At 37.3% G+C, this 144,179-nt stretch overlaps 6 protein-coding genes across 10 annotated transcripts; 5 read left to right on the forward strand and 1 right to left on the reverse strand.

Moving 5' to 3' along the window:
* Nucleotides 1-3,987: 3,987 nt before the first annotated feature.
* Nucleotides 3,988-57,749, reverse strand: LOC144629565 (uncharacterized). The gene is made up of 5 exons (XM_078487806.1): nt 57,544-57,749; nt 56,955-57,066; nt 56,132-56,344; nt 4,744-4,855; nt 3,988-4,166 (listed from the first exon to the last, which is right to left on the reverse strand). The coding sequence occupies exons 1-4, from the start codon at nt 57,604-57,606 to the stop codon at nt 4,848-4,850; spliced, it is 396 nt and encodes a 131-aa protein (XP_078343932.1). The 5' UTR covers nt 57,607-57,749; the 3' UTR covers nt 3,988-4,166; nt 4,744-4,847.
* LOC144629549 (uncharacterized) lies at nt 9,128-14,564 on the forward strand. Its single transcript, XM_078487786.1, has 7 exons — nt 9,128-9,811; nt 10,605-10,846; nt 11,957-12,092; nt 12,514-12,641; nt 12,742-12,885; nt 13,305-13,428; nt 14,241-14,564. Exons 1-7 carry the CDS (start codon nt 9,532-9,534, stop codon nt 14,453-14,455), a joined length of 1,269 nt encoding a protein of 422 aa, XP_078343912.1. The 5' UTR covers nt 9,128-9,531; the 3' UTR covers nt 14,456-14,564.
* Nucleotides 15,733-19,084, forward strand: LOC144630812 (uncharacterized). Its single transcript, XM_078489176.1, has 5 exons — nt 15,733-16,024; nt 16,621-16,718; nt 17,131-17,170; nt 17,960-18,072; nt 19,006-19,084. The coding sequence occupies exons 1-5, from the start codon at nt 15,986-15,988 to the stop codon at nt 19,082-19,084; spliced, it is 369 nt and encodes a 122-aa protein (XP_078345302.1). The 5' UTR covers nt 15,733-15,985.
* LOC144630178 (tyrosine kinase receptor Cad96Ca-like) lies at nt 38,338-44,352 on the forward strand. Its single transcript, XM_078488475.1, has 9 exons — nt 38,338-38,679; nt 39,326-39,436; nt 40,388-40,578; nt 41,315-41,437; nt 41,551-41,621; nt 41,788-41,828; nt 42,083-42,179; nt 42,827-42,926; nt 43,866-44,352. The coding sequence occupies exons 1-9, from the start codon at nt 38,361-38,363 to the stop codon at nt 43,929-43,931; spliced, it is 1,119 nt and encodes a 372-aa protein (XP_078344601.1). The 5' UTR covers nt 38,338-38,360; the 3' UTR covers nt 43,932-44,352.
* Nucleotides 57,750-118,665: 60,916 nt separating the features above from the next.
* LOC144629542 (uncharacterized) lies at nt 118,666-135,366 on the forward strand. 5 transcript variants are annotated; one of them, XM_078487774.1, is made up of 6 exons: nt 118,667-118,768; nt 123,821-123,995; nt 124,715-124,779; nt 128,197-128,258; nt 128,941-129,008; nt 130,358-135,366. In XM_078487774.1, exon 6 carries the CDS (start codon nt 130,369-130,371, stop codon nt 134,704-134,706), a length of 4,338 nt encoding a protein of 1,445 aa, XP_078343900.1. In that variant the 5' UTR covers nt 118,667-118,768; nt 123,821-123,995; nt 124,715-124,779; nt 128,197-128,258; nt 128,941-129,008; nt 130,358-130,368; the 3' UTR covers nt 134,707-135,366. The 5 variants fall into 5 exon arrangements, with proteins under 5 accessions (XP_078343901.1, XP_078343900.1, XP_078343899.1 ...); XM_078487773.1 differs by having other exon boundaries at nt 123,821-123,871; XM_078487772.1 differs by having other exon boundaries at nt 118,669-118,764; nt 123,821-123,871.
* LOC144629608 (uncharacterized) lies at nt 125,226-126,641 on the forward strand. Its single transcript, XM_078487847.1, has one exon. It carries the CDS (start codon nt 125,226-125,228, stop codon nt 126,639-126,641), a length of 1,416 nt encoding a protein of 471 aa, XP_078343973.1.
* Nucleotides 135,367-144,179: the final 8,813 nt, after the last annotated feature.

A 144,179-nucleotide genomic window follows, 5' to 3' on the forward strand; every position in this document is an offset into this window, starting at 1 on the left:
AATCGGAATCATGTAAAAATGGATTGGCATAGATTACAAGTTCTGTAGGCATTTTTGTTTTGTTTTATTCATTATTGCAGTGTGAGGCGTGGTGGTTTCTGCTGGGGGGGGGGGGTAACCCTGCGATGGGCTAGCATCCCATCTAGGGGGGAGTAGCAATACTTCCAGTCGCTTAATGCTACGAAAACCGGGATAAGCTCCGGCTGTTTGGGCCACTTGGCGCGGACACAGAATTTACCTACCTACCAGTTGAACTACAAATCACAATCACATACTTCAAAGATTTGTAAGGACTCGAAGTCGATTATTTACTCGACGAAATAAATTTATTTTGCACTCTTCTGTGGCCCTTTTTGGATCCGTTTGCAACGAAGCGTTAAGCTACAGCATAGTTCCAAGTTGCATTGTGCAAAATGTTGGAAGATGTGCGAATAATACTGAAGGAAAGTACAGCTGAAAAACTTAAAAAAGACTTTAAAAACATAATAAACATGGCCACTTTGAAAAATGTAATAAACAGTACCACAAAAAAATAGTTTTCATTTGAATGGTCGCACTTGGTTTCATTTAGGCTCAAAGTTATGTGGTTACGTCATAGTTAGTCCATGTAGGCTAGATTGTTAGAGTAACAAGATTAGAACAAGCCTAAAATCAGATTCTTCCTACCGACAGACGGTTAAATTTTACAGTACCACATCCTAGATCATCATGAGTTATGGTGACTAAATATATGCCCTTCTTTTTTGCCTTTGCAAAAACTACCGCAAAAAACATAACTAAACACTGAACGGAAAAAACGCCAACCAACCACATACTTAAAGGGTGAAACCCCGACTTCACCCAGAGCAGGGCCTTTAACCAACTCCTAAGTGGGCTCCCATTCCCATAGCAAAGACTTACCCTAATCTTCAGAAGAGTTGTTGACCAACCAGGAGTCAACTCTATAGTGTCTAGTACATTTTGTTGTGATATTGATCTCCAGGATCCAGTACAATCAAGATACTGCACATGGGATTGATTTCCGAAGAAGAAGCTGCACCTCTGGTTGGCAGGGACGCTTACATTTTTCTCACGAACAGTATCAGTTGGGAAAAACGCCAAACGTTCATCTGCGCTTTCGCTTTGAAAGAGTAACTGACAACCTGTAAAAAAAAAAAACAAGAAAAAAAAACACGATGATTAAAAGTGATATTGACTAGTGGCAAATATGAGAAATATTTCAATATTACAGTGACTTTTTCACACTAAAAAAGATTCTCAAAGACTTCCTAACCTCGAATTTTGTTATTGATACGATTAATTAGTAATTAGACCTCGTGTCGTACAATTCAGAAAGTAATCGTGCGCGTAATTTCAAATCGTCCTCGAGCTGAGCTGCGCGCTCGGCCGATTTTGAAATTACTCTCCTGATTACTTCCTGAATTGTACTCCACTCAGTCCAAGTACTATTACATACTAGTAAACATACTAACAGTACAATTGAAAAAAAGTGTAAAAAAGGGGTAAAAAATAAGCTTTTATCACTACTGCACCCCGGAGTGGGAATTGTTTCATCTCATGCTGGAATGCCATCGAACATCCGGTTACTAGATCTTTGCAGCGACAATTTCAAGAACCAATCTGCAACGAAACGTGTAAATCTGGCAGTGCATGGTTGCACCAAGAAAACGAAAACTGAATGTAAATTCTGAAAATCAACAGCCTGCTGGCAGATGATTTGGTAGCTGGAATTAATCAGAAGCCACAAACTAACAAAATGTCGAGAAAATGGCAGTCATACCTGCTTGATGACGAATACTGCTGACTTGGGTACAACCATAACTCGGCTGCTCGAAGAAGGCCGACGTCCTCCCTTGGATATCAGCGCAAGTACACCAGCATATCGAAAGCACAGAGCCGTGAAATCTGTCCCACTGTGCTTTGTTTGAAGGGCACTGAGAAGATGGCAGACGAAAATCGACATACTGAAAATTGCTATCACGCTCGATTCGAATGACCTCGGCCAAACTGTATCCCGTGATTGCCATTATGAAGAACAAGAATGTTGCAGAAAATGTAACCATTGTCAGTTATGTCTTCATGCCTGAAACTACATAAAGTAACAACTGTCCACGAGAGATCAGAACTAAAGAAGGGAAATTGGATTTTGCAGTCACAAATACATTTCAACGTATTGAATCAACAGAATGTTTCAGTTAACTTCCTTATTATATTGCTGTGCCTGGTTGATTAAACGGTTGCAGCAATGTAAAGGGCACCAGAAATGATGTAGCACTTGACAAACCTCAGGTCATATATTCGGGAATTTGAAAAAAAAATGCATGAGGCATGAAACGTAATCAGAAAAAAACGACTCAATGGCTAACAACAACAAAAGAATTGAAACCATATACATGTTTTGCAATCTGAAGAAGATAATTCCAATATATTTGTCCAGCACCAACGAAGAGGGCGACTCTAAACGGGTTCATGTTGACACACGCTGACACACGCATTCAAGTCCGTCGAGGCAGCAATATTGGCAAGGAGTTTACATTTGTTTTCGTACTGGAAAGTACTAATTGATTTTTAATTTATTCTTTATTCCCTTGTCAGTAAAATTGTCCTTGTTTTGTTGCGCACGTTACCACATTATTTGAGAAAACTTTTATAAATTACCATAAAGAGTGTTGACATACCTTTATTTTCGGTTCATGGTACGTGTAAACATACACGTCGGCGTGTTCGCCAGGTGGGTAACGTCACGAACCAAAAGAAGGTCTGTTTAAGCACGTAAAAATAGTTTAACATTTTTTAGGTCGTTCATGCCGTGGAACACGCAATGAATGTGATATGTGGACAGAGGTTGAAGACTGTGGACATATACTAAGGGTTTGACAAAACCTCAAAACCCACAAAAGGACGAAATAGCCCAAAAGGACAACAGAAAATAAGCAAAGTGAGTTAAAATAATGCGGGAGCTAAGTGCTCAACAAAATAAAATGTTACCTTATTTTTAATTTAGGTGGCAATAGCCTGACACACAAACCCCTGACATTCAACAGCTGGGCAAAAAGAATGGTAGGCCCACAACTAGTGCTGACATGCTATCTTTGGGCTTTCAAAGTGTCTTTAATCTTACTTAAAACAAGTTACATTGTAAATGAATGTCTGCTAATCAGTCGATCGGCGAGAATAGTCTCTGCGGCATAATAACTTTTAGCAGCAGGTGGGGTGCCTGTGGAGATGGAGGGGCTGTGGGAGGAGCACCGCTACCTCTTTCACTAGCCTGACCTGTAGTTCCATCGTTTTTTTTCCTTTTTGTGGTAGATGTTTCTGGTCGTTTTGCATGATCGTGAAAGTCAGGGTTAACTCCTCCTCACTAGAATCACCCCCCCCCCCAGAGTGTAACATTCTTCATAGAATCTGGGTGACTAAAAAATTACCACTTCTTTGTTTCATAAAACTAATCCAATTAAAACTAATCCAAGATGGCTATGGCCATCCAATCATTTACCTTTTAATGATTTTTTCAATGATTAACTATTTGCTATTCCAACCTAGCCCCTGCTAGTATTTCAAACTGTTGCTTGTCTCCCTTTAGAAGGGTTTACATCAGCAGCGTTCAACTTTACCAATATTATATCAAACCCAAGAAAACAATGAAAATTAGCCATTAAATGAACGAGCTTGTTCATGAGCCCTTGGATTAAAAATAGCTCATGGCTTGATATAACTAGCATTTCTTATTTTTTACTTGGTTCGGTTTTTATTAGGCGAATATATCCAAAACCACCACCAATTGCATTCTGTCTGAAAAGCTTGGCAGGGCTGTACTAGGGATTTTTTGTCTGCGGGGGCAAGATTTCCTGGCGGGGGCAAACTGGGTTTTTTTAGTTTAGTTTTTCTTTTTTTTATTTAGTATTCTTAGGTTTTTAGTTTTCCTGGCAGGGGCAACTGCTCCCCGCCCCTACTCCCCTGCACCCCCACCGCCATCGCCCGCCACTGCCCGTACCGACCGCAGGGTCCATGGCACTGGATTCTGCTATCTCCAAATGCTGCCGGGGTGATGTATGTGGGAGTGTGTGAGTATTGTTTCAGAGCTCGCATGTGGCCCGCGTGACGAGAGAATCCGGCTGGGCACGCTCCTTTAGCCAGAATACAGTAATGACCAGGAGGCCATTGACCTGTGATAAAAAGATATTTGCACCTTTAGATGCTATAAATTTAAAGATAGAGACTGTACGGACAGTTTCTCGAGTTTCACACATTAGGCGATCATCAGTATTCCGCTCCGCATGTATTAATTTTGCATCGAGTACTTGTATTCTTCTGATTCTTTGATTGCACCTTTAGATAAAAATTGTATGCCCCTTGAGATGTTAAACGAGTGAAGTGGCTCGATCGGGTGATGATAATGTTCGTTCTGTGGCATAGGTATGGACAAAAGAAAAATATTGTTAAGTTATTTTCTCTTGGTATGGTAAAGGATGCTTTTCCATTACATACCGCGCAATTCCGTTCAAAGGTTTGTCACTCAGAGGCTTCCATCTGCAATAGCCCAATGTCGATATTTTAAAATCAGCCAAAAATAGACATCACTACGAGGCCTGGGAATAATCCCCACAAACTCTAAGTTATGCCCGGAACCCGACTGAGGTCTATCGTTTATGCTGAAATTTAATAAATCGAAATTGGGCCTTTGCGAATTTACACTTGCGCTTGACTAGCTCAATACGATTCTTTTAAAATGCTTCAACTTACCAATGGCCTGTTGCAAGTCTTGTTTAGTCTTTTCTAGGTCGTTCTTGACGCTTTGCAACATCGAAGCCTGGCTCTTAAGATAGCTTGCTAATGCAGGCAAGCATTCAGGTACCTGTTAAAAAGGGAAGAAAGATAAGGATTTCATACAGGGGTTCCTTTTATTTTTTGTTTGAAATCAAACTGCTTTGAAAGTTTGATGATAGAAGGGTTCTTTATACGTTTTAATGGTTTTTTTTACGGTACTTGGTGGCCTTGTATAGTAGCGAATAATATGCGATGCTAATTTAACAACAAAGCTATATAGTCATCCATTTATTTTTTCCAAGAAGGCCTGTTAATTTTTGGGCGATGAAACGACTTATGATCCCTACAAACCGTAAATATACAAGCGAGAGCTTCCACGTAGAATATCAAGGTAACGAAAATTACAAGCTTTTTGGCAAAAACAGCAATTTACTCAGATAAGAATTCTGTCCCTTACTATCAAACAGGATATCATACTTACTTGGGCTTCAGTTGGATTAACCAAGAAGTAAACCAAGACGGCGAAGTGGAAAATCAACTTCATGATATCTCAACTGAGGAAATTTGAATCAAACGAACTTGCATTGGCAGAGTTGAACACCAAATGACCCACCCAAGTAGCTAAGCTGAAGTATATATTCTATGCATATTATATGTTGCACTTGACAATTTATCGGGTCCTATATTCGGGAATTTATAAAATTTCACGATGTAAAAGAACTCGAGAAAAAAAGACTTGAGGGCTTGATTTGATCAACGTACAAAAAATTGAAACAGCTTATTTTGGCTTTTAAAGAATATATTTCCAATATATAAATATGTCCTGCACCGAAAGAAGACGAGTAACGGTAAACTATGATATTTATTGGCTTTGCGTCTTTGATATTCTAAGTCAATTTGTTTGAGTAATATCTCGGGGATATCAGTTTGTTGAGAATTGAACAAACAACTTTTCGTTTAATCTCCGCATTTTAGTTCTACTAAAGCAAAAGAGGTACACAACAATCGTCATCGGAAAATTAGTTCCAACGCTATCGTATTGCATCCAAATACAAATTTACAGAGAAGCGTTTACGTTCGTGATCGAAACACGTTGTTCATATTGTTTATTGACCTCTATTTACTCTTCGTTTTCTCACCATCAGATAAGGTATGATAAGATCGGATCTACTTAACGCCCATACATAATTAGCAAATCACAAGCAAAGCTCACGCTCAACGGTCGGCCTCTTCCAAAAATAGCACATAACTCTAGGCACTTGCATATTATGCTAGTAAAAGTGGCATTAAATGTCCTAGAAAAGCTCGTTTTTTTGCCCCAAAATGCTGAAATTATGCTCATTTCTCAAAAATATGCTCTTTTGGTTTGAAAAATATATACACGTGTTTGTTTTTACTGGATAACAAAAGGTTAGCTGTTTGTTCATCTGTCCTTTACACGTATTATTTAACACAACGTTAGCCAGCTGTATTTACATCGCTCTTGAGCTATTTCTGCTGGAGGTGGCCTATTTTCTGCGTCGCGACTTCCTTCTTTTTCCAGTTAAGTTTGTGACAATGGCTGTAGCTGACGCCATTTTGTTGTTTTGATTTTGAGCAAGGACTGGGTAACACCTTGAAAATTAACCGCTGACCAGCTAGGCCATCTTCCAAGTTACAACTACTACACACATTTTTGTGGTAAACAACGAACTTAAAAGTTCTTTTGTGGTAGTTGCAACTTGATAGAGTTTGACATTAGTTAAAGTCAAAACCAAATGGCACAAAATATAAACGAACAGCCTAACTAAGAGGTTACATTAGCAACATTCACCCTACAAACTACGATTGTCCATCTCCGCGCGGTTCATGTTTGGAAAGCCTCCTAATATGACAGGAACTCTACCACCAGGTATAGAATCACTAATATCTCGTTTCTCTAAGAACACACCCACAGAGACACCAATGACAAACCTAACAGGCTCTAAATCGGTACCCCTTCGTAATAAAATAAATAATAACGAATATTTAAACAGGATGGCCCTTATTATCTTTACATATGTGATCAAATATTTTACCTGGAAATTTCCATTTACCTTGTGACTTAAAACATAAGAAAAGTTACATGGAAATTTTTGATGTACCTTGTTACTTAACAAATTAAAGAAAAGGTACATGGAATTTTTCCATGTACTTTTACACAGCAGAGATTAAAAGATACATGGACATTTCCATGTACCTTTACACAGGACAGATTGAGAGGTTAATGGGAATTTGCATGTACGTTTACAAAGCACAAAGTAAAAACGTACATGGAAATTCACATGCATTTACCTTTATGCAACACAGATTAAAAGGTAAATGGAAATTATTATTTTTCTTTATGCAGCACTCATCAAAAGGTACATGGACATTCCCATGTACCTTTACAAAGCACAAAGTAAAAACGTACATGGAAATTCCCACGCATTTACATTTATGCAACATCTGAATGAAAAAGGTCTACAAAGACGTTATATATGGAAGGATGCTCATGAGCAAGGTTGCTTGAGGACCACGCTTCCATAACGAGAAGTCCCGCTAGTACTTGGAATCTTGTTTCACACAGTTATGCGATCTCTCAGTTCGACTCGTCTTATTTCACGCGTAGCAGCTTGCCAGCTTAAAAAAATATTTTTTTATCTGCTATTTTCCCCTTTTATGCAGGCTTATTTACAGGAAGTTACTTAATTGACTTAAATAAGATCTAACACACGGCTTTTGGTGCGAAATATGGTGAACAGAAGCAATGGACGACATATTCTATGAGTCGGCAAAACGTAAGAAGTAATTTGAAAAGCATCAGTGGGCTTTATTGGTTAGCAGAGAGAATAGATAATTAGCGAGGAGTTGGGGAAGATTTAGGAGTTGTAAAATGCAGTGAAATACGCTCAATGATTCTGTCTAAATAATATACAACTAAAACATAATTTAACTGGCAAAAAAGTCGTAACCGAACTATTATTGTAGCCCTCGCCCTGATGTCAACTGTATTTACAAAAGGAACAAACCCAAAAAATAATTTAAAGATCGCTACCATATTAAAAATAAAGAAACAATACAATATAGCGTACAATGTTCAAGTTATATTACATTACAAATACATGAGTTACTAGTTTTCCAACTAACAAAAATGTACATTGCATAAAAGGCCATGACATACCAATTTTTCTTCAACGTCTACGGCAAGGCAACCAGACTTCAAACTCGAGTCACTGCTTAAAAGGTAGTAGAAGTATAACTGATGTAAACAAGTGAACATAAATAATTAATATTCATATGAAGTCATGTGCTATATTTAAACAAGTTATCCAAGAGCGCTTTCAAGTGTATGGGCGCTAAAATAGATCTGATCTGACCATACCAATCTGATGTAGAGGGAAGACGGAAACTGAAAGCGGATAATACGAGCAATGTGTTTTGATCATGAATGTTAAGGTTTTCAGTAGATATGTATTTAGTAGATGCAATACGATTATGTTGAGAATATTTTTTTGGGATGGCGCTTGAGATGTACCTTATTGCTTCAGTAGAACCAAAATACAGTAAATTTAACGAAAAATCGCTTATTCCATTCTCAACAAATTGCAATTCTCAAGATATTACTCCTACAGATTTGACTTTGAATATTAAAGAAGGTCAACCATAAAAATTCTCATTTTGTCTTTTATTGTCTTTTTTAGGGCTAGACATACATACTTACATGTATCCACGGGTTTGGCAGTAGGAAAAGATCATATACATGGACGGATAGCGGCTACCAAAGGCGCCTGACATGCTGATGTCCGATTTTGTCCCTTAACGCTAACTCTAATTGTGAAGCGCATTGGGCTCTGTAAATGCGCTATATAAGTAGAGAATAACACATGGTTGCGCGGAGATATGAAATTTATCTTCGAGTGTTCAACTCGATTTGAACACGAGAAGAGAAATTTCATATCCCCATATCTCCGAAAATTCCCGAAGTTTGCCGAGTATAACCGAAGATTGCCGAGGAAGATCCGAAGATGTTTCGACTAAATATTGAAAAACTTTGACTCATTCACCATTGAAACACGGCAAACTTGTCAGCACGTGATTGGTGATATCAAACACACGTGGAGGCAGCGTGGCCGAGTGTTAGAGCGCCGGCAATTGGGCCCGCTTTTTTTTTTTTCTTTAACCGGCCCCCCCCGTTTTTTTTTTTTTTTTTTTTTTTTTTTTTACCCCCCCCCCCAACCCTAAAAACAAAACAAAAAAAAAAATTTTTTACGTAAAAAATATCGTAATTTTACACACGTTGAGATAATAATTTCCCCGGTGGTCAAAATCCCAATAAAAAACCGCAGTTTATATAATAAGAACCATTATCATCATATCGGAATTATCTTTCTTTAGATAAATTGTTTACATGTTTTTTGTTTAAACAAATCCTAAGTCGTATTTTCTGATTTAGTTTTATAAATCGTGTATTTGTTTTCAAATTCCCGAATATAGGACCTGACGTTTGTCAAGTGCCTCATCATGTCTGCCGCCCTAATAAACCTTCAGGTGCCAATATAATAAGGAAGTTAGCTGAAGCCTCCTGTTGGTTCAATACTTTTGCAAAAGGGAGTTGTAAAAGGTTTCTTTGAAGACGTGACGACTACTTGAAGCGAAATACCTGTTTCGTTTTTTCAGCGATAGAATTTGAAGAGTACGATTCGAGTGGGCTTTACGAAAATATATCTCTTTCACTTACCGTCGGATTACAAAGAAAGAAAACTAATGGATACATTTTCTGCGACATTCATGTTCTTCGTGATGTCAATCACGGGCTACAGTTTGGCCGAGTTCGTTAGAATTTATCGTGATAGCGCATTTCAGTATGATGACTTCCTGCTGCCATCTTCTCTGTGTCCTGGTGGCCAGCCAAAATGCAGCCAATTTAACGGCTCTAATATTTCTTCATGCCGGTGTGGATGCAATGAAATGGAAAGCCAGACGTCGGCCTTCTTCGAGCCGAGATATGGTTGTACTAAAGTCAGCAGTGTTCGTCAGCAAGCAGGTATGACCGTCATTTCTCGATAGTTTGTTTGTTAGTATCGTGGCTTCTGATCGATCCCACCTACCAGATCATCTACCAACAGGCTTAACGCGGTAAAGTTGGATTTTTTTTGGTTTTTTTTTTTTAGATGCTGATTTTCAGAATTTCCATTTTCAGGTAAACGAGTGTTTTTCTTGTTGCAAGCATGCACTGTCGAATTCACGCGTTACGTTGTAAACATTAGCGACCTTCAGATTTGACTACGAGTACGAGATCGAGTAAGAGTACGACTTTGGAATTTCGTCACCTTTATATCCCCAAACTATAACTCTTCCCTGTTGTTGACTAACACATAAATAAACGTTAGGAATAAGATTGGTGTGATAAGTGATCATAGGAGGCACACGAATTTAGTTTGAAAACTCGTACTCGTACTCAATCTCGTACTCGTAGTCCAATCTGAAAGTCGCTATTGGTTCTTGAAAATCTGCGCTACGGAACTCTAAGCGGATGTTCGATGACGTTCCAACATGAGATGAAATATTTTCATTCCGTGTAAAAATAGACAGGGTGCAGTAGTGATATATTTTTCTTTTTTTACACTTTTTTATTGTAGTGTTAGTATATATTGTGTTGGTTTTTTTTCATTCATTTATTAGTCAATGGCTGCAGACTTGCAGTCGAAGGCGTTTTTTAGCAAATTGAGTAGTTACTAACCGAACCGGAAGACGTTTTAAAATATTGCATGGGAAATATTTCTCGTACTTGCGATTTGTCAATGTAACTTTTGATCAGCTTGTGTATTTTTCCACAGGCTGCCAGTTGCTTTTTTCAGGTGAAACCGTATATGAACGTTTGACGTATTTCCCATCTCTTTCTGTTCGTGAGAAAAATGTAAGCGTCCCTGCCAACCAGAGGTGCAGCTTCTTCTATGGAAAACAATTCCATGTGCAGTACCTCGATTGTACTGGATCCTGGAGATCAATAACACAGCAAAGTGTGCTGGATACTTTAGAGTTGACTCCTGGTTGGTCAACAACTCATCTAAAGATTAGGGTAAGTCTTGGCGACAGGAAAGGGAACCCAGCTGGGACAGAGAGAGGAGGGGTTAGTAGAGGGAGGTACTAGGAGCTCCTATAAAAAAACTCTACTCTAGATGAGGTCAGAGTTTTGCATTTATGGCGGGATCCCAGTTCAGAACCTCATATCATGAGGTTGAAAGGCGTTTTTTTTCGTTCAGTGTTAAGTTAGTGTATTATGGACAGTTTTCGCGTTAGTTTTAGCAATGCATGGCAAGATAGAAGCGCATGTGATTTAGTCGCCATGGAACTGGACCATTTTAACCTGGTTTTAATAGGAAAAATATTTTAGGCTTGGACTGACCCTTTTACTCCCGAAATCAAGGGCTGTATGGATTAACGTAATCATGAGTCTAAATAATAAAGGCCAGAGCTTGAAAATTCAAATAACAACTACAAAGCAGTACCTCACTATGGTACTGTTTATTTTACTGTACAAAGTGGTTGTTTTTGTCGTTTTATTTTATTTATTTTTTTTTTGGTTTTGGTTTTTTGTTTTGTTTTTTGTTTTGTTTTGTTTTTGTTTTTTTGAATTTTTAGGTACGCCTTTGTGTGGGACCTTCAGATATCACTTTTGAACCATTTAGAATTTTGCTTCCTTTGTAGATCCATTTTAAAGGGCACAGTGGAATGCACGATACATTTATTTTTTCGAGTAAATACTCGATTTCGAGTCCGTACAGATCTATGGCATAGTAGGCAGAAAACGTTCCAAAACAACTGCAATACAAAGGGTCAAACACCCTTACGTTACTCTACAAGATGATATAATTTGTGTTGGCGGCTGTGACGTCATACGTCGTCACAGCAAATTTAAGGTGGCTCTGAAACCGCTCCCAGGAAAATATTTAACTTTGCAAAACTTGGTCTTACATGGTGTTCTTTTTTTTCTGTTTTTTTTTTTTTTTTTTTTTTTTTTTTTTAGCTAGAAAATTTACGAGGTTTTCGTCTATAATATCCAAGTGTCTGTATTAAGCGGGATTCTGTTAAGAAGGGTTTCGAAATCTGAGTCAAGTAACTATCTTTTAAAGAATTACGAAAAGGGGTAAAACGGTAAATGGATGGCTTATTCTATGTTCTCTTTCAGATCAAAGGTGGCTCAACAATGTTTCAGACCATTAGCGCTGGTCGTCTCGTTAGAGTCGCCATACAGTGTCAAACGCTCAACAGGCTTTACAACACAAGCTCCTGCGTCGTGTTCCAAGTTAACGGGTATATTGAATGTAAGAACTTAACTGAAAAGAATACAAGTTGTTAAATAAACTAAATGGTTGTGTATAGTTATTAAGAGGGTTCTATAAAAAAGATATAGCGCTGTGGAAATTTCTATGTACCTTGTGACTTAACATGTAAAAAAACAGTTGATGGAAATTTGTATGTAACTTGTGACTTAACATCTGAGAAACAGTACATGGAAATTTCTATGTAACTGGCGAAGAGGATTGGTGGTTTTTTTTGTTTTTCTTAACACGTGAGAAGAGCTACACTAAAGATAAAAAGGTAAATGGAAATTTTCATTCTCCTTTATGCAACACTTATATCTCGTTCGAATTAAATTTAATGAATTAACTTCTCGTTAAAAAAAGATAAGCTTCTTTCAAATAAACGAGGAGCTGCTTTCATACCACGTTATTCTTTTTTAAGGTCCGTATCCCCAGTCGACTCTATCACCAGGGTTAACCAAGGCGACATTGCCAACACTAGTTCCCCAGGTAACCGCGCCTTCAAAGAAACCAACAACAAGCCAAACTACGGAACAACCAACAACCACGGTATGTAAGTTAATATTTTGTTCAGTCATGGGTTAAATTAACCCAGACAATTTCGCTTACGTACCTAGTTATGATGAGCTTTTATTTATCTTTGTCTCAGGGCTACACCACCAAGCCTTTTGACAGTACAAAAATTATATCACCAGGTACAGAAAAATCGAGTTCAAACGCGGTTCATTTCACGAGAAGCACGCCCGAAGAGACACCAACGACAAACCAAACTCCAGAACAACCAACAACCCAGGTATGTAAGTTAATATTTTGTTAAACCATAAAATAAAATAATAAAGGGCAGCTTCAAGCCAAAGTGACTCATACTGCCGGAGTTTATCCCGGTTTCCTTAGCATTAAGCAGCTAGGAGTATTCCTACTCCCCCCTGGATGGGATGCTAGTCTATCGCAGGGTACCCCCGAGTATTATTTCGCCGGCACCTATTTATACACCTGGGCGGAGAGAGGCACTACGAGAGTAAATTGTCTTGCCCAATAACACAACACAGTGCCCTGGCCAGGTCTCGAACCCGGACCGCCTGATCCAATTTTAAGTGAAAAGTTTTGCACTCTGAACTTGACAATGCTGTCCTGAGGACGGCGAAACGTTGTTCGTTTCTACTTTCGCTAGTTTGCATTTTAAAACGAACTGTTTGTTTATCTTTGTCCCAGGGCCACACCACCAAGCCTCCTGAAAACACAAAAACTCTTTCACCGGGAACAGAAACATCGAATTCAAACGCTACTCATTCCATGATAAGCACGCCCGAAGAGACACCAACGACAAGCCTAAGAGGTTTTTAAACCTCTTTGTTATATGCTGTAATGGCAATACGTCGGGGGGGGTTTGGGGGGTTTAAACCCCCCCCCCCCCCCCCTAGATACCAGTCCACATGCTTCAAAGACATTTATTTCTATGCTGTCAAATATAATATGATGGTTTATAGTTAGTGTTTTTTTTTTTTGTTTTTTTTTTTTTTTAATTTTTTTTTTTTTTTTTTTTTTTTTTTTTTTTTTTTTTTTTTTTTTTTTTTAGGTTATAAAAGTACATAAAAACGATTGAGCACGCGACTCAAAGTAGAAAATAAATTATCTTGCATCTCACCACAAAAATACTAAGTTCTATTTAAAAAAGATTAAATGCTAGTGAAAATTCGGGCTTAAAATTAAATGCTTTTCAGTTATGTTTGGTTTTTCTGATACTTCAAGTTTTCGAAAGAAAACCCCTTTCTTTTGATATTATTGTTGAGATAGATAGTGGCAATCTTTCCAAAGTTATCAGCTCTACCTATATCAGTACAATCCCCAAAAATCAATTTCTGTTTCGTGTAAAACACTTACAACATGCAGCAAGCTCACTTTTTTTTAATACGCGGTGTAGCCTGAACTGCAAATTATTGATGTCTAACGACAACGGACGACAAGTCTGTTTTCAAGACATGAGCTTGGACCTTGAAATTGAATAAAAGCGTAAGTCAATTTTTTAATCTTAACTTTATACTTACAGTTACCTTTTATGGGTTACTCAAAAACAAAACAAGTCATTAAAATTAATTAATTAATTATTTAATTTATTTGTTTAATTATTCATTTATTTTTCAAATTTAGGTGGTTTGACACCTGTTCCACCTGAACGAAGAAATTTTAACAAAGACGTTGTATATGGAACTACCATTGCAGCTCTCGCCATGATTTCAATTATGTTTGTACTTTGCATAATATTAAGGCGCCGGAGACGTAAGTTAAAGCATCGACCATCACTTTATAATAATCGCCATTGTTATCATCATCATTGTTATCATCATCATAACAATAATATATAAACAAAAAATTTTCATGCAGATTTCCCATTTGCGACTTATAGCAACCGACTAAAGAATTCACCTATCTAGCTTCATTACAAAATTAATTACATATTTAAATATAAGATAAACTAAAAAAATAGTTTGTTTAGTGACGTTCTTGAGCTTCTTGTCTTCGTTACCTTTGTGGTTGCTTTACCTCCCTTACAACCAATTTATCGGAAAAATGATTATTTAAAATGATCAGGTAGCTTACAATTTATTGGCGCACTTGCCGCAGTTTCTGTAAACACTGATAAATATAATTCAATACATTTGTCGTGATTAACTAGCTTTTACTCTTCACACTCCTTAGGTCGAGAAGATCGGTGAGTTACATTGATGATAATTGAAAGTTTAATAATTATTGTATTGAGTAGTTTCTCGGGCAGCACTATTGAATTCACGACAGAAACTTTTTCCTTATTCTTTTCTCGTAAATGTAAAAGTATGTTTTCCAGAGGTTAAAGATAATATACATCAACATCATGTTACGGCTGTCGCCATGGAACTATTTCCTATCTTCTTCTTTTTTTATTAAAAACCCTTTTTCATATTTGCAGACGTAACTAACAACTTAGAAAAGGTTACTAGCAAACAACACGATGCTTGAAACAACACGTTACATTAACAGCTTACAAAACTTCCCTTACAATGAATTACAATATCTATTAACATTACATTACAATACTTACAAACACTACTTACTTAGTTACCTTCATACCTACCTACCTACCCACCCGGGGTGTTCTGACAAACCCACCCACCTACCTACCTACCTACCTACCTACCTACCTACCTACCTACCTACCCACCTACCTACCTACCTACCTACCTACCTACCCACCTACCTACCCACCTACCTACCTACCTACCTACCTACCTACCTACCTAACCACCCACCCACCCATCTACCTACCTACCTACCTACCTACCTACCCACCCACCCACCTACCTACCTACCTACCTAACCACCCACCCACCCATCTACCTACCTACCTACCTACCTACCTACCTACCTACCTACCTACCTACCCACCTACCTACCTACCTACCTACCCACCTACCTACCTACCTACCTACCTACCCACCTACCTACCCACCTACCTACCTACCTACCTACCTACCTACCTACCTAACCACCCACCCACCCATCTACCTACCTACCTACCTACCTACCTACCCACCCACCCACCTACCTACCTACCTACCTACCTACCTACCTACCTACCTACCTACCTACCTACCTAACCACCCACCCACCCATCTACCTACCTACCTACCTACCTACCTACCTACTTACTTACTTGCTTGCTTGCTTACTTACTTACCTACTTAGTTACTTACCTACTCATTACTAACTTTAGTAGGGCTACCAGTGTTATTTTCCGGTATTGTCAAACTAGACTGTCGCTTTAATGTGCTCCCTTAGTAAGTAATAATTTTCATCGACATTTTCAAATCAAAATGATCTGCCTGTAGCTGATACTGAATTTATTATTATATTCTAGAATGGATGTTATCGCTGTCGGGGAAAGATGGCCTCAAATTGTAAGTACAAAATTGATACATTATCTACCTATGACATAAAATCAGACTGCTTTGTCAATAAGCCTTATCCCTATATCATCAATTGGTAAAAGTGCCCGACTACTTACTTTTAAAGTTTTGGCATCTCATCGCAATTTGCCGAAAGACCCAAAAAAGATCCAAGAAAATGCATCCAGAAACGTGACAAACTGTCACTAAAAATGTAACCGAAAAACTAAAATTTTGGATAAAGCAGTCTTTTAAAACAAAGTTTAAAAATGTAAATGTAAATGTAATTATTTACCCACGTGACACGGAAGAGCTAGGACTCGTAAGAGTTCGTTCCAATGTTGTTGTTTTTTTTGGAGGGGGGAAACGGAGAAGGAGAAAAGGGGGAAAAAAAAAAAAAGGGGGGGGGGGCCCCCCCCCCCCCCCCACAATTGACACCGCAAGAAACATTTGACACACCAAAGTGTGCCCCGATAAATTTTTGGAAGCTTTGTTTGAATGTTTTTGTTGTTATGTGTCTAATTGAACACTGCTTAGGGGCCTTTCCCCCCGACCCCTCCCCCTCACCCACAGTATTAAGTAAGTTTGATATTATCTTCCAAACTCAGAACGAGGGGATAGAGACTGAAAGAAGCAATGAAAACATTAACACAACTGGTGCAGGACAGAATATGGTCTTAGCTGAAGTTGCACACCAAGATAACAGGTAGTTTGTGTAGCTGTAATAGACCATTTTACAGTTGTCTGCTCAGTGACCTGGCCTTTGAATGGAAGTGAGGCTGAAGGTGACCTTGTTTTGATACAGACCTCACTGCTTTTGTTGTGTTAATCACGTTGTTCTGATGTTAACTAGTTTGCATTTACATAATAAAGCAGAAAGGTTTGTATCAATGCAAGGTCACCTCCAGCCTCACTACTATTCAAAGGCCTGGTCACTTGGCAGGCAACTGTAAAATGGACTATTGACAGACAAGATTCAAAGCAATATAAATAAATTAATTAATATAAATAAATTTTGTAACTACATGTTACATGTATACCATTAGTTTTATTGTTCAAATTTAAACTGGCTTTATGCTCTGCCTGTAGCTAATGCCGAATTTATTATATAATTCTAGACTGGATGTTATCGCTTTGGAGGAAAGGAGGCCACACATGGTAAGTACGATATTGAAACATTACCTACCAACGACATAAAATCTGACAGTTTTGTTTATAAGCCTTATTCTTATAACATTAATTGCTCAAAATGCACCCTGGGGCGTTGTTTACGCGAAATTTCTTTTAAATTTTTGGAAACTTTACACTATTTTCCAGTGGACCCAAAAATGATCCAATAAAATACACTTACGAAACGTAACAAATTCTCAATAAAATGTAACTGAAAAAACTAAAATTTTGGATAAAGCAGCCTTTTAAATTAAAGTCACGAAATAACAAACATTTGACACACCAAAATGTCCCTGATAAATTTAAGGAAACCTTTTTTTATTGAATGTTTTTGTAGCTATGCGACTATAATTGAGAACTGCTTAGGGGCCTTTTCCTCGACCTTTCCCTCTCACACACAGTATTAAAGGGACTATGTCACGGGGATTTCGCAGATTTTTGGTCTTAACTGTTCTAAAATAAGTGATAGGAAGCTTAATTTACCCATGAAAAACATCATCTTTGAACATTTAACTAAAGATATAATTTCTATTTGGGGATAAAAATCAAACTTCGGTTTTAAATATCGATTTTTGAAGGCGCGCGGAAACAACTTGAAAACGTTGGGTAACGTTTTCAAATTGCAATCCATTTCCATCTGAGCCATTGGCAGCCAAACGCGCTATTAAACAGTTTTTAATTAGTGCTTTAAAATAGCAATTGTAAATAAAAATGAACCATTATTTTAAAGTTTCCTACGACACAAATATAAAGTCTGATATTTTCTTCTAAACTCAGAACGAGAGGATGGAGACTGGAAGGAGTAATGGAAACATTAACACAATTACAACGGGCCATCGTGGTGCAGGGCAGAATATGAACTTAGCTGATGTTGCACAGCACGATGACGGGTAGCTTGTGTTGTTTTGATTGCCAGACAAACTTCAAAACAATTAACCTTATTCTAATTTTAAGGGGTGAATATAAGAATGCGACATTCTGATTGGTCAAGAAGCTCTGGTTTAGGAAGATATATTCACCTTCCTTATAGTCACCTTCCTTGAAGGTGAATATAGAATTTCAGAGCTTGGTTACTAAGCCACGCCATCTTTGCCATCCAGGCAAGTAAACATAGCAGCTTTTGCTGAATGAAATTTTCGTTCATTCAAAAGAAATCACTCAAAGTCCGGAGTATTCAAAACAGTTGGAAATTTGAAAATTGGCTACTGGGCTTTTGAACCGAAAATATTTTCAGAGATGATTCTCAAGGCATTAGAATTGGTGCTTAGGACGGTGGTTTTGGAGATCACAAGCGGCCACAAAAAAACTCAGTGGCAGATCAATTGACAAAAAATTATTCAGTTCTCTTCAGTTCAGAGCTTCTCGACTCATCACAAGAGGATTACACAATTGCTCAGAAGTCGCCAACGATGAAACAAAGGTACAAGATATCTGTCTTTTTCGTCTCGTTTTATTGCTTAAACTAAAGTGTAAATTCTGATTAACAATCGATGAATTTAACTTGTGTTTACACGTACTCAAGCGAGCACTTCTGTTTGTTGTTTCCGTGTTTTAGCTCTTTATTTTATAGTTCTTGGTATTCACCTCTTAAAATTGTCTTTGTAACTAAATGTTATACCGTTAGTTTCATTTTTCAAATTAAAACTGGCTTTTTATGACCGCAAAACAGCTTTTTTCTTTAGAAGGGCTACCAGCGTTATTTTCCTGTATTTTTACTTTTGACAGCTGTTGTACTCCCTTAGAAAGTAATGAATTCGCCCACATTTTCATATCAAAATGTTCTGCCTGTAGCTGATGCCGGATTTATTATTATTTTATTTTAGACTGTATCTAATTGCTGTGGGGGAAAACGGACCTCAAATGGTAAGTACAATATTCATACATTACCCACCTATGACATAAAATCAGACTGCTTTGCCAATAAGCCTTACAGTCAACTCTTTCTTAACGGACACCTCTATAAGACGGACACCTCCATAAGACGGACACCTGGTTATGGTCCCTGCCGTTTTTCAATCATTATACTGACAGAAAACTCTCTGTAAGACGGACAGCTCTCTAAGACGGACAACGGACACTTTGAAACTGCCAACGGACACGCACAAAAAGTTATTTTTTTAGTGAATAATACTTCAAAACTTGTTATCGACATATAGCATAGTAGGTCAGCGCCTTTAGAATACCAAACTTACCAAGAACAATCCGCTAAAACGCATTCCTTTTCTGCTTAAACTTATATATGGGCACCAAGATTTAGTTTTCTTTTTACAGTATTATCGTTTGTTATTAACAAACAAGTCGAATTTCTGATATAATTTTTGTTCCACTTAGTAGTAATGTACTACACTCTGGGGCAAAAATTTTTGCCACAGAGATTTAGTACATACTACTTCCAACACTGGATTCGAATTTTGGGCTGAAAATATGGATTCAAATTATGGGGCTGAAAATATGGATTCAAATTATGGGCTTAAAATATGGGGTTAAAACTGAACCAACACTGGATTCAAAAAAATGGATTCGAATTATGAAACTTATGATCAAATATAATTTAAAAAATTATATTTGTTCCTTAATAATTTATAGTCTGAGACAAGTCTGAAAACCATGCCTAGAAAAAACAAATGCTCTTATAGTTTAATTTAAAATTTTTGGAAACAGTGCGTTTGAATGAGATTGTCTTATATGGGTCCACTTGCTACCCAGACTGTACTCTTTTTTACATTGCTCACAAAACCATCGTGTATTTCGCATATAACGGGCTTTTGTGCGCCTTATAGCTTTCATTTTGTCTTCTTTGGTAAACCATCTCTGGTATTGGCCATTAACAATATTATCATTCCAAAACATCAATTGTTATATATTAATGACACAATATATTAATTTCTTATATCATTAATAGTGCGTTTAAAAATCTATATTACGTTTTCAATATAATATCTTTGTATTTTTATCAGATTCTTAAGCATATCTTTATATATAATAATATTTGATATAATACCAAGATCATTACAAATATTAACTAAGCTCTCTGATTGCTCCTTCTCACTCAATTGCGAAACAGGTATATTGTTTTTAATCCAATGTTTTTCTATGATATTCATCATTTCGACAAATTTTTCTTTAATATAATTTGATGCCATTATAATACTTTATTATACATTATTTTTTTAAACCTCTTTATAGCGCGTTTAAAACAAACATCGTGACATAATGAAAAACAAATGCTCTTATAGTTTAATTGAAAAATCTTGGATCTTAGTGCGTTTAAAAATCAAATCGCTCGCTCTGCTCAAACCCTAGGTCAAATTAATATCCATATGGATATGTTTCTATATTGGTATCTGATATGTATTTTATTGAGCGTTTGTCATATCCAAAGCTGTATACCTTTTCCTCATATTTGTTAACAATTTGTTTACTCTGTCTTGTTATCTTATTTTCATTTACTAATGTGAGTTCTTTGATATCGCCCTTAACCATCTTAATCATATTTGTGTGATTTAGTATTTGTGAATTTTCATGATTAAGGGAAAAACCTTTAATAACACATTTCTGTTTATTATCGCCATATATGAAACTGTAGTTTTTAGGGCCACCGCTTACGAAGGTTCCTTTTATAACCTCACCGTCTAACTCATCTGTTAAATCGCCTAGCATATCGCCTGTTTCTATTGTCTTACCATTCTGGGATTCAATATACACAATACTATCGGTATCAAAATATAACACCCTTTCATCTAAAAAGTCAAGTTTTTCATACAACATTAACCGTGCACTGCTGGTCGTAAAACATGCTACATAGATATTGGTATTATAGCTGTTATCAACAAACTGATCTTTATAAGTGTAGCTCATTTGCACCAGATCTTCATTTATGAAATTCATGTTTAAATTATCTATTGTGTCGTCGAGAACTACTTGATAAAATTCATTTATGTCAGTTACGTATTTACACTGATTCATGTTATTCCGTTGGCCAAATTTACCCCAAAGTGAGTTTAAACACATTTTTGCTATAGCTCGTAAACCTGAATTTTCATGTAATTCACCTAATTCAATGCCTAAATTCTTTTTAACTTTATTTCTAAAACTCATCTCGTCATTGTTATTTTTAAAATTATATTTTGTTGATTCAAGTTTTAGCTTCATGAATTTTTTTATATATCCTTTGAATAGATTATCGGATGACTTCTCAAAATGCCAAACCTCATATATTTTTATAATTTTATAGCCTTTTTCAATGGCCTTATTGACCTCATCGGTTGTCCATGTGCCTACAAATGCTCGTTCATTTTCAATATGGTGGCATTTTTCTTGTTGTTTTGTTTTCGCGCATGACAAACACAGAGGAAACATCAATTTTTCAGCCTTTTCACATTTGATTTTCTTAGGTAAAACAGGATGGTATAATTCTCTTGGGGCTAAAATTTTGCATTTTATGAATCCATACCATTTCTTATCGTATTTTTCTGGCGATATAATTTTTTCAGGATGACCAATGGGATATTTTTTGTAGAACTGGACAGTCGGGTACAAGGAGCAGAAATCAACATATTTACCATATTCACCTTCTTTGAATTTATACAATAATTTTGTAGCATTTGTTCGACCACCAAAGAAAGAATGTCTCGGGTTTAGTGGTCCAATCACTTCTCTATTCCAATCATTTTTATAATATTTTTGGAAACATTTATCATTTTTTAATTTGCATTCCCACATTTCGATAAGATTGTAACCAGCATCTGTTATTTTGTTATTTTTAACTTGTGTTTTATTATACAAAGTACCCATATCACATTGATTCTTATTATTGATTACATCAGGCTTGTAACAATCTTGACAGCCATGCCAGAAACAGCCTTGAAATTCATAAATAGTATTTGTAGATGCACAAAAACCATCTACTTTTAATTTGTTATTGTTGTATTTGATAACTTTTTCACCACCTTCCAAGGCATGTTGAATTTTAATTTTATTTTTATTACTTATGTAATCAAGCCATGCAATACTAACTGCACTATGGTTTTCTGTTTGAACAACATTATCAACCACAGCTATGGTATTTTTTGGCATATAATTCCCTCTGTAAATGGCCATACAAACCCCAGCTATTGTAATGTATTTTAGGGGGTCTATATTCTCTTGAGTTATGAAATCTTGTCTGAATTTTAAAATGCAGCGTCTTAATATATCGACATCTGACCTGCAGTATTCAATTAATTCTTTTTTGAAATCGAAAACATAATTTTCATTAACACGATCGTCATACCATTGTAAAAATTTCTGTCTATCATTGTTTTTCATTTGATTATACCCATAATGCTTCTTAGAAGGCATATTACCGATGTAGTTTTGATTACATTTTTTGTTAAAATAATGTGGGAAATACCCTTTTTTCAACTCGTTTAAACCAAACGTTTTAGGAAACGATGATAATGGTTGTTGAATAAAATTTAAACTGTCGATTATTTTGATCCTTAACTGTGCTATTTCCATCATCATGATTTTTGCACCATTGTAAATACAATATGGCTTAAAACCATTATCAATACACCATTTTAGAATAAAATGACTATCGTATCCTTTGGAATTGTGAGCAAGAAGGGTATATCCTTTATATTTTTCATTTAGAATTCCATTACAAAAATCCTTAATATCATTGAAGATTAATTCATTACCATTAAAATCATGACAGATAGCAAGATTAACTTCATGGATGCCCGTGTTTTGTATACATTCGAAATCAAAAAATAAATATTTTTCATTATACGTTTTGCATGAGTGACAATAATCTTTTTTGAGAATGTTTTTATTTAATCGACATGGTTTTTTGTTCTTTTTGATACAATTTCCACCCTTACACTTGATCTTTTTCATGAAACATTCATGCTTTTTTTCACAATATTTATTACAATTATTGCACATTTTAAAACCGCATTTATGTATTTTGATATATGGTTTTAGTATGATTTGATTGCATTTTAAACATTTTGCTACACTGCTACATACTGAATCATCACTATCTTTTTTCGATCGGTTACTTGTATGGTTTCTGAAGCAAGTATTACCATGAAAAACACGATTGCATTGATTACATGTAACGTCTTTACGATTACATTTATTTCCATCTGGAAAATATTTGAAACAAGATAGACATTTTTGAGGGCATTTGTGTTTATCACGTCTCGTATAAGCTTTTTTACAAGAATGGCAGTAATATGCTACATCTAAAAAAGCTGTCATTGATTTTATGACATCAAAATGATTTCGTGTTTTGTATAAATAAATTTTGTCTGTTTTACCATTATTAGCTGTATAAATGATTTCATTAAACTGCTCAGAATCGATAATGTTAATCTCAATATCTAAATACGATGCAAAGCTATTTACATCTTCAAGAGAATTTCCAAAATCGTTTATTTCAACAATAGCATTATTATGAAGCTCTTTAGCTTTAATTTCTTGTAGCTTACGTGATTTATTAAAACCATCTTTCAACTCAGTTGTAGTATAATTCTCAGGGTGTAAATTAGCATAAGCTGTTACAATGGCTCTTGCTAAACATATTGTGTCATTATTTTTTATTGTGATAATACATTGCTTTCTTTTAACTGTTTGTTTTGATAAATATAACCGACCTTTTCCAGCCGGTATTTTAACAGATTGAACAATAATTTTACATTTTTCTAAATCTATTGTTTTGTACTCAAGCGTATTGATTACATCTGAAAGTTGATTTAACTTGAAATCAGAAACTTTTAACATTTTTGTTGAGATTGGATGATCTAATTCATCATTTGAAATTATCAATCTGAATCTGTCATTACCTTTTAACTGCCTTTTCTTTATTGTCATCTCAACCATTTTTTCAAAGACACTGAAAACATCATTTTTATCGCCTATGAAATTTTTACGAACATTTACTTTGAATTCGTTAGTGAAAGCATTGAATTTTTTATTTACCTTATTACTAATTTCAGTTATTTTAAATAGAGGTTGGTCGTTGGATGTTTGATCAAAAATGCTGTCATCGAAATTAAATTCATTTGAGATCTTAGTCCTTGGTAATGGGAGTGGTTTTGCTGGTTTTATAGTCCTAGGCATGGGTATAGGCTTGTTATCATCCATAAATTCAGGAGGTGGTTGAATGATATTTTCCTCATAATTATCAATCATCTGTTTAACACTCTTACGAGGAGTTGGGATTGGTTGCCTTGATTCGTATTTCCTAGGCTGGTTGGCTTTTAGTGATAAAATGAGTTTTATAAGGTCGGTTTTAGATAGCTTGTTGAGATCAGATTCGTCCATATTAATATTGGTTGAGATATTTTTTTTGTTCATTTTTATGTACTATATAAAATCACCAAACCTTTAAGTCATTTATAGTAAAATTATTTTTTGAGATTTTTTGGTGCGTTTGAAGAGATAACCAGAAATAATATATATTTTTGGTCACCTAAGGGCAACAGAAAACAGCAATTCATATATACTGTGCTATACAATATATGATTATATAATATTGCTTTATATGTTTTCAGCGGGTATTATGTCGTATTGGTCTTCAAGAGCTTTGAAAATAGTGTTTTTGATGTGTTTTTTAGTTCTCATATGACTCCATTTTCCTGCAAGGCAAGTGTGATATTCACAAATATCACAATACCAAGGCTTATTAAGCATGTATTTCGTTTTTGATCTAGTAATAGCTTCTAATCGGTCTTTTTCGGTTGTATAAATTTTGTTCCTTCCCATTTATTATATACTATATATATAATTCTTTATATGTTTTTTATAGTGCGTTTAAGTGATAGATATAAACAGATAATTATTTTCTTTATTAATATATATAGAATGAGTGATATAACATTAAATATCAAACACATATCAGAAGCTGATCAAAGCTTGAACGATATAGACTTCATTAATAAAATGTGGTGTATTCAGAGCATCCTTGAAGCTAATATTAGTATTATTAAAATGCTATCTTCAGACCTGAACAGCAGATCTGAAATATCAAATGAAGACAAAAATCATGTACGTTTAGAGTGTATACCTGAAGACCAGAAACGACGACGTGGAAGGCCTCGTAAGGATCAACATTAAATACATATTTATTCAGTTTACGGTTTTAGCCATAAGTTATAAATGATTAATGACTAAAAAGATGGTTCCAAAATTCTCAGAAAAGTTTCTTACGCGTAAGAAAATTTACTCCAAAAGTTTATATGCGTTGCGTATTCAGTTTACGGTTTTAGCCATAAGTTATAAATGATTAATGACTAAAAAGATGGTTCCAAAATTCTCAGAAAAGTTTCTTACGCGTAAGAAAATTTACTCCAAAAGTTTATATGCGTTGCGTATTCAGTTTACGGTTTTAGCCATAAGTTATAAATGATTAATGACTAAAAAGATGGTTCCAAAATTCTCAGAAAAGTTTCTTACGCGTAAGAAAATTTACTCCAAAAGTTTATATGCTTTGCGTATTCAATTACGAGTGTTTCCATAATTGCATTTTAGACGATATAACAATGCATGCAAACAGAGACAAACTCGATGATAGTCTTCATAACTTAATTCTATTGCCTTGAACCATCTTTATATAAATATATTTATATATGAGATGTTTTGTGATACACAGATACATAGCGATTTTAAAATAATGGGCGAGGGTTCTTGTCCTTTCTGCGATCAAATATTGATTGAAGGTAACAAGAATGCTGACCCATGCTGTAGTAAGAAGGATATAGAAAATATAAATGGTATGAATGTCTGTCTAAATTGCGGTTTGGTTAATAGTTATTATTATGTCAGTGAGTACATTGATTTTTATGAAAATATGCATAAAATATGGCGAAAATCAGTATATCATCGAAAGTACCATATTGAAAATATGCTAAATAGTATATGCTATGAAAATAGGGTTCAATTGACTTGTGATCAAAGGAATCGGATTTATAAAGTGTTTGATATTATCAAATCCGCTATTCCTGTTGTAAACAAAGGTAGAAAAAGACTTATATCAACCAAATTCATAATTAAACAGCTTTTTTTGATGATGAATTTACCTTGTGAATTTATCAAAATTAGCAAAAGCAAGAAAACGTTAGCATATTATCGATTGTATTGGAATGAGATTTTGTCATTAAATTTTGGCGAAATAAATCGGATTATCCAATAAATTTCTTATCATATTTTCGTAAGTACTTGTCGATTATCGGACCGGTATCAGCCACGTAATCGTCGATGTTCTTCATTGAAATTATGATGCTAGACGGATTGTAAACACCGCATCTCATCGCAAGTCCATCGCTTACTTAACATATATCTAGTCTTGCTCACTTTAATAGCGTTTTAAATTTCGTCCCATAATTATATTTACTATATATAAAAAATATATCTTTAAGCCGAAAATTTTAACCTTGGAATCTAAATAGAAATAAGATCTCGAAATCAAATCTCGAAATCAAACTGTGCTCTTATACTAAAAATAAAATATGGAAATCAGGTGTGTACCCCGATGTGAGTGACATTATTAATATTTAAAATTCTTCTTGAATGTTCTATGGGTAACAATCCAAGGTCATCAAAACAGATGCGTAACATGATTAATATTTAAAAATGCTCGAAAATTCTATTATGGTTACAATACATAGCAACACGAGCATTCTTGCCCATAATTAAACCATTTGGTTGAAAAGTTGGTTCGTTTTTTGGTTTTGGTTGAAAAGTTGGTTCGTTTTTTGGTTTTGGTTGAAAAGTTGGTTCGTTTAAAATTTTTAGTCAAACGGATATTCATGCTGTTTAGTCTTCCTTTTGAGTTCATAAAGGATCCAAAATCTAAAAAAACGCTTCAATTTTATAATAGATATTGGGCTGAAATTTTAGCATTAAAACAAGATGAGATATTGCACATTATTAGACATTGAATTTTTTATCGTATTTAAGCAGATATCGATCGATTATTGGACTGTTATCACTTATGTAGTCATCGGTGTTTTTCATCGTTATTAGGATATTGGATAGGTTGAATTCACCCGTTCGTAAAATAAATTTTAGTGTGTTAAGTATATGCATATATGATTGTGATGCATATATACAATTTTGAATTTTTAAATCGAGATTCTGATGCTGAAGCCAGCCTTGTATCAATAAAGCTCCCGTGCTGATTGCAATCAGGCTGATACCACCAGTTGAAATGGACGATACTATGCCTCCTGAAGCGAATAAAATAGCCAGCGAATTGCCTATTAATTTCAGCCTTCTAAAACTTTTTGTAGCTTTTTTATAACACCAACACTTCTTATGGTATACTCTGTAGTATTCTTTTAATTCTTGAATTTGCGCTTGATTTAACTTGTCACTAATATGGTTCCATTCGAATATATTTTTGTGTTGTTTCGGCATATATATTATATACTTAGACTATGTTTTATTTCTATTTTTCATTCTGTTATACAATTTCCTTATATTTTGGATCAACCGTTCAATAGTTTTCAGCATCTCATGTATTAAATCTGCAGTTTTCATATAATAGTGAGTTAGATAATTTATTCGAAGAATATACCCATTGTTTTATCTAAAAATTGGACTTTGTGATACTCTCGACTATTTACTGACATTGCTGTGTTACTAAAACCGATTCTTTGTACAAAGTAATCTGAAGAAATTTTAATGCTAGATGTATTGATATTAAACCCAGAAAATGTTTGATCAATACTCATAACATTATTGCAAACAGCGATTCTAAATTGATTACCTATTTTAGTATACCAGAGGTTTAAAAATTTAGTTATATAAACATCTCTGATTTGCTCTGTATATGAATCTAAATCATATTCAAGTGCTAACTTATTATTCTCTACTTTTATCCATGGGAAATGAAAGCTACCCTCGTTGCCTAATTCTATTTTAATTCTTTTATTATCATCGGGCTTGTAGTCATCGGATCCAGTGACATTTTCATTTAAATTAATTTCGAAACCACTCATAAAGCCCTTTTTTGGATCAAAATCTGCTAACAATTTTGTGGTATTAAAGACAAGATTACCATTTAATCCTGATACTACAGCACCGTTGCTATCTGACATGATGAAATTTGATGGATCTAATAAATCGAAAAAGTAATCAAACACTTGATTATAATAACTTTTCGGTTGTAAGGTTAACACAACCATATTTAAATCAGCTGTTATTTTCTCTTTCATTTGTTTAAAATTCACAGCATCACCATCATATTCAGCATCTCCAAGATTAACTATTTTCAGATTTTTCATGTCCATGTTTCCAAACAATGAAACGTCAAAAAGATTATCATACACTGTTGAATAAACATCTGGATACCTTCCCTGTATTCCATAAATGATAAAATAAACGCTTAATTTGTCAGAATATACACTGCCGGCTTTCTTCTTGATTACAATATCTTCAAATAAATAATTGTTTCCAATGTTTTGAGATTTTGTGAAATCACAAATTAATCTGGCATATTGTTCAGAGTCATAAATTCTTGGTTTTTGATTATGAATAGTTTCAATGGAAGATGTTGCATTAAGGTCAATGCTTGAAGTATCAATATCAGCGTCTTCCAAAATAATCTCAATACAAACGGTGTAAGAATTATTGGAAAGTGGGTATAAATTTATACCTATTCTTGAACTATAAAATCCTTTAGATTTATCAAGTAAAAGATTAGCTTTTACACACTTTTTATTAATACTATGAGGACTATTTTGGTAATCAACTGAATCACCTATCTCAATATCATTTTCTTCTGAAAGATTTGAATCAGAATTTTCCATGACATATTTGAATTCGTTTTTTCTATTTGAAGCTTTATGCCCATCATTGATGAATTTTTCCATAAATTCTTTATTAACAGCGTCTGTATCATTGGTTGGGTTTTTTAGATGGGTTATATTATACCCACCCATATGGAGATTTGCCTGCATCATGTTACTACCGTGAATATTGAGCCTATTTTGTATGCTCTGAGCTAAGCCATTACCAACGGATTTAGTTAAAAAAGTATTATCAGCGTACGATTTGTCTGCTTTGTTTTGAAGACTTTGAGCTAAGACACCTCCTGATTTCTTCGTTAAATATGTATTATCAGCGTACGATTTGTCAGCCTTAGTAGCAAGTTTGGTATCAATTTCAGTCCTTACTTTGTTATCCTCAGCACTAACATAGCCTACGTTTGGTACAGATCGATCGTTATATAAACTTGGATAATACACTTCGGTATTTTGCAATGAAAGGCCGGCACAATCAAACACTGTTTCATTTCTGTTCTTTTTAAGGAAGAATTGGTTGACATATCTCTTGTTAACAGCACTACTCAAGTCTTTTGCATATGTATCGAGATCAGCATCAAATGCTACGTCATTTGGTGTCTTTAACCCAAATATTTTCTTTTTGTCCATATTATAATCACCTGAATCTGTTAGTTTGAAACCAACACCGTCTTTACCATCTTTTCCATTTCTTCCAACAACTGTTTCTTTATTTTGCAATAAACCGTTAGAATAACTCATTATAGATATTATTTAGATTATAATGGTTCGTTGAAATTTTTTGTTATGAATTTACGTGGTTTATCAATATATAAAAAGCTAAATGGATCTGTAGTTGCTTTGAGATAGTCGTTTTTATTGATTCCAAGTTCTCTGCAAATCATTCCTTGTTCATTATTAGATGGGAATTCGAAAATACAGTGATGAGTACAATTTAATCTGATAGTTTTATCGGTATTGTAATAACTCTGACTTAAATAGATACAACTGCAATTTTTATTTCTTGAATTTGTAAAATAGTTGCGTATTTCGCTATCATTTTTTGATCCCGTATTGAGATAATCGTCAAAGATGACTAGTTTTTGGCCTTCATCTGATATTTTATCAAGTGGTATTATTTTATCATTACTTGCTTCAATAACAGAATAACCAGCCTCTTGATTAAGGGGTTCAAAGGTATTGAAAAGATGTTGATATTTTTTTTGTTGAAGATTTTTCCCATACAAATATATTTTATCATAAAACAATAGCCGATATATCATATCAAGTAAAAGGTTTGTTTTACCTCCACCTGATGGTGAGGAAATCAACATCCGGAAACATTGATTTGGCATGAAATCGTATAGTTGTCTAAATTTTGAGGCCATATCGTCTTCAGTGTCATAATTCTTTATTCTCATTATATTATATGGGTATATTATTTTCAGTTCAACAAGGTGTTCAACACGGTGTACATCAAGGTGTTAAACGCTATGTTAAATGTTGATTTTTATATTCAATTTTCATTTTTTTATGTAACGTAATAATATAAAATAAAATGAGTTTACTTAGATGGAAAGAGCTTGCAAAGAGTAAATCTGATTTGGGCGATAAAATCAATTATGTTAAAAATGCAATCACACAAAATAATATCGGTCAGCAGACAAGCCAAGAGTCATTAGCGAAGGTATTCAAACCAGTTACAAGTAAATTAGATGAGGTAATAGAAAGTAATTTACAGATACCAAAAATACCAAAAAAGCGTGTCAAAAAGGGGATGAGAGGTGAATTGGAAGCTCCAGATTACTATCCTGAAGTTGATCCTTTTGAAGATATGGATGTAGATAATATCTTTGAACCTCAACAACAAAAACAAATTCCAAAGCAACCACCTAGATATTCAGATGTTTTTGAAAAAGAAGGGCCTGATTATGGGACTTTTTCTGAAGATGAAGGTGAGATTGTAGAAGCAGAAAGTGAAGAAGACGCTGATGAGGATATAGAAGTTGAAGATGAATCAGAATATGAAATAACCCCCGAAGATTTTGGTCTAACTTCTATAGACCATGTCAAAACAGAATTAGTTGATAAAAAGAATAAGATACCATATTTGAAGAGTATCATTGCAAAAGCAACCCATGAACGAAACAGATTAAAAGGTTTCAAATCAGACAATACGAAGAAATTCAAAGCTGGAAAAATTAGTTCTGCAGAAGCTAAGACAATTAGTTATCAGTTGGATAATTCAAATAAATTTTTAACAGCTTATATTAATGAAAACAAAGAGCTTCTTAAAACTATTCAAAAAAAAGGTTCAGGGATTAGAAGAAAGCATAGAGGGGGTTATGTTATGTTTTTCAATGATCCTAAAAAACTCCTTAAGAAGCTGGAGATCATCATCGGTTCAATAAACGCAGGAAACACATCAGTTGAAATGCGAAATATAGGAGTCGCTATATTAGACACACTTTTAAAAAGGTCTACTATAAATAAACAACATTATAAACAGATATATAATCTGTACTTTAAAGTCTAATTTATGTAACTGTATTATATATATGGATCGTGAGTTAGTATTATCATCATATAGTGTTAAAAATCAAGGGAACAACACTCCTCAAAATTTTACAACTAAATTCAACAGGCCTATAACATTGGATAGCAATTACCAATATATGATAGGTCTCAATCGTATTATTAACATGTCATTTACATGGTTTAATGTAAATCCCTCATATGGTAATCAGCTGATTAAATATAGTACTGATAATGGGAATAAATTTGAAGACATAACTTTCCCTGCAGGTGTTTGGAATTATTCTGAATTTGATGAATATATAAAAGAGATTACTAAGACGGGAGATGATGATAACCCTGCTTATCCAATCACTCTTGAATTCGATCAAACAACGTTTAGGGTCACTATTATATTGGCTACAAATTACCAACTTGATTTGACACATAGCAATTTCAACGACCTTATAGGGTTTGATAAAAAGGTATTAAAGGATGCGGTTAATATTGGTCCAAGAGTCCCAAATCTAAGCCAAGATACCGATATATTAAATGTACACTGTGATCTAGTCAATACTTCTTTAGTCGATGGCGAAGAGTCGGATATCATTTATACTTTTTCAACTAGTGTACTTCAGCCGAGTTATTCGTTTACAATCGAGCCTCGTAGGGTCACATATAACCCAGTTAATAAGCAACAGATAAGTAGCATTCGAATATACATCACAGATGGGAAGAGACGATTAATTAACCTGAATGGAGCGGATACGTCTTTTTCATTAATTTTGAAAAGGATAGAATAATATAACATAATAGTATATAATGAAACCATATGAATTCAAGAGGTTTTACCATCCAAAATTTGGTAAATTTGTATATAAGCACAAAGGGTCAGGGATTATCGTTGATAATATTTTCAAACCGATGAAGAGTGTTATGTCGTCTGTTGTTAAAAAATTTGTCAAGCCCTTAGGTAAGAAGGCGATAAAATCAGGTATTTCTCATGCAGGTGATAAACTGAGTAAAAGGGTATCAGAAAAAGCCGGAGACCTTATAATGGAAAGGCTTAGGAATATGAGGAAGGGAAATGCAGGGCAAAAGGCACTATCCCCAATCTTACAGAAAGTAAATGCCTCACCTGTCAGACACCAACAGAAAAATGAAAGTACTGATATGATCATCAATAGATTAATATCAGGATCAGGTGTAAAAAGAAGGCGTTGAGTAAAATGAATAAAATGATTAAAAAATGGTACATAATTGCAAAATTATATAACATAATAATATAATGTCTTTCAGAACAAGTGAATACTTACAGAGATATGAGTTGGTTCGATTTCAACTCGATGATGTTATTCGAGCCCCAGCTAACGGTCAGCATCAACTGAAAAATGGGTATAAATTCACGATTAACGATAGAAGTTCATTCTACGATTGGTATAATGCGTATTTCGAGGTGCAATTTCAGGTGCAACTGTTAGCTGATGGAGCTACTACGGGAGCTGAGCGAGTCACAGTCATCAATGGAGCCCATTCATTGATTAACCACATTATGATTAAAAGCTCTGGCAAGATTGCTTATGATACTACGAATCTCCATAAAGTTACTTTTGTCAAGAACCTCCTTGAGTATAGTGACGATTTCAGTCGCTCAGTAGCCAAGAATAGTCTTTGGTATCTAGATACCAGCCATTTGATAGCAAATGCTAATCAAAATGCAGGTTTTGAGGCTAGGCGACTTTTGACGACCGGCCTCAATGATGTCAATGTTGTTATACCTCTTAATCGTTACAGTTTCTTCGAAGAGCTGGAAGGTCGAATGTTACTCCCCATGCAACTCCAGTTCAATATACAGTTACAGAATGACGATGAATTACTTCATAAGGCCGCTGCAGTAGATGACTGTCGAGTGGTCATTGATAGATTCCTTCTATGGGTCCCAAAATTAACGCCAAAGGACAGCCTATACGATAAGTTTGTTAATTCCTTCTTGGTAAAGAACACTTGGACGTATATGCGCGAAATGTATGAGGTGTCAGCACCAACACACAGCAGTGGATTTTTTCAAATATCGTCGTCTATTGATAATGTTAAGGCTATCTTTGTATATCTACAACGAGCTAAATCAAACAATGCAGATGCGAATCCCTATGAATTTGATACCTACAATATCAATGCTGACCGTGGGAATGGTAGTTATTTAACAACCTGTAGATTGGAATATGGTAATGGAGTATTCTACCCAGAGACTGAATACGATTCAGAATCAAAGGTACGAATCTTCAACGATTTGATGTCCTATGGTATGAGAAAGAATGATTACAACAGCGGGACACAGCTCAACTTGGCAAATTACAACTCTCTCTATCCTATTATCTTTTTCGATCTATCATATCAAGCCGAGCGAGTGACAAGGGACCCAAAGCAGTTGATCTTTAGGTATAAACTGAATGCTAATAGTGCTGAAGATAGTGCTTTCAATGTCCATGCCATCGTTCTTTATAATGAGACAATCGTCATTGACAAGGTGGGTAATGAGCTGGTTATTGTTTAAATCAATCAATTGAATATTATGTATAAACAATTTAATTTTGTATACGTTTTATAAACTAGAAATTATATAACATATAATATATATACAAGTAATGACTACATATCATTTACATAAAGTAAATCTTTCAGAAGGACAACAACATAAGCTTTTGACTGCTTATAAAAATAAAAGTGAGATCACTATTCGCTTAAGCAATTCAGATCTGACAGGCAATGACAGTTTAATGCTAACTAAACGACAAATCAATAAATTGAATAAGGCTAAGAAGTTAGGTGTTGGATCTGATTTAAACATCTCGAAGACACAAATTCGAAAGGTCATGAGGGTCGGTCATGGGGCACCGCGAATTGGTTTTCCAATGATTGGAATTAGTGCTCCGAAAACGAAAACAAGATCAAGAAGCTCAACAACTAACAAATCAACAACTGATAACACTTCAAAGAAGGATGGTGGAAAAATCAAACTACCAAGTAAGAAAGACGCATTATCTTATAGGAGTCCTCCAGTAATAGGATCATGGAATGAGTATAATAGGTTCCTCAAATCGGGAGGTCTGATTGTTCCAAAAAAAAAGATTTTAATACCCAAAAAGTAAACAAGCCAAAATTCCATAAGAATATTCCCATGAGTAATTTTGATCTAATAAAATGGTGTTCATATTTGAATATACCAATAAAAAACGTACTAATGAGAGACGAGACTGTACCACATAACCATAAACAAGCATTATTTATATACAATCTTCAACCCTCATATATGAGGGGAAGCCATTGGGTTGCTACTTATGTAAAAGATAAGGTAATCAATTATTTTGATAGTTTTGGTATGCCTCCATTTCAAGGAATAGTCGATCACGCAAAAAAAGAAGAATTTAACATTGCTACATCAAAACAATCAGATACAGAATATAAATACAACCACATGCGGATACTTCTGTTTATACTTTCTGAATGAAATGAATAAGGGGAATTCGTATTCTGATTTATTAGAAGTGTTCGACATATATGACACAATGAATAATGAGAGATTCATCGAAAATTATTTCAGAAATATCTAACTTATATATATAATGGTAATATCTTATTGTGTTAAACAAAAGAAACAAACAGCATGTATACTAGGAAGTGAAAAATTTGTAAAAACCAAAAATGGCCGAACTATGATGAAATGCATATGCGCTGAATGCAAAATCACTAAAACCCGTTTTGTAAGCGACAATAAAAAGACAACGGGGCGAGGAATTGGTGAATCGATTAACAAAAAGGTCGGTCAAAAGGTTCCTGGTTTCCAACAGGCTCAAGACTTAGCATCGGCTATCATGGCAGTTACCGGAGGTGATAAAGATCTATTTAAAAAATATTGGCGCGGTGACTTTGCTAAAGGTATATTTAATAAAAAAAGCGGGATTCAGACATCTAATTTTTGGAAGCCCGCTGGAGCATATGCACATGAAAAATTTAATCCATCATGTAATTACACAGAATATAAAAACGGCAAATGGATTAATCATTATTGCGATTAATATCTAATCAATATATATAATGTGCCAATCATACTGCGTTTCATGCAAAAGATATACCGATTCAATAAATCCTAAAAAAGTCAGAAGCAAAAATAACCGGCTCGTGGAGAAATCGATTTGTTCTATATGCAAAAAGAATAAAAGCAAATTCATCAAAGAGCATTATGGCGGGGCTCTTGATATTCAAAAACACTTATCAAAACTTGGAGAATTACACATGAGAACACCTACAGGTAAAAAGTACAATTATTGTGGCCCTGGAACCAAATTAAAAGAACGATTAGCTTCTAACGATCCTAAATATAGAGATCCAATAAACAATCTTGATAGCATATGTCAACAGCACGATATTGATTACAGTAATTCAAAATCACTAGCTGATAAACATAAGGCAGATGATCTTATGCTTAAGAGAATATCAAAAATACCATTCAAAGATCGTCCATGGGGTACAACAGGTGTACAAGCTTTAATCGCTAGTAAAAGAAAAATCGGATTGGGTATAAAAAAAAAGAAGCCAAAAAACGTAAAAAGCCGTCGGGTAAGGAAAACTGGCAAGAAAAATTAGCTAATGAACTACACAAACCAATAAAGCGTAACTTTACTCGACGGCGTGTTATAGTTAACCATATTGATGAAATATGGTGTTCAGATTTGGTTGAAATGCAACAGTTTAGTAAATGGAATAAGGGATTCAGATATCTTCTCATGGTACTGGATGTTTTCAGTAAATATGGTTGGATAGTGCCTCTAAAAGACAAAAAAGGTGAAACTGTAACTCAAGCATTCAAAACAATATTCAAAGAGGGGCGTAAACCACAATATCTTTGGACGGATAAAGGGAAAGAGTATTACAATAAAAATATAAAGGAGCTTTTGGAAAAGAATGGTATAACACTATACTCAACCGAAAATGAAGAAAAAAGTAGCGTATGCGAACGATGGAATAGGACAATTAAAACCCAAATGTGGAAACAATTCACTGTTCAAGGTAATACGCAGTATCTTGATATGTTACCTAAATTAGTGAAAGAGTATAACAACACTAAACATTCAAGCATAAAGATGACACCAACAGAAGCAAGCAAAAAGAAGAATGAAGGGATTGTTTACTTTAATCTGTATGGTAATATGGAGCAAGTATCATCTAAGCCAAAATTTAAAATAGGTGACAAGATTCGAATATCTAAGTATAAACGTAAAGTGTTTGACAAAGGATATACACCTAATTGGAGTGAGGAAATATTTAAAATAAATAAGATACAATACACTAATCCTATTACTTATAAACTGAAGGATTTAAATAATGAAGAGATAGGCGGAAGTTTCTATGAGCCTGAATTATTAAAAGCTGAACAAGAAGTATTTCGTATTGATAAAGTAATTCGGCGGAACTATAAGAAGAACCTAGCTTTGGTAAGATGGAAGGGTTATAGTGATGAATTCAATAGCTGGATACCAATGGAGGATTTACAACATATTTAAACGCACTATTAATGATATAAGAAATTAATATATTGTGTCATTAATATATAACAATTGATGTTTTGGAATGATAATATTGTTAATGGCCAATACCAGAGATGGTTTACCAAAGAAGACAAAATGAAAGCTATAAGGCGCACAAAAGCCCGTTATATGCGAAATACACGATGGTTTTGTGAGCAATGTAAAAAAGAGTACAGTCTGGGTAGCAAGTGGACCCATATAAGACAATCTCATTCAAACGCACTGTTTCCAAAAATTTTAAATTAAACTATAAGAGCATTTGTTTTTTCTAGGCATGGTTTTCAGACTTGTCTCAGACTATAAATTATTAAGGAACAAATATAATTTTTTAAATTATATTTGATCATAAGTTTCATAATTCGAATCCATTTTTTTGAATCCAGTGTTGGTTCAGTTTTAACCCCATATTTTAAGCCCATAATTTGAATCCATATTTTCAGCCCCATAATTTGAATCCATATTTTCAGCCCAAAATTCGAATCCAGTGTTGGAAGTAGTATGTACTAAATCTCTGTGGCAAAAATTTTTGCCCCAGAGTGTAGTACATTACTACTCCACTTTATAGGTTTTGCTAACGCAAGCGCCTAAAAACAGACGTGTATTCGTTGTGCATAGCCGTTTAGCTTTATCGTCTCAAAATTTCTGGTGACACGTTACCTCGACTCTCTATAAGGCGGACACCTCTCTAAGACGGACAGTTGGGGCCGGTCCCGACGGTGTCCGTCTTAGAGAGAGTTGACTGTATTCCTATAACATAATTTTTTCAAAATGCACCCCCGACATTAAGTTTTGACACCTCCACCACCATTTTCCAGTGGACCTAAAAATGATCCAATAAAATGCACTTAACAAATTCTCACTAAAAATGTAATTGAAAAACTGAAACTTTGAATAAAGCAGCCTTTCATAACAAAGTTTGAAAACCACATGTCGCGCAAAAAGAAGCATTCTACACACCAAAATGTTCCCCGATAATTTTAGCAAACTTTATTGTTGTTTGTATGTTTCTGCAGATATGCGTCTAATTGAAAACTGCTTGGGGCCGTTTGACCCGGACTTTCCCCCCTCATGCTCAGTATTAAACTAAGGGAGGGACCATTATTTTCCCGAAGGGACGTGGGTATGAGAACAATATTGACAAAATTAATTTCAGGGCCTGAAAAGACCTTTTTTCATTAATGTAAGGGTGGATAATCTCTAACAAAAAGTTTGCAGGGGAAAGTTTTTCATCCCCCCTACCGTCCCTCTTGAGAAAAATAATGATCCATCCCTAAATGTGATATTTCCTTCCAAACTCAAAACAAGGTGATGGAGACAGAAAACAGCAATGAAAACATTAACACAACTGACACAGCTGGCCATCATGGTACAGGACAGAACATGGTCTTAGCTGAAGTTGCACAGCCCCAAAGCAGAATGGAGACGGAAAGATCACCTTACTACCTCACCTTAATAAATGATTATACCCCAATGCACCCAAGAACGCTTTCATGGGAAGTTTCAAGGGAAAACGTAATCATCGAGAAGATAATTGGTAAAGGAGCATTTGGACAAGTTGCACAAGGAAAAGTCTCACAACTTCAAGGGAGAGAAGAAACAGTTACAGTGGCCATCAAAATGCTAAAAGGTACATTACATTTGGATCAGCTGGGAACATATTGAAAAGGACGAAAATCGTATCTCAGCATTTTTTTACATAAACATTCATTTCAATCACCTCTCAGACTCATACATAATTTATCAAGTTAAAACAAGGAAAATTAGAAAAGTGATGGTGGTTTGGGTATGTGATCTTAACTGGCAAAGATTTTTTTTACGATTTTATTTTTCTATTTCATTCGTTGTTTTAGTCTCGATTGAGAAGATATATCAAACACTTAGGAGAGTGTTTCATGGCAATTCCAAACATCTCGATGTTCATAAAATATACTCCATTGCGCGCCGTATTTTTAACTCTCTTTTTGGTGCTAAGATATGTAATGAGACACTCTATCTTGTGTTTGCGAAATTTTATACGTAGCTTTCTAGCCCTAGTTTACATTATATCACCTCTTAAAATACTTTTAAAAATTTCATAACTCGTTTTGCATCGATTTGCCTAGATTACTCAGTTCGTTAATACATTATTTTTTTACACTGCTTCCTCACAGGACATTATTTAAAAAGTGATAGATTCAATATGACCAGCCGATCTGTAAAGCTTTTTAAACGTCGTGAAAATCTGGCTTATTCTGGCTAATTTTCAATTTTATAAATAAACTTTTCCTTTGCAGACAACGCTAATGAGTCAGAAAGAAAAGACTTGTTATCAGAACTTGAAGTGATGAAGAAACTTAAACCTCATTCTCACGTCATTACACTACTCGGCTGCGTCACTGAATCTGGTAAATGAAATAACAAAGCTCTTTTTTTATAAAGTAAAACATTAACGCAAAATCATCCGAAACTTGTTGGAGGTGCAGTGGTCTAGAATGGTTAATGCATTGGAATCCGGACTAAGCCTTGCCGACTTATTATGTTCATAGGGAAGACACTTACTTCTGTAGTGCTTTTTTCAAACCAGGTCGAATATAAAGATGTTATATGCCGGCAAATAAAGGAAAAACTGGTGGATACCCCCTCCCCCCCCCCCCCCCGACCTCAGAGGTTTTTATGTAATTTCGAATTGGGTTTTTCTTTATGACACTGAATTATTCAGTACCTGTTCATTCATCGCTTCTAGGGATTTTGACATGTCAACTATGTGTCCATGATTTTGACTATTTTTGTTACAAGCAGGTTTCACCAAAAACCGTCATTTTGACATAATTGTTTTCTTTTCCAGTTTTTTAAGCCTAGCTATACATTTTTTTAAATTTTATATCACGTTCCATTCTGGCTAAATTTGGAAAAATTTCCTGTATTTTCTGAATTTCTAAGAAAATAGTGAATTCCCATGTGGTGGATCCAAGAACATGTGGTGGATTCGCCAACAAATATTATGTCACCTTCTAGAGCAAACTAAGGGCTTTTTACTAAGTGCAAAATACTGAATTTCGCTACGCATTTATCGAATGAGAACCTAAGGGGGATCCCATCCACCATCTCCCTCCCATGTACTTTGGAAAGGGTATAAATTTACTTGTACGCCCGAGGGTCATAAATGCACATAACGTTTTAAAATTATAAAATAATCACATGCTTTATGTGGATTTACCCTTGTCGTTTAGAGTTTGTATCATTATCAAAGAAGTTGATTATTCGCAAATTGATGAAATCATTGTTCTTGTGTATATCCTCTGAGCTACAAATGAATTCATGCATATGTATTTAACTTGAAATTATTTACATCATAGATCCTTTGCTTGTCATTATTGAATATGTTCCGTATGGGGATCTCCTTGGTTACCTGAGAAAGAGCCGTGGGTTAAATGACACCTATTTCAAAAACCCAGACGTGAAGCCGCAGACAAGTTTGACGTCACAGCAGTTAATTAAGTTTTCCTGGCAAGTAGCTGATGGCATGCGTTATTTGTCCTCGAGAAACGTAAGTTTGGTTTAGTAACCCAATAGACTGGACAGTTTTTCTTATTTGCTCTTTTGATGTGCTATGGGAATCACGTACCCAAATAATTAATTTTTGGTGGTGTTAACGTTAAACTGTGATGGCTTTCATACATGAATGGCTTTCATAAGGGGCTCCTTCCTGTGGCTCTGTATTCGTTTATACATAATACCAGAACAAAATGGCACTCAGGAACGAGTCATATTTTAATTCTGGTACAAAAATTCATACCAGTATCATGCAAAGGATGAACGATTAAGGTTTCGATATGTAACCTATCTTATGGTGGACTGCAACGGGTAGCGCATGTGTAGTTGTCTTCACCCAATCCAAGATGGCGTGACGTGGGCCACGTTGAAAGTGGCACGGATGAATGAAATCAGTGTAAAGCTATCAAAGCTATCCCTTCATGTAAACACTGTACAAAATCGCGTGGTCACACTGACATTAACCTCGCACCGGTACTAGGTTTCACATGTATGCATCCTCTCAATCAGGCTAATTATATGATGCACGTAGGATCTTCGAATGAAAGTTACGTGATCGCCATTTCAGGTTATGGCGCCAACACCTTATCATGATTATTGTTCATCGTAGAAGGATGCCACTGCGCGCCAGAATCTAAAACCTTTTCCAGTTTTTATAAGACTCATTAGGCAAGACATTTGTATTTGTGAGCTTTAAACTATAACAAATGAGAGTTAATTTTCTTTGATAGATCATTCATCGCGACCTTGCTGCTCGTAACGTCTTGGTTGGAGAACGAGAAACCTGTAAAGTTACCGACTTTGGAATGGCCAGGGACGTGAACCAGGAGAACATCTACGAAAAAAAATCGGAGGTTCCTGTTCCGTGCAGCTCTTGCGGTCATGAATTTTTGATGTGCTTTAATTACGTTTTTCACTCTTTCGTATGTACTCACCACTTCCTTTTGTACTTTTTTTGTCTTTGAAGGGACGACTACCCGTGAAATGGACCGCTTATGAAGCACTCTTATTTGGACAATATACAACAAAAAGTGACGTGTGAGTAGAAATAGAAAAACAAACTATAAACTCACTTCATAGATATGGATTGAAATCCATTTTGTACTCATTTAGATATTATACAAAAAGAGGGCTTGACTGATGGCTTTGAACGCATAACTGTTCTTCTTTTGATGTTGTTTCTTTCTTTTTAAAAAACAAACAGGTGGAGTTTTGGAGTTGTTATTTACGAGATCTTCACCATAGGTTAGTTTATGTGCAGTCTCCCTCGCACCGGTTTTTAGTGTCGCCACGGAGCGTTGCGTGACGACACTAAAAAGGCTGCAAGGGAGACTAGTTTATGTGTTAAGTGAGAAGAATTTAAAATTAATAGATTGTTATGCTACGTTTAAATTGTGAGCTGTATTCGACTTGGGTGGTCCTCTCAGGCTTTGTGGCATACCAGGGTTATCGTAAGAATTCACGTTATAACCTCACACTAGAATGATATCTCTGTTTAGGTGGCTCGCCTTACCCGCGAACGAACAGCCGAAAATTGGCAGATGTACTCAGACTTGGTTACCGAATGCCTAAACCAAGCCACGTAAATGAAGCCCTGTAAGTACTTTTGGGATTCTTATCTTATGGCCGTCTGTAATGTATGCACTTTATTTCGCGCACTTGATAGTTATGTGTGCCTCGTTTTGGGACCGCTATTTTGTATGTGGTAGTTAAGAGCTGATAAGGCTAAAGTTGTGTCCTTTCAGTGGAATTACATCCAATATTTACAAGGTTAAAGGGGCTAGGGCACGGTATTTTAGGTAAATCAATTTACGTTCGTTAATTAAGAGCTCAAGACTTCAAATTGGCAGAGCAAAAGACTTTTATCGGCAAAATCATGGCCACATTACAAAAAGGATGATTTTTGAGTAAATGACACTCAAAAAATGTGGGCAGACGTTTTTCAAGTTTACCCGCACGCAATCCGTTTAAATCTTCTCATATTTTTCCCATCTTACCCCGTTGTGGTCTTTCTGTGTTTCTTTTGAGTTCTACTACAGTTTAAAGCCGTTATTGTGATATTTCAGATAATTCTATGACCAGAATGGTCAGTGCTGAAATTGCCTTAAATTGCGTGACATAGCCCCTTTTAAAAGTGTTTATAGTAGCTTTGAGGAAAATGGCTTCGGCCTTTCTTCGTGGCTAATTTGTAAAAACTGAAACAATTTTCGCATGCATGAGAACAGGACTCTTTCTATTTTCAGTTACCAGATTATGTTAGACTGCTGGCGAGAAGATCCAGATGATCGTCCAACGTTTGAAAATCTTAGAGACGAATTGAAGGAAATGGAAAACCAGCACCAGGTAAAGTAAACAAGAAAAAAGGAAATGATCATAAGAGGATTGTTGAAATCTCATGCTTACAAAGACGGAATTTAATTTGACTTTGACCTGGATTATTTTTTTTGAAATTAATCTAGAACCATTTTTTAGTGAATTAAGTTTAATCGTTTATTCCCAAGCGGTCCAAAACGTAAAATTATTTGCGGTCCTTTTGACGTGATATTGAATTTAAAACCACAGTACAAGAACATTTCTAGATGACACTTTGCTAACGTACGGTCTGTTGCATTTATGCAATGTTGTGACAATGTTATGACATTTACATGAACGTGCCTTGTACTATTTCTACCCGATGGGCGTATTGGTAGTTTTTATCTGACATCATTAAAATATTTAAATTTAAAGTGTTGATTCTCCAAACCTATTCTTTTCGCACACACCAGACATGAGATTAACCTCTATGCAAATGTTGTAAATGATTTAAAGATTTGTTGTGGAGGTTAAGGATTTTTAAATTTAATCTGTCACATAAGTGGATATTTGTACCGCATCTATCAATTTTCAGAAGTGATTATGACTTAGGAAAAAATCTAAAGATCCTTCGAGTGAAAACGGTTGGTACTGATGCTAGAAACGTCTTTAGTTATTGCACAATTCTATGAAATTCTATCCATATTGGTGCCCCGTGGAGGGGTACAGACATGGTGGCTGCACACTCAATACTGTATTTTTGTGATAATTTCGTTGTGAAAAACGCTAAAAAGCTATAAGTAGACAGAGCTTTTCTCTCTTTCTGCTTTATAATATGACATTTTCTGATGTTTTATAGGTTTTGTAACATTGATGAAAACTACCAATTAACGAAGTTTGTCTCTACTTCGATTTATGCTTAAACACCCGGTACAATGTAGTTGCTCTTATTCAGAAATCATTGAGTGACTTAACCCTTCTCTTTGGCAGAAATACGTCAACCTGAGAGATTACGACAAGAAACTCTACGAGAATGTCGAAGATTTGATGTTCTAGGATTGAACATTTGTAGTGCATCGTCTTATCGCTTGTATATTCAGTCTGACATCAAAGGTCTACTATTATTGTAAGAGTGTGTTAAAGTTGTTAGTTAGAGGTTTTTTGTTTTAAAATCGTTTAGAATAGGAATTGAAAGAAAGTAAAATCCCCAGACCATAATTTTTTTTCATACAACATCAAGCAAATCAAACGTTTCATTGTACTCGGCATTTGTTTTGCTTGATTTCACTTTAGAAAACAAATGTTTTTAACCGTTGTATTTTTTATTATTCTTTATCAGACATTGATATCAGACATTCATACGTTTATTTTAGCCTTGTTTATTGTTTCATTAGACTTGAAATGTTAAGTAATCTTAATTTTGTTTACGAAAGCCCTCGTTCTCTGGCTCGCCATAAATACCTCCAAGAATTTCAACCAATCAATTTTCCCGTCGACATGTCAAACCGCGTTGACAGTATTTCTGTTACCATACCGGAATGTAACATTTCTAAACGTTGTTTCAACTAAGTAAAATAATAAGTAGATACATTGGTTCACTTAAGTTTAATGGTAAATAATATTTTGCTTGTTAAAAATTAAAAGAAGAAAATTTACTTATACTTGCTTATTTTTTTTATTTCTCATTCCGAATATGCTGTAACAATATGTTTTATGTTTTATGTTTATTTGACTCCTGCAGCTTATTTGTGCGCGATGTTCATTAAGCAAGGTTAATATTCATTATTATTTTTTTCTCAAGCATCTCAGCGGTCCGGACTCCTGAATCCTTTAATCTGATTGGCTAATTGCGCGCTCCAGCGGTCCGGTTTTTCTCATCCGGACCCCGCATACGGACCGCTCACGGCGCAAAATCATTTTGCACCTTTGAGTCTAACGAACACATGAAAGTTTTGCTCTCCAAAGACAAAAATAGCCTCACCATCCATTGTTAATGCTGAAGGACAAAAAAGCAGTGGAATTAAAGGCCTCAAAGTTCTTCAAAAGGCGAGGTATTTATTTATTTCTCAACAAAATCGAGTTGTAGTTTACCGTTCGCATTTTGCCGTTGTTTGTTCATCTCGCAATGATTTTCACGCCATTGCGGTAAAATTCATTCAGTTGTTTAGACTCTATCTATGTGCTAAACTGCATTGTTTATCTGTCACTTTTTGCTTAAACAGAACACTATTTACCATCATTCAAGGAAATGAGATTCTTTGATTAAAAACGGACAAATTAATTATCACAATATTGTCCCGTACGTAGACGCTACGCATTTCATTCAGTTTGGCACTGTTTATCAGAATAAGAATCAACGCAGAGATTATTAATTTGTTAAATACAAGTGTATTAATAGCTTGTTAAACTGCTTTTCGGTCAAAGAGTATTTTTGAATCAGAAAAATAGGCTTAGCAAAGTTGCAAAGCTTCTATCAAGACTTTTCAAAACATTTAAGCTTATAGGGAATTGTTCGGGCAGCCGAAATCGATTTAAAAGTGTTAGGTTTTGTGGCATATTTGTGCTATATTTTAGTATGACTTCATTTACTTTTCTTGATTTTCTGCAGTGTAAATTAAGCTGAACATTTCTTGAGTACGGTTCATTTTAAGCGAAGCTATTTTATTCGGAATTAATGTTAGTCTTGCTTAATGCTTGACTCTTGCTTGTCGATCAAGTCGGACTCGACATTGAAATCAAATCCGCGCGTATACAAACAAAGATTTTGTGACAGAATTTTTCACGGTTTCTTAAATCCGAACAAATTTAAGTAGGAAAAAAATAAAAACGTTATTTACCGGCCTAGGTCGGTCCGTATTGGGAAAAACTGTACCCTCGGTCTTGAGCACGGCCCTCGGCCTGCGGCCACCTCGGGTACAGTTTTTCCCAATACGGACCTCCCGGCCGGCAAATAACATATATTTATTCATTCAAAATATTTCTGTGTTTCTGATTGGCTTTCGATCCCCGGCTAATTCCAGCTATTCGGCAAGCGCCGACCAAATTTGGAAGAAATTCCAATTATCGGATCGCAACCGTCCAATATATATGGGTTATTGACCAAGCGTGAGGTCAAGATGGCAGGATATTGGCCAAGTTCTTTTTTTGCGTGTTTATGGACCGAGACGAAGTCGAGGTCCATAAACACGCAAAAAAAAACGAGGCCAATATCCCGCCATCTTGACCGAACAAGCTTGGTCAATAAAGGATTTATTATTTGACTTTTTTCGAGTACAGAAATGGAAGGCAGTTGCATGCACAATCAATGGCGCACGCTAAAATCATTTCATTGGTTTAAAAGTATAACGAGTGACTGTCAAATTCTTGAATGAATCGAGTTGAAGTAAAACGACGCGACAACAGCGAAATTCAACTCTTTTTAACCGTCAAAAGGATATTGAAATGGCTAAAATTGCGAATCAACGTTGAGTTTAAAGCCTTAAAACAAGAATGTCCATTCCATCTGACCGCCAGCTTTTGATTATTGGACGTTTTGCAGAGTATTTGCTCGCTTCTGGCGCTTTTGTGGTGCAAAGCTGCCCTGACACGAGCTGAATATTGAAATTGTGATTGTTGAAAGCGTTTGGGATTTACCACTTCACGGGAAAAGCTTGAACTTTCCTACATCGTTGATATAAATGTTCGACCCGACCTTATTCGACGTGAGCGTTAGAAGCTTCGGTGAAAAGATGTTTTAAAAGCTTTCAGTGCCTGGTTTGCCGTGCCGTCCGCTTTCTTCCATTTTGAAGATTTTACACAAACGACTAGTTTGCCGAAGTCTTCATTCTTCAGGTATGTCACTGACTTCTCTCCCTTTTCCGCCGAAAAAAACCGATAACATGTCTTCAAGTCGCTTTGCGTTTTAATTTTTGTATTAGGTGGTTGTTGTGGCAAATAAAATTCACGAAACTCGTTAGCATTTGTTGATTAATTTGTTTGTTCTCACTATTTCCCTTCAATACCTATTTCTTTGTTATCGGACTCCATTTCGCTAGAAACAGACAAAAAATACTTGTGTTGTTTCGGAAAATACTTTCATAGCTCAAAATTTACGACGGAAAAGCTTTTTGAAGTAGCGACGACGGAACTAAAAAGTTTTTTCGCTTGCGGGAACACAGCGGGCGATCCCGAGCGGTCAAGATGGCTCCATCTTGACCGCTCGGGTAGCCAATCAGAGCACGGGATTCGTTTCATCTTGACCGCTCATGGAGCTAGTAAAATAATAATTCACGATATCATGCGAAAACCGAATTCAATAATTGTTTTATTATACGTTTTCAAACAATTTGCCATCACTTTTTCAAGCGCCGGCGTAAAACTTCGTCAGAACATTGGCCAAAGTCGTTTTATCTTGTGGTTCCTCCAGGTTCTTCTCCCTCAAATAATCATTCAGAATTTTTACACTGGTTTTTGTTGTTCTCTTGGTGTTTTTAGAATCTTTATTCTTGATCAAAACTTTCAATTCCTCTTCGAAAACAGAGGCAAATCGCTCAGCCATATTTTCAAAAGTCTGACAGCACTACTCGAACGAGGGGCTTGGAAACTAGGCGGACTTTGAACCTCGACATGATAACCCAATGTCTGCTGCAGATATTGGGTTATCATGTCAAGTTCACATGCTACTGTATATTGACTGAATGCTCTCGACCAATCACATGTTTCAAAGTAATTCTAATGTATAATAACAAAAATTATTGGATCACAACCTCGTTCTCAATTCTAAGGGGACAGACCATGAACGTAATGGCGCTCCTGAAAATATCTAACTGAATTGCCGTAACCGTTCATCAGTAGGATGCCTAAAATGCGTGCAATTCCACAATTGGTTTCGGCTCCATTAAATCCTATACCAATTGAAGAACATTTTAGGAGAAGCCACCCACGATGTGAGTACAGTTGCAGACAAGACAAAATAATAAGGAAAATAACGTAAATAAATGTAAACCGTTAAATTTCGAACTAAGCGCACACGTCAAATAAATTAAGCAAAGCGCGCGCATGATATCACAAGACAAGAGCGTGCACCTACATAATAGAGATGAAACAGTGCGTGTACAGAGAAACTAGGATTATTAAAAAGATATATAAAAACTACCAACAAGCAAAGGATACTTCTATGGTTTTTAACGATGAACTGCCGATCTTAACTCTCTTAGCGAAGCGCCATATTTTTCAATTAATGCGCCGTGGCGTTTTAAGAATTTATTAAACGATTTAAGAAGTAATGCTGATTACAGTAACGCTGTTTGAAGTCCATCTTGGATGTGCATATCCTGGCATATCTCACCAATTGAGATATATGATTTACAATCCGAAATGTGAAGTCATCTCTCTTGTCGTAGACGCTGATACGGAAGGGTGTGTTGCTTTCTCCGTGACTAATTTTTGTGTCGAGATAACACGCTTCTGTTGATGATAGTGTAGTATCCTTCAGTTCCAGTTCCGACGGGTAGATATCGCTGATAGAAGAGCCGAAATTCTCGTTATTAACGCTGAATAAATCGTCGATATAACGAAAGGTGTTGCTGAATGCGATGGCCTTCGACATGTCCTGCTTCATAGTTTTGAGCATGAAATCGTACTCGAAAGTGTGAAGAAACAGATCCGCCAATAAAGGGTACTGTTAGTACCCATTGGAATACCAATAACTTGTCGGAAAACGGAGTTTCCAAAACGGACATAGATGTTGATAGATGTTGTTTTTGACTATTTGAAGCGGAGGAATAGTTCCAACGCTGTGGGATACCATTTGTGATATTAAAACCAAAAAGTTTCGGAACTCAGTAGGTTTTAATATTTCGGCTTTTACTGTTAATGTAAGTAACGGATGAAGACTGCAAAAATAACGATCTGAATGAACCGCCGAGTGAACAGCCTGACATGTGCATAAGCACATGAAAGGTCTGAACAAACAGACTGAGCAGACGCAGGTCGAAAGTGCAGAAAACCATCCATAAGACTGACTGACTAGAGGGTTTACTGGCTCGATGGTAAAGAAAAAAGTCCTAATAGTTATGTTTGTGTAAGTAACCGACGCAATGAGTGGCTATGGTGGTTTACCTAGTAGTCAAGTATGATTATCCGATCGCAACTTCGTTCCCAAGAACCGCTGACGTCACGCAACTGAACGGCTTTGCTGCCGAGCAGGTTGAAAAGCGAAAATGGGCGCTAGATTTGAGCATTCGAAGAGGTAAAATTTTAAGTTATTAGAAGACAAGGAAAGTCAAAACACGGAAAAAGCAACGAAGGGGGGTCGATCGATTTTGAAAGCGTATCTTCAAGAGGAAAAGATCCCTGATCCAGCCACAGCGGAGGACTTGGGGCGGTTTTACGAAAATTCTACGTCGAAGTAAGCAAGAACGATTGAAACCTGTACTCGAAAACATCGCTTTGTGTCATCGGATTTAGCTTCAATAGACACTTCAAGCAAGTGCTAAATATGGACATTATAAAGGACAAGAAATTTAATGAAGGTAACCGAGTTTTTGAAGTTTAAATCAAATTTAAAAGCGAAGGTTGTTGTGTATTTGTCTACTTTGCCTACTGTCAAAACCCTATTAAATTCATTTTGTGCATTTGGAACTCTGGAAATATTTTGAATGAATAATAAAACAATTATTGAATTCGGCTTTCGTATGATATGAAGAATTATGCAGATCTCGGAGGGTGTTATCCGCCTCAGCCTTCGGCTTCGGCGGATTACACAATCCTCGATCTGCATAATTCTTCATATCATACTCAGCTTCATCCAATAATTGCTAATTATTTCTTTTTGACAAACATGTATTTGGCTAATATTCCTACAGCTTATTATACCTCAAATAAATACCTTAAGGTCCTATTTAAACTACTCGGCGTTTAATCGTGAAAATACGGTAAATGATATCTCAAATCAACTTCAATACGATTGCCGTGGCTTTCACTTTCATGTGTCGGTCAGTTCAAATAAGCAATGCCTTTACAATGAAATATACATCCCTGCATCGATATCAGTAAGATTACAGTTTCGTAAAATGTTTCACACATGCATCTATTGGCATGTACATATCACCCCTGGGAAGGGAGGGGGGGGGGGGGTGCTCGTCGTACCTTTTAGGGGAAAAAAGGCGGGTTTGGTACCTCTTGGGGTGTCCAGCCTCAAAAGGTCGGCAGCAGCAGCTTCTGTGATACCTTTTAGGGTATTGAGCCGAAAATATATGACATAGAGGATAATACATGGTTGCGCGGTGATATAAAATTTATCTTCGAGTGTTCAAATTGATATGTCACGAGTGAGCGCAGCGAACGAGTTAGATGTCGATTTGAGCACGAAAAAATAAATTTCATATCTCCAAGCAACCATGAATTATTCTGTTAATTATATAAACCTACTAATAACGAGGCTTTTGACGATTTTCCGAAGATTTCCGACGATTTTCCGACGATTTCTGAAGATTTTCAAAATGTTGCCCGAAGGTCGTACGAATGTTTCCGAACATTTTCCGAAAATTTCGGAAGACTTCCGAAGATTACCGAAGATTGACGAGGAAGATCCGAAGATGTTTCGACTTAATATCGATAAACTTTGGCTCATTGAGCATTGCAACATGGAAACTCTTCGAGCTGATTGGTCAAAATGATATCACACATGTGTGGATATCATTTTTATCCACACATGTGTGATACGATTTTTATCGATTTGCTACCACTTACTAAAGCACTGCAGTTTATATAATAAAGTGTGTTCTTTAAGAACTGGTACCTCCTAGGGGTGAAAAAAATTTCCAGGCAACGACCACAAGAAGACCTTGGAACCTCTTAGAATTTCTTGTTAGAACCACTGCGCACCAGAAATGGTCAACAACAGGACGTCTACCTATAGCCAGACTGACGATCTTAGATCGTCTTTAAAGCTCTTAAAGGCGCAAAAGACTAAGTATGATCTGTTATCAACAAAACACCACTAAATTGCCGACCTTTTGTTTAATATTCTTACTTTATTATTATTAGAAACCTGGTAAAGGAGGTGCATCAGTTTTGAGTCACTTTTCCAAAGATGAAACTTGAAGCTTTGTATACTGCATGTAAAACAATTACTGATGCGTCCCCTCCCTCACGATTTTCATACATAAACGTTGCTATTATTTTAGATAATAGATTATTTAATTTCTTTTCTTTTTACATGTCACAAACACGGCCCAGCAAGGAAAAGACTACAAATTTAATGCGAGGTATAATTTTGAATACTGCCCGTTGATATCTATTAAACATCAATTATTTACACAAGAAGCTGCCATTTTATCATTAACTTTTTACATTATATGATTATACTTTACCACGAAGAACATGATGAATAACAACCTTTTATGACATTATTTACATATTTACAAACACGCCTGTTTTTTTTTTTTATTTGCTCTTGTTGTCGTTCGTAAACGTCCACTCGCGGTTAATTTATTGCTCCTCTGTCTCCCGTCCCTGGTTTGTTTCAATGCCATTGTTAGCACTCACTTGGTTGACATTTCGCTCCGCTCTCTCCACTCCCTGGTTTGTTTCCGTGTCATTGTTAGCATTGACTTCGTTGACATCTTGTTCCGCTACCTCCACTCCCTGGTTTATTTCAATGTCAATGACAGCAATCACTTGGTTGACATTTTGCTCCTCTCCCTCTCCTCCCTGATTGGTTACGATGGGTGCAGCATTTAGCGATCCAAACATTTTCTGTTCAATCTCTTCAGCTTCAAAAAGGTTTTTGTTCAAAAGTAACTCGATAAATGCGACACGAAACTGTCTTAATCTGACAGAATAAATGAGCGGGTTAATAAAAGAGTTAACCAGTACAAGAGACCCAGCAGAGGAATAAACTGCATAAATTGTATCTATCGAGACTCTGTTTTCAAGAACGTTCTTGATCATTCTAAAAGTAATTATAGGTAGATAATTCAGAAACACTATTACAACAATAGTAGTGGTCAGTTTTAGCGCTCGTTTTTCCTTTAAAAACTTTTCTCTGGCTTCCACTGAAACTTGTTGAGCAGCTATTTGCCTTTCATGACGGCGAGCCTCGCTATAAACCACTGCATTGCAGATGGTTATTAGCACCATAAATACAACTCCCAACGAATTTTGGATCGACAGAAATAAGCTATGGTCGATGAAATGGAAAATGAGTACCGCTGTGCTAAAGATCCACGCGATTACAGAAGCAATCAGCACACGAATTTTGGTGACAATTTGATCATAACTGTAGCTTTGTCTAATGGCCATGTACCGATCAGCACTTATTAGCACCAAATGGGCAAGTGAAGAAAAGCAAACAAAGTTCATCGAATATTTTGTTACATTTTGTAATCGACAAACATCGCTTGTGGCTTCGCTTTGTAGTGCTGCAACTATAACAGAGATGTAAAGTGGCTGAACAACAATTCCTGCCAACGCATCAGTTGCTGCTAAGCATGCCAGCGCTATGTTGGACATACTTTGCAGTCGCGCCTTGATCTTCACGGCGATCATCGTCAGCACGTTCAGTACAGTGGTAAAAGGACAAGTCATTACCAGGACGATTATGTTGAAGACAAGTGCACTGTAGGCTAGTGGGGAAAAGTGCTGTGGAACCCCACCGATGAAAGCGTACATGCTGCATTGTAACGAGGATGTGCCCGTCTGGATTTGCTGGCTCGAGTTCATCTCTCTTGGTCCCTTCGCGTCGCTCTGATCGTTTGTGAACTGTTAACTACGCAAGATATTCCTTCGATCTGTTTGTTATTAAGGCTTCGTTGTGTTTTCAAGAGTGCCGTGCGAACTAAGATTGGCGTTCACGTGTATTCAAGTGATGTGTACTGTTGGTATTTGTGGTGGATTAATTTTGTTTCCTTTTACATACTCACTTTTAAAAACGCTTTATTCGCAAAAGACTTCAGTTTCAATATGAATTTTTATGTTTTTCTAGCAAGATTAGAAGTACGATTTTATAAGTTCACCAACTGGTAAATTCACAAAAAAATGAAAGTGTTCCTTGAGTAAAATAGTTTTTGAGTGATCGAGGCACCACACGTCCTAGCATGTTGCAACACAGGAACCCCAAGCATGATAGGTATCTGTTGTATATTATTACCTTACATTCACATTATAATAATTGGTTTGGAGAGAACGGTTTTCAAAAAAAAATTAAAATATAAAATACTTTACCTCGCTTCAGACGTCTGTCTTTATTCTTCCAATGAGGTTTCTGGGTCGATTTAAAGCTATTTAGGGAGCCAGTTTTCAGTTTCATTGTTTAGAAAGGGTACAGAAAGGGTAAAGCAGTGGAACTGAAAACCGTCCAAATAGCTTTAAACCAACGAAAAAACCTCACCAGAAACATAAAAGGAAACGAATGAAGCGAGATGGGTTATTTTTTTATCCCAAACTTGATCGTTCGTTTCTCTCAGTACGAATCCTTATAAAAATTATTTCCATCGTTACTTAACTCGATGGACACTGACGAAGTTTGGGTCACCTGTCATGTTACAAACAACTGTTTCTGTAAAAAAATTTCCGTTAATTAACAAAAGATTATTGTTCAAGTTTTTAAAGCAGGTAAATTGCATGGATTAAAATAACAGTAATAACAAAACAACAAAGTAAAAAGGAGTCAAAATGAATCGAATATGCCGTTGATTTTGTTTTCATATTTTTATAACAACTTAACGCGCGTGGGAATTTTTTTGAACATGTTTATTGTTCAGCTTCGTGTTCTGTCGATTTTTAATTATCTTTTAATCCGGCAGTGCTAAAAACTAATTGGCCTGTAATCAGAGTCACGTCTCGCTGAATTAATCTTTCTCTGATACTTAAATTTTTTTTCGGTAAAAATCGGACTGAAGCACCAATATCTTTCTTACCAAGGTACAGCTAACAACCATATCGTAAGCAGCTATAACAACACTTATAAGCAACAGTTTCGAATTGAATAACTGTTTTATTTTTATTTTTTGGTCTGTGATCTTACATGAGTATATAAAACATGATTTAGTTAATCTCTTAGTTAAACCTCAGTCTGGAGATGAGCAAAGTGCACATACCTGAGCGTAGTGAGTCCAGTTCACTAATAAACATAATTATGAAAATTACTGGTACTGCATTCTTTTAACTTGGATCCAATTTTTCGTCAAATTTTTCGTAAATTCAACACTCGAATAGGAAAATGAATCAGAGTAAATGTAATTCATGGTCGGCGAAAGTGCCGTTTAACACTCATTATTTCTCTTTTATTTTTAATCGCTGTGAGAATTTTCTTAGCATACCAATTGTTTAACGTCACTGTCAGTTCTATTCAGAGTGAACTTGAGGTGTTAAAAATAATTAGCCTTTAATTAGTGTTTCTTTATTGGCTAACTTAAGGCTAGTTTACACGACAATTTTTTTTTATGTGACAATTTTTATTTGCTCGTGTAGACGAGAAAAATTGTAAACATGTATTTTTGCGTTTCTGATTCTTGCCAGCTTCTTTTGCATTGTTGAAAACTGATGATTAGCTTGCAACCTACGCCTTATGGACATTAAGAAAGCTATTAAGAAAATCTAAAGACAATCCTTTGAACCAATCAAAGCATATACATGTAGCCGGTATGATCATGGTGATCAGCGAGTCCGGATGGATTTTGGTTTTACTTCTGAAATGCAAAACCAAAGCAAACGCGAATTACTTCCGTCACTCGAATAAAAATCTCTCTTAATTGAAGGGATTTTAAAACGTAACAAATTTAATGTATGGAAATGTCCACCTTTTGCCCAATGGAAACCTTAATGCCTTTTTTAAAAAATGACTTGTATACGTATTTCATTTGTTTAGTGTATTTGGAAATTCTGACAAATTTGAGATCGTTTTGACGAAATCTGTGAAAACTAATTAAGCGGTTATCTGTGGTCAGAAATTAAATGCAGTGAACGAAACGGCATAATACAAACTATTGTGTTTATATCGAAAGAAAATTATATTACTAAAATTCAGTTTGCTTATGGGCCGGGGTCGTTATCTTTCGTTTTTTTGTGAAACTTGGAAGGATAAAAAATGCATGCATTGCTGATAATTTCTCAATTTAACATAATTGTGAAGTTTACAGGTTAACTTATGTGGCGCTTTTAATAAGTTCAACATAAAGAAAACAGGATAAAATAAATAATAAATCAAAGAAAAAAAATATGAACATTACGTAATATCATTAGCTTGCTTTATAAGCTGCCTACTTGTTAAATTTATTAGCGGAGCTCCAGCGCGCGAAGCGCGCCAAGCGAAGCACCATGGGTAGTAATTTTTGGTAAATCTTTCAAACCAAAAAAAAAATGCTTGAAGCGTGAGCGTACGCCCAAAAGTACAGACTCTGGGGGTGGGCGAAAGGAAAGGGTGTACAAAGGCAAAATTTCTAGATCTTGCGCGATGTTTAATGCGCAAGTTGAACTCAGCACCGTCCGATAAAAGTGCCCTACACAAGGAAACTTGCTATTCTAGTCTTACCAGTGCTGATCGTAGAACAACTTCCTATTTTAAACTAGTTATACGTAAGGATCGATTTAGTCCTCGAGAAAGGACTCTTATTAAATTTGGTAGCTCAAGACAGGGCGTTTATGGAGACGTGGCGCTTATTTTATCTCACCTTTTTTACGTACGTCAACATTAAGGATCGAATACTTGGGTAAACTTGAGATATTAGAAAAAAAAAACCGATAAACTAATTAACCAAACAAAGCGTTCCCAAGAAAAGTAAATGGCAACCAGCTATAGAATTTTAATTCAATCGCTAGTGTTTCCAGATGATCACCGGGACAATCGCCAATAATAGCTTGGATTGTTTTGTTTTTTGTAAAACTAAATCGGAAGTTGTGAGAGCCAATCACATTAAACATAAACAACACAACAAACTTAACAGAATTTAGAAAAAACACACGAATTCTGAAGCAAGTGCAGGAAAACTTTGTGTTTGACCAAGTCACGGATGAGTTTAATTTTTCTTATGCTTACTTCAAAACGTGAATTAAAGGTTTTTCAACAAGCTAAAAAGCGCCATAAGGGATACTGTACAAAACACATTGCAAACGAAATTTAATTTTCCATGTCCTTTATTGGAATAACACAGTTACCATACATAGCTTGTTTTGTAAGTTAATACCCGGCGTATGGGTTGCCCTAGTTCCTAATATCCACTGCGTAACACCACTATGTAGGTTGGAAGGATTTCTGTGATTCCTCCATCACTTACAGCAAGCTGTGATGTACAGGTCTCCGATCCAATGACCATACTGACCGCAGCTTCCGTGGCACTGGATCTTACTATCTCCGAACGTAGCTTGGGTGATGTATGTGGGAGTGTGTGAGAATTGACTCAAAGCACGCATGTGGCCCTCGTGACGAGTGAATCCGGCTGGACATGGTCCACTAGCCAGAATACAATACTGACCAGGAGGCCATTGACCTGTGAGAAATAGAAATTTGTACGTGAAAGGGACTATGTCATGGATTTTACAGATTTTTGAACCGCAAAAATGGATATTTGTGTCTCAGGAAACTTAAAAATAATAGTCCACTTTTATTAAAAATTGCTATATTAGACAACTGAAACTGTTAACTGGCATCTTTGGCTGCGGATGGCTCGGATGGAAACGGATTGCAATTTGAAAACGTAAGTAGCATAATTTCGGTGACAGAGAGCATAATTTCAGAAAGTAGCATAATTTTGGCATGTTTTCTAAAAATATATGAGCACTGCTAAAAGCATAATATGCTTTTTTTTTCGGGCACAATCTACCAAAGCCTAGTTTCCGCGCGTCTTCAAAAAAGTTATATTTATAGCCGTAGCTTGATTTCCTTCCGTAAATTAAGGTTATATCTTCCTTTAGATGTTCAAAGATAATGTTTTTTATGGGTAAAGTTGCCTTCCTCTATTTTCAGAGCAGTTTAGCCCAAAAGTCTGCGAAATATCCGTGACATAGTCCTGTTAGGGTAAAAAAAGACAACTTTTGTGTGTAATGTAATTTAAGCGTACGGCGTACTGATAATGTAGTGAAGAAAGTGCTTAAGCTTACCAATAGCCTGTTGCAATTCTTGTTTAGTCTGTTCGAGGTCGCTTTTGACGCTCTGCAACATCGACTCCTGGTTCTGGAGGTACCTTGCTAATGCAGGTAAACAGTCCGGTATCTGGTGAAGAGGAAGATCATCATTTTCACACTGCTAAGAAAGAAGCCAGAGGCATTCTTTTTATATTTTGAGGGTGGGATTGAACTATGTCCAGAATTGTCTTACACAGCTTGTAATGTACGTATGGGTTTCATCACGTTTACGATCCTTAAACTAGGTGCCTCGTGGTGTATTTTTGTAAGGTACTTTGTCGTCGCCTTCTAAACTGGCAATATATCACCTTGGGATACACCCTAAAAATCGCGGTGCTAATTTGGAGGTCAAGCTAAAATAGACACTCATCTATTTTTTCGAAGAAGGTCATTTTTCGCTGAAGGACAGACTTATGATTCCTACAAACTGGAAATATGCAAGCGAGAGCTTCCTCGTAGAAAATCAGGGTAACGAGAATTAAAAAACGTTTTGAAAAAAAAATTGAGATTCACTTAGACACGAATTCAATCCTATAATATCAAATAGCATAATTATCTTACTTACTTGGGCTTCACTTGGATTAACCAAGAAGTAGACCAAGAAGGCGAAGATGAAAACCAGCTTCATGATATCTCAACTGAGGAAATTTGAGGCAAACGAACTTGGCAGAGTCAGAACACCAAATGACCCACCCAAGCAGCTAAGCTATAGTATATACTCTGCTGTAGGAAACTTAGGTTTTTGTTTACAGAGTATAAATACACACCTAGGAGTAGAAATTTTCGTGAGCTTAAACACGTTTTCAAAGGCAGAATAAAAATAGAGTATTACTTAGTCATTCAAGAGTGTCTACATTTTGATTAACGACCCCATCTGAATAAACAGGCATTAGAACAAATAATACATAGTATCCAAAAAAAATCACTTTTCGTATGATTTAATTCTTTAAAAGACTTCAGTCCTCAAGAATCGTGAAAGTTTTCTTCCTTTAAAGTTTAAGATTTTACTTATATAAAACAGACCAGTGTTACCGGGTCTTCTTTCAGTGGTGTCCTATGATGAGTGCATTTTAACTTTCGGATGTACAAGCAAAATCATGCCCCTTTGTCCGGAAAAAAAATCCTTAATAGTTTTATTTTCCCTTCCAATACGTTATATAAAGTTACACAAAAACAGCAGATAATTTCAAAGGGTATCAAAATAAACAACGTTTTTAAAAGACCTCATGACATGTTGGCTTAGTTGTGTGTATTGATGGATTCAAGATTACACCATTAATTCTTAATTTCCTTACAAAGTTGTTAACGTTTACATTGCTTTTCTAGAATCATTTCATTTCAATTTACATGACTTTTGGAAAATACTCAAATCTTTACTCAAATCAAAACACTGTTTATTTGGCATAAAACACTTCTCTTTAATTTGTATTTTGCTTTGCAAGGTTTTTGTATCCTGCGATTGTGTGAAACCTAGTGTTTTCTTTGTTTACATTGATATATATATAAATACGTTTGAAACGGCAAGCGTATATATGCTTGAAAGTGCAAGTACATGGGAAATAAATGTAAAAAACGGGCAAAGTCTAAGTGTTTTGTGCCAACGTAACGATATTATTTTTCTAGAGTCATGCAAATAGAAATAAAATAATTCTAATCAGTTTATGACTTGGTAAACAACAATTTTTAAAAATATTTAGAATTAATGTTGTGGTCTAAAATCCTATTAATTCATACTACTAAACCAACAAGTAAAAACGTTGTTTACTTTGAACTTTTTTAAAATTATCCGATATTTGTTGAAGTCACTATACAGATTGTACTGAAGAAAAGAAACAGCTATGTGTGCTTTTGATTTTTTTTTTTCGGTCATGGGGGCATGACTTTGCTTGTACAACTGAGGGTTCAATAGAACCCGGTCTCCGTAACCATTTTGACTTTTCGGTAAAAGTTTTATTTTATCAATAAATTTATCTGAACCTTTTCTATGTTCGTAAAATAAGAACAGAAAAAACTCGAAAATGTTTGGAAAGTAAAGTCGTTTCAAGAGGATTTAAACTTTTCACAAAATAATATTTTTTTGAATTTATGTATTCTTTGCTCTAATGCTTGTTTATTAATCAGAAATAACTTGAATACCGCGAATAGCTTGCTGATTATCTATCGCATACCTTTGAAAGCTGTCTAAATATGTGTTCACGAAGATGTCTACTCTAAATCAGCTATCCGTAAACACACACTTAAGCTTCTCACGGTGCAATATAGACTAAAACTTTGCTGCTTGGCTGCGTCATTTGATGTTCGTACTGCCAAGTTCGTACGTATGATTCAAATTTTCTCAGTTAAGATACCATAAAGTGGACGGTTTTCAACTTCGCCGTCTTGGTCTAACTAGGGAAACCCTAACGCAAAGAACTAAGTTAAAAACCGGCTATGAGTGGTACTTATGTTATTCTAATAAAGAGCACGGAAAATTAATACAATGTGTTTTGTACAGTACATCTTAAGACGCTCTTGAAGCCTTTTCTGATAATTTAACGCCATTTTGTGAAGTTGTGATGGGAAAAACGAGCTTTATCCGTGATTTGGTGAAACACATAATTTTCTTGCACTTGCTGCCGGTTACGTGTATTTGAACTCTGATTGGTTCATTTTTATGTTTAAGTCTGCATATTTTAATCGAAAGAGTGTAATACCGGTTAACTGATTTAAATCGAAGCGAAGAAGTGTGATTCTATGGAAGCAAATTCAAGAACCACGCTAAATCTTGATTTCATAGCAGTATTTGAAAAATCGACTTCTCTCATTTTTTGCCTACACCTATGATAGTAAGTGTCCCTAAGTGTCCTATAGAAGTAATTTTTAATTTGAGGAAAAAATAAATACGAAAATCAGTTTTACAGTTGAAAGTCTCAGAGAAGCCAAATTTCAGATTAGAAACTCGAAATTCACCATCACAAGCCGTTCTCGCGTTCCAAACCGCGCCGTAGGTTTTTAAAAGTTAGTGGCGTTCGTCGCTTCGACTTGCAATGCCACATTAAATTTTCTTGTTTTGTCCTCAAGCTCGACGCTTAAGTCCAACCAGTGAGTATTTTCAAACTCAGTGTTTCTGTACGCGTATAAGTAACTTCATTCAAATTAAAGCGAAAATGTGCGAGAGCGACACACGATTGGTTTTGGTTTTACTTCTGATTGGCTGAGAAGTGGCGTCGAGACGAAGCTCATCGGACCAGATGTTATAGACCATTACAAATGTACGTAATACGGCATATTTCGAACAAGTGTTTATCTGGTCCGATGAGCTTCGTCTCGACGACCCACAGCAGTAATTCCCAGTCCGAGAGGCCTGGGAGCAAATGTCTGGTAATCAATGTTTCCTTTGTAGCAAATATTCGACTCACTCCACTGTGGTTGCCTCGGTAGCTCAGTGGTTAGAGCACTTTCCATGAGATCGGGGTGTCGTGGGTTCGAATCCCGCTCGGGGCATTTGATTTTTTTTCCGACATTTGTTCTGTTTAATATATAGATATTAATGACTTATTAATGACTTAAAAGCTAACGGTTATCCCGAGAGCTTCATCAAGTCAGCTGGCGAACCAAACAAAACAAACACGCAACCAAGAGCCTAGGAGAATCCGAAGGCATACACGTCCATCCCGTATGTGAAAGGAGTGTCGGAGCGCGTTTAAACCAGTACGAACGTTAGGAAATATCTTCAAAAAGCCCAAGGACCGACCGAATAAAGAGCAGTTGAAAGGAATCGTATACAAAATGACTTGCAGGACATGCTCATTTGCATACGTTGGAGAAAGCAAAAGAAACTGGAAATCGCGAGGGGCCGAACACAAGCCCGGAACAAACGGAAATACCAACTCCGCGATTAAACATCATGCAGAAATCGGCCACGACATACATCCAAGTTACGCCGAAATTCTTGAAACAGGTGTAAGCAGCAAGAACAAAAGACTGTTTCTTGAGTCTTTACATTCTTTCCTCGACAAAAACACTATAAACGAAAGAGCGCCCTTCCCAAGGGTTTACGCATCGCTAGTTGCTCCCCATGGGGGCAACGAACAATAACGTCAATGCAACTTATTAGAATTCTGCGAACCTTGCAAAAATCCATCATTCTCTGAAGAATACCGCAGAAGGCGATCGAAAATTTAGAGTATCCTTTTATATTTTTAGATCTGTTTTAAACATTTTTATATTTTAATATATAGATAGGCATATCAGAGTTTACCTCTCTGATGATGAACAAACGCAAGTTACTTTCGACACTCAAGTGAAAGCCGCTCCAAGACCATTCCGTTTCAGCGTTTTAAATTGGTTTCAAGAAAAAAGGTTTTGGCATTTTTCCAAAAACGCTTGAACTGTACATTTTAAGCCTCAAACCGGCAGGTTATGCTGGATCTGGGGTGAAAAAAGCTTTAATCTACGTGGTGGAATTTATACACAAGGGTTCAAAATCGTTAATTTCAGTGCCTCGTGTAGCACTTTCTTGTTCTGTCCTTTTGGACCTGGGGTGAACATTAGGTTGAATCCACGTACTGGCATTTTTTCAAAAAGTCCCAAACTGTACATATCAAGTCTCAAACTGACAAGTTATGCTGGATCTGGAGTGAAAATAAGTTAAATCTACGTGCTGGTATTTCAACACAAGGGCTTAAAATCGTAATTTTCAGTACATTATGTAGTACTTTCTTATTAGATTCTTTTGCACCTCGAGCCTCATACTGGTAGGTTTTTTCTGGATGTGGAGTGAAAATAAGCTTGAGCCTTCGTTTTGGAATTTCAGCACAAGCGCCTAAAATCGTCATTTTCAGTGCCTCATGTAGCACTTTCTTATTTGATTCGTTTAGACCTGGAGTGAACAGTGAGGCTAAATCCACGTGTTGCCATTTTTTCCAAAAAGGCTTGAACTGTACATTTCAAGCCTCAAACCGGCAGATTATGCTGAATCTGGAGTGAAAACAAGCTTTAATTTACGTGGTGGTATTTCAACACAAGGGTTTAAAATCGTCAATTTCAGGGCCTCGTGTAGCGCTTTCTTATTCGGTCCTTTTGGACCTGAAGTGAACATTAGGTTGAATGCACGTGTTGGCATTTTTCCAAAAAGGCCCAAACTGTACATTTCAAGTCTCAAACTGGCAAGTTGTGCTGGATGCTGAAGTGAAAATAAGTTAAATCTACGTGGTGGTATTTCAACACAAGGGCTTAAAATCGTCATTTTTAGTACATTATGTGTACTTTCTTATTCGATTCTTTTAAACCTGGAGTGAACAGTGAGGCTAAATCCACGTGTTGGCATTTTTCCAAAAAGGGTTGAACTGTACATTTCAAGCCTTAAACCGGCAGATTATGCTGGATCTGGAGTGAAAACAAGCTTAAATCTATGTGGTGGTATTTCAACACAAGGGCTTAAAATCGCCATTTTCGGAACATTATGTAAGCTTATGTAGTACTGTCTTATTCGATTCTTTTGCACATCGAATGAACATTAAGTTGAATCCACGTGTTGGCATTTTTCCGAAAAGGCCCAAAGTGTATATTTCAAGTCTCAAACTGGCAAGTTTTGCTGGATGCTGAAGTGAAAATAAGTTAAATCTACGTGGTGGTATTTCAACACAAGGACTTAAAATCGTCATTTTTAGCACATTATGTGTACTTTCTTATTCGATTCTTTTAAACCTGGAGTGAACAGTGAGGCTAAATCCACGTGTTGGCATTTTTCCAAAAAGGGTTGAACTGTACATTTCAAGCCTTAAACCGGCAGATTATGCTGGATCTGGAGTGAAAACAAGCTTTAATCTATGTGGTGGTTTTTCAACACAAGGGCTTAAAATCGCCATTTTCGGTACATTATGTAGTACTGTCTTATTCGATTCTTTTGCACATCGAATGAACATTACGTTGAATCCACGTGTTGGCATTTTCCCGAAAAGGCCCAAACTGTACATTTCAAGTCTTAAACTGGCAATTTTTGCTGGATCTGAAGTGAAAATAAGTTAAACCTACGCGGTGGTATTTTAACAGAAGGGCCCAAGATCGTCATTTTTAGTGCATTATGTAGTACTTTATTATTCGATTCTTTTGCACCTCGAGTGAACATTGGGTTGAATCCACGTGGTGGCATTTTTTTCAAAAAGGCCCAAACTGTACATTTTAAGCCTTATATTGGCAGGTTTTTTTGAATGTGGAGTGAAAATAAGCTTTAGTCTTCGTTGTGGTATTTCAACAAAAGGGCAAAAAAATCGTCATTTTCAGTGCCTCCTGTAGTATTTTCTTATTCGATTCGTTTAGATCTGGAGTAAATATTGGGCTAAATCCACGTGTTGCCATTTTTTCAAAAGGGCTTGAACTGTACATTTCAAGCCTCAATCCGTCGGGTTATGCTGGATCTGGGGTGAAAACAAGCTTTAATCTACGTGGTGGTATTTATACACAAGGGCTCAAAATCGTCATTTTCAGTGCCTCGTGTAGCACTTTCTTGTTCGGTTTTTTGGACCTGGAGTGAACATTAGGCTGAATCCACGTGTTGGCATTTTTTCAAAAAGTCTCAAACTGACAAGTAATGCTGGATCTGGAGTGAAAATAAGTTAAATCTACGTGGTGGTATTTCAACACAAGGGCTTAAAATCTTCATATTCAGTACATTATGTAGTACTTTCTTATTCGATTCTTTAGCACCTGGAGTGAACATTGGGTTGAATCCACGTCTTGGCTTTTTTTCCAAAAAGGCCCAAACTGTATATTTTTAGCCTCATACTGGTAGGTTTTTTCTGGATGTGAAGTGAAAATAAGCTTAAGATTATGCTGGATCTGGAGTGAAAACAAACTTTAATCTACGAGGTGGTATTTCAACACAAGGGTTCAAAATCGTCAATTTCAGTGTTCCGTGTAGCATTTTCTTATTCGGTCCTTTTGGAGTGGAGTGAACATTAGGTTGAATCCACGTGTTGGCATTTTTCCGAAAAGGCACAAACGGAACATTAAAAATCTAGAACTGGCAGGTTTTGCCGTATCTGGAGTGAAATTAAGTTAAATCTTACTATGAAGTTAAAACCCATGAAAAACCACTGAATTTTTTCATGGAAAATTCATGGCCTTTTCATACGTTTTTCAGGAGATTTTAATGGTTCAATTTTCACGGTTTTTTCATTGAAAATAATCATGAATACTACATGAAAATCTCATGAGAAACCCATGAAAATCCCCTTAATATTCAACGTTTCAGGACCCATGAAAAAACTTTAATGAACAAAATACCCATGAAAATGCCATGAAACAAAATCGAGCCCATCATGGTTTTTTAATGGCTTTTTAATGATGATAAAAAACCCATGAATCAAAAAGCTCATTTTTCATGGTGTTGGAATTAATGGGGTTTTCATGATGGCATTAATTTCATGCCCCATGAAAAACCCATTGTTTTCCCGTGAACGGTAGAATATTAATGAGTCATGAAAAAAGTAATGGCTTTTGATGTATTGGGCATAAAACACCTCTCTTTAATTTGTATTTCCGTTTTGCATGTATTTGTACTTTGATATTGTGTGAAACCACAAAATTTTCTTTGTTTACATTGATTTATATAAAAATACGCTTGAAACGGCAAATACATGGAAAACAAGAAGCTTGAGAAGCTTGAGAAGCTTAAAATCGGGCGCTTAATAATTAGCTATCTGTTTTGACTTGAAAGGCAGGGTACAGTACAGTAAAAATCACTAGAAAAACAGTCACTTAAACCGATTCAGGCCGGGGGGGGGGGGAGGGCTTTTGAGGCCCGCGCTGACTTTGGACGCTTATAACTTTTTCAAGATTCAACCAAACGCTGCCAAACTTTGCGCGTTTATCTAAAATTTATCTCGCAATAATTTGGTAGGATTAGTTATTGTGCCAGTAACTTAAAATCATCATGGCAACGTCATTTTGAAAGGCTTGTTTTCCCAAATTTGAATTTTTCGTGTTTCTATTTAATAATGAAAATCTGGAATGTTTTCAAGATTGCATTATTACTTAATGACATAATGGTCTCAATTTATAAAAATATATTTCGCACAATACAAATAACGATTGAACTAGGCGTCTAGAAAATATATATTTGTAACACTTAGCAAAGTGCAGCCTTTTCACAATACTTAATAATGGCGGGGGTTTTACCTGAAGACCAATTTTTTCCAACGCTTTAGGTGGCTGACGCATTTCAGTATTTTCCAGCCCTTACACTTTAATGGAACAGTATACAACTCCTAATCAGGGAACTACTGTTGTCAAGAAAATGATCACAACTTATTGACCAATGATAAGGTATTTGTTTCATACCATTACTGTAATAGAAACTGGTGAAGAATAGTAGTACTGACCCAAAGTATAAGGGCTGGAAAACACTGAAAACCATTTCAGCCGCGTTTCAAGGAATCCAAAAAAGCTTTACTTATCCCATATATATTTGTTTTGCAGTATTTTGTTATTTTTTGGACGATTTTGGGGGATGTCTGGGAGGCGATAGTTTTTCTCAAAGGATTAGTAAAATTTAGACAAATAAGAAATATTGGAGATTTGTACAGGCCCGCAAATGATCCCGACCCGCAAATGATCCCGGGACTGCAAATGATCCCCAAATTGGACCGCAAATGATCCCGGGTCAGCAAATGATCCCAAAATTGAACCGCAAATGATCCTCGGACCGGAAACAGTCGCCTAACCGTAAAAGTTGGATATGCGTGGACTAAAGAATTTGGACAGGGGATTTAAATTTATTTAATCCATTTTTTTATTAATAATACAACAATTAGAAAAACAATTAACGCGAGAGAATGTACCGTATTTGAACGATTTACTAAAGTAAATTCAAAACCACAACTGCATCAATATAGCTGATAAATATGCTCCGATTAGTAACCTAAAACGTGACATAAAGTTTAACAATCCAACCAACAGAAATATGAACTCTCTCCAATCAAGGGATGATTTATTTGCGGCGAAATGCTTTAAGCTGATAGCCATTCACACGCAGTCACGCAGCGTTCATAGCGACATTATAAATGTCTAGACGTAAAGTCTGGAAGAAAGTTGAGTTTTGTTGCTGATTTCTATCATATCGATCTCCGACTCTTGTTATCGAGCTACTCTCTTTCGAAATCTGTGGTTATTTTTTTCTTTGAATGTCTTCATCAAGGCACTGAAATAAATTCTGACACAGGCAACTAAAAATTCTCTCAAAAACTGACTTCATTTTCGCGAAGCTTTCAGTACAGATTAATTGACAGTAAGAAATTTGCACGTGCAAAAGTTGACAGCTCTATGCGTGCGGTATGCAAATAAATTTACCCAGAGACGCTGTAACCGTTTACTGTATTTCATTTTATATTTGCAAGAACGAATTGTGAAGGAAAATGTGTTTTCAAATAACGGTTTCAAAATCTGTCATAAACTCCAAAATTCGCACGTAGAAATTTTGTGCGCTTCCAAGGAAAAGGAGGCTCGTGTCTACCAAGGCAGCATTGTACAGGAAGTGGCTAATTAGACAGCAGAGGCGTCTTCGAAGATTCATGTTTATTTTTTAGGTGCGTTTTCTAAATGAAAATCTTAGATAGTCATATGTTAATTTTGTTATTTCGCGTGTTATTTTCACCGCTTTTAATCGTTGCGTTTTATTATGCCTGAGGCACTTGGTCAATTTATAAAAATACATCCATAGACGATTCATAAAGTCCACGCCATTCAAAGTATTCCTTTGTATCATTTACACAAATCATTTCCGGTACTGGGATCATTTGCGGTCCAATTTGGGATCATTTGCGGTCCCGGGATCATTTGCGGTCCCGGGATCATTTGCGGGCCGGGATCATTTGCGGGCCTGTGCTCCCGCAACCTCTTACGAAAAATAAGAAACCCTCCACAAAAACTGATAGCAGTATAAAAGAATTATGGACCAAAACAGTAGCCTTACTTTTGTTTGATGGTCATTTTTATCAGTTATCTTGTTTTTATCTAATGCTCACTTTTGATTTTATTATGCGTGCTTATCATGTACCCATCTTTGACCATGCGCTATTGGTGTTGTTAAACATTATTAATAATTCTGTTCTTATTAATTGTCATGCTTAGCTACGAACACATTAAGTTTCTTAACAATTGAAAAATCAAGTCTACTTTGTCTTTTACCGAAGAACAGTATTAAAGGTAAATCGTTACACAAGTGAAATTTAGACTTCTATTTGCTGTGAGAGATTTTAAATCATTTTAACACTGATCGAACTGATTAAAACAACTTGGTGTGCTCGAAAGACAAAGGCAATGAAGAAGTAGGACAAGAACTAAACAACCCCATAAAAGTCATTGAGGCAAAGAGTAAAAACTAAAACAGTTTCAAAGATGTGAACGAAACACTGCACCAAAGCACAAATTGAAAAAAAAAAATGATCAGCCAAACAGAAAGATGGATTTTCTGAAGAATCACGATGCTGATACTTTTTTGATTCAATCGAATCAAATGTGCAAAGGAAAAACGCGACGTTCTTTAAAAAAAAGTGACGGTTAACAGCTAAAGAGTTGTACTGTGGAATTAAAGATCCCTGTAGAGTAGAAGGTTCTTAAAGTCTGGTTACCTACCTTGCTTAGCTTGTTATGCCTGGATCAGCTCCTACACAGTACACCTCGCTTCAGAAACTCCAGTGTGTAGAAGAACTGCTAAGTGTTAGTCGTTTTAAACCCACTGGTCGACACTGGCAATGACCTTCTTTCGACGTACATGTCATAATAAAAGTTATTTCTGGCGTTCTTAAGAAAAGAATTTTCATATCCTGTTTGCGTTTCCAGGATGAACATTTTTTCATGAAACTGAAGGTATCTTGGAAATACTTTGTTATGATAGATCAATAAACCATTCTCCCAGCTATAGATTGCCGCTTACGAAATTCACCTCGCTTCACAAACCTTTAACACAAAGCTTTAACACGTGAATATTAAACGAATTCACTTACGTCTTTGTCGCCATAATAAAAGTTTTTTCTGGCTTTCTTAAGAAAAGAATTCACATCCTGTTTGCGTTTCCAGGATGAACATTTTTTTTAGTTTTTCGAGGTTTTAAGCCGTAGTGTTTCTGATGCTACAAAGAGCAAAAATACAGAACGGGAGAAATTCTGCATATTTTGGTGCGAATCAGTAGATCTTAGCATTCCATGTCTGTTGTGTAACCTGTCCTCTCACACTGCTTGAGCAATAATACTTCCATGAGACTTTCCCAGAATAGTTTCAACTACCCTGCTAAAGAAGGCTCGCTTCGATCAAGCGACTTGGCTAGCAGGACTAGCAGGGTATTGTTTTAGTTGACATAAAATATCCCCTCGTTTTAGCACTTCCGTGGTACTAATGCGCATGGCATATAATGCAGAGTCACTTAGATCTTTCGCCTCTTGAATCTCGATTTTTCTGGGAAAGATCTTGCCCCTGTTTTGGCACTAACTTCAGTTATGGACTCACCCACCACCCCACCGTAGACAGATTCTGAACACAAGGGGGAGAAGTAAAAATCTGAGACCTGGGCTAAATAAATATCTACTACAGGAAAGTTTGGTTGTTTTTTTAAAATAACAAAGACGTGCACAGATCCGGGCAGTGACTTAATCTTAAGTATCGTAAAATTCGCAAATCAACCCTGGGCTTATATTTATTCAACGTCCCTTTAAGTGGGCTGTTTTCGGGAAGGACTTATATACGGGGGAGGAGGGGGGGAGGGATTTTCATATTTTCGTATGGAGATTTACCTTAAATTTTATAAAAAAATATTTGAGTTTGTCATATGCAGTAGAATATATCCCGATTTTTCGAACCCTTTGTTTCTCGAAACTCCCGATTTCTCGAAACAGTTTTCTGTCCCCTTGGATAGTACTTCAATGTAGTTGTACCCCCGATTTCTCGATTCACGCGTTTTCCTCGGAGGCTCGAGAAATCAGGATTCTACAGTATTAAGATGCAATACTGTGTCTGAAATTGTTTTGGTGCATGCAAAAATACGACATTGTAAAACTTTCTAAATATAACGATAAGAAACCCAAAGCGAGTCTTACAGTCGTTAAACCAACATTCGATCTTTCCTGCATTTTTTAATCCTGAGTTTTTCTAGAAACTGACCCTGTTGCCCTTGTTTTGGCGCTTTTGTCAGGTATGGGCTCACCCACCCTGAGACCTGGACCAAAGAATATTTATGACGGGAAAATTTGGCTGGCTTTTAAAATTACAAAGACATGTACAGATCCTGGCTATGAGCTTATCTTTGACATACAGTAAAATTTGAAATAAGCCCTGGGCTTATGTTTTCGCATGGACTGTAGTTTTCGGAAGATCTTTTATATGATGGGAGGAGAGGGTGGTATTTTCAGATGGACATTTTCGTTTAAAAATCTTTGGGTTTTGTTGTATATTTGGAAATGAAAATGAAATGGTTTTTCGGGCAAGAAAAGATATAACTTTGCAATTCCACAAGTTAAGTTTTCAGGAAAGGGAGCCCCATCTTTAGAGTTCCTCGGTTTGCAGTACATATAGAAGTGAGACACAGCGGACCGGAAATAGGAATACAAGCGCGCGCCCCGGAAGTGAACGCGCGAAAACTGCTAAGAGGTTGCGGACCTTGTGGTTTCTTTCAAGGAGTGTTACTGACTTAAAGAAGATTCGCTACTTTGGGGGATTGCAACAGAGAATATAGGGACTTATTTCCTCAAATAGACGGGCCCTTTTGACATTTAAAAAGTGAATTTTCTGAAACGGCATAAATCTTGTCAAACTGCATTTTGGCAGTTTTGGCTCCTGGAAGAGCTCAAAAAACTAAGGGTTTCAGTCTCTAACCATTTGCGGGTCCTGATTAATTGATGATTTATTGTCGCCATAATACATGTCATAATAAAAGTTATTTCTGGCGTTCTTAAGAAAAGAATTCACATCTTGCTTGCGTTTCCAGGATGAACATTTTTTTTTAAACTAAAGGTATCTTGGAAATATTTTGTTATCATAGATCAATAAGCCATTCTTCCAGCTATACATTGCCGCTTACAAAATTTGCCCCCAGAAAATATAACTGCTTAACATTTAAGAGGAATATTTTTTAGCTGGATCGGCTCCTTCACCTCGCTTCACAAACCAGCAACTACAGTGTGTAGGGGAACTGCTAAGTGTTAGTCGTTTTAAACCACTGACGATGTCCTTCTTTCGACGTACGTGATTAAACACATGAATATTAAACGAATTCACTGACGTCTTTGTCGCCATAATAAAAGTTTTTTTCTGGCTTTCTTAAGAAAAGAATTCACATCCTTCTTGCGTTTCCAGGATGAACATTTTTCCATAAAACTGTTGGGATCTTGGAAATATTTTGTTATCATAAATTAATAAACCATTCTTTCAGCTATACATTGCCGCTAACAAATCCCCCCCCCCCCCCCTTCCCGCAAAATATAACTGCTTTGCTGAAATCCTAACAAAAACAAACTGGTTCAAAATCTTCAGTTCAGCTTTATTTGACTATTTTTTCAGCAGAAAGAAAATTAGTCCTAGACTTGTTTATCGAGGTTTTAAGCCGTAGTGTTTCTGATGCTACAAAGAAAAAAAATATGGAACGGGATAAAATTCTGTATATTTTGGTGCGAATCAGTAGATCTTAGTATTTCACGTCTACTGTATAACCTGTCCTCTCACACTGCTTGAGCAATACTTCCCTGCTAAAGCAGGCTCGCTTCGATCTTCCTTAGACGAAGCGACTTGGCTAGCAGGACTAGCAGGGTATTGATTTAGTTTTACATAATACCTTATTCTTACTAATTTTCGCGATTTTCGCGATTTCAACTGAAATAATCGCGAAATTTAATACGCGCGAAGAAAACATTTCGCAAAATTTAATACACACGCGAAAATTAATACCAAATTGTTAAGTAAAAGTAAATAAAAAATTTAAATGTTTAGAACTTCAAGTTTCTGTCATTGAAAGTATCTTTCCGTCTTGTTTTCGACAAGCACCCTTCCTCTGCATACTCTTTCGAGCTTGTAAATCGGCCAAAACCGTGCTCTTTAGTACAGTCACCAAAGTTTCCATTTGCAAGTTCCTTGTAGTTCTATTGAGCCAGACCTTAATATATATTCCCAGTAGTTTCTTAGTAGTTCCTTGGTCAATAAAACACTGACAAAATCGCGAAATTTGACACACTTTTGCTCTAATTTTTCTTGCAATCGCGAAAATTAATACTCGCGAAATTCGGCTCTCGAATTTTCGCGAAATTAAGTACACGCGAAAATTAGTAACAATAAGGTATATCCCCTTGTTTTAGCACTTCCGTGGTACTAATGCCCATGGCATAGCAACCGTTAAGCCTGGTTTTCACTAGCGACGCAAGCAGAAGCGCAATTACGCAAAAGGACAAATTTTGATCCTTGTGCTTGTGCTTGCTGCAAGCACAAGCACAAGGATCAAAAAGCAATGCGCTTGTGCTTTTGCTTGCGTTGAAGCTGTTTTTAGGGTGAAATAAGAGTACAGGCCCGCAAATGATCCCAAATTGGACCGCAAATGATCCCAGTACCGGAAATGATTTGTGTAAATGATACAACAGAATACTGTGAATGGCGTGGACTTTATGAATCGTCTATGGATGTATTTTTATAAATTGACCAAGTGCCTCAGGCATAATAAAACGCAACGATTAAAAGCGGTGAAAATAACGCGCGAAATAACAAAATTAACATGTGACTATCTAAGTTTTTCATTTAGAAAACGCACCTAAAAAATAAACATGAATCTTCGAAGACGCCTCTGCTGTCTAATTAGCCACTTCCTGTACAATGCTGCCTTGGTAGACACGAGCCTCCTTTTCCTTGGAAGCGCACAAAATTTCTACCTGCGAATTTTGGAGTTTATGACAGATTTTGAAACCGTTATTTGAAAACACATTTTCCTTCACAATTCGTTCTTGCAAATATAAAATGAAATACAGTAAACGGTTACAGCGTCTCTGGGTAAATTTATTTGCATACCGCACGCATAGAGCTGTCAACTTTTGCACGTGCAAATTTCTTACTGTCACTTAATCTGTACTGAAAGCTACGCGAAAATGAAGTCAGTTTTTGAGAGAATTTTTAGTTGCCTGTGTCAGAATTTATTTCAGTGCCTTGATGAAGACATTCAAAGAAAAAAATAACCACAGATTTCGAAAGAGAGTAGCTCGATAACAAGAGTCGGAGATCGATATGATAGAAATCAGCAACAAAACTCAACTTTCTTCCAGACTTTACGTCTAGACATTTATAATGTCGCTATGAACGCTGCGTGACTGCGTGTGAATGGCTATCAGCTTAAAGCATTTCGCCGCAAATAAATCATCCCTTGATTGGAGAGAGTTCATATTTCTGTTGGTTGGATTGTTAAACTTTATGTCACGTTTTAGGTTACTAATCGGAGCATATTTATCAGCTATATTGATACAGTTGTGGTTTTGAATTTACTTTAGTAAATCGTTCAAATACGGTACATTCTCTCGCGTTAATTGTTTTTTCTAATTGTTGTATTATTAATAAAGAAATGGATTAAATAAATTTAAATCCCCTGTCCAAATTCTTTGGTCCACGCATATCCAACTTTTACGGTAGGCGACTGTTTCCGGTCCGAGGATCATTTGCGGTTCAATTTTGGGATCATTTGCTGACCCGGGATCATTTGCGGTCCAATTTGGGGATCATTTGCAGTCCCGGGATAATTTGCGGGTCGGGATCATTTGCAGGCCTGTACAGATTTAATGTGATTTTAAAATTTGAATTTGAAGTTAAAAATTGGTGGACGGACGCCAAACAGTCTCCTGACAACCCGGAGTGCTCTTCCGAGGGGGTCAACTGTTTGGAGGTGTTTCCATTCTTTTCTTCAATCCCTTCTTTAAACCTCTTAAAGTTCCATTCAAATTCAGGCAGAACCCCGTTTTGTTCTTGTGAGAAAAAAAAAACAGAAGTCAAAGGTTGCGTGATATAACCAAGCATGGATTTTAATTATCCCTCCCTTTCAATCTCCTTAGCCTTTCACCCCCACCTGTCCCTCCCTTTCTACTCTCATTCAATTTAACGTTTGTTTACATTTCCTAACCAATTCAGTATCGTACTAATCTGTGTCAAGCAATCAGATAATAACAGAAATTTGCCTTAATTTTGATCTCCCATACCAAGACCTTCGAGTATAAACCGCTAATAAAACAAAACGCACTTGATAATAATTCTCTGAGGTTATACACCTTGCAGTATTAACGTACTAACGAACTTGATAAAAAACCCCATGTCGTACTAAGGATTTTTACTAATCAATATAGAAAATAAGTTCACAATGGTTTGTTCCCAAAACGTCTTTTACTGTACAGAGGGTCTGTATATTGACCTGTAACTTGTATACCGTATTGAAAAATTCAGAACGAACCGACTTCTGCCCGCTACCATGATATCATGTTGAAAAATTTAATAGCTCGTTTGAAACCGTAGCAAAATCGTTAGAGACAGACAAGATATACTAGTTATGCAACGCTTTCGAGTGGTATACTATGGAATATCCCACGAGTCACTTGTATTTTCTCGGTGTACACACGAGCCTTTAGGCGAGTGTGTATACCAAGAAAATACAAGTGACAAGTGGGATATTCCATAGTATACCACGAGAAAGTGTTGTATAACTATTTTATACCATGCCATAGAACATACGCTTACTAAATTTCGTCGAGAATACAATCGAAGCGCACGATGGGAAGGTTGGGTTGAATACCGTCGAATATACAACGGCTTTCCTGTATTCCGATTGGCTGTATTTTCTATGGCATGGTATAAAAAGCCGTTTGCTGGCAGTCTTTGAAAATCCTGAATTTCGTCAAAATGAGCCAAAATAAAGTTTTAAAATTTCCTTTATCAATATGGTTCTTTTCTTTTTATTCAATTCTATGAACTGCTTTTATGCAGTACTGTCCACAAAGATTTCAATTTCCTCAAAGTTTCGGGACAAATGGATGGGTGTCGGTAAAACGCCGACTCGGGGCCGGGGTCGGGGTCGGGGTCGGGGTCGGGGTCGGGGTCGGGGTCGGGGTCGGGGTCGGGGTCGGGGTCGGGGTCGGGGTCGGGGTCGGGGTCGGGGTCGGGGTCGGGGTCAGGGTCAATTTTTTAATTTTTAAAAAAAAAAAATTCACCGATTCAGAAAAAAATTACAAAGTTAATATTAGTGTGTGGGAAATTTCGAGTCGGAAAAAGCATTTCCTTCACAAAATAGCCAAGAATTTTGATCCTTATAAGTTCAAAAGTATAAAAGAAGAAATCTGTGGTCTAACAGGCGAAAGGTGAAATTTTCTAACAGCTTGGCGGATAGAATTTGCTGCCGAATTCTTTCTGAGCGCTATCTTCTCGCCAACATAGCATGAACTTGTTCAGGTTTAAATCAAATTGTACATGCGTTTGTGTAGCAAGAGAAAATTTATTCAGGTTTATATCTTTAAAATAAAGCCGCCTTTCGTTTCCAAAAAAATATTTATAAGGATGCAGAATTGTTTTGTTTAGACAGCGAAGCTCGCATTAACATGTCTCGCAATCTTTAAGTTTCTAAATTCTGTTATTGTTTTAAATATAAGTGGAGGTATCTAGCCATTTCTCCAATTTGCGTGACCGAAATGCGGAAAGACATTTTAATTGAGGTTATGCTGTTGAGAAAGTATCACACCCGCTTTCAGTGTTAGGTGCATAGCGGTAAGTTAAAACAAACAACACGGATCGAAATCCGCCAATTACAGCCCACCAGAATGACCTTTTGACCTTGTGGGTGAAACCAACAAGGGTATCCATCGCTGTTTTAAAATTGGCTCATTTTAAACAGCACGTCGAAAGATGCTGTCGAAAGATGATGTCGAAAGACGGACGTAGAAAGATAGCTATGCACGTAACATTAAAGGCGGGTGTAAAATATTCGATTACAGAGAGGTAAACAACAACATCTTGTCGCTAAACTGTATGTAAAAGTTAAATTTCACCTCTCGCCTGTTAGACCTTAACTAAAATGCTTCTCTTGTACTCTTGAACTTATAAGGATCAAGATTTGTGCCCAATTTGTGAAGAAAAATGCTTTTTTTTTACCCACACGCTAATATAAACTTTGTATTTTTTTCTGTGAATTTTTCAGTGAATCAGTGAATTAAAAAAAAAAAAAAAAAATTACCCCGACCCCCACCCCGACCCCGGCCCCGGCCCCGACCCCGAGTCGGCGTTTTACCGACACCCCAAATGGATACAAAATATTTCGTGCAGAAGGTAATTTGATTAAGCGAATGTTTTCACGTCTATAAATACTTCAAGCAGTGAATGAAAAACCGTTTTGTTTTCATCGATGAGAACCACTTTCAAATAGTTAATGCATAAAAAATAACAATCAGATCAGAAGACAGTAATTATTAATATAAGGTCTCGCTATTATGTCTCGGCAGAGATACTTCTTTTTGCAAGTTCAAATGTATGCAAATTTCGTGTGAAATGTAATTCGATTCCATTGTCTTGTTTACAAACTCTATCTTAAATAAAACCCATTGGCCTGTTTTGTTTTCCTGATCATGTTTGTCTGTGATTTTTACAAAACATGTGGTCTTTTTTTTCGGAACTTTAAGTTGTACAAAAATTCCTATTTTGAACACAGATGTCACTTCCGGAATTTCTCATCTAAAATTCAATTGATATTTATTTATAATTATTCGAAGTTTTCATTTTCAAGTCATCTTTTCATTCGATAGCTTTACTGATCTCGTGAAAAATTCCATTCAAGTTCACACCAATACTGTACATTGCCAATGTTTTGCTGACGTCTTGAGAAGTGTCTTACTAACGTCACTAGTCAAATCTAAAATATATCCCAACCAAGTTGTGCAAACATTCTACTCTTTGTGACAGGCGACTTTGACGCCCAACTGTGCGGAAATGAAAATCGACATACTTCTTGCTAAATATATAAAAAATAGTTTTAAAGTGGAGTCCGACTCAAAAAAATGTACCGCCAGATCACACTGCTATTTGTAGAAACCAGCAAAGCGTCTAGTTTCAAAGTTTTCCACAAAAACATTGCGTGACATGAATGACGTTACCCCTTTTATTTACAAAAATAGCTTCAACTTGTCAAAGCAACTACAGTTTCACAATGGTGATTATTAGTACTTTACCCCTAAAGCTTTTTTCTCTGTCCCCCCCGCCGAAGCAAAGAAGAGAACCAGATTGCAGATTAGCCCAAAAGTCGACCCAGTGTTCCTACAACGATTTACTGTCAAAACTGAAATGAAACCGATTGGCCCAGGCTATCCCCGTCACTTTTAGCCGACAGGAGACTATCGTCTAGGACGACCAAAGGGTAAACTATAAATCGGCCACGCCCGATTAATAAATGTAAAAAAAACGGGCTTAGGTCTAAGTGTTTTGTGCCAACGTAACGATATTATTTTTCTAAAGTCATGTAAATTAAAATGAAATAATTCTAAGCGGTTTATGACTTGGTAAACAACAATTTTTTAAAAAGATTTAGAATTAATGGTGTGGTCTAAAATCCCATTAATTCACACCACTAAACCAACAAGTAAAAATACTGTTTACTTTGAAATTCTTTGAATTACCTGATATTTTTGAAATCACTATGCAAATTATACTGAAGAAAAAAAACTATATGTGTTTTTATTTTTTTTTTTTGGTCATAGGGGCATGGCTTTGCTTGTACAACTGAGGGTTTAATAGTACCCGGCCTCGTGTAACCATTATTTTGACTCTTCGTTAAAAGTTTCATTTTATTAATAAATTTGTCTGACCCTTTTCTATGTGCAAAAAATAAGAAAAGAAAAAACCCCGAAGATTTTTGGAAAGTAATCTCATTTTAAGAAGATTTAAACTGTTCACAAAGTGATATTTCTTTGAATATTCTGAATTCTCTGCTCTAATGCTTGTTTGTTTAGATGGCGTCATTAATCAGAAATAAATACTTCTTAAATACCATGAATAACTCGCTGATTACCTATCGCATACCTTTGAAAGCCTCTTGTTCACGAAGATGTCTCTTCTCAATCAGCTATCCGTAAACACACACTTAAGCTTCTCACGGTGCAATATTGACTAAAACTTTGCTGATTGGCTGCGTCATTTGATGTTCTTACTGCCAAGTTCGTGCAATTCAAATTTTCTCAGTTGAGATATCATGAAGTTGGTTTTCAACTTTGCCGTCTTGGTTTAGCAAGGGCAACCCTTATGCAAAGAACTAAGTAAAAAAATCTGGCTATCTGTGGTACTTGTGTTATTTCAAAAAAGGACACGGAAAATTAATGTATATTGTTTACAATGTGTTTGTAGAGTATCTCTTAAGACGCTCTTGAAGCCTTTTCTGAAAATTTAACGCCATGTGAAAATTTAATTGGAAAAACGAACTACATCGATTTCGTGATTTGGTAAAGTTATATGCTTTGAGTGGTACTTGTGTTATTAAATTAGGGTGCGATTCTTTGGGAAAATCCAAATCCGAATACTTATATCCGGATCATTTCTTCGCTCTTACATGCGTTCTCGCCACATTGTGCTTAAGGCTTAAAAAGAACTATTTCGATGTGTGGTTTTCGTGAAAGATTTTGTATGCTGAAAGATTTTAGCTAGGACACATTCAACGGAAAAGAAGGTTGTGCTGATATTTTATGCCCTGTGCGAAATGTGTTTACGGGGTTGTCATGGAAAAAAAAAATCCATTTTCGGATTCTTCGTTTCTTTGGGAGCAAAGTATGCGTGTGATCTGAGATCAATGATCCAATTTTGGATTTTCCCCAAAAACGCACCCTTAATTATATTGTTTACAATGTGTTTTGCAGAGCCGTATCACTTAAGAAGCTCTCGAAGCCTTTTCTGATAATTTAATGCCATTTTGTGAAGTTGTAATGGGAAAAACGAACTCAATCCATGATTTGGTGAAACACATACTTTTCTGCATACTTTAAGCGAAAGAGTGTGATGCTATGGAAGCAAATTTAAGAACCACGCTAAATCTTGATTTCATAGCATTATTTGAAAAATCGATTTCTCTCATAATTTGCCTACACCAATGATATAAGTGTCCGTAAGTGTCCTATAGAAGTAATTTGAGAAAAAAATAAATACGAAAATCAGTTTTCCAGTTGAAAGCCTCAGCGAGGCCAAATTTAAGATTATAAAATCGAAATTCACCATCACAAGCCGTCCTCGCGTTCCAAACCGCGGCGTAGGTTTTTAAAAGTTAGTGGCGTTCGTCGCTTCAACTTGCAGTGCCACATTAGATTTTCTTGTTTTGTCATCAAGCTCGACGCTTAAGTCCAACCAGTGAGTATTTTCGAACTCAGTGTTCCTGTACGCGTATAAGTGGCTTCATTCAAATTAAAGCGAAAATGTGCGAGAGAGACACAAAATTGGTTTTGGTTTTATTTCTGATTGGTTGAGAAAGTGGCGCGAGATTCTTAAACCATTCACCAAGCCTAGTAATGCAACACAAAAGCGAACGCAAATTACGTTCGACACAAGTGAAAGCCGCTACAAGACCATTCCGTTTCAGCGTTCTAAATTGGTTTCAAGAAAAAAGGTAATTTCAAGCCCACCTTTAGAATAAGCAAAATATCAAATCTTTCGTTTAAAATTTTTCGCATTTTCGATTTACTCACTTTATAGCAAATAATGGGGACAGCTGTCGATTGAATTTTGTGGCACCGAGCCACAATAATGTTTTTATTCGGTTCTTTTTTAATCCATGTGAAGGCACGTTTCCCAATAGACACAAATTGTAGGTTTCAATTTTCACCCTAGCAGGTTTTACTGGATCTGGAGAGAAAAACACGTTTAATTTTCGTGGTGGTTTCTCAACCCAAGGGCCGAAAATCTTCATTTTCAGTGCCTCATGTGTCACTTCCTAATCTGGTGCTTCTGGGCATGGAGTGAACGTTAGGCTGAATCCATGCGATAGCATTTTTCTCAAAAGGCCCCGACTGTACGTTTTGAGTTTCAAACTGGCAGGGTTTACTGGATCGGGAAGAAAGTAAGCTTTGAGATACGTAATGGTTTTTCAACGCAGGGGCCAAAAATCTCAATTTCTAGTGCCTCATGTGACACTTTCTTTTTCCGTATTTTTTTGGATCCGGAATGAACATTAGGCTGAATCCATGTGATGGCATTTTCCTTCAGACGGAAACTGTACGTTTCAAGTTTCAAACTGTCATGTTTTGGTGGATCTGGAGCAAAGATAACTGTTAATAAATGTGGTGGTATTTCAACACAGGGTCCGAAAATCTTGATTTTCAGCCAGTGTACACTTTCGTATTCGGTTCGTTTGGACCTGGGGCGAACATTAGGCCAAACTGTACATTTCAAGTCTTAAACTAGCAGGTACTTCTGGATCTGGAGTAAAAAAAGCCTTTATCTACGTGGTGTTATTTCAACACAAGGGCCAAAAATCGTAATTTTCAGTGCCTACTGAACTATTTTCTTATTCGATTCTTTTGGACTAGGAGTGACCATTAGGCTAAATCCACTTGTTGGAATTTCTCCAAAGAGACCTAAACAATACATTTAAAATCTTAAACTGGCAGGTTGTGCTGTACCTAGAGTGAAAGCTTCAATCTACGTGGTGGTGGTATTTCAACACGAGGGCAAAACATCGTCATTTTCAGTACCTCATGTACCGCTTTCTTGTTGGATTTTTTGGACCTGGAGTTAACATAAGGCTGAATCCACGTGATGCCATATTCCCAAAAAAGGCCAAACTGCACATTTTAAGTCTCAAACTGACAGGTTTTTCTGGATCTTGATTGAATCAAGCCTTGATCTACGTGATGGTATTTCAACAGAAGGGTCAAAAATCGACATTTTCAGTGCCAAATGTAGTATTTTCTAATTCGATACGTTTAGATCTGGAGTGAACATTAGGCTGAATTCACGTCTTGGCATTTTTCCAAAAACGCCCAAACAGTACATTCCAGGTCTCAGACTGGCAAGTTTTGCTGGATCTGGAGTGAAAATAAGTAAAATCTACGTGGTGGTATTTAAATACACGGGCCCAAAATCTTCATTTTCATTTCATTATGTAGTACTTTCTTATTCGATTCTTTTGCACCTTGAGTGAACATTGTGTTGAATCCACGTGTTGGCATTTTTCCTAAAAGGCCCAAACAGTACATTTTAGGTTTCAGACTGGCAAGTTTTGCTGGATCTGGAGTAAAAATAAGTTACATGTACGTGGTGGTATTTCAATACACGGCCCAAAATCGTCATTTTCAGTACATTATGTATACTTTCTTATTCGATTCTTTCGCAACTCGAGTGAACCTTGTGTTGAATCCACGTGTTGGCATTTTTTTCCAAAAAGGCCCAAACAGTACTTTTCAGGTCTCAGACCCGCCAAGTTTTGCTAGATCTGGAGTGAAAATAAGTTACATGTACGTGGTGTTATTTCAATACACGGGCCCAAAATCGTCATTTTCTGTACATTATCAGTGTAGTACTTTCTTATTCGATTCTTTCGCAACTCGAGTGAACATTGTGTTGAATCCACGTGTTGGCATTTATACAAAAAGGCCCAAACAGTACTTTTCAGGTGTCAGACTGGCAAGTTTTGCTGGATCTGGAGTTCAAATAAGTTACATGTACGTGGTGGTATTTCAATACACGGGCCCAAAATCGTCATTTTCTGTACATTATGTAGTACTTTCTTATTCGATTCTTTCGCAACTCGAGTGAACATTGTGTTGAATCCACGTGTTGGCATTTATACAAAAAGGCCCAAACAGTACTTTTCAGGTCTGAAACTGGCAAGTTTGACTGGATCTGGATTGAAAATAAGTAACATGTACGTGGTGGTATTTCTACACAAGGGTCCACACACGTCATTTTAAGTACATTATGTAGTACTTTCTTATTCGATTCTTTCGCAACTCAAGTGAACATTGTGTTGAATCCACGTGTTGCCATTTTTACAAAAAGGCCCAAACTGTACTTTTCAGGTCTCAGACCCGCCAAGTTTTGCTGGTTCAAATAAGTTGTGTGTACGTGGTGGTATTTCAATACACGGGCCCAAAATCGTCATTTTCTGTACATTATGTAGTACTTTCTTATTCGATTCTTTCGCAACTCGAGTGAACATTGTGTTGAATCCACGTGTTGGCATTTATACAAAAAGGCCCAAACAGTACTTTTCAGGTCTGAAACTGGCAAGTTTGGCTGGATCTGGATTGAAAATAAGTAACATGTACGTGGTGGTATTTCTACACAAGGCCCAAACTGTACATGTACGTGGTGGTATTTCAATACACGGGCCCAAAATCGTCATTTTCTGTACATTAAGTAGTACTTTCTTATTCGATTCTTTTATACAAAAAAGGCCCAAACAGTACTTTTCAGGTCTGAAACTGGCAAGTTTGGCTGGATCTGGATTGAAAATAAGTAACATGTACGTGGTGGTATTTCTACACAAGGGTCCACACACGTCATTTTAAGTACATTATGTAGTACTTTCTTATTCGATTCTTTTGCACCTCGAGTAAACATTGTGTTGAATCCACGTGTTGGCATTTTTCCTAAAAGGCCCAAATAGTACATTTTAGGTTTCAGACTGGCAAGTTTTGCTGGATCTGGAGTAAATATAAGTTACATGTACGTGGTGGTATTTCAATACACGGCCCAAAATCGTCATTTTCAGTACATTATGTATACTTTCTTATTCGATTCTTTCGCAACTCAAGTGAACATTGTGTTGAATCCACGTGTTGCCATTTTTACAAAAAGGCCCAAACTGTACTTTTCAGGTCTCAGACTGGCAAGTTTTGCTGGATCTGGAGTGGAAATAAGTAACATGTACGTGGTGGTATTTCAATACACGGGCCCAAAATCGTCATTTTCAGTACATTATGTAGTAATTTCTTATTCGATTCTTTTGCACCTCGGGTGAACATTGTGTTGAATCCACGTGTTGGCATTTTTTCTAAAAGGCCCAAACAGTACATTTTAGGTTTCAGACTGGCAAGTTTTGCTGGATCTGGAGTGAAAATAAGTTATATCTGCGTAGTGCTATTTCAATACATGGGCCCAAAGTCGTCATTTTCAGTACATTATCAGTGTAGTACTTTCTTATTCGATTCTTTCGCAACTCGAGTGAACCTTGTGTTGAATCCACGTGTTGGCATTTTTTCCAAAAAGGCCCAAACAGTACTTTTCAGGTCTCAGACCCGCCAAGTTTTGCTGGATCTGGAGTGAAAATAAGTTACATGTACGTGGTGTTATTTCAATACACGGGCCCAAAATCGTCATTTTCTGTACATTATCAGTGTAGTACTTTCTTATTCGATTCTTTCGCAACTCGAGTGAACATTGTGTTGAATCCACGTGTTGGCATTTATACAAAAAGGCCCAAACAGTACTTTTCAGGTCTCAGACTGGCAAGTTTTGCTGGATCTGGAGTGAAAATAAGTTACATGTACGTGGTGGTATTTCAATACACGGGCCCAAAATCGTCATTTTCCGTGTACATTATCAGTGTAGTACTTTCTTATTCGATTCTTTCGCAACTCGAGTGAACATTGTGTTGAATCCACGTGTTGGCATTTATACAAAAAGGCCCAAACAGTACTTTCCAGGCCTGAAACTGGCAAGTTTGGCTGGATCTGGATTGAAAATAAGTAACATGTACGTGGTGGTATTTCTACACAAGGGTCCACACACGTCATTTTAAGTACATTATGTAGTACTTTCTTATTCGATTCTTTTGCACCTCGAGTGAACATTGTGTTGAATCCACGTGTTGGCATTTTTCCTAAAAGGCCCAAACAGTACATTTTAGGTTTCAGACTGGCAAGTTTTGCTGGATCTGGAGTGAAAATAAGTTAAATCTGCGTAGTGCTATTTCAATACATGGGCCCAAAGTCGTCATTTTCAGTACATTATCAGTGTAGTACTTTCTTATTCGATTCTTTCGCAACTCGAGTGAACCTTGTGTTGAATCCACGTGTTGGCATTTTTTCCAAAAAGGCCCAAACAGTACTTTTCAGGTCTCAGACCCGCCAAGTTTTGCTGGATCTGGAGTGAAAATAAGTTACATGTACGTGGTGTTATTTCAATACACGGGCCCAAAATCGTCATTTTCTGTACATTATCAGTGTAGTACTTTCTTATTCGATTCTTTCGCAACTCGAGTGAACATTGTGTTGAATCCACGTGTTGGCATTTGTACAAAAAGGCCCAAACAGTACTTTTCAGGTCTCAGACTGGCAAGTTTTGCTGGATCTGGAGTTCAAATAAGTTACATGTACGTGGTGGTATTTCAATACACGGGCCCAAAATCGTCATTTTCTGTACATTATGTAGTACTTTCTTATTCGATTCTTTCGCAACTCGAGTGAACATTGTGTTGAATCCACGTGTTGGCATTTATACAAAAAGGCCCAAACAGTACTTTTCAGGTCTGAAACTGGCAAGTTTGGCTGGATCTGGATTGAAAATAAGTAACATGTACGTGGTGGTATTTCTACACAAGGGTCCACACACGTCATTTTAAGTACATTATGTAGTACTTTCTTATTCGATTCTTTTGCACCTCGAGTGAACATTGTGTTGAATCCACGTGTTGGCATTTTTCCTAAAAGGCCCAAACAGTACATTTTAGGTTTCAGACTGGCAAGTTTTGCTGGATCTGGAGTAAAAATAAGTTACATGTACGTGGTGGTATTTCAATACACGGCCCAAAATCGTCATTTTCAGTACATTATGTATACTTTCTTATTCGATTCTTTCGCAACTCGAGTGAACATTGTGTTGAATCCACGTGTTGGCATTTTTACAAAAAGGCCCAAACTGTACTTTTCAGGTCTCAGACTGGCAAGTTTTGCTGGATCTGGAGTGGAAATAAGTAATATGTACGTGGTGGTATTTCAATACACGGGCCCACAATCGTCATTTTCAGTACATTATGTAGTAATTTCTTATTCGATTCTTTTGCACCTCGGGTGAACATTGTTGTTGAATCCACGTGTTGGCATTTTTTCTAAAAGGCCCAAACAGTACATTTTAGGTTTCAGACTGGCAAGTTTTGCTGGATCTGGAGTGAAAATAAGTTATATCTGCGTAGTGCTATTTCAATACATGGGCCCAAAGTCGTCATTTTCAGTACATTATCAGTGTAGTACTTTCTTATTCGATTCTTTCGCAACTCGAGTGAACATTGTGTTGAATCCACGTGTTGGCATTTTTTCCAAAAAGGCCCAAACAGTACTTTTCAGGTCTCAGACCCGCCAAGTTTTGCTGGATCTGGAGTGAAAATAAGTTACATGTACGTGGTGGTATTTCAATACACGGGCCCAAAATCGTCATTTTCCGTGTACATTATCAGTGTAGTACTTTCTTATTCGATTCTTTCGCAACTCGAGTGAACATTGTGTTGAATCCACGTGTTGGCATTTATACAAAAAGGCCCAAACAGTACTTTCCAGGCCTGAAACTGGCAAGTTTGGCTGGATCTGGAGTTCAAATAAGTTACATGTACGTGGTGGTATTTCTACACAAGGGTCCACACACGTCATTTTAAGTACATTATGTAGTACTTTCTTATTCGATTCTTTTGCACCTCGAGTGAACATTGTGTTGAATCCACGTGTTGGCATTTTTCCTAAAAGGCCCAAACAGTACATTTTAGGTTTCAGACTGGCAAGTTTTGCTGGATCTGGAGTGAAAATAAGTTAAATCTGCGTAGTGCTATTTCAATACATGGGCCCAAAGTCGTCATTTTCAGTACATTATCAGTGTAGTACTTTCTTATTCGATTCTTTCGCAACTCGAGTGAACCTTGTGTTGAATCCACGTGTTGGCATTTTTTCCAAAAAGGCCCAAACAGTACTTTTCAGGTCTCAGACCCGCCAAGTTTTGCTGGATCTGGAGTGAAAATAAGTTACATGTACGTGGTGTTATTTCAATACACGGGCCCAAAATCGTCATTTTCTGTACATTATCAGTGTAGTACTTTCTTATTCGATTCTTTCGCAACTCGAGTAAACATTGTGTTGAATCCACGTGTTGGCATTTGTACAAAAAGGCCCAAACAGTACTTTTCAGGTCTCAGACTGGCAAGTTTTGCTGGATCTGGAGTTCAAATAAGTTACATGTACGTGGTGGTATTTCAATACACGGGCCCAAAATCGTCATTTTCTGTACATTATGTAGTACTTTCTTATTCGATTCTTTCGCAACTCGAGTGAACATTGTGTTGAATCCACGTGTTGGCATTTATACAAAAAGGCCCAAACAGTACTTTTCAGGTCTGAAACTGGCAAGTTTGGCTGGATCTGGATTGAAAATAAGTAACATGTACGTGGTGGTATTTCTACACAAGGGTCCACACACGTCATTTTAAGTACATTATGTAGTACTTTCTTATTCGATTCTTTTGCACCTCGAGTGAACATTGTGTTGAATCCACGTGTTGGCATTTTTCCTAAAAGGCCCAAACAGTACATTTTAGGTTTCAGACTGGCAAGTTTTGCTGGATCTGGAGTAAAAATAAGTTACATGTACGTGGTGGTATTTCAATACACGGCCCAAAATCGTCATTTTCAGTACATTATGTATACTTTCTTATTCGATTCTTTCGCAACTCGAGTGAACATTGTGTTGAATCCACGTGTTGGCATTTTTACAAAAAGGCCCAAACTGTACTTTTCAGGTCTCAGACTGGCAAGTTTTGCTGGATCTGGAGTGGAAATAAGTAATATGTACGTGGTGGTATTTCAATACACGGGCCCACAATCGTCATTTTCAGTACATTATGTAGTAATTTCTTATTCGATTCTTTTGCACCTCGGGTGAACATTGTTGTTGAATCCACGTGTTGGCATTTTTTCTAAAAGGCCCAAACAGTACATTTTAGGTTTCAGACTGGCAAGTTTTGCTGGATCTGGAGTGAAAATAAGTTATATCTGCGTAGTGCTATTTCAATACATGGGCCCAAAGTCGTCATTTTCAGTACATTATCAGTGTAGTACTTTCTTATTCGATTCTTTCGCAACTCGAGTGAACATTGTGTTGAATCCACGTGTTGGCATTTTTTCCAAAAAGGCCCAAACAGTACTTTTCAGGTCTCAGACCCGCCAAGTTTTGCTGGATCTGGAGTGAAAATAAGTTACATGTACGTGGTGTTATTTCAATACACGGGCCCAAAATCGTCATTTTCTGTACATTATCAGTGTAGTACTTTCTTATTCGATTCTTTCGCAACTCGAGTGAACATTGTGTTGAATCCACGTGTTGGCATTTATACAAAAAGGCCCAAACAGTACTTTTCAGGTCTCAGACTGGCAAGTTTTGCTGGATCTGGAGTTCAAATAAGTTACATGTACGTGGTGGTATTTCAATACACGGGCCCAAAATCGTCATTTTCTGTACGTTATGTACTACTTTCTTATTCGATTCTTTCGCAACTCGGGTGAACATTGTGTTGAATCCACGTGTTGGCATTTATACAAAAAGGCCCAAACAGTACTTTTCAGGTCTGAAACTGGCAAGTTTGGCTGGATCTGGATTGAAAATAAGTAACATGTACGTGGTGGTATTTCTACACAAGGGTCCACACACGTCATTTTAAGTACATTATGTAGTACTTTCTTATTCGATTCTTTTGCACCTCGAGTGAACATTGTGTTGAATCCACGTGTTGGCATTTTTCCTAAAAGGCCCAAACAGTACATTTTAGGTTTCAGACTGGCAAGTTTTGCTGGATCTGGAGTAAAAATAAGTTACATGTACGTGGTGGTATTTCAATACACGGCCCAAAATCGTCATTTTCAGTACATTATGTATACTTTCTTATTCGATTCTTTCGCAACTCAAGTGAACATTGTGTTGAATCCACGTGTTGCCATTTTTACAAAAAGGCCCAAACTGTACTTTTCAGGTATTAGACTGGCAAGTATTGCTGGATCTGGAGTTGAAATAACTAACATGTACGTGGTGGTATTTCAATACACGGGCCCAAAATCGTCATTTTCAGTACATTATGTAGTAATTTCTTTTTCGATTCTTTTGCACCTCGGGTGAACATTGTGTTGAATCCACGTGTTGGCATTTTTTCTAAAAGGCCCAAACAGTACATTTTAGGTTTCAGACTGGCAAGTTTTGCTGGATCTGGAGTGAAAATAAGTTAAATCTGCGTAGTGCTATTTCAATACATGGGCCCAAAGTCGTCATTTTCAGTACATTATCAGTGTAGTACTTTCTTATTCGATTCTTTCGCAACTCGAGTGAACATTGTGTTGAATCCACGTGTTGGCATTTTTTCCAAAAAGGCCCAAACAGTACTTTTCAGGTCTCAGACCCGCCAAGTTTTGCTGGATCTGGAGTGAAAATAAGTTACATGTACGTGGTGTTATTTCAATACACGGGCCCAAAATCGTCATTTTCTGTACATTGTCAGTGTAGTACTTTCTTATTCGATTCTTTCGCAACTCGAGTGAACATTGTGTTGAATCCACGTGTTGGCATTTATACAAAAAGGCCCAAACAGTACTTTTCAGGTCTGAAACTGGCAAGTTTGGCTGGATCTGGATTGAAAATAAGTAACATGTACGTGGTGGTATTTCTACACAAGGGTCCACACACGTCATTTTAAGTACATTATGTAGTACTTTCTTATTCGATTCTTTTGCACTGGAAAATTTGACCCATTTACAGACTTTATAAAATGTTTGTAAATCTCTAATTTACAGACTTCGTAGTTTTGAATGTTAAAGACAAAATGTTTGTAAATTTATTTTACAGACATTTTATATGGTTTTTCGGTCTTGTATTTAAAAGAAAGTTAGTAAAATGTTAGTAAATTCTAGCAACAAGGATAAGACGAAAAGACTACAAATTTACAGACTTCATAAAATCTCACACAAATGTTTGTAAATCTTAATTTACAAAGATTTTACCGGGCTTAGTATCATCACATAAAATGTCTGTAAATGATAAGTTCTCAAAATAAGTAACAAAATCTCTGTAAATTTACCAAATGAATTTGTCTAAGCAAAACATCATAAAATCTCCAGTCCAGTAAAACAGAGCGAAAGAGAGAAAGAGATATTGAGAGGGATAAAGAGGGAAAAAAACTTAGAAGACTCGACTATTGCAGTCGGACCATATAATTTAATGTGCGTTTAATTAATGCCCGTCCTTGAGGTCCCAGCTTCTTGTTATTGCAAGAACTAAGAACGTAGTGCCGGCTGATTTACCTGTGAGTAGGGTAAAAGAGATTGGTTTTAAGAGTTATCCAGTCTGGTATTCTCTTACAATGCACGGTTTTAAAGTAAGCCGGTAAATCAACATGCACTCTGACGTTTGAAACACGTACCGGAATCACGTAAGAAATGTTTATGAACTACACACAATATAAAATGACGCATGCAGGTCTTTATAAAATCTATATAAATTGGCACAAACGGGGCTTCATAAAATCTCTATAAATTGACACAAACGGGGCTTCATAAAAAGTTCATAAAATGTCCATAAATTGACACAAACGGGGCTTTATAAAATGTCCGTAAAATGTCCATAAATTGGCACAAACGGGGCTTCATAAAATCTCTATAAATTGACACAAACGGGGCTTCATAAAATCTCTATAAATTGACACAAACGGGGCTTCATAAAAAGTTCATAAAATGTCCATAAATTGACACAAACGGGGCTTTATAAAATGTCCGTAAAATGTCCATAAATTGGCACAAACGGGGCTTCATAAAATCTCCATAAATTGGCACAAACGGGGCTTCATAAAATCTCCATAAATTGGCACAAACGGGGCTTCATAAAATCTCTATAAATTGACACAAACGGGGCTTCATAAAAAGTTCATAAAATGTCCATAAATTGGCACAAACGGGGCTTCATAAAATGTCAATAAAATGTCCATAAATTGGCAGAGCCTTGGCCAAACGGGGCTTCATAAAATGTCTATAAAATGCCACAAACAGGGCTTCATAAAATGTCCATAAAATCACAGGCGTCCAAAACTCGCGATTCGAGAAATCGATGGAAAAGAAAAATTATATAAGCATATGAATGATTTATATGCGTATATATGGACGATTCATTTAAACGTGTGAATGATTATTTATGTAAGCGTATGAATGATTTATGTCGTATTTTTTGTCGTAGCCCTCATTTTGTCGTAGCCTTCATGGCTACGACACATGACGACAAAAACCGCAAAACTCCCCCAAAAAACAAAAGGACTAATTAAATCAAAGAAAGTTGAGTGCATTTTCCCTATTTTACTGAAAAAAAGATAAAAATTTATTTCGTCGAACGTCCATACGCTTTCGAACAAACGGACGGAGGACAATGAGAAGGCTCTGGGAACGATTTGGACGATTGGACGGAAGAGGTCTGAGTACCAAACGGTCATGCGCAAACGCTTGAAGGGTTCTGGCGCTTGTTTTATAATCATGATAACGAACTTTTATTCGTTTACAAATGTTTATACATGAAGATTCGATGCTCGAGTCGCTTTTCTGTTAGTTTAAAGCTCGCTTCATGACGTTTATCGGTATTTCTGACGATAATCTACTCCCGACGGCTTCTTTTGCTCAGAGTCGAGTGAAATCGAGTGTCACTGAGTGGAGTATTCCGCCATGTTTAAATTTCGCCATACTGGTTCAGTTTTGTAATGCTTGCTGCTTCGTGTGGACTTCAAGGTACGTTTATAAATGTAGAAAGTCTTGGTTTGTTAGATTATGTAGTAGATACTTGATGAGCTTTCTATTATAAATTATTATAGTGATGATAAAGTCCCTTTGAAAAGTTCGTGCACATGTATGAAGGAGATAAAATGTAAGGCTTACATGTAAGACTTTTTATAAGGAAAATTGAAGTTCAGTTCAAAAATCTTTCCCTGTAGAAAGTATTAAAGACGATTTTATCCTTCTTTTTTTCGACATGAATCATAACAACCAGCCAGGGTACCTATGTTGCAATTTCTGAGATTTGATTTGATTGGTTTACAATTACATGCAATGGCGTGTGAGCTTCTATACCATGCCATAGGAAATACAGCCAATCAGAATACAAGGAAGCCATTGTTTATTCGACGGTATTCAACCTAACCTTCCCATAACATTGTGTGCCGCGATCTTAATCTCGACGAAATTTTGTAAGCGTATTTTCTATACGGTATGGTACATGTATAAAATAGTTACACAACACTTTCTAGTGGTATACTGTGGAAAATCCCACTTGTCACTTGTATTTTCTTGCTATACACACTCGCCTAAAGGCTTGTGTGTATACCGCCAAAATACAAGTGGCTCGTAAGATATTCCATATTATTAAAAACTAGCAATGGTATATTGCAATTCCTGCGTTTTGATTGGTTAACAGGTAATAGTATATGAGCTCATATACCATTGGCCACAAATTTGGCAGCGGATACGCGTCAACGAAAATAACTAGGGAGCTCAAATATTGCAATTCTTTTGGCATTTTTAATAAAACAAAAGACTTCAGCTAGGAGCTAGGATTTGAGCCAGGACTCGAGCTCAGGACTGGTTAGCTTTTATTTGTTGTTTAGGTCACTACTACTATAAATAGTGTAAAGATTACAACATCATAACAACAAGGACTTTTTAATACAGTTTCACACTGTTCAAAAACTAAAAAATAGTTCTGACTTGAGTCCCTAGCCCTGGCTGAGTCCTCAGAGTTCAAGTCCTGGCATTTACTGAAGTTTATCTCTTAAAATACACCTTTCTTCTTGCTTCAATTGTGTTTCATATTCCAATTGTTGATTAGAAGTCATTCCACAAGCATGTGTTGATAGTTGGCTACAACTAACTCATATTCAACAAGTATGAGTGGAACTGTTGTTTTATTGTAAACACCAAAAGAAATGAAATATTTGAGGTCCCGGCCGGGTTGTTCTCGTCAATGCATACACCCACCATATTGTACACAGTACATTGTATATTTAGTAAATAAACCCCTTCAGGCGGCTGGTATATTGGAGTATAATGCCCGAGGCCGAAAGATTGTTGAAAAATGAACAGTTGGCCGAGAAGCGAAGCTTCGAGGGCAACTGTGAAATTTTGAGGACAATCTTTCAGTCAAGGGCATTATCCTCTAATATACCAGCAAGCCAGAAAGGGGTTTATTTATTTTATAACCCTCGGCTCCAATTTATTTCTACAAAGCGCTTCATCGCCAGTAAATTTATAGGAAAAAACCTACGTTATAAACCCGGCTTAACTGTGGTTGAAACCAATCTAAGTTGATTGGTTTACGTGATTTTTTAACTATGTGATTTCATTAACAGTTAGAATTAGCCATGTTCAAAACGAGCAGGGGACTGGGAACGAGCATATTTTCTCTTCGGTACAAACATTCAATATCGATTGAATTGAAAAATGGGGCACGTCATCTGACAGAGCATCCAAAAATTAGTAAATTCACCAAATTTGATGGTTATTGGTTTAAACCCAAAGGCATGGTATACTTAGTATGGATTGGAGGGACAGGCGTCATCTAATCCATACTAAGCTCTCTTATTTTAAAAGTGTACCATGCCTTTGCGTTCAAACGAATAACCATCAGATTCGGTAAATTTACTAATTTTTGAATGCTCTTTCAGATGACGTGCCCCATTTTCAATTTAATTGAAATTGGACATTCGTACCAAGAAAAAATATGTTCGTACCCAGTCCCCTGCTCGTTTAGAACATGGCCAATTGACTAAGGCGACTTCATTTGTTTTTTTCTGCCTACCTACAAAATCGGCCGACGGATATCAAATCGGACGGGGTATATTCCCTGATACCTGTCGTCCGATTTTGTACCACGTGATGCGTTTTGTCCAATGAGCGCACACAAAAATTAATGGGTGGGTTATAAGAGCTCATATTGACAATTCTATTGCCTATTAACTACCGGTAGTCAAAACTCAGAAATTGGAATATAGCATGGCTTGTTTTTAATAATAGCAGATACATATATTCAGTTATGATCCCAATATTGTGTTTTTGTCCCAAGAAAAGAATACTGCTACCCCAGCTAGAGCTCAAACCTGGATTGCATGATCTGCAATTTAGTCAACCACACCTCCCTGTTTATTGCAATATCTGTCAAACATCAACTATAGGTTTTGTGCTGCATGTTACTAGGGAAAAATGTTACATGTATATTTCAGCATATCCTCTCTATATTTTTTTAGATTAAATGTGCTGTTTTAATTGTTTTGTTCATATTACATTTACAGTTCCTTTATTTTTGTAAACCTTATTGTATTAGTAAAATAATTATTTATTATTTTAAGAGTCTTTGTTTTTACTCAAGCTTCCAAATTAACCCTTATGTCCTGGTTCATTTTTTGATTTGTTTATATTATGGTAACTGCACATAAGATTGAGGCATTGTTTACACAGATGCGGTTTCCAAACAATCGGGATTTACATATGCATTACCTATAAAAAGCTATATGGCTTTAAACTGTTCACAGGAAACCAATCAAACCATTTTCCAAGTGTATAAGCAAGCAGTACACTCTGTGGTTTGCCATATTTACTTTTTAGGAGCCAGCCAATTTCACACCAAAACACAACAATCCTTTTTTTTTTAAAAAATAGAGCGGTTTTGCTGTTACAGACCAATGAAACCATAATTTTTGAGAACACTTCCTCAGCATTTTCAAAACAATGCTGTTTCAACATCCCAGGGATGTTATTAAGGGCCGGCTGCCGGCTAAATTTACCAGCTGAAAGAGAACTTAAAACTGGCTGAAGTTTCACATGAAAACAAAGACTTGCAAATGGGTAAACTTGTAGAGCTCCATTAAGGCCAGAAAAGCCAGCTGGGCTTGTTAATGATTAGTGTTTTCTTAGCTACATCCCTGCACCTGTCAGGGCTGTTTAAAGCAAAGGCGTACCCGTACCCAGTTCAAAGGCAGTATGGATACAAATGAGTGTGTGAACAGTGTCTTAGTGTCAGATACTTTATGTCATATTTATATTTTATTTGTAAATACTTAAATTTAAAAATATTAATTACATTACAACTATCTTAGCTGTTGGTCTAATAATTATTGTCACCTACTCTGTTGGTGTAATTTTGCTTACTTGTAATGTTCTGTTTAGAACATTGGCCCTTTGTGTGCAGTTAACTAACAGTATTTTTTTCTGTTCACCACAGAAAAGGGCATGACCATGCACGTTTGCAACATGGCAAAGTGAAAAGAAATAAGGCATCAAGCTACATGTTCAGGAGGCCAAATTGTCTACTATGTACATATATATAAATGCTTGATTTGTTTTATTACCTTTGTATATTACCTTTACATGTACTGTCCTTGAGTAGTGAATGAACATTGACAAAACATCACCAGTGAAGAAATTATTCAACATGACACGAGTGTGGGACAAATAAAAACTCTGAGTCCCCGATGGGAATCGAACCCATGGCCTCCCAGACACCGGTTGGGGGAGGCCATGGGTTCGATTCCTGTCGGGGACTCAGAGTTTTTCTTTGTCCCACGCTTGTGTCATGTTGAATAATTTCTTAACTATTTACCACCGAGCTTGAAAATTACCATCTTTATTTTTTACCACCATCAGTATTTTTTGTAAACGTGTTGGCTAAAGATAGAACAGAGTCCAGCTTCATCACTGGCACAAACACCTACACTGGTTTAAAGTGTTGTTGTTATGTAAGTAAAAAATATACATTAACATACAAACAAAGTTCTCAATTTTGATGCAACAGAGGTGACCAAGCAAATTGTAGGTGGTCATAGCTACTGAATGATGATGAGCTGTCATTTATATACATGTAAATAGCCTGGACATAAGTAGAGTAGGGTAGGTGTTTGAATTACAGTTGAATCCCGATAACTCAAACCTTCAAGGGAAATCGAAAAAGGTTCGAGATATCGGGAGTTTGAGTTATCGAGGGTAAAATTATTAAGAAATCGCCTGGAGGGAAATCAGAAAAGGTTAGAGTTAGCGGGAGGTTCGAGTTACTGAGGGTTCGAGTTATAGGGATTCAACTGTATTTAGTTATAATTTGTGTTACACAAAATGAATGTACAGTAATACCTTTTATTATTTTACAGTAATTGAATTAAATTCCTATACTTTTTTTGTATGTACTGCTGGTATGGTAACATACACTGTACATGTAACTATGAAAGAGGATAACTGTTGTTATAATGACAACCTACTTCATGTACACAACAGTCCTTGAAAAAGTGTCCATGTTATGGAGGTGCCCATTACAGAGGTACAATTTGAAGAGTTCATATCAATTTTGCCTTTTTCAGTTAAGCTGTACCCTTCTGGGGAGGTGTTCATATTTTAAAGGTTTCTGTAAAAAAGAATTTGGACTGTAATAATTTAGGTCAATACAGTTGAACTTATGAGCACATCTATAATGCATACATCTCCCTATTACAGGCTGTTCACATGGTCTTAAATAGACAAAAATACTTCACTCAGTCTCTACCTCTGCAAGACACACCTCTGTAAAATGGATACTCCACATTTTTCCTTTTGGTCTCTGGCTAACTGGTTATTACAGTACCACTCAAAAGTAAGTTACCACCCTCTCGCGAGACGAGATTCTCGTCACGCGAAACGCTTGAAAAAACTGCAAGTTCACGGCTCTAACTTCTCTTGAGATTTTAATTACCCATTGCTAGCCATACATGTAGAAGCAGCGAGCAAGCATCGTCTAGTTGACATGTAGGCCATTCAAGCGAGTTCTTTTTTCCCCGAATATTGCTTGTATTCCAAAGCAAAAGTCTTATTCAAAGATGTATGTTTTAAATCGAAATCAACATGAATTCTTTGCCATGTTACCATACCAGTGGCATTTAAACATGAACTGTTAAGAGGGCGTCTTTCTTAGAAACACCCACACAATTTCGCGTAAAAATAATTTTGCCTGAAACTCTGTCAACTGAAAGACTTTACCGAGGTAAGAACTAAAACAGATTTGGTTTGATTTGAAATGATATTCTGGCCGCGTTAGAAGCCATAAAATATTTTCCCTTGTCAGCCCCCGTCACAACGTCTCGAAAATTGAAAAATAGGCACTTTTCGTAACACTGTAAAATATTTCTTTCGCATCATCTAGCCGCAAATTTTATATCAACTTGCTCATAAACCTTTCTTGTTTTCCAAGAAAGTCACAATTTGCCTCTCAATTCTCCTGAAAAGGCAAAATGGAGCGTAATATGACCACTACTAATCGCCTTCGAGCGAAGACTGTAAATTGGCTTCGATTTAGAGGCTGTTTTTAAAATTTTGGGACCAACCTAATACTTCTAGCCTATACAGCCGACTAGAGTAGTCGTTAATCTGCAAATATGTGCAAAATCCCATGTACGTTTTCAATATTTCAAAAGTTGTGACCGTTTTTATCAGCACATGTACCAGCATTTTCGATTTTTTCGCCTATATTGAAATCGAACTCTCTCGAGCAGATTTTGACACACATGCAGCCTACCTGCTTCTCATCTCGGTTTATGTCCAACGTTAGACGGTTAACAATCCCCAGATTGCTAAATCCCATAATAACTCCAGCAAATTGGTAGGTATTGCCTTCAAAACTTAAGCACCACGGCATCTATCGAGTCCCTTGTTGGCGAGCGAAAGCCTGAATCCAAGGCTACATTTCGCACTAAATAGCCCATTGAACACCGTTTCAGAGCCGTTTTTCTTCAAGAATCAGTCAAAAGACACTCCGAGACTGGTATTCAGAGAACATAGCCGCGATTTGAGGTCTGAATTCCGAAGAAACATCACCATTTACAGCGTACATCTCGACAATATCGATACCGTGTGATGCTGCTTCCGCAGAGGTCCGCATACATGGGGAGACCGCTGATCGCTTGTGCCAACAAGGCAATGTCACTATAATTTTTTTAAATCAAATTTGGAAAGCATGCGCAATTTCGAGTTTTAAATAGATCAATCCTATACAAACAGGATGGGCCCTAAGCAAACCGAGGAGCAAATTTAGAATTTCGCATAAGGTTAAAGAATACCTTACGGCACGGTTTACACTAGGAGAAAGAACTTGGCGAAAGGCGGACCCTTCCCCATAGACGTACAGGCCGGGGGGGGGGGGGGGCAGGGGGGGCTGCAGCCGCCTCAAATTTTGGGCAACTCAGATTTTTGGGCAGCAAGAGAAATTTGGGCAAAGCCAGTTTTTAAAGAAGTTTTTTTTTTCGAAGAGATAGATATTTTCTATTTTAAGGGGATCATTTGTTGATATACATATTTGTAATTTTTTTTACTGTTGGGCACTGTACTGCAAATATCTGTCACAGTTAAACACCTGATATAGAAAGCTTCTCTGCGTTACTAAATTTTATAAAATCGACGGAGACATTCTGGAAGCCGAGCAGAAAATGTGCGCGAGTTTTCGTCGTGTGCGCGGATTAGGCTACATGTCTGTTTCAGAAATGCAAGAGAATGATCTATTTGACAAGTTTTCAGAGTTTCCTTACGTTCTTCATATCCGTGAGTGATACCTGCTACATCGTGTTCTGCAGAACGATCATTCAGTGCGTTGCGCAGATTGAAAACTTACCTCCGCAGCATGTGATGGGGCGACAACGTGTCAGTATGGCCAATTAAAAAACAAAAACAAAACAAGTGTTTCTCGTCCCCGCCCGCTTCATTTTTTGGGGCCGCCTCTCTTTTTTATTTTTTGGAAAAGTTAAAACGAACAAAAACCAACAATGTTTACTTTCACTTTGTACGGAGTAAGACATGGCTTTTGTCTGCGTTTAATACAAACTAAGGCCCAAAACTTTAAATCCTTGTTACACTAGGTCCGTACTGGATAGGTCAATTACCTTGCAGGATTTATTTTGGAAGTTTGCTTCTGGCCTGGAGAATTTGACGATGGAGGAAAAAATATTAGTGTCACCAATAGGTGTTTAAAGCGCTAGAGCGATTGACACTTAAATCAAGTTTACTACTTCTACATCAATATTTACATATTCGAACAACACAGGTATGGAATGCAACAAAATTATAAATAATTAAAAAATAAAAAAAGAAATGCGCCCAGCCGCTCTCTTTTTTTATAGAAATCGGGACGAGAAACATTTGTTTTGTTTTTTTACTTGGCCTAAATTATTACTTGCCATCGCACTTATTAGCATTTTATGGGCATGTTCCAACTCTGTAGTCAACAATGACATGGATTGTATGGTTGATATCTTCGGCCGTCGAAATGGTAGAGACAGCTATTTCTTTTAACGTGCTGTACGAGCTCATATGATAGATTCTTATATAAGAATTTTTCACTTCATTTGAAAGCCTATGTTAGTGCTTCGTATGAACCTCGTTTCTTCTCGACTGTTTCGTAAAAATTTGGGCATGCAACTTGCGAGAATTTTTTTGGGCAAATGTCTCACCCCCCCCCCCCCCCCCTCTGGCAAAAATTGCCCGTACGCCTATGCCCTTCCCAAGTTGCAGTAGACATGCGAAATGCCAAAAATGAAGACAATGAACGTATGTTTACAAGAACAGAGTGGCTGACGAAGAGCCAAATCCAGCGCTTTTTCTCCCGACTAGCAGCAAAACATCGCAAGGATCAGGGTGTGGTCGGAATGTCACCCGATGACGAGGAAGATGTCCAATGCCTCCAAGAAAATTCCGACAGACAAGTTCTGGTAGACGAGGTTAATAGAGAAATCAACGTCTCGCATCCCATCTGCTACGACACGTATGACTTCTGTGAACGTTACCACAGCAACACGCTTCAAAAATTCAATGTGGTCATGCTGAAAGCCATCTGTAGCCACTTTGAGATTCATGTAAAATCAAAAGAAAAAAAGCAACTTCTGATAGACAAGGGGACGGATATGATTCGTGAATGTAAATGTGTTTCTGACTAAACCATGTTAAACATCCCGTAAGAGTAACAGACAGTCGTTGAGTAGTCTTGGCTCCATGCCTTGACATAGCTGTGCTTTTATTACGTTAAGTCCTCTCATCCCTCTCATCAAAAGGCAGGCAGGCTAAGAATACTACATCCTATAAGTGGTTTTCACTGTCACGCCGCCAAAAATAAAACCAAAACTATTAAGTAAAAAAAAAATATTACAGGTTGTAGAAAACTGCTATATAAACTACCGTTACTTGTCCAAGTCTCAGATCTGTACATTATTCTGTACTCAAGTTATCCGTCAAATTGTTTCACGCAAATTTGAAGAGCACAGACATGTGATCTGGCATTAAATTCTGCTACAAATGCGATCACCCTCACGAAAAAGTAAACATTCAAATAAACACTTCCCGCAAAACCTCAACGCTCAAGTGTTCAGAGTATTAAAAATGGCAAGATGAGGATTATTTTTTTAAGAAAACGTGACAGCCTTCTGGCGGCCATCTTAGGTCTTGTGTGGCGTGAACTCCGAAATTCAAAATGCTATATCTTACAGTCGGCCGGACTCCAGATCGAACTGTCCGCGGTTCGATCCCTGGCCAGGGTTGCTGTATTGTGTTCTTTAGCAAGTCAATTTTCTCTCATAGCGCCTCTACCCACTCGGGTGTATAAATGGTTACCGGCGAAATAATTCTGGGGGGGGGGGGGGGGGGGGAACTGCGATGGACTAGCATTCCATCTAGGAGGGAGTAGAAAAATTCTAAGCCGCTTAATGCTATCGAAACCGGGATAAGCTGTGACAGTATGGGCCGTTTGGCTCGAGGCTTCGCTTTTAAAATATATTTCTTTATAGGATTGATTTCTTTTAAAACTCGAAATTGCGCATGCTTTCCAAATTTTGATTTAAAAAAATTATAGTGACATTGCCTTGTTGGCACAAGCGATCAGCGGTCTCCCCATGTATGCGGACCTCTGCGGAAGCAGCATCACACGGTATCGATATTGTCGAGATGTACGCTGTAAATGGTGATGTTTCTTCGGAATTCAGACCTCGAATTGCGGCTATGTTCTCTGAATACCAGTCTCGGAGTGTCTTTTGACTGATTCTTGAAGAAAAACGGCTCTGAAACGGTGTTCAATGGGCTATTTAGTGCGAAATGTAGCCTTGGATTCAGGCTTTCGCTCGCCAACAAGGGACTCGATAGATGCCGTGGTGCTTAAGTTTTGAAGGCAATACCTACCAATTTGCTGGAGTTATTATGGGATTTAGCAATCTGGGGATTGTTAACCGTCTAACGTTGGACATAAACCGAGATGAGAAGCAGGTAGGCTGCATGTGTGTCAAAATCTGCTCGAGAGAGTTCGATTTCAATATAGGCGAAAAAATCGAAAATGCTGGTACATGTGCTGATAAAAACGGTCACAACTTTTGAAATATTGAAAACGTACATGGGATTTTGCACATATTTGCAGATTAACGACTACTCTAGTCGGCTGTATAGGCTAGAAGTATTAGGTTGGTCCCAAAATTTTAAAAATAGCCTCTAAATCGAAGCCAATTTACAGCCTTCGCTCGAAGGCGATTAGTAGTGGTCATATTACGCTCCATTTTGTCTTTTCAGGAAAATTGAGAGGCAAATTGTGACTTTCTTGGAAAACTAGAAAGGTTTATGAGCAAGTTGATATAAAATTTGCGGCTAGATGATGCGAAAGAAATATTTTACAGTGTTACGAAAAGTGCCTATTTTTCAATTTTCGAGACGTTGTGACGGGGGCTGACAAGGGAAAATATTTTATGGCTCCTTACGCGGCCAGAATATCATTTCAAATCAAACCAAGTCTGTTTTAGTTCTTACCTCGGTAACGTCTTTCAGTTGACAGTGTTTCAGGCAAAATTATTTTTTACGCGAAATTGAGTGGGTGTTTCTAAGAAAGACGCCCTCTTAAATTTTGTATTCAACTTTTAGAGTGGTTCATATTACAATGCTTTTTTTCCCTGTTGATTTTACAGAGAAAATGTCAGCATTTTATTAAGATTTATTGTAATAAAGTATGTCCTTTTTGTAGACATTTCCTGTACGTTTTAAGAACATTCTGTGTAGTTAATTTGTGTACATTTCACTGACATTTTATGCAATGATTTTACAGAGATTTTATTGAGATTATATGCTATATTTCACATACGCTTCTTGCTTTTCCATGTTGATTGACAGAGAAAATGTGGACGTTTTACAGAGATTTATTGCAATAAAATGTATACATTTTATAGACATTGTGTGTACTTTTGTGATACATTTTATGTAGTTATTTTGTTCATATTTTACTGACATTTTATGCAATGACTTTCGTTCACTTTTTTCAGAGATTCTATTGAGATTTTGTAATTTCGCTTTTAGAGATTTTATCCCCTACTTTTTTTACAGAGAAAACGTGGAGATTTTACGGTTAATTTACAGAATCTCTGTAAATTTCGCACCAAATTTACAAGAAAAGTAGCAACATTTCATAGACATTTTATGAGATTTCAACGAAGAAAAAGTGCTGAAATCTACGGACATTTTATGTAGTTTACAAAATCTCTGTAAGTGTGCACATTTACAGAGATTGCAATTTACAAGGAGAATGTAGACATTTTACTGAGATTTCACTAACTTTATTGAAGTCTGTAAATGGTTCAAATTTTCCAGTGTTGCACCTCGAGTGAACATTGTGTTGAATCCACGTGTTGGCATTTTTCCTAAAAGGCCCAAACAGTACATTTTAGGTTTCAGACTGGCAAGTTTTGCTGGATCTGGAGTAAAAATAAGTTACATGTACGTGGTGGTATTTCAATACACGGCCCAAAATCGTCATTTTCAGTACATTATGTATACTTTCTTATTCGATTCTTTCGCAACTCAAGGGAACATTGCGTTGAATCCACGTGTTGCCATTTTTACAAAAAGGCCCAAACTGTACTTTTCAGGTCTCAGACTGGCAAGTTTTGCTGGATCTGGAGTGGAAATAAGTAACATGTACGTGGTGGTATTTCAATACACGGGCCCAAAATCGTCATTTTCAGTACATTATGTAGTAATTTCTTATTCGATTCTTTTGCACCTCGGGTGAACATTGTGTTGAATCCACGTGTTGGCATTTTTTCTAAAAGGCCCAAACAGTACATTTTAGGTTTCAGACTGGCAAGTTTTGCTGGATCTGGAGTGAAAATAAGTTAAATCTGCGTAGTGCTATTTCAATACATGGGCCCAAAGTCGTCATTTTCAGTACATTATCAGTGTAGTACTTTCTTATTCGATTCTTTCGCAACTCGAGTGAACATTGTGTTGAATCCACGTGTTGGCATTTTTTCCAAAAAGGCCCAAACAGTGCTTTTCAGGTCTCAGACTGGCAAGTTTTGCTGGATCTGGAGTTCAAATAAGTTACATGTACGTGGTGGTATTTCAATACACGGGCCCAAAATCGTCATTTTCTGTACATTATGTAGTACTTTCTTATTCGATTCTTTCGCAACTCGAGTGAACATTGTGTTGAATCCACGTGTTGGCATTTATACAGAAAGGCCCAAACAGTACTTTTCAGGTCTCAGACTGGCAAGTTTTGCTGGATCTGGAGTTCAAATAAGTTACATGTACGTGGTGGTATTTCAATACACGGGCCCAAAATCGTCATTTTCTGTACATTATGTAGTACTTTCTTATTCGATTCTTTCGCAACTCGAGTGAACATTGTGTTGAATCCACGTGTTGGCATTTTTTCCAAAAAGGCCCAAACAGTACTTTTCAGGTCTCAGACTGGCAAGTTTTGCTGGATCTGGAGTTCAAATAAGTTACATGTACGTGGTGGTATTTCAATACACGGGCCCAAAATCGTCATTTTCTGTACATTATGTAGTACTTTCTTATTCGATTCTTTCGCAACTCGAGTGAACATTGTGTTGAATCCACGTGTTGGCATTTATACAAAAAGGCCCAAACAGTACTTTTCAGGTCTGAAACTGGCAAGTTTGGCTGGATCTGGATTGAAAATAAGTAACATGTACGTGGTGGTATTTCTACACAAGGGTCCACACACGTCATTTTAAGTACATTATGTAGTACTTTCTTATTCGATTCTTTTGCACCTCGAGTGAACATTGTGTTGAATCCACGTGTTGGCATTTTTCCTAAAAGGCCCAAACAGTACATTTTAGGTTTCAGACTGGCAAGTTTTGCTGGATCTGGAGTAAAAATAAGTTACATGTACGTGGTGGTATTTCAATACACGGCCCAAAATCGTCATTTTCAGTACATTATGTATACTTTCTTATTCGATTCTTTCGCAACTCAAGTGAACATTGTGTTGAATCCACGTGTTGCCATTTTTACAAAAAGGCCCAAACTGTACTTTTCAGGTCTCAGACTGGCAAGTTTTGCTGGATCTGGAGTGGAAATAACTAACATGTACGTGGTGGTATTTCAATACACGGGCCCAAAATCGTCATTTTCAGTACATTATGTAGTAATTTCTTATTCGATTCTTTTGCACCTCGGGTGAACATTGTGTTGAATCCACGTGTTGGCATTTTTTCTAAAAGGCCCAAACAGTACATTTTAGGTTTCAGACTGCCAAGTTTTGCTGGATCTGGAGTGAAAATAAGTTATATCTGCGTAGTGCTATTTCAATACATGGGCCCAAAGTCGTCATTTTCAGTACATTTTCAGTGTAGTACTTTCTTATTCGATTCTTTCGCAACTTGAGTCAACATTGTGTTAAATCCACGTGTTGGAATTTTTTCCAAAAAGGCCCAAACAGTACTTTTCAGGTCTCAGACCCGCCAAGTTTTGCTTGATCTGGAGTGAAAATAAGTTACATGTACGTGGTGTTATTTCAATACACGGGCCCAAAATCGTCATTTTCTGTACATTATCAGTGTAGTACTTTCTTATTCGATTCTTTCGCAACTCGAGTGAACATTGTGTTGAATCCACGTGTTGGCATTTATACAAAAAGGCCCAAACAGTACTTTTCAGGTCTCAGACTGGCAAGTTTTGCTGGATCTGGAGTTCAAATAAGTTACATGTACGTGGTGGTATTTCAATACACGGGCCCAAAATCGTCATTTTCTGTACATTATGTAGTACTTTCTTATTCGATTCTTTCGCAACTCGAGTGAACATTGTGTTGAATCCACGTGTTGGCATTTATACAAAAAGGCCCAAACAGTACTTTTCAGGTCTGAAACTGGCAAGTTTGGCTGGATCTGGATTGAAAATAAGTAACATGTACGTGGTGGTATTTCTACACAAGGGTCCACACACGTCATTTTAAGTACATTATGTAGTACTTTCTTATTCGATTCTTTTGCACCTCGAGTGAACATTGTGTTGAATCCACGTGTTGGCATTTTTCCTAAAAGGCCCAAACAGTACATTTTAGGTTTCAGACTGGCAAGTTTTGCTGGATCTGGAGTGAAAATAAGTTACATGTACGTGGTGGTATTTCAATACACGGCCCAAAATCGTCATTTTCAGTACATTATGTATACTTTCTTATTCGATTCTTTCGCAACTCAAGTGAACATTGTGTTGAATCCACGTGTTGCCATTTTTACAAAAAGGCCCAAACTGTACTTTTCAGGTCTCAGACTGGCAAGTTTTGCTGGATCTGGAGTGGAAATAAGTAACATGTACGTGGTGGTATTTCAATACACGGGCCCAAAATCGTCATTTTCAGTACATTATGTAGTAATTTCTTATTCGATTCTTTTGCACCTCGGGTGAACATTGTGTTGAATCCACGTGTTGGCATTTTTTCTAAAAGGCCCAAACAGTACATTTTAGGTTTCAGACTGGCAAGTTTTGCTGGATCTGGAGTGAAAATAAGTTAAATCTGCGTAGTGCTATTTCAATACATGGGCCCAAAGTCGTCATTTTCAGTACATTATCAGTGTAGTACTTTCTTATTCGATTCTTTCGCAACTCGAGTGAACCTTGTGTTGAATCCACGTGTTGGCATTTTTTCCAAAAAGGCCCAAACAGTACTTTTCAGGTCTCAGACCCGCCAAGTTTTGCTGGATCTGGAGTGAAAATAAGTTACATGTACGTGGTGTTATTTCAATACACGGGCCCAAAATCGTCATTTTCTGTACATTATCAGTGTAGTACTTTCTTATTCGATTCTTTCGCAACTCGAGTGAACATTGTGTTGAATCCACGTGTTGGCATTTGTACAAAAAGGCCCAAACAGTACTTTTCAGGTCTCAGACTGGCAAGTTTTGCTGGATCTGGAGTTCAAATAAGTTACATGTACGTGGTGGTATTTCAATACACGGGCCCAAAATCGTCATTTTCTGTACATTATGTAGTACTTTCTTATTCGATTCTTTCGCAACTCGAGTGAACATTGTGTTGAATCCACGTGTTGGCATTTATACAAAAAGGCCCAAACAGTACTTTTCAGGTCTGAAACTGGCAAGTTTGGCTGGATCTGGATTGAAAATAAGTAACATGTACGTGGTGGTATTTCTACACAAGGGTCCACACACGTCATTTTAAGTACATTATGTAGTACTTTCTTATTCGATTCTTTTGCACCTCGAGTGAACATTGTGTTGAATCCACGTGTTGGCATTTTTCCTAAAAGGCCCAAACAGTACATTTTAGGTTTCAGACTGGCAAGTTTTGCTGGATCTGGAGTGAAAATAAGTTACATGTACGTGGTGGTATTTCAATACACGGCCCAAAATCGTCATTTTCAGTACATTATGTATACTTTCTTATTCGATTCTTTCGCAACTCAAGTGAACATTGTGTTGAATCCACGTGTTGCAATTTTTACAAAAAGGCCCAAACTGTACTTTTCAGGTCTCAGACTGGCAAGTTTTGCTGGATCTGGAGTGGAAATAAGTAACATGTACGTGGTGGTATTTCAATACACGGGCCCAAAATCGTCATTTTCAGTACATTATGTAGTAATTTCTTATTCGATTCTTTTGCACCTCGGGTGAACATTGTGTTGAATCCACGTGTTGGCATTTTTTCTAAAAGGCCCAAACAGTACATTTTAGGTTTCAGACTGGCAAGTTTTGCTGGATCTGGAGTGAAAATAAGTTATATCTGCGTAGTGCTATTTCAATACATGGGCCCAAAGTCGTCATTTTCAGTACATTATCAGTGTAGTACTTTCTTATTCGATTCTTTCTCAACTCGAGTGAACCTTGTGTTGAATCCACGTGTTGGCATTTTTTCCAAAAAGGCCCAAACAGTACTTTTCAGGTCTCAGACCCGCCAAGTTTTGCTGGATCTGGAGTGAAAATAAGTTACATGTACGTGGTGTTATTTCAATACACGGGCCCAAAATCGTCATTTTCTGTACATTATCAGTGTAGTACTTTCTTATTCGATTCTTTCGCAACTCGAGTGAACATTGTGTTGAATCCACGTGTTGGCATTTGTACAAAAAGGCCCAAACAGTACTTTTCAGGTCTCAGACTGGCAAGTTTTGCTGGATCTGGAGTTCAAATAAGTTACATGTACGTGGTGGTATTTCAATACACGGGCCCAAAATCGTCATTTTCTGTACATTATGTAGTACTTTCTTATTCGATTCTTTCGCAACTCGAGTGAACATTGTGTTGAATCCACGTGTTGGCATTTATACAAAAAGGCCCAAACAGTACTTTTCAGGTCTGAAACTGGCAAGTTTGGCTGGATCTGGATTGAAAATAAGTAACATGTACGTGGTGGTATTTCTACACAAGGGTCCACACACGTCATTTTAAGTACATTATGTAGTACTTTCTTATTCGATTCTTTTGCACCTCGAGTGAACATTGTGTTGAATCCACGTGTTGGCATTTTTCCTTAAAGGCCCAAACAGTACATTTTAGGTTTCAGACTGGCAAGTTTTGCTGGATCTGGAGTGAAAATAAGTTACATGTACGTGGTGGTATTTCAATACACGGCCCAAAATCGTCATTTTCAGTACATTATGTATACTTTCTTATTCGATTCTTTCGCAACTCAAGTGAACATTGTGTTGAATCCACGTGTTGCAATTTTTACAAAAAGGCCCAAACTGTACTTTTCAGGTCTCAGACTGGCAAGTTTTGCTGGATCTGGAGTGGAAATAAGTAACATGTACGTGGTGGTATTTCAATACACGGGCCCAAAATCGTCATTTTCAGTACATTATGTAGTAATTTCTTATTCGATTCTTTTGCACCTCGGGTGAACATTGTGTTGAATCCACGTGTTGGCATTTTTTCTAAAAGGCCCAAACAGTACATTTTAGGTTTCAGACTGGCAAGTTTTGCTGGATCTGGAGTGAAAATAAGTTATATCTGCGTAGTGCTATTTCAATACATGGGCCCAAAGTCGTCATTTTCAGTACATTATCAGTGTAGTACTTTCTTATTCGATTCTTTCGCAACTCGAGTGAACCTTGTGTTGAATCCACGTGTTGGCATTTTTTCCAAAAAGGCCCAAACAGTACTTTTCAGGTCTCAGACCCGCCAAGTTTTGCTGGATCTGGAGTGAAAATAAGTTACATGTACGTGGTGTTATTTCAATACACGGGCCCAAAATCGTCATTTTCTGTACATTATCAGTGTAGTACTTTCTTATTCGATTCTTTCGCAACTCAAGTGAACATTGTGTTGAATCCACGTGTTGGCATTTATACAAAAAGGCCTAAACAGTACTTTTCAGGTCTCAGACTGGCAAGTTTTGCTGGATCTGGAGTGAAAATAAGTTACATGTACGTGGTGGTATTTCAATACACGGGCCCAAAATCGTCATTTTCCGTGTAGATTATCAGTGTAGTACTTTCTTATTCGATTCTTTCGCAACTCGAGTGAACATTGTGTTGAATCCACGTGTTGGCATTTATACAAAAAGGCCCAAACAGTACTTTACAGGCCTGAAACTGGCAAGTTTGGCTGGATCTGGATTGAAAATAAGTAACATGTACGTGGTGGTATTTCTACACAAGGGTCCACACACGTCATTTTAAGTACATTATGTAGTACTTTCTTATTCGATTCTTTTGCACCTCGAGTGAACATTGTGTTGAATCCACGTGTTGGCATTTTTCCTAAAAGGCCCAAACAGTACATTTTAGGTTTCAGACTGGCAAGTTTTGCTGGATCTGGAGTAAAAATAAGTTACATGTACGTGGTGGTATTTCAATACACGGCCCAAAATCGTCATTTTCAGTACATTATGTATACTTTCTTATTCGATTCTTTCGCAACTCAAGTGAACATTGTGTTGAATCCACGTGTTGCAATTTTTACAAAAAGGCCCAAACTGTACTTTTCAGGTCTCAGACTGGCAAGTTTTGCTGGATCTGGAGTGGAAATAAGTAACATGTACGTGGTGGTATTTCAATACACGGGCCCAAAATCGTCATTTTCAGTACATTATGTAGTAATTTGTTATTCGATTCTTTTGCACCTCGGGTGAACATTGTGTTGAATCCACGTGTTGGCATTTTTTCTAAAAGGCCCAAACAGTACATTTTAGGTTTCAGACTGGCAAGTTTTGCTGGATCTGGAGTGAAAATAAGTTATATCTGCGTAGTGCTATTTCAATACATGGGCCCAAAGTCGTCATTTTCAGTACATTATCAGTGTAGTACTTTCTTATTCGATTCTTTCGCAACTCGAGTGAACCTTGTGTTGAATCCACGTGTTGGCATTTTTTCCAAAAAGGCCCAAACAGTACTTTTCAGGTCTCAGACCCGCCAAGTTTTGCTGGATCTGGAGTGAAAATAAGTTACATGTACGTGGTGTTATTTCAATACACGGGCCCAAAATCGTCATTTTCTGTACATTATCAGTGTAGTACTTTCTTATTCGATTCTTTCGCAACTCAAGTGAACATTGTGTTGAATCCACGTGTTGGCATTTATACAAAAAGGCCCAAACAGTACTTTTCAGGTCTCAGACTGGCAAGTTTTGCTGGATCTGGAGTGAAAATAAGTTACATGTACGTGGTGGTATTTCAATACACGGGCCCAAAATCGTCATTTTCTGTACATTATGTAGTACTTTCTTATTCGATTCTTTCGCAACTCGAGTGAACATTGTGTTGAATCCACGTGTTGGCATTTATACAAAAAGGCCCAAACAGTACTTTCCAGGCCTGAAACTGGCAAGTTTGGCTGGATCTGGATTGAAAATAAGTAACATGTACGTGGTGGTATTTCTACACAAGGGTCCACACACGTCATTTTAAGTACATTATGTAGTACTTTCTTATTCGATTCTTTTGCACCTCGAGTGAACATTGTGTTGAATCCACGTGTTGGCATTTTTCCTAAAAGGCCCAAACAGTACATTTTAGGTTTCAGACTGGCAAGTTTTGCTGGATCTGGAGTGAAAATAAGTTACATGTACGTGGTGGTATTTCAATACACGGCCCAAAATCGTCATTTTCAGTACATTATGTATACTTTCTTATTCGATTCTTTCGCAACTCAAGTGAACATTGTGTTGAATCCACGTGTTGCCATTTTTACAAAAAGGCCCAAACTGTACTTTTCAGGTCTCAGACTGGCAAGTTTTGCTGGATCTGGAGTGGAAATAAGTAACATGTACGTGGTGGTATTTCAATACACGGGCCCAAAATAGTCATTTTCAGTACATTATGTAGTAATTTCTTATACGATTCTTTTGCACCTCGGGTGAACATTGTGTTGAATCCACGTGTTGGCATTTTTTCTAAAAGGCCCAAACAGTACATTTTAGATTTCAGACTGGCAAGTTTTGCTGGACCTGGAGTGAAAATAAGTTATATCTGCGTAGTGCTATTTCAATACATGGGCCCAAAGTCGTCATTTTCAGTACATTATCAGTGTAGTACTTTCTTATTCGATTCTTTCGCAACTCGAGTGAACATTGTGTTGAATCCACGTGTTGGCATTTTTTCCAAAAAGGCCCAAACAGTACTTTTTAGGTCTCAGACCCGCCAAGTCTTGCTGGATCTGGAGTGAAAATAAGTTACATGTACGTGGTGTTATTTCAATACACGGGCCCAAAATCGTCATTTTCTGTACATTATCAGTGTAGTACTTTCTTATTCGATTCTTTCGCAACTCGAGTGAACATTGTGTTGAATCCACGTGTTGGCATTTATACAAAAAGGCCCAAACAGTACTTTTCAGGTCTCAGACTGGCAAGTTTTGCTGGATCTGGAGTGAAAATAAGTTACATGTACGTGGTGGTATTTCAATACACGGGCCCAAAATCGTCATTTTCTGTACATTATGTAGTACTTTCTTATTCGATTCTTTCGCAACTCGAGTGAACATTGTGTTGAATCCACGTGTTGGCATTTATACAAAAAGGCCCAAACAATTTTTTTCAGGTCTGAAACTGGCAAGTTTGGCTGCATCTGGAGTGAAAATAAGTTAAATCTACGTGGTGGTATTTCAATACACCGGCTCTAAATCGTCATTTTCAGTATATTATGTAGTATTTTTTTATTCGATTCTTTTGCACCTCGATTGAACATTGTGTTTAATCCACGTGTTAGTATTTTTCCAAAAAGGCCCAAACTGTACATTTCAGTTCTCAAACTGGGAAGTATTTTTTGGATCTGGAAAGAAAATAAGTTGATTCTACGTGGTGGAATTTTAACACAAGTTCCCAAAATCGTCATTTTTAGTGCGTTATGTGGTGATTTGTTATTCGACTGTTTTGCACCTCGAGTGAACATTGTGTCGAATCCACGTGTTGGCATTTTTTCGGTAGTTTACTCAACAAAATTCACGTTATAGCGAGTACACATAAATTTCCCAGTTCACATTGCCTTCGGCTTCGCCGTCGTGATTTCCAAGCAGTATTTTTCGGGGTACCGAGGGAGGACTTTTGCAGTGCACGTTGACTTTCAAGGAGAGGGGATATGTAATAATTTTTACCAATTTCAGCGAATAATTCTCCAAGTAGTTGGTACAGATCATTGTAAATCGGCAAATTTACGACCTAATTTGATATTCCAGCTAGTTTAAAAGAGCAACGGGGCGTACCGATCGCACTCAAATTAGGTCAGACTATAGTTCAAAGACTGTTTTTTCGAGGACCGGGATCTCCGATGAAAGCGAGTCGAGGAAATTTGATTTTTCGGCTACATTCCAGTGGCGGTACCGGATTCTTCGATATCGAAGTTGCACGCCTTGTGTAAATATTTGTATTCTATACACCAGTAATTCTAAACTCCTTAAACTGCTCTGGCGAGCTACAAAACGCCATGAAAACAGTATAAAAACAAACTTAGACAATGCGAAAATATTTCTACTTCATTTTATTACAAATACAAGTTGTAAAATCCGATTTTAGAAAGCTTCAATATTTACAATAGCAATTAGTGAAGAAATTTGAATATTCATATGGGCATGCAGTGACCTCACAAACATAGGATGGTAAGTCTGTGGAAGAAGGTACAATTTGGCTGATGCACGTCCTGACATTTCAGAAAAGCGTGACAAGTGACATATAGGGAGGTGATTACTGATGTCGTGGAGACATTCACATAAAGAATTTAAAAAATTAAGCATCTCCTTCACCTCTATTTGGCCCACAACGATACTTCATCGATTATCCATTTTCTCCATTGATTTGCTTAGTACAATTTGTTGATGCGGTCAGCGCCAGTACTTTGAAACCAACATAACGGCTGGTTTTTAAAACAAAATTGCTCGATTTTTTCCTTCCTTTTGATGCTACTGTTGTATTCGTCAACCAGAAAAGTTTTGAGACGATTACCTTCACTCTTTCCACGGACCACTTCGGAAACATTCAGTATTTATGCGGAGTATGGCAGCAATCCACGCAAGAGGAATTCGAACTCTGCCGGACAAAACAAGTAACGTGGCCGAAAAAGTGGAAATAATCTCAAAAGTAATGCCATGGAAATGATTCCGTAAAAGAAGAGCGGTGAGAATTTTAAGGTGAGACTTCAAATATTATCCTGTTTATGATAACAGGTTATTTACGTTTGTGGATAAGTCAGCCGAAGTCGAAATTGAGAAAATTTGGAATTATTGTGCTAGTAACATTTGAGTTCGGCTGTTTGCCGGATTTCTAGAATTTTACTTCGTCTATATCTCCTCAAATTCTCGGGTGCCACTAAATATTATTTCATGGTTTTTAAAGACTATCTTTGTACCTTTCAGAAAAATAGAAGACTTTTTCGGAATAAGTCAGAATTTTTTAGAAATTTTGATTTTTGTTACGGCGCTTCGCCCGCTACTTGCAAATGACGTGGACATTTTCTTGTCTAAATGACTATCATTTTAAAACTTTGAAATGATTTTATTTGGCTTTACCACTTGTATCAAGTACTATGGTATATCTATTACTGGTGTTATTCTTGTATTCGTCCGTTAAATATACGCTTGGCGGCAAGCATTTAAAATTGGGCTAATTTCGGCTTAAAGGCCCGTTTTGTGGGTTTCGGGTATCGATGACTTTAGCCTCAAAATCTCGAGTATTATCAAGAACGAGAACAAAAGAAATGTGTTTTCTTCTACCTTATATCAACCTTGTTTGGTAGAGAAATGTTAAAGGAAATCGAATTTTTCATCCGAATTGAGCGGTCGATCCTTACACGGACAGTCACTTAAGTTGGATCCATTTTTTTCGTCAATTGAACTGATTCAACATTCGAATAGGAAAATGAATCAAAGTAAATGGGATTCATGGTCGGCGAAAGTGCCGTTTAACACTCATTATTTCTCCTTTATTTTTCAACGGTGTGCGAATTTTCTTAGCATACCGATTGTTTAACATCATGTAAGTTCTATTCTACCCTTGGTGCCAGAGGTTTTTCTTGCGCGGTTTCCTGTGTCGGTCATGACAATTTTTATTTGCTCGTGTTGACCAGAAAAAAATGCCAACATCTATGTTTGCGTTTCTGATTTTTGCCAGCTACTTCCGAATTATTGAAAAGTGGAGACGACCTTGTGACCTACGCCGTGTGGACATTTAGAAAGCTAATAAAAATTGTAAGGACAATTAAAACTCAAAGCAGATACATGTAGCCGGTGCGAAGGTGAGCGAGTCCGGATTGGTTTTGGTTTTACTTCTGATTGTTTAAGAAAGTGGTGCCTATTTTTTAAAACAATCACTAAACATAGTAATGCAAAACCAAAGCAAACGCGAATTACTTTAATCAGTCAAATAAAAATGTCTCTAAATTGAAGGGATTTTTAAAAAACGTAACACAAATTATGTTGACAAATTTAATGTATGGAAATGTCTACCTTTTGCCCAATGGAAACCTGAATTAGTTTTTAAAAAACTGAATTGTATACATATTCATTTGTATAGTGTATTTGGAAAATTTTAGAAATTTGAGATCAATTTGACGAAATCTGTGGAAACTGAATAAAATGGTCATGTAATAGATTTTCAGAAACTATAAAGTTTCTTTAAATCTATTACATAACCGTTTTAGGGTCGCCCACTACCTCTCGGAACGCAGCGACATGTCCCCTCGTGTGTGCTGATAATTTGTGGCGCGTGCAACACGAATTCTTGCAACATTTTGTCCCTGCGACATGTTGCACGCAGTCCAATTAGTTAAAATCCGTGCAACATGTCGCAGGGACAAAACTGCCGCACAATCGTCCCTGCTACATGTCCCCTCAGTGTGAACAACACATGATTTTGTCGCTGCTACATGTTGCTGCAACATGTCCCTGCGACATGTCCCCACGTGCGCGGAGTCCTTAAGAATTATAAAAGATGCATGCATTGCTGATAGTTTTTCAATTTAACAAAAGTGTGAAGGTTACAGGTTTACTTTTGGGGCGCTTTAGATACGTTCAGCATAAAGAAAATAAGATAAAATAAATAATAAATTGAAAAAAAAAAATATATAATCATTACGTTATATCTTTAGTTTTCGTAATCCCCTCGTAATCCTCGTAATTGTTAGTGGAGCTCCAGCAGAGCACCATGGGTAATAATTTTTGGTAAATCCAACAAACCAAAAAAAAACAAAACAAAAGGTTCCCAAGAAGTTTAAATGGCAACCAGCTATACAATTTCAATTCAATCGCCAGTGTTTTCAGATGATCACTGGGACGGTCACCACGTCTAAATGAACACCAGTCCTGAGGGTTGTTTGTAAACCGATTCTATGAATTTTATCAACTGACCTGTACGTCGATCTCGTTGTGGGGCGATCTCAAAGTGAAAAGCATGAGCCTTATGCACGTTACTAAACGACTTTGGTACAGAATTAAGGGTTTGTTTTTTTTAGAATGTACGTCTGTTGATTTACACTTAAAAATCTCTCTTACGATTTAAATACATGTTCGTTTCTAAAAGCAAGTTATGGATCCACACCGCCAAAATAAAAAAGACAGTAACTTTTAGTGTTTCTTATAAAATTTGTCGCAACTTGTTTGAGTATTATGTTATCAACCAATAATAACTTGGATCGTTTTTTGTGTGTGTGAAACTGAACCCAAAATTGTAACAGCCAATCACATTTAACATAAGCAACACAACAAACCAATCAGGATTTAGAATAAATACATGAATTTGGCAGCAGATGCAGGACAACTATGTGTGTGACCAAGTCATGGATGAGATTAGTTTTTCTTATCATTATTTCATTTTTTTTTTCATGTGAATTAAAGGTTTTTCAACATGCAAAAGAGCGCCATAAGGGATAATGTACAAAACACATTGCAATTGAAATTTAATGTTGTATGCCCTTTATTAGAATAACACAGTCACCATACATAGCCAGTTTTGTGAGTTAATACTTGGCAAATGGGTTGCCCCAGTTTCTCATATCCACTGCGTAACACCACTACGTAGGTTGGAAGGATTCCGGTGTTTCCTCCATCACTTACAGCAAGCTGTGATGTACAGGTCCGCGTTATAATGACTGTTTGAACCGCAGCTTTCGCCGTGGCACTGAATCTTACTATCTCCAAAGATGACTGGGGTGATGAAAGTGGGATTGGAGAAGTATTGACTTATAGCACGCATGTAACCCGCGAGACGAGTTAATCCGCCTGGACATGGTTCATTAACCAGAATACAATAATGACCTCGAGGCCATAATTGACCTGTGAGAAATAGAAATTAGTAATGTAATGTAATGTAATGTAATGTAATGTAATGTAATGTAATGTAATGTAATGTAATGTAATGTAATGTAATGTAATGTAATGAAATGTAATGTAATGTAATGAAATGTAATGTAATGTAGAGGACTTTTTCCGTGTTTACATAGCCTCAGTTAAACCACCTGAGTGTTTAGATGAGGCTATGTAAACACGGAAAAAAAATCCTCTATTGCTTTTATAAAATATTTCTTAAAAATAATTAGACAAATGAAGGGTATTTGGTTTATTTACTTATTGATTGAAATAGACTTTCTCAAAACGAGCATCTACAACACATGAACCAATCAAAATTCGCGTCATAAGAATCAAGTTCAAGTAAAATTTGTGGCAAGTAGCGCCATGTCGATGAAAGCGATTCCACGTAGATCTTGCAGAGAAATGCCGAAAGTTCGGCGAAAAAAGAAGAAATGCCAAAAGAAAACGGCTCTGTAAGGAAAGAACTTCAAGACGAGGAGTTCATTAACCCTATTCGGACCGGGCTTTTTTGGACCTTCTCAGACCGCCCCCCCCCCCATGTAACTTCCAGAATATTTAAGCAATCATCATAGAACTTATAGGATGTATTGTATGTCCGAAACTCTTTCTTTTGGTATACGTCACGTGGGATGGTGACGTCACATCACGTGACAATTACATCATGATGTCAAAACAGCCGCCATCTTGGATCCGCCATCTTGGATTTCAAAATTTTTCCGAAATGCCAGAAAACCACCCAAAATCAATGCAACGTCCTCAAAATAAATAAAAATGTGCTTTAAACCCGTAAAAATGTAAAAATAATTCCATTTAAGTTGATTTTTATTAACAGAAACACACAAAATTACAAATTTGGGAAAACATGCCTGTCAAAATGCCGTTGCCATGGTGATGTCAAGTTCCTGACACATCATCCGAATCTACCAAATTGTTGCCAGATAAATTTTAGGAAAACTCAGAAAGTTTGGCAGCGTTTGGCTAAATCTTTTAAAAGTTATAAAAGTTCAAAGTCAGCGCGGGCCTCAAAAGCCCCCCCCCCGGTCTGAATAGGGTTAAAGCTGAAAATGAATGACACTGTGCTTGATCGCTCTTGAAAGTGACTTGAACTTGCCCGGTTTGGGAGCCCACATGGTTAAGAAGTCTCATCGTGCCTTGTGAAGTTTAATTGGCGGATCCAGCGGGGTCGGTAGCAATGGTATGCCTTTCTTGTACGGTGGGTTGTTCAGATAGCGATCTAAGCCAATCCAGTGTTTTTCTATCGCGTTTCCTCCGTCTTTGTAATGTGCTTTTAAGAGAGAGGAATAAACTTAAATTGACATCAAACTCTGCCTTGGTTTTCTGACAAATATCTCCATTCTTTCCTCTTGCCGAAGCCCATTTTGAATGAAAAAAGTTCACAAATATCATTGCCAAGTAAAAGAAGAATTTATACGCAGAGAACGTCTCAGAGAAAATACATTTTAAGCGTCATTTGCAGATTTGACGCCAAAAGACGGCAACCGATCGGCCGTGCAAATTTTGAATTTAAACATTTACAGTTTGAAGCATATAGTTTCGTGTGTTTTCATGTATTTTTTTTTTAAAAAAAAAGAATGTCTTATAGAGAATTTTATTGTAGTACTTTTTCAAAAATGAACTTGAAAAACGTTTACTGCGTATTTGTCGTCTGCTTGAACTCCCTTCACCAGCTCGAGGTCGTCTAGCTCACAATCATCGAGGGAGGCAAAAATCTGTGGTTTTTCTTTCTTTTGCTTTTTTTTCCTCGCGGTTCGCGGGAAAAAATATAGACAAATGTATGGGAAATTAAAAGCGTAACTGAATGCTTTCTATAGCCCAGCTACATCCTTTGAACTTGGCAAATAAAAACTTTTGCCTAGTATTTAAACTTTACGATTCATAACTTATCAAGATTTCAATTTTTGTAAAAGACATTTGCCATCAGATTCCCATACAAACACTGTAATTTCTACCCACTATGCCTACTCGTCAAGATGGCGTCGAAAACCGTAGTAAGGCCTATTATGTTTTGAAGAAAGTGCTTACGCTTACCCCTAGTCTGTTACAAGTCTCAGCGGTTTAGTCTGTTCGAGTTCGCATTGGAGGCTCTGCAACATTGACGCCTGGCTTTCAAGACGACTTGTTAATGCAGGCAAGCAGTCGGTATCTGTTTAAAAGAGAAAGATACAGATATGTCATACTGCTTAGAAAGAAGCCAGAAGGATTCTTTTAAAATTTTGAGGATGGGATCGAACTTTGTCCAGAATTGCCTTACCCAGCTTGAAATGTACGTATGATTTTCATAAACTAGGTGCCTTGTGGTTATTTTTGTTTGGTACTTTGTCGCCTTCTAAACTGGCAATGAGCCACCTTGTTAAATACCCTGAAAATTTGCGGCGCTAATTCTTTTACGAAGAAGGTCATTTTTTTTTTTACTAAAGGAGTGACTCATGACACTTACAAGCTAAAGATATGCAAGCGAGAGCTTTTACGTAGAAAATCAAGATAACAAAAATTAAAAGAAGAGTTTCACTCAGCTGCTTAGACACGTATTCCATCCTTTAATATCAAATAACATATCATACTTACATAAGCTTCACTTGGATCAACCAAGAAGTAGACCAAGAAAGCGAAGATGAAAACCAACTTCATGATATCTCAACTGAGGAAATTTGAGTCAAACGAAATTGGCAGAGTTGAACACCAAATGACGCACCTTAGCAGCTACGCTGTAATATATATTCTGCTGTATGAAACTTGGGTGTTTGTTTACAGAGTTAACACGCACCTAAGAGTAAAAATTTCGTGAGCCTTAACACGTTTTCAGAGATAAAATTAAAATAAAATATTACTTACTCATTCAAGAGTGTCTGCATTTTGATTAACCACCTGAATAAACAAGCATTAGAATAAGTGATACATAGAATCCAAGAAATATCACTTTTCGAATCATTAAATTTTTGAAACGACTTTAGTTTTCAAAAATCGTCGAGTTTTCTTTCTTTGTAAGTTTAAGTTTTTAGCGGAGCGCCCAGCGGCCCAAAGGGCCGCAGAGCAGAGCCCCACACCCAACTTAACAGACCCATGCTTTCGGTTTTTCTTAGTCATCATGGCTAGCGGTATGGTTCGCGGGCGCGTGCGCCTAGCGACGACGACGACGACGATGTTGGCGGCCATATTCCAGAAATAGGTTTAAGGTTATGGTTAACGTCAGCTTACATCTTTGATATCGATATTGGACATCCATGTCAATTGACAGTTGTCAAAACAAGGTATCCAGAAATAGGTTTAAGGTTATGGTTAACGTCAGCTTACATCTTTGATATCGATATTGGACATCCATGTCAATTGACAGTTGTCAAAACAAGGTATCCGCCGACAAGTATCACATGACCATAACGCGGGCTCACATATAGAACTCATCAAGGTCGAATGTTTTTTTAAGTTTACCGCTGACCATGTAATGGTTAACATTGGATCGCGGGCTCAAATGCTCAATATTTTTCTGTTATCAGTCAGTAAATTCGGATTTTTGAAAAAGGTGAAGTAAATAATCGGGGAGCTCCGCTTTTAGGCTTGGCTAAATATTAATATAAAACAGATCAATGTTACCGGGTCTTGTTTCAGTGGGGTCCTGTTCGGAGTGTATTTTAACCTTCGAATGTTCGTACAATTACAAGCGAAGTCGTGCCCCTTTGTCCAGAAAAAATCTAAATACTCAGTAATAGTTTTATTTTACTTTCAATGCAATATATAAAGTGACTTAAAAATCGCAGATAATTTCAACGAGTTTCAAAAGTAAACAATGTTTTCAGAAGACCTTTTGACATGTTGGCTTATTTTTCTTTAAAAGCTGTTAACGTTTACATTACTTATCTAGAATCGTTTCATTTCAATTTAAAGGACTTTTGGAAAAAATACCCAGATCTTTACTCAAATTAAAACACTGTTGTTTTTGGCATAAAACACCTCTTTTTTATCTGTATTTCGCTCTGCATACATCTATATTAACGGGCCTTTGATTTGAAGTGGGCGCTTATTCGAGGCTGGGCGCTTAATCGATAAAAACGGTAGTTTTGCGGTTTTCCTCCCTCCTGATAAAAACCAGCACCTGCCAAATTCCAATACAACCTGGCTAGATATATAACTAGATAGAGGACCGGCATAAAAACCAGCTACGGCTGATGTGGCTTCTTCCTCTTGTACGCCCACGGGTTAATTGGCTAGAACGAATGTACAGACAAGCGAATGTACAGACAAGAGATAAACAATTAATCCTGAGTGTTCTTTCAAACATTCACGAGAAGAGAGAGAGATGGTGCAAATTAAAAAAAAATAATGATAAAAAAATTGGGGCACACAGCCAACACCTAAACATTAAAAAACCGGATAGTTTCTTTACATTAGTTTAATTGTCATAAGGACCAAACCAAATTTCCTTTTCTGTGCTAAGAGACAAAAAAACATAGGAAAGGGGTCATTACTTAATAAAACAGGAAGGGAAGTCAAAACGAAACTGATAAGAGGGAGAAAGCTGAATATAGCAGAAGAAAGATCAAGACGACTTTACATGTTGACCTTTTTGTTGATCCAAGCATCGCGTGATTTCAAGACATTCAAGTTGTTGACGGTTTGGAATGTGAGCAGATTATATGACGGTTAGTAGCTTTCAGTTGCGATTTGGTTTGCAGTTGGGTTTACCAAACGAACGGAGAGAATTTCAAAGAGTCAAGAGTTTCCACGCATTTAACGCAGGACGATTGTAAGTACGTACAATTTACATCTGTAGTTATCTTTCGTAGACAGATATAGCTATCATGGTATAAATACAGCCCGAGTGGGGCAACTGAAATTATGTGCCGCTGTGTACAAACACGATAGATCCTTCATTTATGTCTCTTGATTGAGAAGAAGAAATCTGAAGTCTTTCAGTTCTTAAATTGCCGTGCTAAAAACTGCTTTACATGTGGCAAGCGAATTGACGGTCGATGCAGAACTTATAGCTTATGCATAATCGCTCTTTCCGCTCTGTGCCAAATGGGACTCAGTTGCCTCACAACTTTCGCTGATTTCCGCAGCAAAAAAATTGAAGAATACTCCAACATTGTACCCCACTAAACTAACGTTTTATTTCAGCAGGAAAACAGCAGATAAAAGTACCAATTATCGTAGTTGATATCTTTAGTTCAGCCCTATTGTGAACGTACAAATTCTCCTTTCTGGTCTCTTTAATGTCTTATAATGAAAGTTGGGAGAATTTACCACTTCGTCAATGCATTTTAACTCCTTTTGGTGATCATTTCTTTATATCTTCTGACCTTCCTTAATTTAAGCACTGTTGTTTTGAGGAGAATTTAGGTTTAAATACTGTTAAGTTAAAGATGCTGGAAAATTACAATCGCGTGCAAAATAATCTGTGTGTTCAATGCAATACTATTCTGATGAAGCTAGCACCGAAATGAGCTTTTAGCGAACTGTATAAACATTGTATAATATTCCAATTAAGTCGTACATTTCTTTTTCTTATTTGAATGTACATAAAGAGATAAAGCATGAAAAATCAAACCGCAACTTTCGCTACAAACGAAAGCAAAATCGATGTAAAATTAGACAGGATGTGAAATTTTTGTGAAGCCGGAAATTCTAGACTTCTTGTTGACCTTTTAATATCTTTTTCTGTCTCGTGCTAACTTCGTGATTACAAGCCATCCATTGTTCATAATGCGAGCAGATCATGTAACACTTCGCTTGCACAATCCACTTTCGTTTTCGTTTGTTCAGATCGCAAAACTGACAAAACTGTACGCCACTGAGAAGAAACTTTACGGATAATTTGGACGTTTCAAGTAGGTGTGTTAAAGTGCGTCTAATCAGTTGACTGCGGTAAATTCAGAAAGACCGATGAGTTTATTTTCGAGGATCATGTGAGAAGATTAGGAAACCTTGTGATTGTACATATAAACATGTAAAGTTGAGTTTTCTTTGAAGATTGAAATTCTCTTACAGTTTTTCTGACGGAATTAATTTCTTCGTTTCAAAACAAGAAACTGCTAGAGAGGCAACAAAACAGCTTTTAAAATCGACAGCGATCAGTTCTGGGGTACACCAAGTAAAAACAAGCCAACGAAGGATAATTTATATGTACATGTTCATGTACTAACATCTCTTGCTTATTGTTGATTAAGGGTTTTTTCTTAGAAATATAATCAACATTTTTATAACCATACAACTGAAGACATTTCATTTTCAAGTTGATTTGATCAGTTTATGTTGTACGTGCAATATTAGGATTTCATAATTCTTATAACTGTTGAATGCTGTTGTAGAGGATTTGTTATTCGCACTTATATCGAGAAGGTGAAATGCCCAAAAATCTTTTGGAATCGGTATCGTCTGCTGCAGTAGATTTTCAAAGGTGTGTTATGATGTGTTCTAAAATCGAACATTTTGCCGTTTAGTCCAGACAATGACATGTACTAGTGCAGCATGCTTGTTGTTTAGCTTTAAAATTCATTTTATTTTTATTTTTTACATCCACCCTGTAGCACTGCAGTTTAATCAACTTCAGTGAAAAAAGAACAGAACTGCCAGCTCGAGCTAGTTTTAATAAATACAATTTACTTAATATAGTCAAAATGATGCTAAAGTGAAACACCCTACACCCTAGCTTTAGAACAGGACGATTTTACCTTTCGGCATAAATTTACGTACAGTTTTAGCTAATTTTCAGTACAGGTCGGCAACGAATATATCGGGATGTACAACGGTTAAACGAGAGATCTGACCTATTGAATTCTTAAAATGCAGTATTAAAAATTGATTTACCTGTGGAAAGAGAATCGGTTCAGTAAATTGACATTTGTTAGGGTAGATGCGGAACTCTGTGAAACAGGACTTCGGTCGCACAACGTTTGGTGATTTCCGCAGGTAACAAATTAAGGAAACCTCCAACATTTACCTCACTACACAATCATTTATTATTAATTACGAAAACAGTAGATACGAGTGCAAAATGTTCTTATGTCTCTTTTTAGTTCAGACATATTGCGAATATGTAAATTCTCCTTACTGGTTTCCATGCCTTCCTTAAAATAACAATTCAGAGAATTTTTCTTCGATGTCAATACATTTTAGCTCATTTTCCTTTCGGTGATCTTTTCTTACTTCTCCTCTACTGCGTGCTTGATTTTGTATTGTTGTTTTGAAGAAAAATCAGGCCTGATCACTGTGCGGTGTAAGATTATGGAAAAATACCAATCGATTACAAAATAAAGCACAGCGAAACATCCAGGAAAATGTTTGTTATGTTAGATAATGTAGGCACCGGAAACACCACATAGTGAAACTAAACAATTTTTCCTTAAAGGCATACAATTTTTGCTAATTTTGAATTACATAAAGCAATGAAAAGTAAATTGCAGTTTTTGGTAAATGAAAGAAAGAGAAATCAATTTTTAGTCGATGTGTCAGGATGTTAAATTTAGTAAAGGGAATATATCTAGACCTCTGGTTGACCTTTCAATATCTTATTCCGTCTCGTGCTTGCTTCGTGATTACAAGTCATCCATTGTTCCAAGAGTGAGCAGATCATTAACACTTTGCTTGTACTGTCTCAGGTATCTACTTTCGTTTTCATTTGTTCAGATTGCAAAACTGACAAATTAATACTGTGCGCCACCAAGAAGAAACTACGAAGATTTTGGAAGTTTCGTGTAGGTGATTATAAGAATGATGTCTCATTGTCTAATCAGTTGTGTGATACATTCAGAAAGACCGTGAATGATTTTATTTGAGAGGGATCATGTGAGAAGACGAGAGGTCTTTGATTTCACATACAGTGTACAGTACTTTTCTGTTGAGATTGTTATTCTTGAAGAGTTGGTCGGACAGAATTAATTTCTTCGCTATCATCGTTTTTAAGAGTGACTTTTACGAACGGCCGAGCAAGAATTTGATTTCCTGGCAGAAATTGGAAAATCGATTTTTCTTCGTTTTTTGCTCATTATTAGCTGTAAGGTAGATAAGAAACTTGATGTAGTTTGTTTCCCCTAGAGGTCTTCTAATTTTAAGAAAACAAAGAAAATCGATTTCGGTGGTCGAAGTCACAAATTTCCTAACTTTTAAACCCGAAATTAGCTATTATGAACACTACTCGCGTTCGCTTACAAAACCGCGCACTTCCTATCAACATAAAAACTCTTTTTCTTTCGCTAGAATATAATTTCAGGGCTTTAGCGCAACTCTTCCAACTGAAAAAAATGAACTGACGAGGAATGCTTTTTACGATAACAAAAATTTGAATGAAATAGTAATTTTCAACGGCAGTATTTAGCATGTGGTATAACATTATTTTTTTTCAATTCTTGCTCAAACGTGCATACAGATATTCTTATTAAACATACCTGAGAATTGGCTCGGGTTATTGGAAAGATTCTCACATAGAGGGCATCAAACTTCGGCAAATTTTCACAGCATGACCGTAAACTGTGTATCGACTGTGTAAATACTTCTAATTGCCAAACGCCACGATAATGAATGTTTTAACCCCAAATGCTCGTCTTTCCTTCTTCTTGTGCCGAATGTTCCATTGCAAAATTCCCTTTTCAACGGAAGAGTGAGGTACAAAAGCCAACCTAGGTCCATTTTGATCGCAAAACCTCTTCGCGATTTTGCCACAAGATTACATTTGTGACTTACGTGACATAATACACGTGACATGAAACACGATATTGTGACGTAAGTGAGTCTGCGCAGTAAGAGCTCTGGGGTCGAGAATGTCACGGAGTTAAAATAACGCAAAACAATTCTCCAGCACCGCCAACGCAGTTTGAGGAAGCAAATTGATCGTTCTGGAGTTCTGTACACACTTTCGTCAAGAGAAAAGAACCACGACAAAGGAAAATTGCTAAGGATGAAGATGCAAAAGGAATTTCGCGCTTAGCAGTTGCTTTGTTGTATTTTGGAGCCAAGAAATGTTTAGCTGTCAATTAGGCTATTTTGATCGATATCACAACATTTTGTGGGACTACGATGCATTGGTAAATATGCTGCCTTCAACAACCCGAGCCAATCCTCAGGTATGTCTTAGATAAACATTTACATGTGTGTTTAAACGACAATTGAGAAAATTTGGAGTTATACCACATATTAAATAATTCCGTTGAAAACTGCCGTTTAATTCGACTCTCTAGTATCGTGAAAAGTATTCCCCACCTTTTTAATCATTTCAGTTCGAAAAGTTTTGCTTAAGCCCTGAAATTATATTTTAGCGAATGGAAAAGAGTGTCTCTGTTGATAGAAAGCATCCAAAGTTCTCAATGTGGCTTTGTTTGTGAACGCGACAAGAGTTAACGATAGCGAATTTCGGGTTGAAAATTGTGTCACTTTTGAGGCTCCGATCACGAAAACTGACTTTGGTTTTTTCTCGAAATTAGAAGACTTCTGGGGGAAAAATCACGATCCGATCACGAAAACTGACTTTGGTTTTTTCTCGAAATTAGAAGACTTCTGGGGGAAAAAAATACATCAGGTTTCTTGTCTACCTAAAAGCTATTAATGAGCAAAAAAATGAAGGAATTTGATTTTTCAATTTTCTGCCAGTGCAAGCGCGGTTTTTATTTAAAGTCCTTCTTAAAACAAACTGCAACCACAGAGCCCGGGGATGCTATAAATTAAGGCAACGAAACATCCTTAATCGACAGTGAGTAAACAGTACTGGGGTACACCTAGTAAAGACAAGCTTAGTAGAACATGCCCATGTTCTAACTTCCTTGCTTATTATTTAGTTTATAGTTACGTTTAAAAATTTTACCTTCTAGGTCCCAGCTTGAAGCACTTTTTGATAAGTACAATAGTGCTTACAAGTTCGAGTCAGTTGGAACTAAACATTGTTAAGATCTACGTGTGTACAGTCAACTCTCTCTAAGACGGACACCGTCGGGACCGGACCCAACTGTCCGTCTTAGAGAGGTGTCCGCCTTATAGAGAGTCGAGGTAACGTGACACCAGAAATTTTGAGACGATAAAGCTAAACGGCTATGCACATCGAATACACGTCTGTTTTTAGGCGCTTACGTTAGCAAAACCTATAAAGTGGAACAAAAATGATATCAGAAATTCGACTTTTTTGTTAATAACAAACGATAATACTGTAAAAAGAAAACTAAATCTTGGTGCCCATATATAAGTTTAAGCAGAGAGGTAATGCGTTTTAGCGGATTGTTTTTGGTATGTTTGGTATTCTAAAGGCGCTGACCTACTATGCTATATGTCGATAACAAGTTTTGAAGTATTATTCACTAAAAAATAAAGTTTCCGTTGTCCGTCTTAGAGAGGTGTCTGTCTTACAGTGAGTTTTCTTTTAGTAAAATGACTGAAAAACGGCAGGGACTATAACCAGGTGTCCGTCTTATGGAGGTGTCCGTTAAGAGAGAGTTGACTGTATATCAGAGTGAATTAATATCATAATTTCGTAATTGTTAATAACTGTTGAATACTTTTGTAGAAGATTTGTTATTCACAGCTACATCGAGAAATTGAAGTGCCCAAAATATCATTTTGGAATTGGTATCGTTTGCTGCTGTTTATGTTCAAAGTGATGGTCTGTTCTGAAATCAAACATTTTGCAAAGCGCTAGCAGTTAGTTCGAACAGTAACATGTTGGTGTCTTAAGTTGTTGTTTAGGTTTTAAATTCCATTTTCGTACTTTCTAGATCCAGCTTGAAGCACAATCAACTTTATATTTAGTGACCATGCAACAACAGGATTTCAAATTCTAGTAAGTCTTTATAAATAGAGTTTATTTATAACATACTCAGAAATAAAGGATAATACATGGTTGTGCGGAGATATGAAATTTATCTTCGAGCGTTAAAATCGATAGCTTGAGAGTGAATATATCCAAGCAACCATGTATTATTCTGTTTATTATATAAACCTACAAATTGCGATGTTTTTGACGAATTTCCGAAGATTTTCGACCATTTTCCAAAGATTTCCGAAGAATTTCAAAATGTTGTCCGAAGGTCGAACGAATGTTTCCGAAATTTACGAAGATTACCGAAGATGGCCGAGGAAGATCCGAGGATGTTTCGACTTAATGTCGATAAACTGTGCTTTATTGAGCATTGAAACATGGTTAACTCTGCGAGATGATTGGTCAAAAATGACAGCAGCAAGAAACAGCTGGACCCCAAACTTTACTACAAACTCCACAGTACCGATATGCCATACCAGCCTCGTTTTGCGGGCTTCCTAAAATCCACAAGGCAGACGTCCCTCTCAGACCTATCACAAGCGCCATTGGGTCCCCCACCTATCAATTATCCAAACACCTCGCCAACATCTTGTCACCTCTTCAGAACAACAAATACACAGTTAAGAACAGTGTGTCTTGTGAAGAAGATTCGCACCTTGACAGTGAATCCTGACGAGATCTTTGTATCTTTCGACGTTGTATCTCTGTTTACCTGTATCCCGTCCAATCTAGCCGTGGAAGTCGTCAAAGAGAGACTCTATTCTGAGTCTTCATTATCTGAAAGAACAAATTTATCCATAGAGAACATTATCAAACTCTTAGAATTCGTTCTTGACAGTAACTTCTTCGTTTTTCAAGGAACAAACCCCAAACAGATTTTTGGCTGTCCTATGGGATCACCAGTCAGCGCCATTTTAGCCAATCTGGTCATGGAATACGTTGAGGATAAGGCCCTCTCCTCGGCTCCACACCCACCTAAATGGTGGTTTAGATATGTCGACGACAGTCATGTGTGTCTGAAAAAAGAATTTGTAGATGAATTTCATTCGCACCTAAACTCGATTAACCAGCACATCAAATTCACCATCGAAGTGGAAACAGAAGGTTCAATCGCTTTTTTGGACACTAAGACAAGGAGGCAAGTGGATGGTTCGATAGCCGTTTCTGTTTACAGAAAAGCCACTCATACCGACCGCTATCTAGACTTCAATTCACACCACCATACGCAACATAAACACTCTGTTGTACGCACTCTCATGGATCGGGCTAAGAACATCCCATCCACTGAGGAGGAAGTGTCATCTGAATCTAAACGTGTATTGAAAGCGCTGGCAGTGAATAATTATCCTATCAATTTTATTCGTAATGGTCGTCAATCTAATGCCGAACAAAAAAGTGGTGCCAACGTTGTTGAACAGCGAGGCTTGGTTGTTCTACCGTACGCCAAGGGTTTTTCTGAAAGAATCTCAAGAGTTCTCAAAGGTTTTAACGTCAAAGTGGCTCACAAGCACATCCGTTCCATCGCCAATATTTTGAAAAAACCCAAAGATAAAATCAGCGAAGAGTCGTCGAAAGGTGTTGTATATAAAATCAAATGCAAAGACTGTGCGTGTGTTTACATTGGCCAGACCTCGCGCATACTCAAAACACGCATCAAAGAACATGCTAAAGCGATAACAACAATGGACAGAAATTCCCTATTGGCCGAACACCATTTGCTCAACGATCATGAAATTGATCTGAAAAATGTTGACATTATCGACCGGTCTTCAGTTTGGAGACAAAGACTTTTCCTCGAAGCGTGGCACTCAGTCCGAGATGGAAACGCTATTAATGAACACGTAGCATTCCCGAACATGTATAAGAAACTTAACAATTTTTAATTGCATACCACCCCCTATTCTATCCTTTTTAGTCGCGTTTTTAGAATTCCACCCCCCTTTTTATTCAGTACATTCCTTATCACCTTTTTCTGCATTTTTTAGTTTTTTATTCCTATAACACCAGGGACGCCGTTTTAAATTTACATATTGCTGAAGAAGGCTACAGCAGTAGCCGAAACGTCCTGCACATATTTTAAGCCAGTGTCAACTTTTATCAAATAATTTTAATCTTATCATGCCTGGCTACAAACCAGATATTTTTGATATCACACATGTGCGGATATATTTTTATCCAAACATGTGATACCATTTTTATCGATTTACTACCACTCGCTATTCCTCTGGAGTTTGTATAATAAAAATTATTGATGCACAATTTTTGGTGATTTCTGTAGTAAACAGATTAAGGAAACCTCCAGCATTTTACCACAATACACAATCATTTATTCTTAGTTACGAAAACAGCAGATACGAGTATAAAATGTAATAATTACTACTTTAATTCAGACCTATTGTGAACATGTCAATTCTCCTTACTGGTTTCCATGCATTTCTTATAATAACAATTGGGACAATTTGATGTCAATACATTTTAGCGCATTTTCCTTTTGGTGATCATTTCTTATTTCTCCTTAAATTACTGCGTGCTTGATTTTGTATTGTTGTTTTGAAGAAAAATCAGGCTTGATCACTGTAAGGTGTATGATTATAGAAAAATATCAATCGATTACAAAATAAAGCCCAGCAAAACTTGTAAGACAATGTTTGTATTGTCTGATAAAGTAGCCACCGGGAAATAAACACATAGTCAAATGTACCATTTCACCTCAAGGCATACAATTTAAAGTACATAAAGCAGTAACAAGCAAATTACAATTTTTGCTAATAACAGAAAGAGAAATAAATTTCAGTCGATATGTCAGTGTTCAAGATGTTAAATTTAGTGAACTTTCTGTGATGATGGAAATTCTCTTTTTAAACAACAAATTGCTACCCTTGGGCACGCGCCGTGCTACAAAGGCAACGAAACGGCCTAAATCGGCAGTAATCAGTTCTGGGTAAAGACCAGCAAAGGGCAATGGGAGTACTACAATGAACATGTACGTTAGCCTGCAGAGCATGCGTATTCAGCGAGCGCATTCGAATGCATTTTGATCGGGCGCCATCTTGGATTCTTACTCGGGAGAGGATTGGGGATGTACGTTTACTAGCTTCTCTTGCCTGTTTTTAATCGTTTTTAATTTCGTTTTTTCTACCTTCTAGATCCCAGCTTGCAACACTTTGTTGCCAATATTTACAGAAATACACTCAGATAAAACATTTCATAGAACTCAATATCAATATCAAAATTTGTTATCTCTAATTAAATCGAAAGTGAAATGCCCAAAAAATTCTTTTGGAGTTGATACTGGCGTTTGTGTTTTTTTTTAAGAAGGTAAAAGAAATCGAACAATTTGTATGGCAGTTTTGTCCGAACAATGACATGTCAACATCTGGTGAACTAGTGCCGCTTAGTTGTAGTTAAGGTTTTAAATTCCATTGTCTTTCTTTGTAGATCGACCTCATATAACACTGTTTAATCAACCTCAGTGACCAAAAACAGGATTGCGAGTTTCAGTAAGTTTATATAAATACAATATACTTAAAAGTTCACTCATAATTATGTTTATCGAAGTGAAACTGGATGGTTTCACTTTGATCGTAACAATGGAGAGAATTTTCTTCGTTGTCAATACATCTTAACTTTGTGATAATTTTCACCTGAAATTTCACCTGAACCCATTACTCAACTTAAGTACATAAGTATTGAAAAGCAAATCACAATATTTGCAAATAAATGAAAGGGAAATTTCAGTCGATGCGACACATTGCTAAATCTACTGAAGGTAATTGAAGATGTTTAGTTGACCCATTTTTTTGTTTGTTTGTTTCTGTTTTTTTTTTTTTTCGTCTAATAATAACCTTGTGTTCTTGTGGTTACAAGCCATCCATTGTTCCCAATGTGAAGATATCATACAACGCTTCACTCGCACAATTTTAATTCTTCTTTTCCATTTGTTCTGGCCATGGGTGTCGAAATGAGATCACCTGACGTCACTAAACGGGACGATCCCTCTTGTATAAATATCATTTTTCTTTGGGTTTAAGGCATAAAGCAGTGAAAAGCAAGTAACAGATTTGCATATTGTAAACGTCCGGGAAATTATGAACAACAGGTTGACCCATTTAATTTTGCTCCCGTCTGGTATTCGCTTTACTGGCACATTTTATTTATTTTTTCCCTTTGTTACATTTACAGAGAAGTGCGCCGCCGAGATGGACTTTACGTAGATCTCAGTGTATCCCTGAATTTATCAGCTCTTTAAGGTACTTATTAGATGTATCTTATCCAAAGTAAACCCGTTCTAGTCAATTCGTTTGTTGGGGAGCAAAGCGAAGAATGGCAAGTAAAAGAGAAGACGAGGGTTAGTCGGCGAGACACATTCTTTCGCCTCCTCGCCACTTGTCCCTCGCCTTTTTTCCACTCGGCGTTCTTTGCGCTATTTTTCCAATGGTGCAGTTACCCCACAAGGAGAACGGAGAGGGAGGAGTCCTGGCATTGGTACGCATTTAAATCCAGTTGAGACTTTTTGTCTTAATGTCCCATCTTCAGTCATTTTTGGATGGTTAAAGAGTCACTAGACATCATTGCAAATCGCACAGTTCTAGAAAGCTCACTAAAATGGTCAAAAGTCCACATTATGGACTTTTATGGACAGATAATTACTGTCAAAATCCTCGAGAAGGAAGTGTACAGTTCACATTTTGGCACTTGACATTCATCAATATTTTGTGTGACTATCGAATAGTCACCGATTTTAACCGATACGGGTCGCTGGTCTATTATATCAGTTGCTCGTGATTGGTATATTTATTGCCGATAAGATACCCCGCTAACGAAAAGGCGATTTGTCACCATGGCTGCATGGTTTGTGTGTCTTTATTTCATTGATCGAGAGATGGAAGGAAGAGTTGAACAATTACCAAAACGAAATTGGGGACCACGAAGAAAAAGGGGAAAAATACCTTAAGTGTAAAAGAAAAAAAATCTTTGAACAGTTAAGGTAAAACACCCTCCACGCTAAAAAAAAAATGGTCTGTCGCTAAATCTGCCTTTAGCTGGAGTCAAATGTGTCACGCACTTCGCATAGTGCACTGTAAACAAGTCACGCAATTCGAGGAGCTCTATGAGTAGACTGTTCACAGTCCACTATACCTGTGGCAAAGGGGGATTGACCAGCCCGCACCAGGTCCCTTCCCCACGGGCATTTTGTTCTCTCCCCAGGTTGCGCTTGGTAATTAATTATATAAAACCAAGATGAGGGAAAGTCGAACTCAGTGATTGATCACGAAAAACGTGGAAAAATAGGGGACTGCGAACAGTCTAATATATGAGTAGGGTCTTTTTATTATTGCAATTATAATAATGCACAAATTTAAAGACAAATTTAAAGAGGATCAACACTGACATTGACCTCGCAGCCGCGCCTTTTTGACGTGGCGAGGGTGGTGGCATCCAGTTAACCTTTGCACCGCTTACACGCCACCGCTAAAAACAAAAGTACACAAACTTTACTACCGCAGATTATGCCCCTAACAGACATCGGCAGATCTTTTTGTTCTGTTAAACAAACTTGCCAACCCACTTTTAAACGCCTGATGTATTTTCACTGCAGGACGTTTCAATATGGAGTACTCATCAGAACAATTGAACTACTTTCGAATTTGTTATATCGCCTTTAACTTGGTGCCCGAAGGTCTACGAAAAATCTTCAAACAAGAATGGGATTTCCGCTACAAAGCAACGCTTGGAGAATGGAAAGACACACCAAAGAATGGTTTAGACTTTTACAACAACGAATCTCGAAAAAGCCGATTGAAAAACGCAAAATATCTAGCGACAATACAGAATGGAAACACGGCAGAGTGGGACTGTAGTTGTTTGTTCTTCGCGATGCTGTTCTCAGATAGCATTGGCTCAACCCTTAGTGCATCAATAAGGAAAGAAGTCGATGATCTTCGTCAGGTCCGAAATGATATTGCTCACATCAGTGAAGCCCAACTTACAGATGCTGAGTTCAAGAATTATGTTGGAAAAGTACTGCTTGCGTTCAACTCTTTGAGTCTTCCGTTCAATGATATCCAGACAATTAAAAACCAAACGAGCTTTCCAACCGCAGAAGTAAGTAGCTTAAAGCTACAGGCTGCTAATCTCCTAGGAGAATTGCAAAAAGCAAAATCTGAATTACAAGTCGCACAAGACACAATCACGTCAAAAGAGCAACAAGTTGGAGCCATTGCATCTGATTTACAAGTGGCACAAGACACGATACGGAGTAAAGAAGAAGAAGTGGAATGTCTAACGCAAGAGATTAATTCCAAAATTGAGTCTTTTTGTCATCTCACATTCAAGCCATCTCACGAAATCGTCAGACGTTCAAATGACGTCACAAGGATTATGTCAAAAATGCAAGAGCTACAAGATGGAAGTAATGAAGCAGTCAGTACTATATATTTGTCAGGAAATCCTGGGTGTGGCAAAAGTCAAATTGCTCGTCAAATTGGACAAGAAGTCTTTACAACAAGGTCAAGTGACAAGAAAGGCTTAATATTTGTCGCAACCCTCAATGCAGAAACCCTTGAAACGCTAGCAGACTCGTACATCAGTCTCGCTAAACAGTTAGGAATTACAGAATACACTTTAACTAACCTGACGACCTCGAAAACGAATACTCCAAAAGAAATAATCCGGCATCTCCAGCGTTTAATCTTGCCAAAGAGTAAACAGTTCTCAGAGTGGTTAATAATTGCTGATAACGTTGTTGACCTGTCTCTGATTCGTAGCTATCTGCCTCAGACTGCCAGTGAAGAATGGGGTCACGGTCAGGTGCTGATTACAACTCAAGACAGCTTTACAATTCCTACAAATGCTCCTTATACTTACCACGAGTCGTTAAGTGCAGGAATGCAGCCGGAGGACGCAGTGGAGCTATTGAAACGAGTTGCACAAGTTTCAAATGACGACCAAGTTCAAACGGTTGCTGAAGTTCTCGAGTATCAACCACTCGCCTTAGCAGCCGCTGCATTTTACGTACAAACTGTTATGAGTTATGGCTCTCCAACCTACAGTTGGACAAGATACCTAGAAACATTTGGTCGTGGCGAACATGAAGCAACAGAAGAACCACTTGCTGAAGGGAATCCGGCGTACTCAAAAACGATGACTATTGCAATTAAAATGGCATTGAAGAGTGCTTTGGAGAACGATGAAGTTCTTCGCCAGCTATTTTTCTTTCTTTCGCTGTGTGCTTCCGAATCTCTCCCAATTGATGCCGCAGTTAACTTTGTCAAAAATCGTACTTCGGGACAGACAGAAGAGTTAATCAGAGCAAAGATTTTAAAATCGTCCTTGATTACTTGCTTATACAGGGAAGATGGGATACCCGACTATTTAAGAGTGCATAACGTTATTCATAAAGCACTCAAGAAAATATTGACGCTGGGCGTTGACTTCACAGAGAATGTTGAGTGTATATCTGTGGCAATTGAGGTTTTTCACTCCCTTACTGAATCTGTGTACAATCGTTTGAATGAGAGTGGGCACGTTTGCGTAATGCTACGTAGAATTATGACCCATTGCAAAGCGTTGCATGACATTCTTACTAATACTTTTGCTACGAAGGATGTTTTGGTGAAAGAATTAACAACCTTTATTACTCAAGACAAATTTGTTTTATGGCTTTGCTCCACTGCTTCTGTGTGTTGTGACCTTAGCAATCCCTCAAATGCAAACCTCTTTACCACATCAGCCTGTGATTTCGTTCAATACGTTAGTAGCACAAAAGAGGGTGAAATATTAAAAGCAGATACCTTTACCGTACACGGTAGGGCACTATCAATGTCATGCCAATACAAATCATCACTGTCATACCATGACGAGGCTACCAGGCTTTATATTTCAATTTATGGCAAAGAACACGAAAAGGTAGCATCAAGCTACAACAACTTGGGAAGTGTTTATTATGTTCTCGGACAGTACAATGAAGCGAAAGAATACCTCCAGAAGGGACTGGCCATCAGGAAAAAGATTTACGGCGAGGAACATGCTAGTGTAGCAATAAGTTATAACAACTTGGGACTTGTTTATCGTGATCTTGGACAGTACAATGAAGCAAAAGAATACCATGAGAAGGGACTGGTCATCCAAAACAAGATTTACGGCAAATACCATGCTGATGTAGCAAGAAGTTATAACAACTTGGGACTTGTTTATCGTTCTCTTGGACAGTACAATGAAGCAAAACAATACCTCGAAAAGGGACTGGTCATCCAAAACAAGATTTTCGGCAAGGAACATGCTAGTGTAGCAACAAGTCACGACAACTTGGGACTTGTTTGTCGTGATCTCGGACTGTACAATGAAGCAAAAGAATACCACGAGGAGGGTTTGGACATCAAGAAAAAGATTTACGGCGAGAAACATGCTGCTGTAGCAACAAGTTATAACAACTTGGGTCTTGTTTATTGTGATCTCGGACAGTATGATGAAGCAAAAGAATACTACGAGAAGGGACTGGTCATCTACAGAAAGATTTACGGCGAGGAACATGCCGATGTAGCAACAAGTTATAACAACTTGGGTCTTGTTTATTGTAAGCTCGGACAGTACAATGAAGCAAAAGAATACCTCGAGAAGGGACTGGTCATCCAAAACAAGATTTACGGCGAGGACCATGCTGATATAGCAAGAAGTTATAACAACTTGGGACTTGTTTATCGTTCTCTCGGGCAGTACAATGAAGCAAAAGAATACCACGAGAAGGGACTGGTCATCTTTAAAAAGATTTTCGGCGAGGAACATGCTAGTGTAGCAACAAGTTATGACAACTTGGGACTTGTTTGTCGTGATCTCGGACAGTACAATGAAGCAAAAGAATACCATGAAGAGGGTTTGGACATCGAGAAAAAGATTTACGGCGAGAAACATGCTGCTGTAGCAACAAGTTATAACAACTTGGGTCTTGTCTATCGTGATCTCGGGCAGTATAATGAAGCAAAAGAATATCACGAGACGGGACTGGTTATCTTCAAAATGATTTTCGGCGAGGAACATGCAGCTGTAGCAACAAGTTATTACAACTTGGGACTTGTTTATCATTACCTCGGACAGTACAATGAAGCAAAAGAATTCTCCAAGAAGGCACTGGTCATCCAGAAAAAGATTTACGGCGAGGAACATGCTGATGTAGCAAGAAGTTATAACAACTTGGGTCTTGTTTATGGTGATCTCGGGCAGTATGATGAAGCAAAAGAATTTCACGAGAAGGGACTGGTCATCTCCAAAAAGATTTACGGCGAGCAACATGCTAGTGTAGTAACAAGTTATGACAACTTGGGACTTGTTTATCGTCACCTCGGACAGTACAATGAAGCAAAAGAATTCCACGAGAAGGCACTGGTCATCAAGAAAAAGATTTACGGAGAGGAACATGCTGCTGTAGCAACAAGTTATAACAACTTGGGTCTTGTTTATTATGTTCACGGGAAGTATGATGAAGCAAAAGAATACCTCGAGAAAGGACTGGTCATCTTCAAAAAGGTTTTCAGTGAACAACATGCTAGTGTAGTAACAAGTTATGACAACTTGGGACTTGTCTATCGTTACCTCGGACAGTACAATGAAGCAAAAGAATTCCACGAGAAGGCACTGGTCATCAAGAAAAAGATTTACGGAGAGGAACATGCTGCTGTAGCAACAAGTTATAACAACTTGGGACTTGTTTATTGTGTTCGCGGGCAGTATGATGAAGCAAAAGAATACCTCGAGAAAGGACTGGTCATCTTCAAAAAGGTTTTCGGTGAAGAACATGTTAATATAGTAACAAGTTATGACAACTTGGGACTTGTTTATCGTTATCTCGGACAGTACAATGAAGCAAAAGAATTCCACGAGAAGGCACTGGTCATCAAGAAAAAGATTTACGGCGAGGGACATCCTCTTGTCGCAGCAAATTGCTGCAATTAAGAAATTGTTAATAGTTACCTAAGGCAGTGTAACCACTCCAGGACGAATTGTATTTTGTTATAATAACTTAAATCAGGAACGTGATAAGCGATTGGAAGTTGGCACTCACTTCCTGTTTCTGATGCTTCACATGCAAATCAATAGCTACTGTGGACTGATTACATGAGTCGGGCTGGCCCGGTTAGCCGGGGTGGCTCGCTTTGCCAAAACGAAATACAGCTAGGTATTACATGAGCCGAGCCAGCCCAGGATGGACTAGATTTGGCACAAACGACGGGTTAAAATTAGCACGAATGGTTTTGGCGCGATAAATGAGTCGGATGATGTTGATGACCTTTTCCCAGCAATTTGGTGTTTTGTTTTCTACACTTTTGCAGTTACATGAGCTGCTTTGCCTCTCCATTTTGCGGTCGGCAGTGTGCTCAGAAGAGAAATTTAATGCTAGCCCGGTGAACGCGATTACGTGGAAACTTTTCAGCCCGGCTAGCCGGGATCCCGGCATTACGATACTGGGTTTCTTGGCTAACCGGGCTGGCCCAGTTGTCATGTAATCGCAAAGTTGATTTTTGTTGCGTTTAACAGATATACCGAGATTTCGGAAGAACCAAGCCAGCCTAGCCTGTGACCAGGCTCTCCGGTCGAGAATGGGGCGAAAAGAAAGCGGGAAGAGAAAGGAGGGGAGGGGGGGGGGGGGGGGGGGGGAAGTGGGGGTTCGCGTTTCTTTTCTCCCCCAGGCCCTTCTCGGCTCGTTTTGCGCGCCGATCTCTTTTTCTGGCCCAGGCTAAGCCAACCCGGCTCATGTAACCCGTTATGTATTTATAACTTGCATGCAGTAACTCTTATAACTTGTTATGTATTTAAAACTTGCATGCAGTAAACTTTGATATTGGAAACTTGGCGGAAACACATTTTCAAAAGAATCAGAATCGTTTGTTTAGTTTTCTAGCCCACGTGAAACCTTTCGCTTAGTACACTTTCATTTTAGTGACCCACAGAATTCTGAAAGAGATAAAACATATAATTTTATAAGGATTTTACAATCAGTTATCTCCCGGTGTTTCCATAACAACCGTTATTACAATCATATTGTCAAATATCAAATTAACAAGGAATTGACTTTTAACAATAATTCTTCGTGAAAAAAATAATTAATCTTATTTTCCTTTTGAAGACATTTGGGAGATGGGTGTAAGTTTAGCTTAGTGACAAATTCATGTAGCCTCAGCCTTTATTGTTGGCACTGTAGTCCATCCGTATGACGGTCGCGAATGTAAATCCCTGAAAATTAGGTGATTCAGCTTTGCGTCCTTGAGTGTTGTTTCGACATTCAAAGTACCCAGAGTTCCATTTTTTCTTTGCGAGTTGTTCACAGTTCTCGCAATGACACGCAAAGGTTAGAAAATTCTGACAAGAAGGGTAGATTGCGACCATTCATATAAAAAACGATAGTCAAGAAATTGCTTTGGTAACTGTTTATTAAAATTTTTCAAAGCATCACTTTCTGTGTTAATATTGAAAATAATATGACAATGAAAGAGGTTCTCAATGAGGTTTGCCGTTAGCCGTGAAAAAGCCAAAAATGTAGCCGTTAGGCGTAAAAATTGAAAATGTTCAACCGTTAGCCGTAAAAAAAATGTTAACCGTAAAAAATTCAAGCCACTTAAATGAAGGTCTCAAGATCTCCTGTCAGGACCTTTCGCTTTTATGTGTTTTGGCACCTGGAAAGGCCGATACTCTAATTAGGCAAATCGGAAGTGTTGGAAGTGTCTGCTGAATGCATCATTGCACGAGTTGACAGACGTTTTAACGGCTCTGGCTGTTGCTCTGTATCTCTTTTTCTTCAATTCGATGATCCTATAACCAAAGACCAATGGAAATTAATTTTTAACTTTTCAAAACGTGGCAATTAACACTTTTGTTAACCGTAACGGAAATAAATTAACCGTAAGCCGTAAAAAAGCCAAAATATTAACCGTAGACCGTAAATGACACAACCCCATTGAGACCGACATAAAACAATGTGATGATTATTTTCATAAACTTGCTTTTTGTCATTCAGTGTGTGAAGGGTATAGACAACTTATAATTTCTACACCTGATTAAACCTTGTCCTTTAAAAAGTATAATCCATAAACGATACGATCTTATTGAGATTTGGAAGACTGAATCAATGACTACATAAAATTTTGATCAGTAAGAGAATATATCAGAGCGAGACATTTTGAAACACTTATTACTTTATTATTTGAATATTCTTTATTTACAAATGTGAATTCACAATTTACAATTTGCCTTATGCAGCATCCTCGAGAAATACCACCTCCTAAAACATCAAATCCATAAAAACTGCATTAAAACCAATTCAAGAATCAATTCAGGGAACCGCCTTGATGCAGAGATGCTTAGATGCGAATCACACCAGGTCGATGCGAAAAAGAATGGTAGGATGTCAGTACGCGCATTTTTTCCCGAGCGCAATCAACCCGACCCGGTCGGAAGTCGTCACCCTAGGCGCAAGGAGAATGGCGAGAGGCGAGAAAGTTGTTACCATTCTCCTTATGGCTCAGGTAAGTTTGTTTCCGCCCCAGTGCGGAGCAGGTCGAAAAAAAAAACAGTGAGCGAAGCGAGCTAAGCGTGAACGGGTTGGGGGTTGGGGAGGGGGGAACAGGTTACGCTCAGCTTGCTTCGCTCGCCGGTTTATTTTTCCGCCCAGCTCCACTTAGGGGGTCTGTTCGCAGTAAGTCTGACCAGACTGCCTAAATTTCGCCTGGAAAGGACCCGAAGCTTATGAAGACCCCTAAAAGAGACTTTTTTATATGAATCGAGTAAATATAACGAATGAAAATTCTTTCTTTTTGGTTATTTCTTCGCGTGCAATCCTAAACGAGACCTTGACGGCTAAAAATAATGACAGTTTGCCCAGAACACCCTAAGCGAGACCAAAATCCGAAATTTACACCCCTAAGCGACGACGAGCATCCCCGTCCCTTTCATATGGGAGTCGCCCCCCCCCCCCCCGGGATGCGAACCAACAGCTAATCGGTTGTAACATTTGCCGTTTGCGGCTATTGATTGGGTTGTTTGCAAGTCAAGCCAAAAAAACGCCTCCCTTCCCTTCCAGTTAGAAGTGGTTTATTTTCGCATACCTAATTATTTCCTTCGTCTTGACTGTCCTTTAAAGAACAACTTCTTCGGGATCATGGTGAAAAAAAAATATCACCTGTTTCCTCCATGTTTTTTTTTTCATACTTCACGAAAATAAGGGGTCTCATTTTGTCGCGGTCAATTGCGACCGCGACAAAATGCCGTAATTTTATTTGCATCAATTTGCAACAATCTTATTGCAAGTGTACGCCATCATTGCAAGTGCACGCCATGATTTACGTCATTTTCTCGCGTGCAACGTTTGTTCTTAAAATACTCCTCCTAGATGCAGACTTCTAGCTAATAAACTTTTGATGAAACCAATCATAGACACGAACCTTTTTCCTTATCCGTTTTAAGGTGGTACTATGATGAGCTAGGGATGACGGAAAATGTTCCTGGTGTCCAGATTTTCTTTCCTTTTCTACTCTAACATGGTCCCGATGTTTACTACATTGTATTTCTGAAGACAAATTGTTTGGTTGATCTAGTTTTCTGTATTTTGTTTTCCTGTAATAGACACATGTCCTCGCTGCGGCATTTCGCTCACCAAATGAAGAACACTTGTCTAAATCAAATCTTGTTTTTGTAGAAATCGTTTTATGATGAAACCTGTGTTCGCTCTTTGCTTCGTTTGTACTTAAAACGTTGTTATTCCACCGGGAGGGAAGTTCAAGAATACTTTCTGACGGAAGATGTATTTTTACGTTGTTGACAGCACCTACTCCTTGTGCAACATAGCAGCCACGTTGGGGGGTATCAGCTTGACAGCTTTTTAATTTCATTGAAGATCCCTCAAGTTTATTGTAAGAGCAAGGAAACTGAGTTTTCTTTTGTGAAATCTCCACCAGATCTGACCGTTCTGTGCTGTCTAATGTTGAAAAACTGTTGTTGTTTTGACTTCCACAAACAGGCTTTTGGTTAGTTGGAAGAGCAGACCTAATGTTGATAGAGGTTGTTCTTTCCTTCTTCACTATATCACCAGAAATTATCTATTTTTAATTCAAAAGAGATCTTTTATTCTGTGGGCGAGTCGGTGTAGACTTGCTTGTTGTAAGAGGGCCCTACATTGCATATCTAGAATTTTCTACCGACAATAGATCAGCGTTGTTGTTTTTCACCCATTACAAACACTTTATTTGAACATTGCGTTTTTGCATTGCGCCTAGGGAACAGTTTTTTACTTCATTCTCCTCCTTTTGCTTTGTTAGCAAAGTAGGAGACGATATTTTGTGATCTTTGTAAAATTTTGCCTTTTAATGTCCTCATCAACGTACGCCTTGGAGACATATTGCTCGGGAGTGATAAAGATATCTGTGTAACCTGAAATGGTATCTCAGAATACAATTATAGTTCTTCTTAACATAAAGCAGTTTAGCTTGAAATACTATTTGATATAACGTGGTAGTTTTTTTACTGCATTTTTCAGTTTGCTATCAATTTTTCTCGTTTCACTTCACTGCACAGCTCACTAAACTTCGAGAGAATGTCCCAGGTCGAGATCAATATGCTGCTCTCAGATAACATGAGTTCTATAAGGAACTCACCACCCAATTAAGACAGAATAATCTAGCAGCAGGTCAATATGCTGCCCTCCTATAACATGAGTTCCAAATGGAACTCACCAGCCAAGAAATTACTTTAACAAGCACGAGCGATTTGCTGAAATACAAACGATACAGGCAAGCTAAACTTACAGCGAAAGAACAAACGAAAAATTAATACATAAAGGGAAAAAAACATAGAAAAATACAAATTTTACAAGGAACTCGCATCCCGAGTAAGACAGAATAATCCAGCAAGAGGTTAATATGCTGCCCTCAGATAACATGAGTTCCATAAGGAACTCACCACTTAAGTAAGACAGAATAATCAGCCACGAGGTCAATATGCTGTCTTCAAATAACGTTAGTTCCATAACGTTGTTACACCCAAATAAGACATTATGATCTACCAGAATGCCTGTATGCCGCCCTGAGTTAACATGAGTTCCATAAGGAACTCATCAACCAAAAAATAGAATAATCTAGAAGGATGTCAATATGCCGCCCTGAGTTTCCAAGTAAGACAGAATAATCGAGCTCGAGGTCAATATGCTGCCTTCATATATCATGATTTCCATGAGGAACTCAACAGTCAAGTTAGACAATTAAATCTAGCACGAGGTCAATATGCTGCCCTCATAAAACATGAGTTCCATAAGGAACTTACCACCCAAGTAAGTAAGAAGGACAGAATAATCTAGCACATGAGTTCCATAGGGTCATTATGCTACCCTCAGATAACATGTGTTTCATAAGGAACTCACCACCCAAGTAAGACAGAATAATCCAGCTCGGGGTCAATTTGCTGCCCTCATATATCATGAGTTCCATGAGGAACTCAACATTCAAGTTAGCACGAGGTCAATGTATTGCCCTCAATAACATGAGTTCCATAAGGAACTTAACACCCAAGTAAGTAAGTAGGACAGAATAATCTACCACAGGGTCATTATGCTGCCCTCAGATAACATGTGTTTCATAAGGAACTTACCACCCAAGTAAGACAGAATAATCTAGCGTGAGCTCAATATGCTGCACTCAGATAGCATGAGTTTCATAAGGAACTCACCACTCAAGTTAGACAGAATAATCTATCACGAGGTTTATATGCTTCCCTCAGATAACATGAGTTTCAGAAGGAACTTAACACCCTAGTAAGTAAGTAGGACAGAATAATCTACCACAGGGTCATTATGCTGCCCTCAGATAACATGTGTTTCGTAAGGAACTCACCACCCAAGTAAGACAAAATAATCTAGCATGAGCTCAATATGCTGCACTCAGATAGCATGAGTTTCATAAGGAACTCACCACTAAAGTTAGACAGAATAATCTATCACGAGGTTAAAATGCTTCCCTCAGATAACATGAGTTCCATAGGGAACTCACCATAAAAGGAAAGCAAAATGATCTAGGAGGAGGTTAATATGATGCCCTGAGATAACAACAGTTCCATTACGAACTCATTAGTCAAGAAAAAGAGAATAGTCCAGCACGAGGTCAATATGCTGCCCACAGATAACATAAGCTCCATAATGAACTCACCACCTAAGTAGATGGAGGATCCTCCGGTTTATTCAAAACTTACGTAATGCATGGTCACAAGTCACTGTCTATGTCTACTAATTTAAAAAATATCAATTGCCTAAATCCCTTAACGGTGAGGTGAAGCCGGCAGGAAGACTACAGGAACCATAAAAGACAGGGAGGCTAAACAACAAGTACACCGGACACGAACGGACGCAAGAGCTCACGTACACAGCACGTGAGCGAGTCCCAGTCTCCGTGACTGTACAAACTACAGTGACAATCGTTCCCTTAGGTAAATCAGCCATAAACTGTTCTCCATGGGCTGCATCAAGTTTTCTGCACAGAAAAAATTCACTGAGAACTCGACGCACGGCTGATCGTCTTTGACAATCCAATATAACTGACTTAGACTGGACAACACGTATTCTTGACCAAGGTGTCCTGCCTCTTGGTCTGCTTTCGTATAATCAAGTCTGTGACATGGTGACAATAGGGAAGAATAATCTGATGCTCAGCGTCAAAATTGATGGCAGCATTTTCTAGCCTTCCTTCAACTCGAAGAATCCCGTCACCATCCAACACTGGACTAAGCTTACGTAAGGGAAAGACAGTCTTCAACTTCCTTAGATGGGGTTTTACTTGGCGTGCTAATACTTGATTTCTGGAAATTCTTCGAAGAGGTTTTATGACTTTCGGAAAGGATAGCTTCTGTAAATGTCTGATTATCTCCCTTTCGGCCACTCGAACTTTTTTTGACAAACAATTCTTATAGAGGGGATTGACTAACGAAGGGACTGCTGTTCACTGAAAAACAACGTTGCCTTTGAATTAACCAATTCTTGATTCTCAGCAGCCATAGAAATGTTTTTCTTAGCTTATCCAGGTAGGAATATTAAAGAAATAACTTTGAGAGAAAATCTTCTGCTGGTTGATTTAATACAGCCTGGCTGTACGTATGAACATCTCATTTGAGTACTAGATTGTCTGCGGATAGTTATTTCAGTTGGTGGGAAGGATCACGAGGCCAAAGGATCTCCTCTCTCGTCAGGATTTCAGGGCCACTCAGCCATTTACTTAAGATCATCCCATCAACAGACAGTCCCCTGCTGACGTCGTCAGCGGGGTTAAGCTCAGAGTTCACGTATCTCCACTACTTTGGCTATTTATGGTCGTGAATTATCGTCAGGCGATTAGATACAAACGTATGGAATCCGGCAGACTCATTCCTAATGTACTGGAGCACTGTAGTAGAATCTGACCAAAATACAAATTTCTGCACTGGTATTTCAAGCTCTGACTAAGGGTTTTGTCCAAGTGAACGGCTAAAACCGCAGCTGAAAGTTCTAGTCTTGGAACTGACATCGGCTTGATGCGCACAGGACGGGATTTCCCCATGAGGAACGAGCAATAAGCATTATCCTTCATATCCACCAGTCTTAGATACGAGACAGCACCAAAGGCAAACTGCAAGGCGTCAGCACAGTTATGTAACTCGACGGTCTTCTATCTTCCGAGATCTGCAGGTTTGAGGCACCTCTTGAAAGCTATCTGTGGAAGTTTGGGCAGTTCTTCTTTCCATTTTCCCATCTCTGATTTTCATTCTCGTCAAATGGATCATTTCAGTCTAGCTTTTCTTTGCATAAATCCTGAAGTAGTTTCTTGGCAAGAAGAATGATCGGCGCGAGGAATCCTAGTGGATCGTAGATCGAACTTGTGAGAGACAATATCCCTCTGCGCGTCTTGGGCTAATCTTTCAGAACGGCGCTGAAAATGAACATATCCTTCTGCATGTCCCATCTCAGGCCCAAAGTTCGTTCAACAGGAAGTCTTTCCTTATCCAAGTCTAGGTCTAGGACTGATGAAGCTCTCTCACGTTCAGGTATAGTCTCCATAACTTCAGGTCTGTTATTGAGCCACTTGTGAAGACGGAACCCACCCCTGCAGAGAAGCTCTCGTAGTTGACCTGCAAGGTTTACAGCGTGAACAGATGATTCTACTGACTCGAGGCAATCATCCACGTCAAGTTCTTCTTTGCAGTCTCCACAACCTCTTCGTCAAATTCATTTATGTTTCTTCTACAGTTTTCCTCAGCTACCGCGGAGAGGGAGGGGCTAGGGGGGCTTTACCCCCCCCCCCCCCAATTTTTTACAGTAACAAGAAAAAAATATTGAAGATATTTCGTTTATGGAAGCCATATTTAATTTATTGATTTAGTTTGTAAAGGACGAAAGTAACAGCAGTTACTATTGCCAAAATAGACGTGCCTTCAACTAAGATACATAAGAAAGTAAATGCGGACAACAATTGTCAGAAACTACAGGATCATGCCCTTTATTAAAAACTGGCTTTTTAAGGGCGATGGACTTCTCATGAAAAAGACCTGTTTCATCATTGGTCAGTTTCGATCCGACCAAATGGGCCAAGTTTTTAAGCCGATACGGTTTGATGTCGCGCTCGTGCTAAAAGTAATTCATTTTAGAACATAAAGTTTAATTGTCTTCTCTGTTTTCATTAATCCTTCTGGTAACATCGCAGTTGCCGGTACTTCAACATAGTGAGAAAGGTTAGTGAGTAGTCATTTTATCGAACGTTTTGTGGAGCAAGGTCTTTTTGTCGCAACGTTTTGTCGTTTCAAGCAATACTTTTACCAAAACCTTTTAAGCGCTGAACGTTAAAATTTTTAATTTCAAATGCATTTTCCGGCATTTAAGTGAAATTGAAATCCAAACTTTTCCTGGGGAGCATGCCCCCGGACCGCCCTTCCCCCCAACTAAGTTTACTCACTTCAGGGTTCGACTTTTAAGCACCCCCCCCCCCCTCCCCCCTCAAATTCTTCCTGCGCGGTCCCTGTTCCTGAGGGCGAAGTTTGAACAAGCCGGCGACGACGTAGCCCTAAACAAATGAACCTCCATGCGGTACTCAACTGGTTCCTGATTCAGATCATTGTCCGGTAACCAAAGTAATAATATACATACAAAACTTTCTGCATGCTCATTGGCTGAGAGCACGTCAATTAATCTCAAACAGTGCAGAAAGTTGAAATTGAATTGATTGACAGGAAAGTCGGAAAGCGCGCCAAAACAAAATGGCGGCCGATGTCGGAGTGTTTGAGAGAGCAAAAATCGAGCAAAAACTTTAACGATTCATGAAAAGTTTGACCGATTTAAAGAAAGTTATAAGTATATAAACCAAAGTACTAGGAATTGGACGTTTGTACAGCACAAGAGAGGCTTTACGAAACTACTGAAAGCTACC

Source organism: Oculina patagonica, chromosome 11, assembly GCF_052425735.1.
Source record: "Oculina patagonica isolate OP01 chromosome 11, crgOcupat, whole genome shotgun sequence".
NCBI classification, from domain to species: Eukaryota; Metazoa; Cnidaria; class Anthozoa; order Scleractinia; family Oculinidae; genus Oculina; species Oculina patagonica.

Coding starts and splice junctions, on each gene's coding strand:
- LOC144629549 (XM_078487786.1), top strand. CDS start 9,532: ATGGATACATTTTCTGCGACATTCATGTTCTTCGTGATGTCAATCACG. Junction 12,642..12,741: donor CGGAACAACCAACAACCACG/GTATGTAAGTTA, acceptor TCTTTGTCTCAG/GGCTACACCACCAAGCCTTT. Junction 12,886..13,304: donor CAGAACAACCAACAACCCAG/GTATGTAAGTTA, acceptor TCTTTGTCCCAG/GGCCACACCACCAAGCCTCC.
- LOC144630812 (XM_078489176.1), top strand. CDS start 15,986: ATGGATGTTATCGCTGTCGGGGAAAGATGGCCTCAAATT. Junction 16,025..16,620: donor GGGAAAGATGGCCTCAAATT/GTAAGTACAAAA, acceptor TTCCAAACTCAG/AACGAGGGGATAGAGACTGA. Junction 18,073..19,005: donor GTTGCACAGCACGATGACGG/GTAGCTTGTGTT, acceptor ATTTTATTTTAG/ACTGTATCTAATTGCTGTGG.
- LOC144630178 (XM_078488475.1), top strand. CDS start 38,361: ATGGAGACAGAAAACAGCAATGAAAACATTAACACAACTGACACAGCT. Junction 38,680..39,325: donor GGCCATCAAAATGCTAAAAG/GTACATTACATT, acceptor TTTCCTTTGCAG/ACAACGCTAATGAGTCAGAA. Junction 41,438..41,550: donor TCTACGAAAAAAAATCGGAG/GTTCCTGTTCCG, acceptor TTGTCTTTGAAG/GGACGACTACCCGTGAAATG.
- LOC144629565 (XM_078487806.1), bottom strand. CDS start 57,606: ATGAAGCTGGTTTTCATCTTCGCCTTCTTGGTCTACTTCTTGGTTAAT. Junction 57,067..57,543: donor TTAATCCAAGTGAAGCCCAA/GTAAGTAAGATA, acceptor CCTCTTCACCAG/ATACCGGACTGTTTACCTGC. Junction 56,345..56,954: donor AGAATTGCAACAGGCTATTG/GTAAGCTTAAGC, acceptor TATTTCTCACAG/GTCAATGGCCTCCTGGTCAG.
- LOC144629608 (XM_078487847.1), top strand. CDS start 125,226: ATGCCATACCAGCCTCGTTTTGCGGGCTTCCTAAAATCCACAAGGCAG.
- LOC144629542 (XM_078487775.1), top strand. CDS start 130,369: ATGGAGTACTCATCAGAACAATTGAACTACTTTCGAATTTGTTATATC.